The sequence below is a fragment of the Stegodyphus dumicola genome, chromosome X2, assembly GCF_044657685.1.
Source record: "Stegodyphus dumicola isolate Sdum_Otavi_A_Nest chromosome X2, ASM4465768v1".
NCBI classification, from domain to species: domain Eukaryota; kingdom Metazoa; phylum Arthropoda; class Arachnida; order Araneae; family Eresidae; genus Stegodyphus; species Stegodyphus dumicola.
The window spans coordinates 1,246,140-1,390,318 of NC_140781.1; the positions used below are offsets into that span (position 1 = coordinate 1,246,140).

The following is a 144,179-nucleotide window of genomic DNA, read 5'->3' on the forward strand; positions in this document are numbered from 1 at the left end:
AACTCACTAGACGAGACACTGACTGACTATCAACTCGATACTAACTCCGCATTGGCTGATTCTCCGCGTACCAGCAGGGTTTATATAGGTTTTGGCTTGCGTTCGAGAACGTTCTGTGCTTTAGCAGCAAGAATTCGTTCCACATAGTTCTCCATTCGTCTGTGGCACGTCGCCAAATGTGGCAACCCTACCTTCCATTGCCATTTTCTGGCAACCCTAAACCTGCTTTGCGGGTAAGCTATCTTACCGCGCCTGGACATTTCGTAACACTATGTAGACTTTTTTTGTAATATAGAATTCCACAACCATTTAAGCACTGAAATAGTTTTCATAACATTCTGCACCTCATTCTGCACTCTTAAAACAATCATAAAGCCTCCAGCTGCCTTTCCCCCAAACCCGCATAAGATAGCACTTTTTACCAATTTGCTATAGTAATTATATGTTTGTTCCATGTACGTATTCAAATTACATATTAGTTTGTTAAAAATAACAATAAGTCAAGCTCCTAAATTTTTCTAGTGAACTGGCTAAATGTATTGATTGCTATAGCATCAGCACGTATTTGTTTAGAATTTTAGAAAAGTTTTTAAGGTATTTCTCCCAGCCTTCTTAGCATGCCTTTGTGGTGTAATGATTAGCACGCTCGGCGCGTATTCGAGAGGTTCGAGTCTCGGCGACGGCATTGCTCATTTTTCAAGTCTCCTGCTTAAAAAGAATCCTAATGTTCTCTACAGTGGCGCCCGAACTAAAAAAGATGGTGGATGATGATTCTCCACCACCAGGATTTGGCAACTGAGTCCCTTAATCCCGAGTCGTCCTTTAAAAGGGGGGAGTATATAAGGTATATCTGCCGCCTTTTCTTAACATGCCTTCGTGGCGTAATGGTCAGCACGCTCGGCGCGTATTCGAGAGGTCCGAGTACCGGCGAAGGCATTGCTCATTTTTTCATGTCTCTTGCTTCGAAATGACCTAATGTCTCTACGCTATTAATTCAGGAAAACTTTAGAAACTTAAAAATTACTAAAGTCGTATTACCAATTTAAAACCATAGCTTTAATGTTCTCTTTATATTTTATTGTTTAATGTAAATAAAAGTAATCAGTAATGAAATAAATTCAATTAACCCCAGCAGTACTGAAATTTCATAGCTGAGAAATTAACAGTTATCTTACAACTACTGTATAGAAACGCATAATTTTTATACAACGTGTGAAACTACTTTGAATTACAGAAGAAGGTAAGCAAATATGAAAGTGTGATTTCAGTATTTTCTGATTATCTGCTCAACCCTGAATTCACCAAGTAATGCACTATGTCGCAAAAATAGGTAACCCATGACGCCGCAAAAAGATTTTATGAGCGCACAGAACACAAGTGCAGTTTTCGGCTTTTCAAATTTGTCAATCATTTTTCTCGTTAGTGCCTGTTCTCATTAGCGTTTGATGAGTTCGTGCATTCTTTTTTCTTGTAAGAAATCATAATGGAACTGTGGAGTTTGCTGGTTGATGGAAGAGAACGTGTTGCATTTCTTCAGAAATATGGCATTTTGCCTAACAGTAAGAAATGCAAAAATTTGCATTCCATTAAGTTGTACTTCATAAACAATCGAATTTGTGTGCCGATGCCACAATTCTTTGATGTTTTTTCAAGCAAAAACAAATTGCTATATACATGGGAAAAGACAACAGTGTCTGGAAATGCCAGATTTGAGCAATTTTCTAATTCTTTTTAAAGCAAAAAATATATTGCTTTTTAAAGCAAAAACAGGAAAAAAGGTTTCTTATCTTGGTGTCTTGTGTTTTAAATTTTGTTAATTAGTTGCTTTATATAATTTTTCGCGCTTCGCCATTTTTCAAAATTGTCTTCTGCATCTTAGTTTGGATACTTTGGTATAGTTGGGAAGTTCATCAGAAAGTATCATAATTTCGAAATCAGTACAATCTTATGCAAAATTAAGAATGCAGCTGCCAAAAATATTCTGTCAAAAACCACATTTGGAGGTAACCAAGATTATTTTTATGTAGTTAAAAGAGACACTGAAAATGTAATAAAGTACACCACAGGAACTCAATAAGGAAGTTTATTTAACTACCATACAGACTTGAAATATCAAATGTGCGAAATGTTTTATAAACTAAACTAAATAATAAGAAATTTGAGGATTTAAAGAGTACATGAATAAAGCTGAATAATCGAGAAAAGAACCACAGTTATAAGAGCGCTTACACACACACACACACACACACACACACACACACACACACACACACACACACACACACACAAAAAAAAAAAAAAAAAAAAAAAAAGTTTAAAAATCCAATTAATGTTGTATGTTCTACTTGTATTAAAATATGATTATAATGGAATAAATTGCACCATTTTGTATAAATGAAAATTTTCTATTTTCGTTTTATGTTCGCCATAAATATATATTATGCTTTTGTTTGACACCGGAAGAGTCTCAAGCTCAATAAATTTTTTTTATTTTTACTTATGCAAACTAATCAGGAAGAAGAAATGTGATTTAAACATTATCTTTGCATTGGTGTAGATTGAATTTTATGTATATTATATAATTATCATGAATTAATCAGATATGTTTACTCCTGATTTAATGTACGTAGAAATATGATTTTTTTCAGCAAAAATGTCTTTAAAGAAGACAATAAGTGTTTTTGAAATGGAAATTTGATTCTACTAAACATATATAAAACGTTTATTTTAAATATGGAGTCCCACAATCATACAAACATTGAAATTGTTCTTATAAAACTCTGCACCACATTCTAAAATCACCATTAATCAGATTTCAGCAAATCGGTTACAAACTTTCAGGAGATATAGAGTACACCTAGATGATGGAAAAACACATAGAAATGCATAGACGGAAACGCTTTCCAACCGTGCCGATACAAAACACAAGAAAGGAAGTATGCAGATGAGAATAATTTTTATTATGCTTAGTGCAGTGGAAACCAGGAAATAAGAACAAAAACAGACGATCGTCATCAAAGAAGGTGTTCGAAATTATGACCCGGACCGTGATGCAGATCTTCCATGCACAGGCGATGCGAGGCCTGCATTATGGTTTGGGATTCGTAATTTCGAACACCTACTTTTATAACCACAGGTGTCTGTTTTTGTTCTTATTTATTGGTCTTTGCTGTACTAAACATAATGAAACATGTTTTGTCACACTGCTCATGACCTTCCTTTTCTGTGTTGCCACTACAGCGCCAAGAAAGCGTTTCCGACCATACAATACTATGTGATTTTCTATCGTCTAGGTGTACTCTATCTCCCCTGAAAGTTTGTGAGCAACTTACTGAAACACCCTGTATATGTTTTGGATCAGCATTTAAGGTCATAAAGCCTATAGCTGAATTTTCTGGAAACACACATAAAATAGCACTTGAACCAATCTGTTCTATAAGTTTGATGCCATGTAAGCTAACTCCAAAGAGAATGTAAGTTAAACAAAAAAATATAGAAGTAAGAACTGAAATTTTCAGATATGTGATAATTTCAAATATTTCAGAACAACCCACTAAATTTTTCAGATGAGCAGGCTAGATGTATTTATCATGTAAAATTTCTTTACGATATTAGAAAACTATCTATTGATTCCTGGAGGTTCTAAAAACTTTATTTATTAATACCAATTTCAAACTTTGAGACTTATCTTACACTGTTCAGCAATGCTGATAATTTTTTTATAACATGAAACTAACTTGAATTGTAGAAATAGGTTATACAGGAAAAAAGTTAGTTGAATAAATATGAAAATGTGACTTTAAAACTAGTGTAACCTCATGCACAATTAAGACTGCAGCTGCTAGGAATATCTTATCAAAAAATACATAGAGATGTCTAGCCTTATTTATGTAGTTAAAAGTGAAAAACTGAATAAATCAATAGGGTACACTATAGAAAATCAAAACTAAGGTATTTTTTTTAACTAGCACACACATTTGAAAAATCAAATGTGAACAATGTTTTAGAAACTTTAAAAAATAAATCATATGAAGAATTTGAGGATTTAAAAAAATAAAAGGAGCAATGAACAATGGAATTTTTTTTTAAAAAATGTACATCTTTATATGAGAGCGAAAGAAATCAGAAGTTTGTATTTCCTAGAACAGTTGTCTCTAATTGCATTCGGGCCAAATGCACAATCTGAAAACCTCTGTCAACCAGAATTTTTTTTTTTACCAATGAAATAAAAAAATATTTTTAATTTTGCTAACTAAATATTTATCAAAACATATATAAACGATAATAATAAAAACACAAAAGGAAAATTCAAATTTATATTTATTTTCTGTCTGAATCTGAAATTCAGTGCCTGCAAGAAATTTTTGTTAGTTACACTTATTAATTCAAATATATTCACAGCTAAATATTCTTTATTTTAGACTAATATTTATTTCAAATAATTATAATATGCTTAGTTAAAAAATTAACTTTTAAGTTAAAAAATATTAAGTTTTTACAGAAAACTTTCCAAGTGGGACAAAAGAATGAATAGTGACAACCTAGTCTCTTTCTCTCACAAAATTTCTCTTTGACACGTAAATTAAAATACACATTTTTGTATGTAAAAAATTCGCTATACATATTGTAATTTGTATAATGTCAGTGCAATGGAGGAAAACTACTAGAAATTATTTTCACAGATTGTTGGTGCTCATTGTTTGAAATATTATCTTCATTGGTCGTTTGGGTTCTTAATTTTAAACTCTGAAAAAGAAAGCTCTTCTCATATAATGCATTCCCAACCAAGGCGATTATTAGTGCAAAAATTCATAACTAAACGTACTTATTTTTCTGAAAAAGAGTAAATATAAATCTCTGAAGAAGATTTATATCACTTTGTAAACTAATCAGCTCTGATAGTTTTTCTGATGGTAATGAAAATAATGTAAACTTGGATTTCACATAATTAAAATCTTTTCAACAAATAAATAATTGAAATGTTTTCGTGGGCTGCATAAAATAACTTCGGAGTATCATGCGGGCCGCCAGTTTGAACTAGAATGTTGAAATAATGAATCTTTAACGAACAGTGTTAAAAAGCAAAATGGTGCACCAAACCTAAGTTTCAAACATAAAGAGCAACTATAACATGGCTGACAAGTTAGCTGATATTTTTACAAGCCCTAAGTTTAGAAGATTTAACGTGTCGATTGTGATGTCAGCCATGGAGTAGCCATGAGTTTGGTATTTTCGTAGCAATTTTTGTCACATCCATGATTCCTAACATACAGTAGAAATCAGTAATAATTACAGAAAATCTACAACAGTTGGCATTTCTTTAAAGACAAAAGCAATCTCTGCAAAGATACAACCAGCAAATGACAAAAGAATATCCATGAATGTTAATTAAAAGGAAAATTATTCGAATTTCTTTTTTAACCAACCTTTTAAAGCAAGCAAAATTTGATTTCAAAAATGCAAAATTTTGAAATTAAATATTTTCATCAATTACCAGTTTACAAATTAAACTTTTTTGCGTTTTATTTTTCATAATGAGTATAAAATTTGTCTAAATATAACTATAGGGGCAGGCAGAATGTATAGAAAGTTAGATATACTTTTACAAAATTAATTTTTTTAATTTAAAAATGCTAAAACATGAATATATGCTTCATTTAAAATATTTTTGTAATTAGAAATATATGTCTGTGTCCAACATTTATGGAGATAAAAGTCTGCATAAGAACTTTTGTGGACACAGTGTTTTATCTAACATGTAGCAAATTCAGTGTACATGCAATAAGTCGTGTGCACTCAGAAGAAAAAATTAAACGCTGAAATAATATTACCACTGCTCGGATACTAAAAACTGGTCTCCACCATCAGAAGAATATACAAAAAATATTGTTAATGTTAAGAATATTTACATTTTTGTACAGCTCTCATGCAGGCAAATATACACAAAAGTATATTAAATATCCAGAAAATATTCAACTTAGATCTTTTGCGCCAACATCAACATACAGAATCAACTTTCAAAGCCAAGTGCTATCATTGGTAAAAGAAAAGTAATATGCAGATGAACTATCATAAATGATATCAAAATAAATACAAAAAAAAACTTGCATACAAAACATCTACACGCAGCGTAGTTGTAAATATAACAATGTACATCAACAACAATGTTAAATTAGCAGAGTACCAGTTCTTAAGAGACAAAATACACCACAAAACAACTATACATAAAAAAAAAAAAAAATGTATACAACACAACAATACATAATTTGTTGTGCAAAACAAGTATACACACAAAAAATTACATGTTAAAAGAAAACATTTTGTCACTTTCCATTAAGCACGTAACAGTTTCAAAAGTTCTGTATTTTTGGAATCAACGTACTGCACAGGAGTGAGTCCTCTCTTATCTTTCACAGATTTTAGCTCGGGTCTTGCAGTAACTAATATATCTACTGCATCAAAATACTGTCCTTCGGCAGCCTGAAAAGAAATGGATGAGCAGCTGAAAATGTATAAAATAATATCTAATTGATTTAAATAATCAATTTAAATTTAAACTATTTATTTATAAAATATAAAGTTATTTAATTTGCAGCATGGAGAAGACCCTACTGCATGACAGATTACAAAAATATAATTTTTCAAAAGTCCTTACATTTTTGTATTTGTTTTAATTCCTCAACTTTATATTAAAAATAATACCTGCTCAATTTCTTTATATTTATGAAGAGAAAAAATATCAAATAAAAAAATTCGCGTAAAAAACAATCTTATAATTTGCAAAACATATTAATGTAAGTGGATATATTATTTTTGTTCATATATTTAATGATGAATGCATGTGCTTTGAACACATGCATCTGTTTCTAAAATGTGTAAGAACACATACAACATTAATTGGGTTCACATATTATTTATTATTGCTGCTTTTGTATTAGTTTCTTTGTTTTCTCACAGTAATTGGAAAGTTTCTATCAAAGTTCTGGCTGGTTTCAGTAAAAGATGAGGCTATAAAGAACTGAAAACATTGAACTGTTAGGCAACATGTGACAATTTTTTCAACTGAACTCGGCAACTGCCAATCACTTTCCCAGAATGCCTCTAATTTCAGCTGAACAGATAATCTTCTCTACTTCTATCTTCTCCTGGTTATCATTATCTTCCAAAACCTTTTTTCGTTGATCGACTCTACAAAAAACTGCCTTGTTGCCTTCCAGTTTACCCCCTTAAACACTCAGAGGTTTTTCTGAATGGCGCATGGACACAGGCTTATTTTCTAGTTGCCAGTTACATATGCACCTTCTCACATGGTGTACACTTTAAGCTTTCTCACCTTCAGCCACACTGACACTATCTTCTCATTTACACAACTCTGCTAATTTCATACTGTTGTAATTCCCTTGGCATTGGCATTTTGAAACTAACTTTTGCCATTTACACATTGGCTTGGTGGAAAATAAACCAAAAATAAGTTCACGAATGCTCTCCTAAGTCACCAGCCAATTCGCTACTCTTTGCTAGGGCTATAGAGAATCAGAAAGTACCGATTTTTCTTCATTTCTTTAAACTCTTCTCTACCAGTATATTATACAACTAATGTTTGTGAAAAAAGCAACAACATGAAAGAATTGTCGGAAATGAATGAAAATTATTTCAAATGTTACTGATAGAGTTACAACTAAATGATCAAATATACAAAAAAAAAAAAAAAAAAAAAAAACAGCGTCGAAAATAGGTACTTTCTGTATCCGCCATGCCGAGCGATGAGAGCCTATACACGTTGTGGCATTTAATCGTACAGGTTCTGAATGTAATGGTGTGTTTCACCGGCTGCACAAGCGAGTCGCCCACCGATGAAATCCCAGATATGCTCATTGGCCAACATATCCGGGGAATAAGCAGCCCATGGAAGCAGCGAAACCTGTTGTGCACTACAGGCTTGTGCAGTCTGAGAAAAATCTGCACGGGCATTATCCTGCTGAAAGATAGCGCCTGGAACGTGCCGAAGAATGAAGAGGACCTTTGGCTCTGCAATTTCCCTTATGTAGCGATCCCTACTAAGGTTAACTGCAGTCTGCATTAGATGGGATCGACAATTATACCCAATAGCTCCCCACGTCAGGATACCAGACATTTGTGCGGTATGACGCTGGATAACACACTTTGGGAGCAGACATTCCCCTTTGTAATGTCTGATGCATACTCTTTCAACATTGTACTTTAAATTGAAGCAATATTCATTGGAGAAAACAACTTGCTACCACAAGGCGTGCCACACATTTTTTGACGTGCCCATTGAAGTCGGTGCCGTCTGTGATTCAGCGACAGGGAAATTCTGCACAGAGAAACTCTTGCATGCAGTTCATGCTGCAGCAGACAGCGACGAACTATAGAGCTAGACAACACACCTGTAGCCATGCTCCAACGTTTTGCTAACACAGGAGAGGCTACTGTGCGATCCATCACAGCCATGCGGATGAGGTGTTTATCATCCCATGTCATTGTGTTATTGCATGCCCCACTGCCAGGATTTTGCCTTGTTTGGTTCTCCTCTGTCTATTTCTTTCAAAACCGCATCGCTGTTGTGGCATTACTCTGCGTGCAGGCTGCAATTGCTTGGTAAGAAAGTACACCCTCTCGCATAATGACGATGCGGCATTGTTCGAACTCCGTTAGTTGTTGGTATGGCACCCTACACTGTTGACGAGGCACATAGACCACGAATTAAACTTCACCGCAGACAGAAGACAGTAAACAGATTTCAACGCAACTTTACTGTCCTTGATATGCATGAAACAAGCAACCGGTTCTCATTCCACGCATGCGCAATCGCTTTGTAATTCTAATCATTTGCATATTTTATCTCATGTTATATTTCCTGCAAGTTTGGTTCAATTTGCGAAATTCCTTCAGATGCTGCAATTTTCACAAACATTATTGTTTGATACAGCTCACTTTCCCTCTGAGCTCCACCACATCAAAGGGTACGGGAGCAAAATTTCACTGAAGGTCCACTGAATCATTATTTGATATGTTCAAATGGAATACTTCATTTCAAAATTTAAACGCCTTTAAATTGTGTTAGAAAGCCGCGAAAACTTACTGAATAGAATTTTTAGCGTGTTAACATATTTGAGATGAATATTTATTATTTTCTTCCACAAAAGTAAAATGCGCGAACCTAACAACCCATGCGTTACAATTTCGAAATATTTCAGACTGTGTATGTGGCTTAAAATTTCTGTACATAAATATGGCAATAAGATATCATAAGCACTAATATTTAAATTCTTAAGTTTTTTACTTCATTATTGTGCAGAAATAATTTAAATATGAGACTACAATAATTATTACCAATATAGAAATTTCCTTTAATCTGAATTTTTATTTTAAGTATTATGATTTTTTTTTTTTTTTTTTATGTAATAAGAAATGACATTTAAATAACATGTGCAAGACTCCAAATATTTAGGTAAAAAGCAGTTGTTATGGGAACTATTTTTTCATGTTAGGTTTAACTGCAAAATGTGCTCGGCACACAGTGACTTTCAGTGCTCCAAAGTCACGGACGCATGGGGAAACTCCATTCGCACAACATCGGGAACGAAGAGGTTAAAGTCCCAGTAGATAATATTAAGGCTATTTTTTATCTTTATTCTTAGAGTACTCAGCAAAACTGGAATACTTACATAGCGTGTGAGTATACCTTAATACCAGTATATCCTAACCGTAAAAAAAAATTCATTTTTCATATTTTTAACCTAATTTTTATTTAGCAAGAATGCGTACAAAATATGTGCAGTTATATCATATACAAGGTTAACAACTGAAAATGTACACTTTACTCTGGGTTAGGAAAAAATTATATAATTATATATAACAGAATTAAAATGAAAGAATAACCTTATGAAGAGGTATTTTTCCATCACTGTCGGAGATAGAAGGGTCAGCATTATATTGAAGCAATAGAGAGATGATGTTTGCATGTCCCACATATGCTGCTCTGAGTAGTGGGGTTGCTCCTCCATGTGTCTGAGCATTAGGATTTGCCCGATGACTTAACAAAATTTTACAGGCCGTTTCTTTTCCATGCCTAGCAGCATAATGCTAAAAGAGATATTATCCTTACTGTACCATCCTTATAATAAAAAAATTATATTGATAATGATATATAACATTGAGTGATACATTGCTACATGAAAAAGCTTCAAATTATTCATTATGGCAAAAATTACACTATACTCCAATAAACGTTTAAATACAAAATTTGTGTGTATTAACATTATATATTCAAGTTGTTTCAAAACTAATAGAACAAATTTTAAAGGCTGACAGAACACATTTAAACAAACAGTTTTCACTGAAGAATGCATAGACACATTTACCCATATGTTACCCACTTAGTTACTATGATGTTGCAGTGACATCTCGAAGTTACATATTCTTCACATTACATTGTCGCATACACGTCACAGCAAACTTTTAATGTGACCACACGCAATTTCTCAGTCTCACCCCACCCTGACCTTGCTCACGTAATTCTTCTTTAAGAGGAGGTATTCTTGCGTGCTGACCTTGCCCTTTCGAGTCATTCTTATGTGATTCAATAAAACTTTCTCTAAATTCATTATTTTTTATACTAATAGCTTCCAATTTTAGCTATTTCTTTTTTATTAAAAATACTGACAGTTTATAGCGTGCTTTATTGATGTGATACTTAGAAATCATTAAATTACATTCTGTGGTGAATGAATTCATATTCTTCCGTATCTAGTTTATCAAGAGAGGCTGACCAAAGAGTTTGTTATCCGCATAGCGTTTGTTTGTCTTTAAGATTTTCTTGACCATTTTTTAACTCTGTTCGTTCTATTCGCCGATTCGCCACATCGTCAATGCTACATTTTCAGGTAAGCACTGTTTATCGTATATTGATATGAATGATATCGGTAATTATTAATATATAATAATAAAAACGTAATTTCATTGCTATGAGCAAAAAGAAATAATGAACTGATAACTGATTAACTTTTATTTGTATTACACAGAGTGCGGGAGCAAGGTCATTATCAAAAGTTTATTCTCATTTTTGTCAAACTGCTTACAAATTTTAATTTAGGAAGTCACTTTTATTTGGTAGATATAAGTCACTTTTTGTTGTTTTTAATGTTAAAAGATAATGTGAAAAAGGAATTTATTTTATGCATTTTATTGCAGTACTTTCATCGAGTTCTGCTATTTTTCGAAATTATTCACAAATTAATTAATTACTTCCATGCGTGGTACTTAGCGCTCCATTACAAATGATGCCATATTTCCATAACCACGTTCTAGTTATATAGAATAAGTTTTTTAATTATTGCAACTTTACAAATGGGGTATTACTATACAACACTGATCTTTTCCACATGTTTCCTTTATGTAAATTTCTAAGATTATTTTTCAAATTTATAATATTAGATCTTTTCTTTCCGCGAATTATGTCACACTTTTACATATAATATATTTAAGTTATGTTGTTAAAGTAACCTAATTTCCTTATTAAGAGATTTAGTTAGAGAAAAACATTTTCTAGTTTAGGTTGTAAGGTTTTACTTTATTCTAACCAGTTATTTATAGTTTCACTTTGCTGTTTCTCCTGATTTCAGTTTCCTGCGGGAATGTAAATTTTGCATGACGTAGATGTAAATTTTAAACGTGTTTCAGAAGCAGTATTTAAGCTGCGTTTCAAGAGTTCAATAGAGTAGTAGCGGACTTAGTTCCGAGGTTTATGCTGCGAGTTTAAAATTAGCTCTCTACTACGGTGTTCGACACCTCTCAGTTTATACTGATATTTCTTGTCCCGACTTTGCTGTGTGCAGTCGATTTAGCGTTAGTTAAGCTAAGGAGCCAGTCATTACATTATCTTAATTTACTATTGAATTGCCTTTTTACTGTAGGACAAACAAATATTTCTTTTAATTCTTTTTCCCAATGGCGGGCATTTGCCTATAACGGCACTGGCCACTCCTAAGGCCAGAAATAGTGGCCATTTTATTGTGGAGGCACCTAATAGGCGGCCACCGTTATCTCCAATGAAGGGACAGACAATTTACAACCATGCCATCTCGGGGATTCGAACCCGGGTCCTTAGGTGTCGCAGTCAGGCCTCCCTAACCACTATATGTCTGGGCAGCATATTTCTTTTAAGGTAAAAGGCGGAGTTTTATATTTTCGTTATTTTTTAACAAAAGTCGTAAATTTATTCCTACAAAATTAAGTAGTGGAATCACTTTCATTTTCATAAATACAGCCAACTTCAATTTGAACTTCAAAAAATAACTGAAAATCAATTTTTAATTGTTTAGATTCTAAAATGAAAGGCATAAAACGTGTTTTCATACTTGCTGTCCTCAAAGTAAATTTAAAAAACTATTTTTTTATATTAAAGAAACCAAGTATCCATTTCTCTTCCATAAATATTGTACTAAGGGAAATGTTTCTTTAATTCCCTTGTAGAAACATTAACTTTTTTTTAAGCATGAGAGATGGAAAATGAGCAATGCCCTTGCCGGTATTCGAACCACGGACCTCTCGAATAGGCGCCGAGCGTCTTTTCCGTTTTGCCGGCACTCGCCAATAATGGTACAACTGATGGCAAACGGAATATCCTCGCTGGTAACCTTTTACGACTCATTTTCAAAGCAAGGCGCAGCCATTTCCTATCAAATTGATTGGTTCTTTCGATACTGGCATGGCATACAATTACATAGAATTTTTACCAGATAGTACAATTTTATGCCTAAGGCCATTCGCGGTAATTAAGTCAATTAGAATGCAATCACATCGCTCACCCGAAAGCGAAAATATAGAAGAGGCAAAGTCAAGGATTAAATTCATCAGTTCTAATGAGAACACACTAGCGAAGTAAAGCACTTCGGTTTTACATAATTTCTGAGTAAACTATTCGTACGAATTTAAATAATTCTTGCATTTAAACTTATATTCCAAATTAAGATTTAACTTTAAATTTATGTAGATAATTACTGAGAGAATTAGGTTTTTGTAGCGTAGTTTACGTGAGATGAGATCACTTGGGGTCATGTGATATGAACCGGCGAATCAGCTTGTTGAACCATGAAAGCATAATAAATAATGTCTTTTTACAAATTTATTGGCTTTTTCCAAAATTTTAAACGCTATTAAAATGTTTATCACTTCAAAATAAAAAATTCTTAGAACTAACATTTGTTAACATTTTTTATGTGTATACTGTATGTTGTCGCCAATAAAGTTTGCTTCGCGAGATATGCGCCGGCGAAACGGAAAAGTACCTCATTTCTGATTTCAATAAAGAAAATCAAATGAAAACTTTAAAGAAAGTCCAGTTTGAAGAAAAAAGAAGTACTTTAAAGAAAGTACAGCAGAGCTCTGCTATCAGATTTTAATATCTGAAACTAAACTCATAACTGCTTCAGCTAAACATTTTTATTACCTTCCAAATCCTTATTTATGCAGTAATTGTGTCCCATTACTGGCAGGTGCCCGATTCGCCCAAAATCGGTACGGCCAGGGGCTGACTAAGGCAGAGGCATACGGGGCAGTTGCCTCGGGTCCCCACATCAGAGGGCGTCTCCCAAATCGAGTAGAAAATTTATTTTACGTTTCCTTCATTAATGAACGTTTTTTAAACAAAATGTCAGTACAATATAAAATCCGTCAGTTTTATGTTAGCTTCTTCATTTATCTATCATATGAGCATCATCAAAAAATCTGTATTTCGTAAAACCATGGCTTTCTAGGGCGGAATTCAGTTAAAATTTCGCAATTACGATGGACAAATTTGGCCAATCAAAAGCCTGTATTTTTACATAAAATGCGATATATTTACAAAAATACGGGCTTCTGATTGGCTTAATTGAGCCATCGTAATTGCGAAAATTTAGCTGAATTCCGCACTAATGTCAACAAGGATATGAATTTTTCGCAGCTAGATGACAAAGTTAACAATCAGAAAACTGCATTTTGGAAACTTGTGAAGAGTTAACAAACTTCAGCGATATAATTGTTAACTAGGTCATCTCAATCGCAACTGCGAAAAATTCAGCTGCATCGTATTCTGTAGATTCTGTTGGATTTTCGCAACACTGAGAAATCAAAATAATCAATTGCAAGTTGTATTTTCTCAAAATTCTCACAAAATATCAAATATTCTTTTGATTAATTAATTTCATTTGCAAGACAGTGCAAATCTACCTGGATCCCTTCCAAGTATCGAATGATAACACATAGTAAATGACTGCAACCGCTATCTTAACTGTTTGCAATATGTTTGTTATTTCTCTTGCGCGTTGTACGCGTAGTAGTTTTATTATTATTGAATAATTTATTGGGATTAATTTATTTTGACTAGTTTTTTATTTACTAATTTATTTTGACTAGTATTTTATTTTATTTTTTTACTGTATTAAAGCTACAATAAAATAAATGCAGTGGTATTACACGTCTGGGAGCCAAAAAAAAGAAACTTAAAAAGACTCGAGGACTTCAAGCTAAAAAGGTTAAAAGGAGCCTCTTAAAATTCCTTCCTGCATGTGCAGAAGAATCGGAAATCTTTTCTGCATCACAAACACAACCAGTTTTACCCAATTTACAAGGTGTCGGTGATAAAAAGGCCTCATGATCACGAAGAACAGGAATGTGCTTCCGCAGATGAGATGCCCGAAAATAACATTCAACAAGAAGTACTGATCAATGATCCAGCTGCCGATAATAAACAGCACCTGGAAAAACAAAAATGTTCCAGTTCTACTCAAGATCAACAACCTGAAAGTGACATCAAGCAAGAAATGGCGATAGATGATCCGGCTGTAGATGACAAAGCACACTTAGAACAAGAATGTTTTACTGCCTAAAAGGGACACTCAGCGAAACGTGCCGATAGATGATCCGGCTAAATGGCACACTATCACTGATGATGTGATCGATCATTTTCTTCGAAAGCCACCTCCACAAAATATGGATCTAGTAAAAAACACTGCGAAAATATTCAATGAATGCAAACGTTTTTTAACTAAAAAAAAAATTTTTTTAAGGAAAAAAAATGGAAGCATGTTGTGATTCGGCTAACAGAGCATGCAAATTACTTTATGCACAGGGAAATCCATTTTAAAGTTTACCCAGAGACTTAAAACTGAAGAAAGAATTGATTCTGCACTAATCAAGCAATATCAAAACGGAGTACATTACTGGCAGTCAGTATTACAATTGAGTTGTTGAAACAGATAAATTTTCATCATCGAGAGGTATGGCTTTTTTTGAAGAAAACGAAACGTTCGGCTCATCCCATAATGGGAACATTTTGAGTTGCCTCGAACTGATAGCCCAATCTGACCTATTTCTCGCGAAGCATATCGAAAAAACTGGCAATCATGGCAGTGGCAATGTGAATTATTTATCATCTACAATTGTAAATAAATTTGCTGAATTAATGGGTGAAAAAGTCTTGAATATCATAATTAAAGTAGCAATAGATGCCAAGTATTTTTCAACTATAGTCGATTCTACGCCAGATGTTACACATATGGATCAGTTAACTTTAATTTTGCGGTATCTTGGTCGTGATCATGAACCTGTTGAAAGGTTCATAAAATTTATACAAATTTTTGGTCACAATGTGGAAAATTTATTCAATATTATACTGCAAGTTTTGGAAGATTTAGGTCTTGACATACAAAATTGCAGGGGACAAATTTACGATAACGCCTCCAACTTGGCGGGGAAATATTCAGGTGTTCAAGCAAGAAATAAAAATATTAATCCTACTGCAGATTACGTACCATGTTCTGCTAATTCTTTGAATTTGGTCGAAATAAATGCTGCAGAATCCTGTACTGAAGTTGTCATTCTTTTTCTTTACTACAAGAATTATATAAACTTTTTTTTTTTTTGTTTCAACATACCGATGGCAGACTATGATTGAAAATTTTAAAGAAAGTAAACAAAAACTGACTTTAAAAATCGTTCATGTACACAATGGTGTGCTGATGCAAATGCTACTAAGGCATTGAGTCAAAACTATGTTTCGGTTCTAAAATCTTTGAGTTATTTCCACTAGAAATGAAGCTCTATAAAAAATTACTAAAGATTGAAAATGCACCAAATACAGTTGTGTGGGATAATATTTTGCAAAGATTAAACCAAACAAGTAAATGCATCGAAAAAAGCTCTTTAGCCTATTCTCTAAGTGCACAGGACTTGTCTATGGTATTTTTCGTTAATTAATTTGTAGAGACATTAGGCATTTTTGGAAGCAGGAGAGATAAAAATCAGCAACGCCTTCGCCGGGAATCGAATCACGAACCTCTGGAATACGCGCCCAGCGTGCTGACCACTACACTGCGAAGGCGGGAGATATACCTCATATCTCCCGCTTTCGCCCCTTTTAAATGGCGACTGGGGTTTTAGGGGACCCACTCGCCAAATCCTGGGTATGGAGAATCATCATCCACCACCGTTTTAGTTCTAGCGCCACTGTAGGGACATTAGGTATTTTTTTGGAAGCAGAAGCGATGAAAAATGAGCAACGCCTTCGCCGGGAATCGAACCACGGACCTCTGGAATACGCGCCAGCGTGCAAAGAAGGCGGGAGAAATACCTTATAAATTCAAATTGCTAAAAAGTCTTTACATTTTTAATTATAAATTTAAATAGCATTTTTGTCAAATTTTGGCTCTTCAGATGCGCTGTATTCTTTTAATGATGTGTATAGAATTGTCAGAAAAATCAATAAAATGGACAGAATGATATTTCGTCTGATCATTGGAGGGGGGAATTTATAGTTATTTAAGGTTCTAGTCAATTATTTGTTATATATTTTTAATGAGGTGAAAATTTTAAATACCTCCATAAAGTTCGGTTCTTCATTACTGATGAAGAGTGAGGCCCCAAAGAAGTTTTTGCCCCGGGACCCCAATTAGACTAAGTCGGGCTTTGGGTACGGCTCTGTGTTGTACAATTCATTTAGATTAAATTAACAATTTTTTGAAAGTATGCATTGTAAAATATAATGTCTTTATATTATTTAAATCAAATAAAAACGCAGAATCATGTTTATACTAAACGAGAAGAATAGCAAGAATGAATATATCTCATGTTACCTCATCTTTACATCAAAACATATTTTGCGAATCCTCATCTTTGTCAAATTATATTAAAATAATTCCGAATGCCCATATTAAAACATGGTTCTGATTTCATTCCATTCTATGTTTGCAGAAATTTATGACTAGCAAAGAATCATCATAGATTTTTCTCGTGCTTCTATAAAGTTCATGCATCTCTAGTATTTTTCCCGGCGATAATCGTTTCATTCTTAATGATATTTACAAAATTTCTCTTTAATTATTACATATTAATTATTACTGCAATCATTCAAGTCAGTATACAATAAGTGCTTACTCCCCGTATATGTCGATAAAGTAAGGGAACTGAACTTATGAAGTTTACCACATAAACAGCTGATTTTCATTCAGTTTATCATATGAGCTACTAACAGTATTCAAGCACTGCTATGAAGGTTATAGTATAGTGTATATTCTCAGAAGTGAGTAATACAGATTTTCTCTAATTCAGCTTTGGTAACAATGATTGTTTCATGAACTGGAATTATTAATTCATGCAAATTTATTATGCTTTTGCATGATAAACTGTGTAAAACTGTATTAAATTTAATCCCTAATTGTTAAGAGAACAGAAAACTGCGTTTAGGAAATGCACAAATACTTAAAACAAGTGATTCACATTAATCATCAAATGAAACAAATTATACGATATTTTTACTTAATACAATTATTTAAATATATTGAAGCTGTACAGTGTAAAAGAGTTATTTTAAATTTATAGCTTTAAAATCTCATAAAATTGTAATTTGTCAATGGAGAAATAATGGTGAAAGAGAATTTCCATTTCATATACTCGTAACTAATATAAGTAAATATAAATATATATATTCTGGAGTTTAGTTTCCATAACCACGTTTTCCAGCTACTGATATTTGCATCCGTAACTATTCGTTCAGTATTTACAGATTAAGCAACAAATCGCTAATTTGAAAAATAAGATTGTAGTTAACTAATTTGGAAACTATAAATGTGTTGATTTACAAACGTTTTTAATTCAAAACGAAACATTTCGTTATATAACAAAATTTTCAAATAGGTAAATGTCCTATAAATGTAGTACTAAAACGTTTTTCTTTCATCCAATTATCAAAATAATTTAGCTCTTAAAAGCTTAACAATTAAAAAAATATTCCAAGTCAAATAGAATTTTTTTAAATATTTCTGTTTAGAACGAGGAGGAAAAGGTATTAAATTAAGAAATATAGTTATTATTATAAGAAAATAGTTATTATAAATATTGCAAATCAAAGAGTTTTTTTTAATATTTCTATTCTGAAAGAGGGGGAAAAAAAGGTGTTAAATTAAGAAATATAGTTAAATTTTTAATAAGCTATAATAAGAACTCAGATTTTTAATACAATTTAGAAATTTTAGAAAACTATGAAGTGTCTTTGAATATTAAACTATAAAGAATGAAAGCAAAATTATGTACCTTTTGGACAGGTAATACTCACAAGTATTTACCATATAGTAAGGCTTAGAAAATGACCTTATGATCATTTTTGCATCATATATACTACGTTCTGCATTTTCATTCATTTGCATTATGGTTTATGCATATATGTAATAAACGTAAATGAATTACAGTTATAAAAGCTTAATAGGATTACAGTTATGATTGTTTAGCATAACACCATCATTACCTGGAAGCAGTTCTAACCAATCTTGTGTGGCTAGTTCATAGACCAAATTTTAATGAACTGGGAATGTACACAGGAAAGCCAGTAGTAGTTGTCAAAAATAATCTACACCACCAAATAGGCTCAATTTCGTATTGGCTTAGTTCTCGAGAACAGAAATGTGATATCTGTAAATCTCAGAACTATACTGGGACATGAGTGCATGTGAATAGCAGTACTAGCAGTAGAAGAAAGCCTTGATACTGAATCCAGAAGCACTATTGGAAGCAGACTATTGGAAAACTACAATCATTTACTTTCAGTAAACAAAATCTACCGAGTCACGTTATGAAGCAAGAAAATATATTTTGCACAGGAGTTAAAAAAAACTCAAAGATTTCAGATTTTATATTAAGACCAAATAAGCATTTTTTCCGTTTACAGACACATACACATTTCGAGAGAATTTGGACTAATTTTTCCGTTTACAGACACATACACATTTCGAGAGAATTTGGACTAACACCACATTGTGCTAAAATATTTAAAAATAGCATATCTTTAGAATTTCCAATAGACAGTGGCGCATCCTGTAGATAAAAATGTTTCATTCCGTACAGCATTGCCAGTGCTTACTTTGAAATTTTTGAGTTTTTTATTCAAAAATTTGTTAAAAGTTTTACAAAATATGAAACAGAAAACAAAACAAATTCCAATCTGCAGCAGCCAAGTATTGGCATCAAAAGTTGTGGCTCATCAGTAGCCAACATTATACCACCTTAACTAATTGCAAGAAGTTAAGATAAGTTTTAACATTAAAATCTATTTCCTGGGGGGAAAAAGGGGGGGGCATGAATTCTACTACTGTAACCAGTCCTTTAATATAAACTCTGCTGCTAACATAAACTGTTGGACTAACAGTAACAACAAGGGTGCCCTCTGGTGAGTAGTCAGAGAAGTACTTCAGTGAAAGCCAAGTGTTTAACGTGACACGTTGTTTCAGACTCTTGCTCTGTAATTTTCTTAAAGTTAAATGTAATGTCCGTGTGTAACTTAAACCTGTTAATAAATGACTGTTACACTATAAAGGACTCTTATATGACCCTATCCAACACGACTCCCTTAAAAAGTGGCCTCATCGATGGCAAGCGTTTCGAAGCGTTGACCATATATTGGTTGGTGTCTGAAGCAGACCGGATGGCTTTTGATTTGAAGGTTTGTAACTGTTACACTCATCACAGTTTTTTATGTAATCTGCAATGTATTTGCGCATTCCCGTGAAATAACACCTCTGGGAAATTCTGTGGTATGTTCCTTCAGCACCATAATCTCCTCCTGTAGGAGCATCATGATACTGTTTAAGCATTCTTTCTCGTTCATGTATTGGTACTACTAGTTGAGGTTCCTTTAGTACCTAGTAGTTGAATACTACTAGTTGAGCTCTTTTGCTCAATTTCTTTTTCAGAAACAGTACTTGCATCCACACCCGCTGGATCCAACTCCTAAATCTTTAAGTAAAAAATAACTTGCCCGTCAGGTATGATTTTTGTTTTTGTTTTTGTGCCACTCCGATGGCTTATGAACAACAAATAGTTGTTGTCAATAGTATAATGTGTTTTGCTTTTAAACACTAATGTTCTATAATGTGTTAACTCTTAATGTTGAAAACGTGAAAATACTTAAATATGAAAACGTAAAAATACTTTACTGTGTTCTTAAAGTATATATGTATATCTTTATGAATATTATGTCATTTTGAAATGATTTAAGAAATTGATTTTATTTACACATAATGAGTGCACGGAAAGTGCATAATCATGATATTAATTTTTGTTTCGAAATAATAAATATGGCAAAGGACAAATATGTGCAACATATTAAAAGTGAGGCATTTTAAGAGTAAAATTCTGTATTAGAAATTGTTATTATAACATGCTGAAAGTATTCATTCTTATAAACGTAGTTTCGATTTGAGCTTAACTTGACGAACCAGTAGCTCAATGACATAACGGTTTTTTTTTTTTTTATTGATATTTTTTCCTCGCATTTCCGGTTACATTGCTGGAAAATTGTTTATATTTGATGATTTAAAGAAGCGTAAGATTCTTCCTGGCAAAATGTTATTTTCTTTTCTATTGATTGATATACGCTTCACGTGTGCATAATTATTTTAGTTTTTATAAGTGCATTGCTATCCATGAATGTTTTATTTTGTTCTTTGAGAATAGAAATAATTAAGAGAAAAGGATTTTATCGATGTTAATTAAACTGTGCCATTTCTAAGCCCTGTAAAATGTTTTCTTTAATAGAAGAGAGTGTTTTTTCATATATTATTTTGACACTGTGTTACTTTTGATACAACTAACTTTAGCGTAGTGCCATTTTGTGGTAAAATGACTATAAATCTTTTCTGGGTAAGGTGACCTCATTACAACCTTCTAGTTAGTGGCATAATAAGGTGGTGTTTTTTTTTTTTTTTTTTTTTACGAATTTATCTTAAGTGAAACACGTGACCATGTCGTTTTTTGCTAAAGGACATAAACAAGATATGTGTGTTCTAGCAAACGAACTTGGTGTGAATTTACGGAAATAACAATAGTTGATATTAAGGATGCCATTTTAATGAGTAAGTGATATAATGAAGAGTTTAAAAAAGATATATTTTTTAGCATTATTGCGGAGTGAAAAGAAATAGAGGAATGTGAATTTAACGAAAGAAAACAGCATGAGGAACGCGAATATAACGAAAGGAAAAAGATAGAAGAACGCAAGCACGAGCTTGAGAAATTGAAAATACAAGTAGCTAGTTCAGGTGCTAGTCATGAATCTGTACCTGCTTTGAAACTCACTGACACAGATATCCCTAAGTTACAATAAAAAACTTTAATTCCTCACTTTAATACAAATAGTGATGACATGAGCCTTTTTCTCACTTTATTTAAAAGGTAACTAACAATTTTGAACATACCTCAAGGGAAATGGGTAGTGTATCTCTTAGGTTTGTTACCTAATGATGTTACAAAACTTATGCAAAGGAATCTGCTGGTGATGCATAAGATTATGACAACATTAAACAAATTCTCTTAAAGCGTTTTAAATTAAGCGTTGAAAAGTTTCGACAGTTATATTCGCAACATCGCAAAAGTCCTAATAGTACATGGCGAGATTTTTACTTCAATTTGATAAATTTCTTTGATGGCTGGATTGGCGAATTAAAAGTCAATACTTTTGAGAAGTTAAAGGATTTGATGATATCGGACCAAATTAGAAGACGGTCCCCTTCTGAGTATAGAGAACATTTTGTGGATCATTAGTCCGAGTGGGCTGATCCTCTTCAACTGAGTAATAAATTAGATTTATATGAAGAAGCTAAAAACATTAGAAGTGAAAACGTCAGTAATAACACTCCAAAACGGTCTCAACATAGTGGTCCTAAAATTTATAAAAATAACCCTCAAATTGTTAAAAACTCAGCGACAGGGAATTCTAGCATGAGAGAAGATCGACCAACTGTTAGTTGTTATGGTTGTGGAAAATCAGACGTCGTTAAGGCTAAAGCCGTTATCACATTAGCTGTTTGTTGCCGGGACAAAACGTTTGTTGCCGGGACAAAACGTTTGTAGCAACAGTTCTGAGAAACGGCCTTTGGCGAAATAGGGTTACCATCTTCACTTGGCAAACAGGCTGAAAGCCAAACAAGAATCAGTTATCGCTCAGATTGGCGAAAGTGACGTTTCCTTTCAAGTGACATTCGCTTCTTCGTGTTGTTTTGAATCGCTCACACGCTTTTCGTTTTAAACTTTATTGTTAGCAATGGAAGATAATAGAAAGGTGATTGCTATCAAGTTAATCACTTTGATCTCCACTCTGGCACTTCATGTAACAGATAAACACACTTCTGGTTATAGCAATCAATTACATCAGTAATAGCCAAATTCTGTATACACTCTAAGAATAGTTTAAAAACATGTGCTGGATAAGTCTATTTATCACACATCGCTTATGTGTATTTTCTGTTGTCTGCATTTCAATGAAAATTTGATGGCTCACTGGAAAATTTGTGACCTGGTGAAAGCATTTTCTGACTAACTTTATGGCTCATAATTACTGTTTTGTCCATTCAAATGACAGAAATCTATATGGCTGATATTTACCTCCTCACAGCCAGCAGATACTATTCAGCAAAATGAAGATCAAATAAAGCATATGAATACATGAGCAATCAAACATGTGCGAGTTGTTTACTGTCCCATAGAACACTCGGTAATATACCTAAAACACATTAATTATACCAACTCTAGAAATTAGGTGTTCACATCATGAGTTTGTTTTATGGTTTGATTTATTGAGATTACAGCAAAGCACACTAGGGCTATCTGCCTAAGGGAAGGGATGCCTTCGGGGAGGACTTTCTAAGGGAAACTGGCTTATATACCCGTTACACATGGGGAAAACCACGAAAGCGTCCATGCAGCCAGCCCGTTCGCGGAATTCGAACGTCGGACCGAACTACCAGTGTTCAGCGACTTTACCGCTCGGCCGCTGGTGGGCTCAGTTGGTTTTATGTGATTACCGCAAAGCCTCGAAGGATAACAACAGGAGGGATGCCTTTGTAGAAGATATTTTAAAACTGGCTCGTATACCAGTTACAAATGGGGGAAACCAAGGAAACGTCATGTAGCCAGCCCGTTCGCGGCATTCTAACCTGAGACAGAACTACCAGTGTTCAACGACGCTTCGGCCACTAGTAGGCCCGTGCACTTAATTGGAAAGTGCAATTCATTATGTAAACAGACATGAAGGTGATAATCAGTTGAGCGCTGTTTTAAGTAATCAAATGTTATAAATGCACAGCTGTTACATTTCTTATTATTTATTAGTCATGTTTTTATTACGTAGATCATACGTATGATATAATTATGAATTAACCCAATAACAAAATGTGTACACTCTTTAGTACTCAAATACTCATCAATTATTTTTCAACTGATTATTACATACCCATAATAATTTGCAAAGAACTGATAACTATAGTTGCTGCCAATTACATAATCGTTATCTGAATTAAAAGTAACTTCAAATAAACTTCTTGGCAATGTTCATTTTTGTATTCATACATACATATATATATACACATCTAATAAGTCATATATTTATATACAGATAGAGAGATGCGATGTTCTAGAAGTTGTTAATATATATTTATTAGTATTAATGTAATGAATAAGATTTATATTAATGAATGTATATACAAATGTTTTTCATCATGCATAATAATAAATCCATAAATTTTCAATGTTTCAATATGTAGCATTTCCAATAAAAGTATAGTTTCTAATGTATTTATAATTCAAAAAGTATTTCATTAATAACATGAAAATAATAGACAAATTTAATGAGTATTCTCATTATTACATAAGCTATGCTTTTCTTTTTTATGCATCTTTTATGCTGTTTAAAATGTGTCACTGATTATGCAGTTAACAATTTAAAAGATAAGTAATTAGGAGAAAAGCCGCGCATATACAAACGGATTTAAAAAATTTATTCAACTTAAATTTAAAAAATAAAATTCTATTATATAAGAGTGTTATAATACACGATCAGCACGAAAGCTGATCTTTCGTCTGATTGGTTGAACGTTCGAGGAACACGTCTCCAGCCGGAACATTTTGGGAAAAGTTTTAAAATGTTGCTCGTAGCCGGGACACGTTCCTCCTAGCTAGACGAAACATTTCTCGGAAGCCTGCCGCTTAAAGCCGTGCTACTAGAATCTCGTTTCTCGGAATTGTCCCGGGTAAGCGCGCGCGTCTATAGATGTGATAACAGCATAAGTGTCCAACCTGCTTTCCTCTTTTAAGTAAAGAATCAGCCTACTTCAAAGCTAAAAACGTACATACATTGTTTGTAGGGACACCTCACACGACTCTTTTAAGAGTAAAAATCAACGGATTTAAGGGAATTGTCTGTCCTGATATTGGAGCCAGCCACACCACAGCGTCGGGGAGATGTTGAATAACACTCGGTAATACATAAAAGAACTGACCTTTGTATTTGTGAAAGTTTTTGCTTTTGACGTACGGTTCCCGTGAACCACACGGGACACCTATAAAGTATTAATCACACGATAGCTCTGAGATAAAGTATTTTAAGTAATTTTTCTTTCTTGCTCCAGTTTTGAGAAATGATCCGATTCAGTTTATTAATTAAATTTTGTGTTTTCTCCTTTGAATGTACTAAGTGTGGAATCCACGTGAGTTTCTGATCAAGAATAAAACCCAAGTATTTTAATGTAAAACTTCTTGAGATGGTAATGTTGTCCCACTTAATACGTGGAGCCGATCCATGTAATTTAGTGCCTTTAGGAAACAAAATTAATTTGGTTTTATCAATACTAAAATTAAGTTGATATTTGTTACTTCAGTGCTTAAGTTTTTCTAAAGCTCTATGAGCCTTTTCTTCAATTCGACGCTTGTTGCTAACAGAAAATGATGACTAAGAAATCATCAGCATATGCTTGAATTTTTACGCCTGTGTCAAATTCTAAATTTAAAGCTGTATCAGCCAAGATATTCCATAAAGTGGGCCCTAAGCTGGAACCTTGAGGTGCCCCTTTCTGATAAGAATGTGAGATAATTGACTCCATCTCTTTTATATTGTATGTTCCGGTTGCTCAAATAACTTCGAATTATGCGAAAAAGATTTCTTGGACATTTGACTTCATTTAACCTTGATAGCAATCCAGGCCACCAAAGGTTATTGAACGCAGATGCAACGTCTAAAGAAATAACACAAGTATGGAGATTGTTTATTCTATTGTTATTAATTTCATTAACTAAGTTATTTACTGCATCAATTTCAGATTTAAACTTTTCAGATTTCAGTTTTAAACTCTCCCAATAATTTTCCCAAGTCTGTAATTTGGCATTATACATATTTCTTTTATAAGTTGCCTCTGCTTTATTGTAGATTTGACGTTTATCTTTCCTCTTGATTTCTTGCATTTTGATAGTTTTTGCGCAATTTCTTTAGTTGTCTTCTTTCCTGTGTGAGAGCATGGCTCCACCAAGTTTTTGTAGTTTTGTGCGTTTTATTAGATGTTAAATGCCTTAAATGTTGTTTAAAGAGCATCTTTAATTTTTCTGAAATTTCTTTAATTGTAGAATTAATTTCTGCATCAGAATTCAAATTAAATTCTGAACAAGAAAGATCTGTTATCTCCTGCCTTAATGTAAGCCATTGAGAGTTTTCAATTCTCATTTTCAGTTTTTGAGAAGAAGGCCTCATATCCATGTGAATTTCAAAATTAATTGCTTTATGGTCACTTAACGTGTCTCTCGGATCAACTTCCCAATTTTCTATTTTTAAACTTTGTATTCCTTTGAGGAGAGTTAAGTCAATCCATGAATTTCCCAGAGGACCTACAAATGTCGGGGGGCTATTTTGTTCATTAATAACTGTGAGATTAGTTGTTGCTAAAAGTCTTCCATTCTTGTTCCACAACGGTTTGTTGGTACTAGACCTCACGTACTATGTCTTGAATTAAAGTCGCCGCAAATAACTATTGGAAGATCGCCTGCATCATTTATTATTTCCTCTAATGTAATTAATATTGGATCAATTTCTGTGCTTGGTGAACAGTAGACCGAGATTAATATAAAAGAGGGCGATCCTTCTACTTTGATTACTGTTATTTCCTCCGTTGTGAGAATCTGAATGATTGAAAAAGAGCCTTCTTTTACAGCTATTGCAACGGCTGATCTTTAGAATATGGTAACTGGTAGTTTGGCGACATTTTGGAGGCGATAAAGGTTACTACCTGGGACTTTGGTAATAATGTGAGCAGTACTCAGTTCCGATTACGCATTATTTTGTGTGAGGGAAATGAGAGATCATGGGATATGTCATGTGATATTAATGGACGAATTACGGTTCTTTACTCGGAAAAGGGGGGGAATTTGGAAAAATATCTGTGGCTGTATATTATTTTGTATTAAGCTTCATTGTATGTTGTGTGAAATAGGGTTGAATAATTTTGGGATTGTATGGCACTGTCTAAAGTGAATTCTAGATTTTTAATGCGTCATTCCGAGGCATTGTGATAAAGAGAATTTTGATTTTTATTTAGCGGAGGAAGTGTGGAGGAAAAATTCGCAGAAAAAATCGTTCAATAATTTTATTGAATCCATAATAAAAGTGTATCCACCATGTAAGCAAGATTCTGAAGAAGATTAGGTAAGTTAGTATTTTTAATTATTTGAGGATATTATTTTTATGCATTGTTCTAAATGTAAGGTGAAAGTAAAGTAATTTGGTATTATTGGGAAAATTGTTATTAGCAATGATTTAGTTTAAAGTAATTAGGATTGTAAGCTAATTTTTATTAATTTAATGTATGTGGTTATTTATATTTTAAGTAGTCTTTTTGAATTTAATTATATTTTAATTAAATGATAGTTATTTTGTGAATTTTATGTTTGTAGGAATTTGGTATACGTTTTAGTTAAAGTAAATGTGCATGGAAATAATTTAAATATTTGATACTAAGTATTTGTAATGTTTGCGGTATGAATTCGTTGGTGACGTTTATAATATAATAGATAATTTAGAGGTAAAAGTTTTTGGATATTTTATTTATTTTATACGTGGAAATGTTCATATTTGGAAAGGGTATATAATTTTTCGTTATTAGGTAATTTCATATATGTTCTTTTTAACGGGTTTAAAGATTCAGAAAATTGTCATGCATTTTCGTGAAATTTTTCTAATTTATGAGAAAAAAACAGTGTACATGGATATGGTGAAGAGTGTGCGCAATGCCATTTTTGTGCAGTTCTGGGATTTTTTTTTTTAAGTAAAAATAAGTCGACGTGTACATGGTTTAGTGATATTTTAATTAAATGATAGTTATTTTGTGAATTTTATGTTTGTAGGAATTTGGTATACGTTTTAGTTGAAGTAAACGTGCATGGAAATAATTGACACTAAGTATTTGTAATGTTTGCGGTATGAATTCGTTGGTGATGTTTATAATATAATAGATAATTTAGAGGTAACAGTTTTTGGATATTTTATACGTGGAAATGTTCATATTAGAAAAGGGTATATACTTTTTCGCGATAAGGTAATTTCATATATGTTCTTTTTACCGGGTTTAAAGATTCAGAAAATTTTCATGCATTTTCGTAAAATTTTTCTAATTTATGAGAAAAAAGCAGTGTACATGGATATAGTGAAGAGTGTCTGAATGCCATTTTTGTGCAATTCTGGGATTTTTTTAACTAAAAATAAGTCGACGTGTACATGGTTTAGTGATATTTTAATTAAATGATAGTTATTTTGTGAATTTTATGTTTGTAGGAATTTGGTATACGTTTTAGTTGAAGTAAACGTGCATGAAAATAATTTTAATATTTGACACTAAGTATTTGTAATGCTTGCGGTATGAATTCGTTGGTGACGTTTATAATATAATAGATGATTTAGAGGTAAAAGTTTTTGGATATTTTATTTATTTTATGTGTAGAAATGTTCATATTTGGAAAGGGTATATACTTTTTCGCGATCAGGTAATTTCATATATGTTCTTTTTATCGGGTTTAAAGATTCAGAAAATTGTCATGTATTTTCGTGAAATTTTTCTAATTTATGAGAAAAAAGCAGTGTACATGGATATAGTCAAGAGTGTGCGCAATGCCATTTTTGTGTAATTCTGGGATGTTTTTTTAAGTAAAAATAAGTCGACGTGTACATGGTTTATGTGTATGTGTTATTTTGAAAAACGCGTAAGGAGTATGGTATTGTGCACTTTTTCCAAATTTTGCAGTGAATATTTGTCATGATTAAGCAGTTTTGTTAGATAAAATTTCTAGGATAAGTGTAATTCGGCTAGTAGATTGTTGGAAGAAGTGTTCAGTAGATAAAAAGAAAAGAAACATGTCTTTACTTCGTGAAGACAAAATGGCGGCGGGAAAAAAAAATAGAGGGTTGCTGTAGGAGAGTTGGTCGCCAAATTTTCGCCAAAAAATCGCCAAGTTACCATAATCTAAAGATCAACCATTGCAGCTTTTGCTTGTATTTGGTGAGAATAGATCCTACACCTTTGTGGAAAGCCACTTATCACATTTTTAATGAGGTAAGGTTCTTGTATGCAAGCTATTTTTAAATTTGGAATATTTTCAATGTCAACTTTTAATTGTGCACTTGCACTTCGTGAGTGCTGTACATTTAACTGTATTATTTTAACTATATCCATAATTAATCTTTTTAATTAACAGATCCATTTCTCTGTGCTTAGTTGCACAATTTTTACTTACACTACTATGATTGATATCCAAATTCAAATGATAATGCGTATTAGCATGCTTGCAGTTGACACATTTTTCTTGCGGAGAATTGCATTCTTTGTTAAGGTGTCCTCTTTTACCACATTTGGAACATCTTTTTTCTATTGTACAAGATCTTTTTGTGTGACCAAATTCTAAACAATTTTTGCATTGAATTACTCGGATATACTCACGAATTTTTCCCCTTGTCCAACCAATATTAACCTTTTGAGATCAATATTAACCTTTGCATTATCGACTTAAAAGCTGTGAGGTCAAGTAAGAGAACCCAATTATATTCACGCTGACCTTTCATTTTGAATTTAATTTCCATGGTCGCATCAAGTAGTTCATGATTCTGTGTTTTTAGAAGTTTAGTAATTTTCTCTTCCTTAATACCTTCCTCTACATTATAGATCATGATTTTAGGATTAATTTTTGTCGGTTGTTTTGGTTCAACCAAGTTCTTTAATTTTGAATTTTCCTTATTTGCATCCTCCAGAATTTTAAGTTCTTCCTCTTTATTGGTTTGAATTAGAATGCCTCCTTTGCGAATTTTCCCGACACTTTTAACTCCTATTTTGAGTTTTGCAGGACTTATATATTTTTCAACTTTTTCTTTTGTATTCTTTGATGCTGATCCATCCTCTTTAGGGTAAACCAGCAGGATATGTTTTCTCTGGTCTTTATGTCTAGATTTTGATCGACTTCTTTCGTGCACTGTCTTTGCAGCCTTCTCTGCATAAGTCTCTTGAACGATTTCATTGCTTTTTACCTCCACTAAACCTTGCAAATATTTTCTGTGTTTTGTGATTGTTCTAGTTGTCCTTCGAGTTGTGCTATCACTGCATTTTGTTTTGTTACAATTTTGAAAATATCCAAGAAATAAGATCTTAGTGTTTCAGAGAGTTTCTTTAAAATATTCTCTCGAGAAAGGATACCCTCTAAGTTTTCTAAGCATTCAATTGCAGAATCAGTAAATTCGCTGGCACAAGAGTCTTTGGAAGTAAAATTAGGAGGATTACAATCTTGTCCATTTGAAACATTAACGCTAACGTCCTTAGCAGTACTATCTGTTATAACTGGATCTGATATATCTCCATGTGTATTACTATAATGTGATTTTGAATGTGCCGAAACAGATCTTTCTGTACGTGGAGTTAAAAATGAAGGCCTACCGCTATCCGTATCTGGTGGCTTATGGTGTTCTGTGTTTTTCGTAGCTGCCATAGTTAAATAATAACTCCTATTAATTCTACTTTAAACCATTACAAAATATATAGTCAAACTAATACTCAAAAAGGGATGAAATAATGATAAATGGTACCACTCAAGGTAATAACGATGCTAGAAAAGAAGTTTTACAGGGAAATTGAAAGCTAGATAAGTATAAACTTTATTAATCTTAATGATAATATTTTTTTAGTAAGTGGAGTTGTTGAGATCCTTTTTCAAAAGGTTTATTATGATTAAATAAATTATTAATGTGAAGAAACTAAGTATAAAGTATTTATTTCCTATAAAATAATTTTTTTTTTCATTTGCTATTATACTTCACGAGTGTAAATATTCAACAATATCTGGCAATCAAATTTTAAAAAAATAAATAGAATTTAAAATTTTATATTTTAGGAAATATCTATCACAAATTAAAGTATTTCCTTATAAAATTTATATCATATGAACGAGAAAAGATTTAGCTATTCAAAGATATAAAAGTTCAAATGTGTTTATATGTAATAAAGTATCAAAATACTGAGAGAATGGCTTTCGACAAATTTAAAAATAATAACATCAAGCAAAAACTATTGAATATCCTTTACAACAGCAATATTTTTCATATAAAATGTAGGGCCAGTTTGTACGCAATTAGTCAGTCTCTTGCAGGAACACACACACACACACACAAAAAAAAAAAAAAAAAAGGTCCAAATCTTGAGACCATTTCTGCAACCCTCTTGGTTTCAAGTACAGAAATTTCTGAATAACGGTATTCCCAGCTTCTCAAATCAAATTGTGCTTCCTTCATAACCTTGGTTGTAAGCAATGTAGTTACAGACATATTTACATTTTTTTTCTGTTCTGACTTCCAGGAACTTTTACCATTAATGTCCAGTCTAATTTAGATTTCAAGGCAACTAAATCTCCTCTTAAGTTTCTTTTTTTTCAAATGTAAAGAGTTTTCCTGTGACATCTGATCCAATTAATACTTAAACAGGAAATGGGTCTTTTGACATGTCACTTATTAGAAGTTTCACGTTCTCGAATCCAGGGTCCATAGCTAATTCGAGGGGTGTTACCACAAATCATTTTTTGATCTAATGCTTCAAGGCTGCAAAGATACCTATCATCAAGATAACCTAAATACACCATATAAAATTTATGCTTTGATTCACTTGTTGCTATCCCTCCTAATAAAGAATGTTGCATAATTTCTTCTGGAATTGGCTTGTAATTGATATTTAAAGCTGAAGACTTCAAAATATATAACTTCTGTGATCCTATATCAATTAACGATTGAACATGACAATCAGTGTTACATAGAACCAGGAAAGAACTAAACGGCAGAGACACGCATTAACACAAGACCACATTTATTGACGGCACAACACAGAATCAGCAACACAGAATGAACAACTTGTACTTATACATACGCTTACTCAGCTCCGAAACTTACGGACACCAAATAGCACCGAATTTGGCCTGAGCTTTAAATAAACTTCATTAACATACTGGACCCGATGGCCTTTTAGGACGTCAAACATTTATAGCATTACATGAAATAAGCAGTTTACAAATGTTATGCAGTTTTACAAATAACCAAATATAACACTTATACAAACTCAGCATAGTAAATGAGCATTTTCCGCATAAATCAGTAATGTAGACCTAATCTAAACTACTAAACAAAACAAAATTAAAATCGTAATAAAGAAATGAAGTAATATATTCTTGCGTGCGTAAGGGATCGTAACAGATTGAATTCAAAAGTCCGATAAAAAGTTAATAAAATTTATTCTTATCACAAGAATGTAATAAAACGCTAGATTTTTTCACAAAGATATTCGTATAATATCGCAATATAATCAGTTGCTATATTTTAAACTACTAAAACATTAAATAGAACGCAATCCAAGGCGCAGAGAAAGCTAATCCGATCTCACCGCGAATTTGCTACAATCAACAAACAACAGTTATCTGAACAACAACTAGAGCTGAGATGTTTCTCTCCGGCTTTTATAGCTTTTTAAATCGGCCACGCAAGATAGATCTAGCAATTTCTGGAAAGCAAAAAGAGTAGAATTACGCTTACAGTTAACATAACAGTCAATTAGATTTTTCAAATTAAACATAAATTACAGAGATAAATATATCTCGTGCTGCATTGCACGGGGAAATAAAATAATTTAAAATATAATTCTACTAAAAATATCTAACTAAATACGAAATTCGTAGCAATATAGTTCAGTTCTTAGTCATTAGTATTACCAGTTTGTGTATTGGTCTAATTAGTTCACCATTGGAAGTTTTTAATTTGAGAGCTCGAATCTTTTCATTATGGATGGGATAAACTTGTATAATTCGAGACATTCTCCACTTTAAGGGAGGTAGGTTGTCCTCCTTAATCAACACTAAATGTCCAATTTTTATGTCCGATCTCCAATTTTTTTAATCTTCTCCCAACTCTCACAAGTCCGTCTTCATCCAAAAAAAGGCTTTACTGATACAACTTATTTGAGAGATTCAAGGAATTATGGCTTTCTAATTTAGTGATTTCATCGGGAAATTAAGAACTTTGAACAGCCTTAATTATAACTTTGTGAGCCTGCTTAAGTTCTCTTACTTCTAGGTAGGGTGTCAGAATTTTATATTTCCTGGCAGTACCAATAAACCTCAAACACCAAACTACAACCCTATAAGCAGTCGATTCCACGAAAATTTATTCCACAATTCTTCAACTAAGCTTAACCTTACCACCATACTCTTAACTACACTCATGTCCAAAATTATGTTTACATGCATAAATTCACGGATTTCTCAGAGACTATGACTTATAATTTAATGAATTTTCGTGGAATCATACATAACATGATGACACATAAATGCAAAAGAAAAAATTGAAGATCACCTCATATGATATAAAATTGTAGCATGAAACAATAAAAATGGTAATAAAGTGTGACAAAGAGAGTTAATTCTTTTTCTGAATCATTCCTTTTTTTCTTAAGTCTTACGAATTTAATATGGAATATGGTCTCCCCTGACTTGTACACACATATCACAACGTGTTTTAAGGCTGGAAATAACGTTGTTAACCACAGTTTGGGGAATTAATCTCCACTCTTCCAGCAATGCCGTCTTCAGAGCATTTACATCTCTAGGAGGAGGATATATACGTGCAATTGCTCTTCCAAGGTAGTCCCATAAGTTCTCTATCGAGTTAAGGTCAGGAGAGTTTGGTGGCCAAGGTATTCGCTTAATGTCTTCACTTTCAAGGAATTCATCAACGAGGTTTGCTCGAAGTGGACGGGCATTATCATCCATAAATAAAAAGTCAGATCCATATGCACCCCTGAAAAGTCTTACATAAGGATCTAAGACCTCATCTCGATACATCTGGCCTGTCACAGATCCGCTGCTGAACACGTGTAGGGGCGTACGTCCATCGATCATTATTCCACCCCATACCATCATGGAGGTAGGAAGTAAGAAGGAGTCGCCCTAAACAAGTTTCTCCGTACCCTGCTCTGAAGCACCGGCGATCCCTACGTGGTGATCAAAACATTGGGTTTGGGTCATTTACCATTGAGTTCTATGGGATTTGACGCGTTCGGGTGTAAATATTTTGTAATTACGTCGCAAATATACATATAAATGTATACATTTTCTTTTTCTACAACACTTCAGAGTCCTAAGTATGTGAAAACAACATATTTTTAAACAACATTTCATTCTGAACGGAATTAAATGCTATACTTTTCACAGGACAGTTTTCTCAGAATGGTTTAATTTGAATGAAATATTTTCACAAGTTTTCGTTAATTACATTAGAAAAAAAAATTAAGGTAATTCGATTTTATTCGGTTAAGGTACAAAAATTAAGATCAAAGTTTATTGCATTATTAATATTAAAATTATGCATTATTTCTTTTCTATTTATAGAGCTTCTTCCTAAAATACTTTCTTAAATATGACATGATTTTTTGGCTTCTGAGGCATCTTTTAAATCGAAAAATGTAAGTCAATTTATAATTAATGCTCTATTCGGTTCATTTTAAATTAAAGAATTATTATGAATTAGCGAAATACTTAAAGTATTTCGCTAATTCCTAATAATTAAATAGATATTAAAAAGTATTAGACTTTCTCTGAACATTTCTGAAAGGGAATAAAATAATTTTTTTTTTTTAAGTATTATTTAAAACTTGTAACTGAGTTATTATAAAATGTAAGGGGAATAATTCTTTTAATTATACTTATCAGATTTTTTTTTTTTTTTTTTACCCTTCATTTCAACAATACATATTCCAAAACTCTTTATTACGTTCTTAAGTGCGCATCTCATAGCATTTGCTTTACAATACCTTTTAACAGATTGCTTTCTAATACGAACAATTCTTGCTTAAATAGTTTTATAACGTATTTGTCAACAGGATTTCAATTTATGTTTACAACTCAAAGTTAAGGTTATTATATATTTAGATAACATTTATAATCATTATAAATTAGATACATTTAATCATTAGATTTCTTCACAGTACTTTCACAGTTGTTTATAAGTGAATAAATTCTTCATTTCAAATACATTTATAAATAATTTAATGAATATTTAAGTATTTTGTCAAAGGCAGATACATGCTTTTTGCAAGCACATGCATAAATACCCATACATATAATTTTGACGAGGATTGCAGCATTTGATGGTAATTTTATTTTTAATTAACCCAAATAAGTAAAACGTGTAAGCCCAAAGTGATTATTTTTCAGATATATAAAATTAAAACGATGGGTTTAAAACGAGCAGCAGTAAAGCCTCTTCTCTAAAAAATTTAAAAGGTACATGTTACAATAATATATGGATGTGAAAAAAATTTGTTTTATTTAAAACATTTTGACGTTTGGAAAATAAAATAAAAGTAGCGAATACTCTATCAAGGGTATCGAAAGACGTATACAATTTTAAATGTACCGTAAGGTATTTTTCATTCTTTAAGCATAACATTTTTCTTAAAATCTATATTTTTGTAGTGCAACAGCTTGGAATTTTATAAAACAAATTCATAATCAAAATCGCTGTTGTTAGTTATCGAAAAATAACCAAGATGTGATTTTTGCGTAAATGTCAGTAAACTATACAAATTGCTATTATCCATCACACTATGAATGTTTCTTTCATGCGAGAGTGTCTCTTTTTCGATTTCTATGGAACTGTCGTGTGTCGAAATACTATCAGAATCTTGTCAAGCGAGCTTCTGAATGTAAACAAAGAAACACCCCGTCTGGTGACCCAAGCTTCAAAGCAGTGCTTCACTTCTAGCGCGGAATGGCCCCTCCTCCCTTTCCTACCTCCATGCATACCATCACACCTCCACTACCGAAACGGTCACGTTCCACAATGTTCGAGAGATCATTTCGTGTTCCTGACTCCCTCTAGATGTAAACACATTTAGAATCACCAGTTAAACTAAACCGCGACTCATCAGTAAAGAGAACATGGGACCTTTGATGTTCGGTCCAGTTTTGATGTTCTTTACACCAATTAAAGAGATCCCTCTTTTTCTGTGAAGACAGTAAAACACATACCGTTGGCTTTATGGCATAAATGCCTTTTTCATTAAGCCTTCTGTATATTGTTTGCCGTGATGCAACACTTCCAGTGGCGGCTGCAAGCTCTGAACTTAACTGGCGAGCAGTAGCCTTTCTGTTAAGACGGGCAGTTAATGCCAGATACCGATCTTCAGAAGCAGTTGTCATTCGTTTCCGACCTTGTCCAGGCCTCCTTACAACACTTCCATCATTTTGAAACTGTTTCCATAGCTTAGAGACTGTCTGTCTTGAAATATTCAGACATGTGGCTGTTTCCATGATTGACTGCCCTGCTTCTAAACGGCCGATAATTCGCCACTTTACAGATTCTTCCAAATGATACTTCGAAGCCATAACAAACCGCTTTGAGTCCCTACACACTGAAATCAAACGCTATGTTGCAGAAATTCACTCAAGTATTCAATTTGCGCAAAGCGCTTGATTCACCCTTGGATGACGTAACGCCTAGATTTGCATATCACAAACCGTTTGATTACTTTTGATTGGATAATGCTAATTAGGCTTGGTTTTCACACATACCCTGCAAATACGGATCACATTGATTCGATATTTCATTGAATATCATCATTTTTGGGTATGTAAAGATAATTTTGGACATGAGTGTATAATCCCTTTTACCTCCTTTCCCACAACAGCCTTATCTAATTAAGGTCCCTTCAACTGTATAGGACAACATTCCTTACTTTTGGGTAACCAATAAGGTCCGTAAAACCACTTTTTACTCGAAATCAAACCTCCAACTGATATACCCTTTGTCACTAAATCTGCCGGATTATCTTCAGACCTGCAGTGAAACCAACTTTTAGGATCTGTTTTTCTCTGAACTTCCAAAACGCGAATAGCAACAAACTGTTTCCAACATTTGGTAGTTCCCTCGACCCCAATATAAAGCTATTTCTAAGTTAGCCCAATATACCTGGTCAGTGATCAAATCCCCCAAAAGGCTGAAAATATACTTTCCAACTCGAGCACCGATAAAAACTGCCCTTAACTCTAAACGAGGCAATGTAATTTTCTTCAAAAGAGCAATTTACTTTTTGACATAACAAATGACACATTTATATTACCACAACGCAAATAAGCAACTGCTGCATACGCATTTGGGGACGCATCACAAAATACATGCAATTCAACTTCGGCATCCTGAGAATTCACATACCCAACAAGCAATGCCTTTGTAACTTTACTTGCCCTAACCCTTTTATTTTTGAACACCACGTTAGCCATTTTTCTATGAGATCACCTGGCCTTCTCTCAACATTAAAGATTATTCAAACCCCATAATCCTTCCAATTCAGGAGAGTTGGATCTTAATTTTTGCAAGTTAAACCCACCTGCCTTCAAAACTGAAACAGCATCATTTGATAATTTATATGCCTCATTTGCATTTTCTGCACAAAATATAAAACATCCATATATAATGATGTATTTAACATGCGTACTGAATCAGGATTAGTTTTCTCATATTTTCTAATGTGGGTTTTAATATTACTAGTTAGTATAAAAGGTGAAACTTTGCAAGGGTATAAGTAGGTATTTCTACAAGGTATTTCCCCCGCCTTCTTAGCATGCCTTCGTAGTGTAGGGGTCAGCACGCTCGACGCGAATTCGAGAGGTCCGTGTTCCGAGTCCCACCGAACGCATTGCTCATTTTTCATCTCTCCAGCTTCGAAATAACCTAATGTCTCTACAACCTATTTATATGCATAATTCTATATTCAACATTTTTATTATCGGAAAGCCAAGGAAATTTCAGAAATTTACGATCCTCTTCAGTAATTTTTATCATTAAAAATGCTTTTTCGATATCCCGTTAAACGCAATTTTAAATTTTCTGAAATTCAATAATACATCTAGTACATTAGAATTTAAATTTGGACAAGTTTCTAAACATTTTGTTTGACATGGAGAGAACATGAAGCTAATTACACAGCTGCCAAGCTTGAAATTTGAAAAACCAGGAGTTTCTGGAAGGTTTTCTGGCTGTGCAGTAACAACATTTTTAAGGAATCCAAAACTGACTAAAATTCATTTCATAATGCATGCTGTAAAATATATTAATGCTTAATATTCTAAATTTTACATTTTTTGGCTAATTTAATTTTGTACTTTTCTTACATTTTTTATAATCTTGAATAGGGAAGGAAAGCTTTTATTTATCAAAGTACTTTAAGTACAACGAAAATATAATTAATAGTTAATGTACACACTATTGTGTAGATAAACATAGTAATGAACCATATATTGATGCGAAACAAAATTCATTACGAATAATAACTCATTAAACATGAGTTGAAACTTTATATAAAGTTCTACAAATATCAACAGACATATTTTAGGTAAAATAAAATTTAATACGATAAATCATTGTGGCAGAATAAATGTTACAAGCGGTGAGGTTGCGGTGTGTTGGTGTATTTAATTATGGCAAAGCACACTACGGCTATCTGCCTAAGGGGAGGGATGCCTTCGTGGAGGACTTTCTAAGGGAAACTGGAACGTATACACGTTACACATGGGGAAAACCACGAAAACACCCATGCAGCCAGCCCGTTCGCGGGATTTGAACCTCGGACCGAACTACCAGTGTCCAGCGGCTTTACCGCTCGGCCGCTGGTGAAGTTGCAGAACTAAATTTAAACAGTTTAAGTTTCATTCATTTCCTTTCATTTCAATTACTGCTGGGAAACACTTTCCTATGTAAATGATAAAAATTAATAATCGGAAGATTTCATTATCTACCGAGAGAGTGGGAGATGTGATAAAAAACTAGGAGTCTCCCAGCAAAATCAGGAGAACTAGCAGCAATATCATTAACATCAGCACAAATTTTTGATAGGGAATACGAAAATGTATCCCTTCGTGCAGATGTAATCGGCAACTATTTTCTTTTTGGGGGGAAGAAAACGATACAGTACACAGAGATCATGTTTCAAAAAGCACAGCAAGAATAGGCTTCATATCTACTTAGTTCACAGACACCGCCTTTAACATCATCAGCTACTGTTTTAAGTATTGCACTGCTTTTTAGTATAATCACGTTCCATTATAATAAGTTTTTTTTTTTTTTTTTTTTTTTTTTTTTTCCAGTTTTGAAACTGACATTGCAAATTTATCATTTTTCAATCATGCATTAATTTTAAAATTAAAATAACTGTCTTGAACTTTGTTATTATTTTATACATTAATATCGGTTCTGTAACTTATCTATGTTTCACCGATATCCCCTCATAAATTTTTTGAGTAAAAGCTACTTTTGTGACTTATCCTTAATTTTGAAAACCAATATACTTTGAAGCATAAATAATACATCTACAAAATTAAACATTATTGACTAGTTTAATAGAATAAAACGTCAGTATATTATTAAAATTTGAATGATTATTATTATAAACGATATTAGGTTATTTTATTAAATACCAGGTTGCAGTGTATTGATTACATCCACAGTCTGTAACTTAAGAATCAGCTCCCAACACTTAGCATTTCTTTGACAGTCAAACTCTAGTACCAACGACTCTCACTTGTCTGACGAAGTCAGCCCAAGCCCACAAATTCCTCGTGGCAAAGAGCGCTAAGAACACGCCTGCCGTTGACAACAGCCTTGAGCACCATTATTTGCAGAGAAACAAAACTTCAAGAGAGATTTAAAAAAAGATCATTATTACAACTGAATAAAATTGAGACTAGCGAAGACAAGCAGGTTTTTCTTCTCGAGCTAAGTAGGCGTTATCCTATCAGTACGCCCCACAAAACTGCTTTTTGAATTTTGCTTCTGCAAAAAGGCCCAAAACTCAAGAGGGGGAAAAGAGCATACTTTCAACACAGATGTTTGGCTTTTTTGTTGAGATGTTGCATAATTCGCTTAACATGCCAGTGACGAAAGAGTGAAATTAGGATATAAAAATTTACATCAGGGAAGATAAGAACAGACTGATATAAAACTGAAGTAGCAAGCACAAATATCCTTTTCCTCTTGTGTAATTGGCTGCAATTCTTCGTCATCTGCTCGTACGAGGTCTGCTAAAAATGGATACAGAATGCAATAAAAAGAGAAAAGTAAATTTCTTCATGAATGAAGATTCCGAAGATGACGATTATCAACTAGTGCAGTGTAAATCTCAGAAAGCTACAAAAAGGCCTGCATTTGATCTTGATTTGTCAGAGAGGAATGCTAAACAATCGAAGAAACTCCGTCCTTACACTATTATCTTAGGATGGAACGTCCAAATGGAAATCAAAGGATTCAGAGGAGCCTAATTATGTTGAACTGGCACACACAAATGTAACAAACACAACAGAAAGCAGAAATAGATTTAACATACCAACAAGTCAATTGGAGATTTTGAAACGAGCTTGTATCCATATGGTGGAATATGTAAAAGCAGAGAAAAAATACATTTTTTAAATGGCTGACTGTATGTTAAAAAAAGCATGTTTTCTTAAAAGAGTACTAAAGTAATATGATAAACTTCAGGGAACGAAGACAGGCACATCGCGAGATTGTTCGCTCCTACAGAGCTGTCACTCAGCATCATACAGATCCTTATGTGTTTGTATGAAGAAAGTCGCCAAAAAATATCTTCCTTGTTAAACACTAGTAAGAAACATCTTCAACTGAGGATAATAACATGCATTAGTCTATTATTAACTAAATATGAGGAGGAGAATGAAATAAAAAGGAGTTTCTATTTTAATTCTAACTGCGAGCATATTTTAACGCGTTCGAACGTATTTAATGCAATAGATAATGCCTTTCAGAAAACAGTTTGCTCTATTGAAAATTTCATACGTAGTGGTAGTGAGTGGTTAATAAAACGTGTCAATCACATTGACATACATATGGGTAATAAAAAGAGAATGTGAAAATGTAGAACTGCCCAAAAAATTCTACATGTTGTCGTTGCCAAATTATATGCTAGGAAAGCCAATAGAAATACAGAAACAGCATATAGAAATTACTTAAGATATTTCATAATCAGCAAGCTAAAATTTCCAATCGTATAAAATGGAATTAAAAAGTTTGAAAAACTAAATAATTAAAAAATTATTGTATTTACATTTGAAGAAAATGAAATTTTTTCCCTGAGCATCAGTAAACAATGTTATGTTTACGTGAAAAAAGAAATATATTTGTTGTTCTATAGAAATCATTTTTTTTTAATTACTAAATTGAATAGACTATAAAATGTTCGCAAAGGTGTTCAGCATTTTTATAAAAACTGTTTAGTGGGTTTTCCAAGGAAATTCCAGGTTAGAAACACATAAAAAATTATGTGACGGGATAGCCCCCAAAATTTAAGCATTCCATAAAATTTAACAATCAAATTTACAAACTTAAGAAAAAACTTAAAGCATTTACGTGGACTCTGAGTGCTTATTAAAAAAAAAGTTTTTTCATGACTTCCTTCGGATTCGCAGAGTTTTACAGTAGCTGTGGAACATCATGGGCCCATCAGCTATGCATTTTAGGTGACCGATATAGAGAATCAAATCATTTTCCATAAATATTTCTCGGGCGAGAATGTAATGCAAAATTTCTTGAAAACCCTGAAATAGCTATCAGGCAAGTTGTTGAAGAAAATGAAAGAAATATTTCCTTTGTTTGAGACCTCTGAAATAATGTATAACAGGAATTGCTGTCATATATGTGGGAAAACATTTTAACCACACGAAATTTGGGTGAGGGATCACTGTCGTTGGAGTAATGGACATATATGCCATTTAGCACACCAGGCTTGTAATTTAAATTACAGGACCACATGTTTTATTATCATTATAATACATAATTCACGTAATTTTGATTCACACTTAATTTGAAAAACTATTCTAAATTTTTAGATGCTTTATTAGACACTTTTAGTCAAAAATTTGAAAAAAAATCACAAATTTGAAATTTTTAACAGCTTTTTCAAAAATGGACAAAAAGAAAAAAGTTTTCTTTTACTTTTGAGAGAGGGAACTATTCTGTATTTCTACTTCGATTCAGAATGGATTTTAAAGGAAACATGGTTTCGAAATTATGCTATATTTGTCCTTATTTAAATTTTCTATGTAGAACTTTTCTGATTATAGAAAATATTAACAGAATCTTAGATTTCGCACAACGTGCATGGGTAAAAAGTTATACAGATATCAATAGTGAGAAACTCGACTTAGCTGAAAATGAATTTGAGAAATCTTTTTTTAAGAAGATGAATAATAGTTTTTATAGTAAATCTTGTCAGAATGTGAGGAAACGAGTGAATGTAAAAGCCTCTTTAAATAAAACGGAATGTAAAAAATATCTACAGAGTCCTTTAATAGACTATTTTGAAGTCATTAATGTGTAGGGTTTATATTTATTTTAACTAACATTTATTTTAAGTTTAAACTATCTTTCCTGTCAAGCCTTACTTTCCCCTGGAACTGCCAATGCCAGAATATGTAAATTTTAGTAGAACGCGCAAGGATTCAAATTATCAGCGGAAGTATTCTGATTTAAATAGAAGGAAACGAGTTCGGTGAGAGAGTTATTCTTACTTAGCGGGCGCGGAGGTAGAAATCGAGAATTGAAGAACCCCGCGTTGCGGCCTAAGTGCCTGGCGGGAAGTGGTTGCAATTGTTCCAGTGAGCTTCAAGTCTGCTGAATTAGCTGCGGTATTTGTAAAACGCGGTGAGTTAGTTATTTTAGAGAGCCTCGTAGTTAGAATATTGTCTTTACTTTCTTTTCAGGTTCTTATTTTTATTTTGACTGCCTAGTGGGCACAGTCTGTAAGCGTCAAGAGGACGCCATTGTAATTTATTACGTTGAATAAAAAGGGACTTAAACCCTTTATAAGACTCTGTGGTTTATACAAGCTTTCACAGTCACCTCTTGGTTGCGTGCAAGTTAGAGGCGCGCAACGTTATAAATGAAAATATATTTATGTATGATATAATCTCAAAATGAAAATATTTAATGTTTTTCTTTTGTACCAAATATAATGTAATCCATTTCAAAAAATATGTTACTTTACATTAGGTTTGCGATGACAACACTTGTTAAAAATAAACTTAGTGTTTAAAAATTCATTTTGGTGTTTGTTCTAAATGGAAAAGAAATTATTCTTTTCCTTATTATTCTTCTGTATTAAGAAAAATTGCATTTTTTGCTAGTATGATATGAAGCCTGAGAAACAAATCTTCTGTTTCATGTAATATGAATATAGGTAATATTTATAATATGGACATGAAAAATAAAGAGCAAGACCCTCAAAAGGGCCTGCAAGTTTACGTCATAGATCGCTTTGTCGAACAATCGCCCCCATTTAGTTCATGATAGATTTAAGAACATACGATCTCTGTGATCCCGTGTCAAATAAAGTTCTTCCAGTTCTTCTTCTTATCAACATAAGACAATTCAGGACATAGTATAGTGCAAAGTTTCTTTACACAAATTACGCATCGAACATTTGCCTTTTGCGCATTTTCGAACAATGCCAGATTTTTTAAACATGCAAAACAGGCTTTATTTTTCCTTAAACTATCCTTTTTTCCTCAATAGACATTTTTTGTCCTTTAATATAGTCTTGAGAAAAATGTGTTTTGCCAAAAAATACACAAGCAGGTTTCATAACTTTAGTGCCCGAAACTATATCATTAGCCACTGGGGCAGAAATTTCGTCTTTAGTGTAGTTTTGATTTTTATTTGAAATTTCATTCGATTTAAAACCAGCTTTGGATAAAGAAAGTCAAGAAATTTGCCTTCAACTTCCGCTCGAAGATAAAACAATAACTGGGATAGTGTATCGCAATTTTTCTTCTTTATTGATTACTGGATTATGTAATCAAATCCTTAACAAATTTTTGGGAATGCATGATTCCATCAATGGGAATAATATGGCAGCATACTTATCGGTAATTACGACAATCACCTCTAAAGACCTCAAATGTGACTCCAATCTATCATACAGCTGCATAATATTCATCTTTGTTTTAACGTTCATAGCATTTTTTACTACCAACGATAGCAGTTCATGGACATACTAATACTCAACAAGAAGCTCTTAGCGGCCTAACCTTGTTTTTAGGCTATCAATGGCTTTTGCATAGTTGTCAGTAGTTGGCAGATAGCTATCCATAATTTCTCAGGCTCTACTGCCAACTGTGATGCACTGTATGAGATACTGAAATTTATCTTCATAAACCAATTGACTCAACATCATGAATGCTACTAAAGTGACTCCAAAACGTGAGTTAGTCGTTCACTTCCCCGAAATTTAACTAATTTTATTTTGGGGAGCTTTAATTTTGTTTTTTCTCCTGTAGTCGTCGCCAAACGGTTCACAAAAATTTGAAAGTTTATCAAAACTTGCTTTAGTATGAATACGAGCTATATCTAATTTTTTTCCGATATTCTTCAGTTTTCTCATATTCAACATCAAAATCTTCAGATTTGGCGTTTATTAAGGCAGTACAAATTTTATCATTTAATTCAGCTAAATCTGTAGCAGTTCACTCTACAGAAGAAAATTAAATTTCAGTTTCCTCATGTTTTAAATCTGTTTCATGTAAAGGTGCTATTAATGAATTGTAGAGCTTCATGAACATTGCTCTAACAGGTGTTCCTTCTCTTAATAGTATTTTCCATATTAATAAAATCTTAAATCAATAAAGTCACTATTAGCAAATTCACTGACCTTTATCTTTAAACATCACGTCCATGCATCGCCACAATGTTAAGAATGGATAGATTACCAATCAATCTACTTTCTCCTTAGAATTTTATTACGTACTTATTCTTCTAAAGCAAAATTAATTCTAAACACAAACAGTGATGCCAATCGCATCAAGAAAATCATTTCGTTACACTTGCTGCCAGATTTGCTTTGAGGCTAACTAAAGGTGGAATAATTATGCCACACTGACAGTTTTTCACTATTTGTTCATCCTTTTCATTCATACATAGTATAACTCGAAGAAGAGGCGCATAAGAATCACCAAGCATGATATGAATGTATTAAATCTGTGTAAACAAATATTTCAGTTATTCCGGCATCTAATTCTAATGGATAATTGCTAATATGATTTCCCTCTTTAAAATAAAAGTCATTAAATCCTAACATAGACCTTTCCTTTAGCCAGACCTTTTCCTTAGCTAGACCTTTTCCCAAATTTACTTCATATTCGGAAGGGATATTTAAAACTACTTTTAGACTCAGCAGCTGTTGTAACTGAACGTATTTAAACTCTTGAAATAATTTTAGAGCATTTTTATACATTCCAACATTTACTGATAGATGTTCAGTTTGCTGTATAGTTCTTTTTTCTTGATAATATCCTTTTATATAACTCAATTTTAGTGGAATGCATACAAACTTTTGAGTTCTTTGATAACTACAGAATCATTATTCAAATTTAGTTTTTGCACTAGTGCACTAGCATTCCTTCATTTCTATACTACTTCTGCGTAGTCTGAGAGTTTAATTTCCACTTCAATTGTTATTGGTTCATACGGGGAAAACTTAACATAATTCTGAAGTCCCAATAATGCATATTCCCATTTATGATGCTGAAAGTATCTTTTTCATTGTTTTCATCCTGCTTGATAGGAGTTATTGGTATTATATGTGTCACTAAATATTTTTAGTATTTGTATTTACAAGTGTAATCGTTTGTAATACTTGTTTTTCAGTTATAGGTCTAAATTTAAAAGTCTGAGTCTTGTTTATAATTGTATCTTTATTCGGCAAATGCAGCATGTAGAGTATGTTTTGGGCTTGATTTTTTAATATGAATTTCAAATCCTTCCTTAATTTCAGCTACAATCCCGTCTCTTCTGTTTACATCAGGTGCAAATCTTACATTTGATTTCACATTAATTACTCTTTCAATTTTATTAAAAAAAAAAAAAAAAAAAAAAAAAAAAACACTTCTAGACCAGAGGTTCTCAACCAGTGGTACGCAAAGAAGCAAAGTATTTTTAACTATTAAATTCAAAAATTAAAACCCCGAAATTCTGATTGAGACATAACAAAATTTGCCATAAATGATGATTTTAAAAGGAATTTTTTAGGAAATAAAAATAAGTTTCTATAAAAAGGATAATAGCATATCATTACTTCTCTTAAGAGTTTATCGATTTATTAGCATGTCAGCACATTATTCGCCATTTCCGAGCTCATATTGCTCCATTTTCAATCAGAAACAACTTTACGTCGGTTTGCTGTCTCTAACAGCAGGTATTTTGTCTTCTTGTTGCTTGGTATTCCTTACTTTTCTATTCGACTTGAGGATATCGTTGTCTGTTTTTGAAGAACTCCTAATATATTGTGCATTTAAATATTTGTGAAAAAAATAATACAAACCCAGATTTTCAAAATAGAAAAATGGCTAGGATTGGCTAAGCGGAAAAGTGACGATTCACAGGTGATGGATCCAGGACAATCTACTAGCAATAAGAATATTGAAAAGAAAAGACAATTTTTTTCCTAAAAAATATAATATAAATAATAATATATATAAATATAAAATTTTGTTATTTATCATTCGGATTTACCTGGAATGGAGATTAAATGAATCCTTAAGCTCAATGCGTTGTTCGCGGTAAACTATTATCCAATCAAAGTATGAAACCATCGTTTTTTAAAAGAGATCTTGAATCTAAGCATGGCAATTTCAAGGATAAATCTGAAGAATATTTTAAGAGGAAATTATCGGAGTTCAAAAACAGTAGACAAGTTGTAGAGACATTTGTTATTTTTTTGGAAGCAGGAGACTTGAAAAATTAACAACGCCTTCTCCGGGAATCGAACCAAGGACCTCTGGAATACGCGCTCAGCGTGCAGACCACTACACCACGAAGGCATGCCAAGAAGGCGGGAGAAATATCTTATATACTCCCCCCTTTTAAAAGGCGGCTGGGTTTTCCAGGGGACCCATCCAATCGCCAAATCTTGGTGTGGAGAATCATCATCCAACACCCTTTTAGTTCGGGCGTCAGTGTAGTGACATTAGGTAATTTGGAAGCAGGAAAGATGAAAAATTAGCAACGCCTTCGCCAGGAATCGAACCACGGACCTCTGGAATACGCGCCAAGCGTGCAAACCACCACACCACGAAGGCATGCCATGTACCAAGTAGGCGGGAGATATACCTTATAGAGTAATAAAAGGTTTTTGTTATTTCAAGTGAAAAAGCTTTGGAAGCTAGTTACCTGGTAAGCCTAAGAATTGCTAAGACTCGGCAGGCTCACACTATTGTTGGAAACCTTATATTACTAGCAGTTAAATATATTGTTTTAACATTATTCAACGAAAAAACGGCTAATGAACTTCTAATACTCCGTTATCAAATGATACAGTAAGACGACGAATTCATGAAATGGCAAATTCCATAAAAGATACACTTATTAAAAATAAAACACAGTGAATATTTCGCATTGCGATTGGATGAAAGTTCTGATATAACGAACTTTGTTCAATTATTAGTTTACATACATTTCAAAGAAGATAAACAAATTGATGAACAGTATCTATTTTGTGAACTCTTCATGATAGAGCTTTGCAAGTGAAATTTTCAAAGTAATTGATAATTTTATGTCTGAGAATGATATTCCTTGGAATAAGGGCATTGCCGTATACAGTGACGGAGATCGAGCTCTAATAAGAAAACATTCCGGAGTGATTTCTCAAATAAAGAAAGTCACAAATGAAACTAAATTTACTCACTGCTCCATACATCGTGAAGCTTTAGTAGCCAAAACAATCCCTGAAAGCCTGAAAATCGTTTTAAATCAAGCTGTAAAAATTGTTAATTTTGTTAAAAGTCGAGCTCTAAATTAAAGAATATTTACAATTTTATGCTAAAAGATGGGCAGTGAGCATGAAACGCTTTTGTTACATTTCGAAGTAAGGTGGTTATCCAGAGGGAAAGTTTTAAATCGTCTTTTTTAGCTGCGATAGGAAATTCAAATTTTCCTTCAAATTCAAAAATGTTTATTTACTATGGTTGGCGCGTTTAGCATATTTAGCTGATATTTTGGAAAATTAAACGAATTAAATTTAGGATTACAAGAACAAAATGTTAATTTGTTTACCGTTAGACATAAAATAAAGGGTATGATAAAAAAAAAAAAAAAAAAACTTGAGCTAATTATCAAAGAATTGGATACTTTTAAGCTTTCTGCCACTTTAAGACAGTTTTCTAACCGAAAAATATTTTAAAATAGAAGAATTAGCATCCGACATTAAAAATTATTGTTTTTCATTGGTAAATAATTTCAACGCGTAATTCCCCAAGGAAGAAAATTGGATTAGAAGTCCATTTTGTTCAAATATACTTAAAATTTTATCTCGTGAAGGAAAAGAACAGTTGGTAGAAATTTCCTGTGATCGAACTCTAATTAAAGATTTAAAAAATAACACACTTGTTAACTTTTGGCGTAACCGAAAAAAAAAAAAAAAAAAAAAAAAATTAGAAGCATTTCAAATAAAGCTATTAAATTTTTGTTGCCTTTTGGACCAACCTATATGTGTGAACAAGGATTTTCTTCCATGTTATATTTAAAAAATAAATACAGAACAAAATAAATGTGGATTCTAATTAACACTTAAAACTAAGTGAAATAAGACCAGACATAAAGAAATTGATTCGCACTAAATTTTAGAATTAAAGTATCAGAACCTAAATTTTGATAACTAAAATGGTAACCAATTTTTAATCTAATATTTTATGTGTGCATATTTAATTCAAATGGCCAATAGGTTGCGCAAATAGCAAAATACTTTTTAGCCCGAAGGGCGTTAGCCCAACAGGGCTATTAATTTCGAAACGGCATTTTGCGTCGATTCATTTTCCAAACTGTTGCCACCAAACAATTTCGACATATATTAAAGAACCTAAATAACGAAGAATCTGCATGAATGTTTCTCGCATAGTGAAAAAACAACGGTACTTAGAGCGATCAAATTTTTGAATAACGTTGTCTTCCAACCGAACATGGCCACTTGGAAGCCCGCATTTTAAATTTCGAATTTCTTTTATTATCTATTTAAAATTTTTCAAAACTTTAATGAATTTTTGATTAACAAACTCAACGATTTCAAAGCAAGAAACGGCAACATTGTGCGGGAATATATATATATATATATCCAGCGCGCGAGACTGTGTATCGGAAATTCTCAAGATATGCTTTATTAAATATTTTGTGACATTGCTGTTGAATTGAATTTTATGGTTTAAGTGCTAATGGTTAAGTGTTGTTAATATTTAATAAATAAAGGCAACACACAAAATGGTTAAAAAAAACGTGTTTTGGGGCGTAATATAAGATCTGAAAGCTTTCAATTTTTTTTTAAATATTTTTATTTAGAAATGTAAAAATAATCATTGTAAAATGTAGTGGTGGTACTAAAGGTTTTCAATTTTTGTTTAGGTGGCACGCATTTGTCAAAAGGCTGAGAACTGGTGTTCTTTTGACTATCTTTTGATTCATATATTAAAGATATGTCGTAATATATACTTTCTTAAAAGATACTAAGAATTTGTTATTATCATCACCCACATTAAACCAATTGCACAGTATTAGTAACTCGGAAAGCCCTACAAAATAATCAATATCATTGAAAATAAGACGTTTGAAAAGTTTGGTGCACTACGAAGATTGTGTGTTTTGCGGGAAATATTTTATGCTGGAATTGCTTGGTAATTTTACATAAAAATCAGACATTATTTCATCCATGATGCTTTGAGCCAAGAATTAAATCGATGATCAAAACCTTTCCACTTCAAGTAAAAGTCTTTATTTGTACCTCTTCCTCTGATTTTCAGAATCTTTTCTATTCACCCAAACTGACTTGATCGTTTGTTTGTTCACGTTTTGTAGATGTTCTTCTTAGAACTTTCTTTTTAAAATTTATTCTTTCAATACATATGTAGGAGGATTCGATGGATAGCGTTTCACTATAATAAATATTTAATCAGGCCAAATAGGTAAATATCCATAGTGAACAGTTTTTTTTTTCTTTCGAAACTCTTACTTGATTACCAATATTTAATTTATATTTTGCCTCTACTTGAAAATTGTAGTGTTTTAAAAATCACAGGCTCCAATTTAGATGCAATGGAAGCAAAGCCCATACTGCAATGCACACTTTCATTATAACTTTTTAAGAAGTCCAAAAATTTATGAATTTCGATCTGTGGATATACGATGTAATTTAGCTTTCAGAGCGCGATCAAATCTTTCCAGGACACTAGCTTTATGCTTGCTGTGAGAAGAGTAATAATGTATTTCATTCTCTTTAAATAACGCTTGTACTTTTTTTATTGTAGAACCTTTTTCCTTCATTCGTTTGTAGGTTTACGATTCCCTTTAGTTGTTTAAATAATTTCTAAAATTCTTCAACAAATGCCTCCTCATTTTTCGATTTTATTGGGATTGCATTACCATATTTTGAGAAAACGCCGATTTCCACTGACAAATACTTTACACCCTTATTGAACTTAACTAATTTTGACATGTCAACTAAATCGCATTGAATAAGCTCACCAATTCCAAAAGATACTTTTTCCTCGTTAAATCTGTGTCTTATTGTTTTATGCAGTGCATATGTGTCTTGTGTCAATAACCATTCTTCAGTCTTTTTCAAAAAAATGCCATTAATTTTTGAAAGTTCTCTTATTCCACCATATGCTCCTGGGTTATTTACATCAAAGTATATTTTGTCCAATATTCTAGCCACTTTCTGGTCATCTGATTGTGAGTTCTCCATGTTCTTGGATCTGGAGTAGCAAAGGCAGGATCACTTCTACTCTTCTCTCGTTTTAATTTTCTACCTTCCTGTTCTCCAAACACCTCATCGTTCCAGTAATATTGTCCTGTCTTCAGTTTTTCAACTATCAATCGCACATCTTTTGAATAATGATGAGGTGATGAAAACACAATATCTTTCATCACCTCATCATTATAAACATAATTCACCTTTTCATATTTTATTTCTTTTTCGTTTTAACTTTTTACTCACACGCACTGGTTCTGTGGGGCCATGAACAATTTTTTGATAACGAGTAATAAGCTGACTTAATAATTTTACTTTCATATCATCTGGTAATTTTTTTCTCTCTGACAAAGCTTCAAATATCATCCTCAACACGAATTCCTGGTTTATACAAATGATAGGATGAAACCAGAAGAATAAATGCCACCTTTCTTGCCATGATGCCCTTAATGGGTACTTCCTTTGCTGTTTTACGTTGTAATAATGTATGTCATTTTAATTTTTTATTTACATTTTAGGTTACTATGTTGCCAAATATAATCTTTTATCAATTGCAATTTTATCTTTCTATAATCTTTTATCAATTGCACGTACAGCAATACCAGATAAAGCAGAAATTATGGCAGGGGCTATTTAATAGTAAAAAACTTTCAGTTTGATTTAATAAAAGTCTTTTTTTACTCTGAATCCAAGACAAACGCTTCCACAATCTTCCCATAATATTTTTATATTTTTGAAGTTTTTTTACATTTACAGGAAGATTTTCAGCTAAAATGTTTAAACTAATTTCGCATAAAGAAAGTAATTTGTGCATTATTTGCACTTCACAGTAATGAACGTTTTCGATTAGATGATCTGGTTTCGGACGATAAATCCAATAAACTTCTTTATTAGTGGGAAATACCTTTCGTCGCAGTCTATATGCTTCCTCTGTCTCACAACGCAAATCAATAATTAAATATTTATATGGTTCAGCAGTAGCTTTTATATAAGCATCTAAGAAAAATTGTGAATTATGGGGATATATTTGTCTTCCTAAACAATTTATTTGGCTCATATCTTTCATTTTTAACAATATAATGTAATGAGAATTCACACTGATATCTCTCATAACTTTTAAATGAGGAAATAAATTGTGTAGTATTAGTATTACACTAATATTACAATGATGGGATGCAGCTGTGAATAAATCTGTAATTTTTTCATTTAATCAATGCATCAGATCATCTATGATTATCAGATCTCTATTTTCATATACTTCTAGTATGCCATGTATAAATTCAATGTCTAGCTCTTCTAGAAACCAACGGACACTATACAAATAACACCACTTATTGTTTTCTTTTGGAACATTATAGATAGTATTTTTGACCATTTGTTGAACTAAGGATGTTTTCTCAGATTGACCAGGATACCTCTTGTGTCGGTATATGTGACACCCGTGCATTATCTGGAGAATGATATATACATGTGGCTCACCTTTTCTGTAATCACTTTTGAGCAGTATATGTGGCTTATGTTATCATTATTTTGAGCAGCATGCACTTCGTTACTTTACCTTCCAATGCCTTAGAGCAGTGTTTGCCAAAGTGTGCGTTGCACCAGAGTTTGGTGGGGATATGCTCTGCACCGTGCTTAGCTGTGCCTAATTCTACGTTCTCATGAGTCAAGACAGTTGTGTGAGATGGTTCGGTGTGACACAGCGGGAATACACCACACTTCGTTACAGAGACAACTTACTTCGTTAATAGTTAGTGGCTTCTCGAGGGCGCCTATGTATTTTTAGCTTTTGTGCGATTTTTCTTATAGGAAATGATTGTTATATGCTTTAGTAAATCCCCACTGATTTTGATTATTTTTATGAAATATGATTTTTATCCCTATCATAAGGTTATGGATCACTGGTTGAAATCTGGGACTACTACAACGAAAGAAAGTAATGTTTATAGTAGCAAATTAATTAACAGGAAATAATGAAATTAACGGTGAATCAACTTCAATTCCGAAAGAACCTGTTAAGAAAGGAAAAAAAAAAAAAAAAAAAAAAAAACAAGGAAAATGCGCAAGTACCGCAAAGAATATCTTAAATTTGGATTCTCAAGGACAAGAGATGAAAATGAGTCTATTTCATTTTGCAACATTTGTTTTGAAAATCTAATAAACGAAAGCATGAAGCCATCCAACTTAAAGCACCATTTCGAGACAAACCATAATCAGTACAAAGATAAACCCATACATTTGTTTCTTTTCTTTTTTTTTTTTTTTGAAAATAAACTTAAAGTTTTCAATCAGTCTTGAAAACTTAATTGTGAAATGTAGTGCAGCGGAGTCCATTAGCGAAATTTTAATCAAGCCCGCAGCCAAGATAATGGCATCGGAGGTCTTTAAGTATATCTCCAAGCTGAAAATCAACAAAAGCCCAGGCATTGACTGCATCTCAAACAAGATGATAAAGCAAATGGGAATGCGCATGATTTTCAAACTCATCCATGTCATCAACTTTATGCTTCGCTTAGGTTATTTCCCAGCATGCTGGAAAACTGCAATTATTGCACCAATCCTGAAACCAGGCAAACCTGCTACAGACCCAGTCTCATATAAGCCAGTGAGCCTACTGTCAGCTCTGAGCAAGATAGCAGAGTTTGTCATCATCCAAAAAGGGCTGGAATATGCTGAAAACAACAAAGAGATTATTGCAGAGCAATTCAGCTTTAGGAGAAAGCACTCAACGGTGCATCAGTTATACAGAGTAACTGAAATGATTGCTTCAGGATACCAAAAGAAGGCTATTACTGGTGCAATTTTCTTATATGTTTCTAAGGCCTTCGACAGGGTTTGGCTGGAGGGCCTACTCTACAAGTTAATCACCCTGGGTTTCCCAGCATACATCACCAACATCATTACTTCCTATCTAACAGACAGACACTTTATCGTTCGTGTCAATAACTCTACCTCATCCTCCAGGGCAGTCTTTTAGACCCAATTTTATTCAATATTTACACGAACGATATCCCACAGACACCACGCACCACCTTGGCAATGTACGCAGACGATACTGCAATTCTTACACAAAGTGCATCTCAAGGCCCAGTTATACAGGCATTACAAAATCACATCCAGGCACTGCAGTGCTGGCTAAACTCTTGGAAAATTCAAATCAATGTTTCCAAATCTGATGCCATATTATTCACAAAAAAAGATGAAACTTGATCCGAACCTGCATGTTTTAATGTATGGCACCCCAATTCCCACGGTAAAGCAAGTCCGCTATCTAGGTGTTACACTTGATTATTTGCTCAAATGGTCCCCACACGTTACAAATATTATTACCATGTTCCGAGGATGTAAACTTACACTCGCTCCCTTAATTGCTCGGAACAGCGTTCTTTCGACTGACAACAAGTTACTCATTTACCAAACTATGATGCGACCAATCCTCATCTACGCCTGTCCCGTGGGGGCTATGTTTGTAATAACACCTTGCAGAAACTGCAAACTGTACATAATGTGATTTTGAGAGAAATGGTGAACTGCCTATGGTTCATAAGAAACGCGGCAATCCACCGAGAGTTAAACATTCCTGAAATTCATGTATATATTGCCAAACTGGCAGAAAAATTCTTCCGGAAAATTCTGGATGTCAATAACAGTGTTATTCCTGTTCTCAACTATGATGTTTCTGCAAATGTAAATAGAAAAAGGCCAATGGCTGTGTTAAGAAACATCACTTAATTTTTTGCATTGTATAATTTTTGTATTGTATATTCAGTTAATCTATCTTCCTAATGACAATCAGCCCCACTCTTACTTTGTTATACCTCTTATATTATTACTGGCATATCTTTGTAAACCTGCTTATCTGTTGCTTCGCACATTACTCAACGCTTCACAGTGCCTTCTGCCTATTTTGGACTTGCTGCAGCGCTTGATGATTTGAGCTGAGCATTTTTTCGTGTTCACAAGCATCGCTTGATGGACTAGGACGTTGGACTCTATATTTTACTTCACATGATTTTATTCTTTTCCTCCACATTTCCTATGGACTTCACCGAACCACAAGAGAATTATGGACTCACATGTGTTCGAAAATCTTCAAATTTCACGTTATACCGGGATAGCGAAAGCATCGCGGGAACCCAAGAGAGCGTCGCTATCGCGCCTGAACCGAAGTACTGATAGAAGATTGAGCGAAACAAACTTTTGACCGCGTTTCTTTCTCAAATAATAGTTCATCGACGAGTCATTGATATATCTAATAATGTGAAACAAATGTGTTTATCTGACATTTCTCGAAAAGTCGTTATTATGCATTGCAAGTCAATGAGTCCACTGATATTGCGAATTTTGCAAATCTTATGGCGTTTGTTCGATATGAAAAAATCAAGAAATTCATGAAGACTTTTCATTTTGCCAGCCTTTATTAGGTCACACAACAGGAGAAGATATATTTAATGTTATGAATAAATTTATGCAAGAGAACAAAATTGATTGGAATAGGCACAGATGGAGCAAAAAGTATGGTCGGAATTAATAAAGGACTCGTTGCAAGAATTCAAAATGTTGCTCTAAATGTCATATCCACACATTGTTACATACACAGAGAGATTTTGGCAACACGTAAGATGCCTGCTGATCTACAGAAAGTTCTAGATGAAAGCGTGAAAATCGTTAACTACTTTAAAAACCGTCCTTTGAATGCACGACTTTTTTCGCAAATATGTGAAATAATGGGAAGTAGTCGTATCCAGCTTCTTTTACATACCGATGTTCGTTGGCTATCTCGAGGAAAGAATTCTAAATCGATTGTCTGAACTTAAACATGAACTTCTTAATGATAGATTTGAGTTGAGAAATTGTTTACATGACTGGAAATGGCTTTGTAAACTAGCATTCTTAATACATATATTCCCTGTTTTAAATTGCCTCAACTTATACATTAGTTTCAAAACAAGTAAGTTTAATATTAATGTTCTATCTATAGTCTAATAATTTCTCATGTTAAATATTTATGTATGTTTTAAAACATATCGCGTTAGAATATTCATATTTTTCATTTTGAGGACAGATGTAACATTATTATTCCATACATGTTATCATTAATCCCAGCGGGAACTGCGTTAGAATATTTTTCAGAGCATTATTACACTGTGTATGTTATTATTAATCTCAACGAAAAAGAAAATATGAATATATTTTTTAAAAATTCGTGAAAATAAATTAAAAATGGGATATTATTTCATTAATACATGCGATAAGTTTCGCCTTAAAAGATTATATAGTCGGATAGCAATTTCATATTTGTAAAAGTATTCAACGTATATTATTTTTTTGTGTTAATATAGTTTTACATAGTTTTAATCCAGAACAGTCTTTACCAACTTATAAAGCATCTATTAAGTTACATTATAACCAGCATTTACAAAAGGCAATAATCGAAATGCGATGACTTTTTTATGCTATTTGATTGTTTGGTTTAAAATGCAGTTTATTGAGATTATGTATTTTTTGTTTGCATGTATTGTAGAATTGGATGCTCCTTTGACTTTTTAAGAGAAAATATATCAATGTGTACATGGACAAAGTGAAGGAAGTGCGCAATGCAAGTTTGTGCAATTCTTGGATTTTTTTTTTTTTTTAAGTGAAAATAGGTCGATGTGTATATTGATCAAGTCAAGGGAGTGCGCAATGCCAGTTTTTTGCAACTGGGGGATTTTTTTAAGTGAAAATAGGTCGATGTGTACATGGATACCAAGTTTGTGCAATTCTTTGTCTTGTTATTTTGGCTTTGTGTAGCGGCGGTTTTTTGGCGCATTTTGATGCAAAAATCGCCATTATGCAAGACAAAATAAAAAGTCAAAAAATTGCACAAACTCGGTATCCATGTATTGCCAAAAATCGCAGTTTCGAGAAGGGGTACCCTAAAATATACTTTTGCCTTTAATAGTTATAGCATTCAATATCAAATCATGGAAATTTAAGTAATGATACGTCAGTTGCATATATTAATTTCAATCTTCAGCTCAATGCCAAATTTCTTCTATATCTGAGATCACATGTACTTTTCGAGAATCATTCTTTTGTGTCATCTTTTCATTTCAAAATCTCTTTGCGATATATTTTAATGTGAATTATTTTCAAACTTATTCTTATTAGAATGAATGTTGTTCTCTTTATTATGTTTGAAATTGCCATTACATTAAAAAATGTGTTCAGAAAACTATTTATTGCTGAATGTTTAAAATAAGTTCTACTGCTCCTTTTTGATCAAATTGAATTGCAGCTGGCTTTAATTAATCACTGGTTGCATTTTAAAGAACTACTTGATAAAATCCAACAAATTAGTTCATCTGAAAAACCTAAAATTTTTATTCAAATTCTGTCATGTGTATATATTTCAAGAATGAAAAAGAATTACAAATTCACTATCCAGCAATACTGAGTAATATAAGTTTTTGATATAGCCAAACTTAAAAGGACCCATTTTAAAACCAGATTAAATAAATCATCGCGTACTTTCGGGCATCGAATTTCTTTGGCGTTAAAAGTGTCATAGATTTAATAAATCTAAGGGTCAAGGTAAACTGAGAGATTGTTTTTCATAGTTCATATTTGCTAAGTTATAAATTTTGCTGATGCGAAAGTTATGTAACTTAAAGCAAACATATGCTTAGAGTATTTGAACTAGTGTTGAAAATAACCGTAATTTTAAATGTAACTGACAGTAAGCCTTAAAGCCTGTTTTGGTAAAAGTATATTTACGGGTAAAAATTGGCGATTTTTGGCGGTACATGGATACCGAGTTTGTGCAATTCTTTGACCTTTTCTTCCTGTAAGTTACAACTAGAGTAAGGTTGCTCAAGTGCCCTTAAAAAAAAACCTGCATAACAATGAGTATTTAGCAAATATGTAAAAATCTTATTTGCTATTCGATGCTAGTATAAATATTGTTTTTATTTATTAGAACAAATCTAAAAAATCTTTGTGATGTCATATAAATTAATCTAAATTTTAAAAAAGTTGCAAAAGTACGACTTACGAAACCAGTGTCCTAAGTGGTACCACCTACGGCTTAAGACGTACCTACTTAAAAATACAGTTATTAGGTATTTATTTAGAATAAATTTATTAAGAATGGTCATTTTATTGGGAAATTAAGATTCAATTACAAAAAACAAGTATTTATTTTCATTAAGCACAGGCATCACACACATATTTCTTAATGTTTTTGTTAACTCCTGCGCATAGATCGTGCACCCAAGTTTTACATTTCAATCACTGAATCATATCTTCCTTTTGAGCTTCTGCACAAAGAGAACAAAACCAATCGTCTTTGTCTATAGTTGTATAGCCTTTCTTCTTTTTAATCTGTAATGTTGTTTCCTTTTTAATGGTTGCATCTTACTTTTTCTTCATTGCATTTTTTACATTTTGTTTATTCACACTTGACGTTATTTCGACTGCTGGGGTTACGCTTCTACGGCTTCCGGTTATTATATTTGGAATCGGACATAACATACCTAACTGCTGTTTTATATGGTTAGAAGTTGAAAGAGTTGTGATAAGATCCACAATTGCTTCTTCTTCTTCGGTTTTTTGTGTTGTTTCTTGTGCTGGATGAGTTTCATTACTCCCAACTTGATCTGCATTTGTGCGCAAAGACTCTTCAATCATTAAATCTTCCATTGGAGTGCAAAAATCTTCATCCTGAAATTCAAGTCTGTTGCATGGCCAAACACCGGTAGATTTAAAGCCATTCAAAGCAATATCCATACGAACAGATTTTGTGTATTGCAATCCCCAATAGTTCTGACACAGTACTTTGTTTAATTATGTTGCCGGGATTTGGTCTTAACCAAGTAGATGATGCTTCATTACAATTGGCTTTGAGAGATTTGAAAAAAAATTTGTCCAAAGGTTAAAGACGATGCGTTGTGTGCGCAGGAAAAGATAGCATAATAATGCCATATTCAAATGCTAGATCGATAGCTTCGATATTTTTGGGATGCGTGGAGGGCCCATTCAAAAGAAGTAGTAATTTCTTTTCATTACTTTTTCCAACTTGATATATAACTATTCAACAAAAAGCTCTGATGTTATCCATCCGTTTTTAGAACATCCGAACACCGTTCCTGGTGGTGCTCCTTTTTTTTTTTAAGCAACCGTTCATCCGTGCACGTTTAAATACTACCATAGGCGACACGAATTCGCCTGCCGCATTCATACAACATATACAAGTAGTGGTCACACCCCTTTCACCACTTGTTAATTTCCCAACTTGATTTGCCTTTGATTGATTGTTTGCCTTTTTCAGCAATTATTTTAGATGGTTTGTGTACAGTGGATAATCCTGTTTCATCAACATTATAAATCTGGTTTGCATTGAAACTATATTTATCTAATATTGATTCATATTTATCAAAGAATTTATGAACTAATTCTTTATTGAAAGCTTTATCCCTGGCCATTGATGTTGCTTCTGGAGTACGTAAGGATAAGCAAGGATTATCTTTCATAAATTTATAGTACCACTTTTTACTTGCAATTTCTTTTTCTTTGTTAAAACGGTGTGGTAAATTATATTTTTCAGCGAGCTGGTAGACAAGTTTTATTAGATCGGTTGCAGTAAGCCCAAAAAAGCTTGCTTCTAACTTAAGTGCGTGTGAAACCAACTCCCGTCCCATAGTATTGCTCAAATCCTTGGGCCTTCCAAATTTAACGTGCCTATTTAAGCCTCGAAAATGACGTCGTAGCGTTGGTTTTGGGATCCCATATTTTCTATGAACTTCATTAAATCCAATAACACCTTGCGATGATGGAGGTAAGAAAGGAAGGAGTGGCCAAATCGGCATTAGAAGTGAAGCACCGCTCCGAAGCTTCGGTCACTAGATGTGTTTTTTGTTTACATTCAGAAGCCTGCTTAACAGCGCTCTGGTAGTATTTCGACACACGACAGTTCCATACAAATCGAGAAACGGGACACTTCTGCATAAAAGAAAAATTCCTAGTGTGATGGATAATAGCAATTTTTATAGTTTAGTGACATTTAAGCAAAAATCCCATCTTGGTTATTTTTCGTTAACTAACAACAGCGATTTTGATTATGAATTTGTTTTATAAAATTCTAAGCTGTTGAACTACAAAATTATAGATTTTAGCAAAAAATTTATGCTTAAAGAATGAAAAATACCTCACCGTACCTTTAAAATTGTATACATCTTTCGATACCCTTGATACAGTATTCGCTACTTTTATGTTTCAAACGCCAAAGTGTTTTAAATAAAATAAATTTTTGTCACATCCACATATTATTGTAACATGTACTTTTTTTAAAATTAGTGTAAATTACTTTACTCGAAAATTATAGTGAAAGCACAGAAATTAAAGATTTCCACCTGCCGGAAATGAAAAATTGTATTTATGCAGGTGCTTGCAAAAAGCATGTATCTGCATTTAACAAAATACGTAAATATTTATTAAATTATTTATAAATGTATTTGAAATGAAGGATTTATTCATTCATAAATAACTGTTAAAGTTACTGTGAAGAAATCTAATTATTAAATGCATCTAAATTTATAATGTTTATAAATATTATCTAAATATATAATAACCTTAACATTGAATTGTAAACATAAATTGACATCCTGTTGACAAATACGTTATAAAACTATTTAAGCAAGAATTGTTCGTACTGGAAAGCAATCTGTTAAAAGGTATTGTAAAGCAATTTCTACGAGATGCGTACTTAAGAAAGTAATAATGAAGAGTTTTGGAATATGTATTGTTGAAATTAAGGGTAAAAAAATCTAATAAGTTTAATTAAAAGAATTATTCCCCTTATATAAGTCAAATACAAGTTTTAAATAATATTTAAAAAATAATCCTTATTTTATTCCCTTTCAGAAATATTCAGAGAAAGTTAAGTGCTATTTAAAGTATTTCGCTATTAAATTAAAAGGTGCTCTAATTTGAAGTGGACCGAACAGAGCATTAATTATAAATTGACTTATAGTTTTCGATTTAAAAGATGCCTCAGAAACTAAAAAAATATGTCATATTTGAGAAAGTATTTTAGGAAGAAGCTCTATAAATAGAAAAATTTTAATAATGCAATAAACTTTTATCTCAATTTTTGTAATCCTTAACTGAATCAAATCGAATTGCCTTAATTGTTTTTTCTAATGTAATTAATGGAAACTTGTGAAAATATTTAAAATTAAATCATTCTGAGCAAACTGTTCTGTGAAAAGTATAGCATTTAATTCCGTTCAGAATGAAATGTTTAAAAATGTATTCGGTACTTACGTATTAAAGCAACCAGGCCAAAATTCGCATAAATTGCCAAATTTGGCGACCCTACTTACGGCAACTCTACGTGTTATACATAGTTTTGTAAAAAGAGCATGTGGAGATTCACAAAATTTTCCTGCATTTTCGTGCAAATTTTTGTAATTTATTAGAAATTAAACCCTTCCTGTTTCGAATTTGAATAAATTGCAGAATTATTTTTTCGGCGGAAATCTTTTTGCTATTGCTTTTAACACTGATTGAAAACCGTATCCGCCATAACCATGTACACGTCGACTTATTTTTACTTAAAAAAACATCCCAGAATTGCACAAAAATGGCATTGCGTACACTCTTGACTTTATCCATGTACACTGCTATTTTCTCATAAATTACAAAAATTTGCACGAAAATGCAGGAAAATTTTGTGAATCTCCACATGCAAAATAGCAGTGTACATGGCATTCCTCCATTTTCGTGCAAATTTTTGTAATTTATGAGAAAATAGCAGTGTACATGGATAAAGTCAAGAGTGTGCGCAATGCCATTTTTGTGCAATTCTGGGATTTTTTTTTAAGTAAAAATAAGTCGACGTGTACATGCTTATGGTGAATACGGTTTTCAATCAGTGCTATAGCGAAAAGATTTCCGCCGAAAAAATAATTCTGCAACTTATTCAAATTCGAAACCGGAAGGGTTTAATTGCTATTTTATATTTTAAAACAAAATAACATAAAAAACTGTATTAAAAATTATCTGTAATTAATAAATGTACATTTTCTTTCTATTCATACTTTTTTACTCAAACTTACAAATCGTGCCAACCTGGTTGCGATAATACGTAAGTACCATGTATTCTTTTCATATACTTAAGCCTCTGAAGTATTGTAGAAAAAGAAAATATATGCATATTTACGACGTAATTACAAAAAAATCTTACCTTACACAAAAAAAAAAAAAAAAAAAAAAAACTCACCTACCGCCAGCACTAATAGACAGTCATTAGACAACATGTATTCCTTTTCGTGTCAGTATGGAGACAAAACTTGTTACTTGAATTAGTTTGTATGCATCATAGCATGGTAAGTGATGCATGAAAACATCTCAACAGAAAAGCCAAACATTTCTGCTTTAGCAAGTAAACTGATTTTTGTAAGTAAATTTATTTTACGTTTTGATTTTTTTAAACCTCTTGAGGTTTTGCTTCCAACTTTTTCTGCAGAAGCAAAATATTCTTTTGCCAGATCTAAAATAAGTATGTCTCATTCTGCCCTAAGAGTACAGAACACCTTTCTAGGGTGATTCACAATCCATCACAGAAATGCTACTATAGTAACTTTAACCTCTATAAACATATGCATTCTTGCATAAACTCTTACTAAGACTTCTACACCTGGTAGTGCTTGAGGAGTAAAGAATTTTCTTTCCTCAGGCGAAATGATGTTTTGAATACAATTGGTTTAATTTTATGTTCACTATATATTTTATTAGGATTTTATGCTCAATAGCCAGAAAAGCAGATAAAATGCATTTTCTCTATGTGCTCTATCTGTATGTACTATAACCAAGTCTCAAAGTTTCACTTACATTAGTTGATAAGTATTTTGATTTGCCAGATAATCCTGTCCTTATTTTATGCAGTAGTTGATATTTTGGCTAGAGTGCCTGCAAGTCAATTGGCTATTAAAGATTAAGCATTAATTTAAACAGATTTAATATTTAATTTCAAATAAAGAAATTATTGTAACAATAATTAAATAAACATTGTCTAGAGAATATGAAACATTATGCATTATGATTAGATAAAATGATAAACATTTATCAATCTGCTCCACTGTTTAAACCGTTATGTATAATACAGTAAAAGACTGACTATTTGAAAAGCTCATGAAATATAAAATTCTGGATAGCTGAGTGCATAAAAAATGCAATTCATGTCAAGAAGTCCAAATCAATGGGAATATTTTCAGCTCAAAAATTATAAAAACAAGCATCTTATTTATTGCCAACTTGAATATCAAAAGCTTACATTAAAATTATATAAGATTTTGAGAGGGAAAAAACCCCTCATTTCAATCATAAATGCTGACATATTTCAATCATTATAAAATACTACCAAACATGAAAGCTGGCAGAGATGTCGCCAGTTGTTTTGGTAGAAGCTGAAAGGAACAGATCATTCTTTATTTAAATAATACAGAGATGCAAACTCTGGATATAGGATATAAAGAACTTAAATTGCTTATAATTTTTCTTATTACAGCGCTACTGTTTATCTGTTACTGTTTTATAAGTCACGTATTATGACTTTTTTTTATGCTTGCATTCTGTAACTTTCAAAATATTCAACTTCATGCAATGCCAAATGTTCATTTTTTTTTTTTTTTTTTTTTTTTTAAATTTTTAAAATGCAAGGGGAAAAAATTTAACTTATATCCATCTTTTCAAAATTACCAAGAATTAATTGGATTATATTAAACAAAAACAAACTTCTTATGATTGTGTGGTGACATCATGCCTATTCATTATCAGTGCTAAATAAAACTATTTGGCAACAATATGTATGTGTAAATATTACGAGCTGTATAACGTCATAACAAATCTCTCATTTACAAAATTTTTCAAAGGAAAAGGGTTTTTTTTTTTAAATTCTTAAATATTCCAGTTACTTGAGCTTTCCAGTTAGTTGACTGCCGGGTAGTTAGGCTTTTACTGTACCTGGTTAATTATGTGGCATATAACACAAAAATTTCAAAACACTAAGTAGACACAGCATTTTTATTAAAGTGTGTAGGACCTTTAATTCCTCAAAGACTCATATCATTAATTTTCTTTCCAATTGTATTATTCATTTACAGTGTTTTAATAAAATATCACCACTTTATTATTCTGATTTGTTTACAATGCGAATAAGTATTGAAGCAGAGAATGAATATTTGATTAAAGACATGAATGAAAAGTTCTTAAATGAAAACATCTTAAATCCAGTACAACAAATATGGCGATGTGGATTAATAACAACAAGCAATGGACTGTATTAAAAATGTGAATTTATTTTCAAGCCAAAAAAAAAAGTTGCATTGTGAATCCATCAAAAATAAACAGAACATCTACACTCGACTACAAAGCATGAGTAGTCACGTGATTTACTTAATAAATCTGTGTTCGTAAATAGCAGCATCATCGACAAACTTAAATTTAGTAATAACATACCGCAGCCCTTGAAGCATTCCAAGAGCTTCAAAAGAAAATACAAGATAACCTGAAAAATTATAAGAAAATATTAGTGACAAAGTATAAAAGAAAAGTTGTAAATAATCAAACTTAACAGTGTAAAACAGGCAAATGTTCTAAAGAATTCAAAGTTCACAACTCGAACTTTGTTATCTGATCTGGGATTAACACAAATTATTCTATCCAATTTCCACTGAAGAGGTGGTATGTTTTCTTCCTTAATCAGGACTAAGTCGTTGACAGACATATTTTTGTGAGATTTCTTCCACTTATTTCGATGTTGTAACCCAAACAGATATTTTCAACTAACTCTATTTTTTCCAAAAATTGTGAAAAATTCCCAATTTCCATCAATCAACAATATTTTTTGATTCTTCTAAATTTTCTTCGGGCAATGATGTGAGACATATACCAATGAGGAAGTGTGCAGGTGTGAGAACACTAATGTCATTTGGATCATCAGATTATGGAAACAAAGGCCTCTAATTCATACAGGCCTCAACCTGTGTTACTAAAGTTGTGAATTAAGGATAAGTCAAGATCGCTGCTCCCATTGATCTTCGAACATACTGCTGCATAGATTTTACAGTAGATTTCCAAAGTCCTCCAAAATGTGGTGCAGCTGGAAGAAGGAAATTCCATTTAACATTTTCTGAAGTCAGGATGTTCATTTTTCTGACAAAACAAGAAAGCCTTACATATTTCCTTGCTAGCATCCTTAAAGTTCATATCACAGTCACTAAATATTTTTTTTTTTTTTTTTTGGTTTTCCTCTCCTGGATCTAAACCGTTTTAATATTTCCACACAAGCCTTAGTAGAAAGATCTTCGACGACTTCAAGATGAACTGCTCGCGTGGTAAAACAAACAAAAATGCAAACATAACACTTGAAAGCCTTTTGTCCATGGCCTGCTCTGTGTTTTATCGTGAATAGGCAGGTAAAATCCATCCCGACTTGAAGAAAAGCTCGTGAAGCTGTAAGTCTTGACAATTTTAGGTCAGCCATTATTTGTTTTGCAACTTGGGTACGATGTCTACAGCAAACAACACAATTCCTAATATTTTTTTTATTTCAGATCTAGCAGTGAGAATCCAAAACCTTGGTCTTATTATAAAAAGCAAAAGTGCAGAAGGTGCATGCAAATACATTTTGTGATAATGTCTAATGATGAGCTTAGAAATGAAATGTTTTTGAGGAATGAGCATAGGAAGTCTTTGATTTTCCAAAATATTTGAATTCCTTAATCATCCTTCAACACGAATTTCTCTTTCATCAAGGAATGGACTTAAGGAAAGTATTCGGCTGTTCGATTTTACAGATTTTCTACTCTTTAAGCTTGGTACTTCGTAATGAAATTCAGAACGTTGTAAAATTCTTATTATCGTACAACTCACATTATTAAGTTCTTCACTGACAAGTAATCCTGCTTTCTTAGAAGTGCGAGTGCGCTTCAAACAACTGTTGATAAATCATAAACAATAAGCAACAATATGGCATAATTTTATCCAAGATGAAAATTTGGAAAGAAAAGAGTCATCATCAATTTTAACTAAATTAGAAATAATGCATTTTCTTTGTTCCTTAGCTACTTCTTGACTGTCCAATTTCATTTGTTCATCCAATACAGATTCCGGATAAAATTCTGTAACCAGGAAGGTCCATTGAACCATTGTTCACATTCAATCAATTTATTAGGTTATCCTCTAGTACCATAATGAGCAGGATTATTTTTCTCTTGAATGTAATTCCATTTCCCCTCAGGAATGGCAGTTTGAATTTTTGACACTCGATTGGCCACGAAAGGAAGCTATCTCTGTGATTCAGATGCTACCCAAAATAAAGTGATAGTAGAATCTGACCATGCAAAACAATTACTAGCAGGAACATTCAAGCATTTCATCATTATCTTGAGTAAATTTGCTAGCAATAGTGCAGAACATAGTTCTAGTCAGGGTAAAGATTATACTTTAAGTGGTGCAACTCTTGTTTTTGCATATATCAATACCTTACCTTCCGCCTTCAGAAAACGAATTAGCATAAATAACTGCACAATACGCTTTCTCAGATGAATCACAACAGTCATGTAACTCTATGTTGCAATGATTATCAATTAAAATCATTCTAGTAATTTTTAAATTGCTAAGTGAATTTAACTCTCCCTGAAAACGAGTCCAAATAGTTGATCATTATAGATTAAGCGTTTCATCCTGATCTAACTTGCCAGTCCACAAGCCCAGAAGAAATATTTTTGCAAAAATTAAATGCATCACTTTGGGGGTGCCAGTTTATTCCTAACACATTTCTTGATTGTTCCTTGAAAATGTCTAACTGAAGTGCATTTTCTCAGAGTTCTTGTGGTATTCCTTCTAATAATTCATCAGGCATATTAGATGACCATTTCTGAAGTATGAAGCCTCTTCTGTGCATAAGAATATCTATGTCGTGTATTAAATTTTTGGCAGCAGTTCTTGATGCAGCACTTGTTAAAAGATCATCCACATAAAAATCAGATTTGATAACTTCCGAAGCCCTTGGAAAATCCCTTTGTTCATCTAACACTAACTGGGGAAGAGAACAGGTTGATAAGAAGGGTACAGGGGAAGTTCCATATGTCACCATTAGTAGTCGATATTCTTGAATTGGTTCATTCGCACAATTACTTCAAAGAGTGCACTGAAAATCCATATCTTCTTGATGCACAAGAATTTGTCTATACATTTTATCTATATCCGTACAGATAGCAACAGCATATGTTCTAAATTGGATGAGAATGTCAAACAACTCTGGTTGAATTCTAGGACTTACAAGTAGCAGGTCATTAAGTGAATATCCACTGGATGTTTTTGTTGATGTGTTAAATGCAACCCTTAATTTAGTGCTAGTTCTTGATGGTTTAAATACTGGATGATGAAGCAGATAATAGACTATTTGAGGGTCAGGTTCAGAATTAGGTATGACTTCCATATGTTGCAAATGCAAATATTCATCAAGAAACCCCTTATATAAGTTACATATACCGTTTGGGTTTTCTCACTAATCTTTTTTCCAAAAGTAAAAACCTTCTCAAAACTAATTCCCTTGAATCTCCTAATTCTGATGGCGATTTCTTGAATGGTAATCTTACTACATATCTACCTGTGTTGTCTCTGTTATGAGAAATTTTAAAATGTTCCTCACACTTTACTTCAGATTTTGACAGAACAGTTTCTTTCGGAAATGTTTCGAGAGTTCAAAAATTCTTAACTAATTCATCAGTAGTTAACTCAATTATTTAATGATATGTAAGAGTTCACATAAGAATTAACTAACACTGTTCCTGAAATGATCCAACCTAATTTTGAACGAACAGCTGTTGGAAATTCTTGGTTTCGTTTAATTGGCTCACCCAAAACAAGTGACATGAAAGCATCGACTCCTAGAAGAATATCTATTGGAGCAGATTCATAAAATGTAGGATCCGCCAAAATCAGATCATTGAAAGAATTCACAATATTTGATGGTAATGATACGTGTGGTGTGTGGTAAGTTATCAAAACTAATGGGTGGTAAGTTACCAAAAACCTTGTCTATAACAAAAACAGAAGTTGTAAAGGAAGTATCTTGAGATTTTGTGAAATGCAATACCGAATTATGATTATTATGACACATTTTGCACCTACTCAAGCTTTAACAAGCCTTAACATTATGCACATTAGATAAACAATTAAAACAAAGTTTATTAAACTTCACAAAATTGAATCTCTTCCTAACAGGCAATTTATCGTATTGATCACATTATATAAGTAATTATCTTTCTTACAATAAGGACAATTTGTAGTAGGTTCTAAAACCAAAGATGTGACTTTACAACTTATCCTTCTTTCCTTCAAATTGGTTTTACTGTTGTAAAGTTTTCCAGCATGTTCCTCTAGAAACGTAAGTAATTCATTTAATGTTCCTAGTTGATTGCCCTTTAAGTGTCTCTCATACCAAATGCATGTATTTTTATCCAATTTTTCTTCAAGTACATGAGTTATTAGTGTGTCACCAAAGTCTTCTACTCTTTGTTTTAGAACACTTAGGGAATAAATGCATTCATTAGTGATGTGGACAAGATTCAAAATAGCCTCCTTTGAATCAGAAACATTTGGATGCGTAATAAACTTCTTAATGAATTCACCAGCTTATGTTTATTCGAAAATCTACCTTCGAGTAAATCCCACGCGATTTTATAATTTGAATCTGAAATAGGTATAGCTTGAATTATTTTCAGAGCTTCAGCCTTACAAGAACTCTTACGATATTCATGCCTTTGAGTGTCTGATAATTTAACATTATTATGTACACTGACTTTAAAACGATCGCTAAATGTAAGCCATTGATCTAAATTTCCGTAAAGGTAGGTAGAGATAATTTTGGAAGTTTTATGTCTGTAGTATCTGATTTAACACTAACTGAACTAACATTATTAAGGTGGTAAGAATCTTTTCGTTCTAAATCCAAGTAGAGATCATCAATTGTATTTTGAACAACTATTTCATATTCTCCAACATAGGTATCAACTTTCTTTTCCTCACGTTACATAAATGTTATCAAAAATGCATAAAACATCTGCACTTAAAATATTCAGTTTCTTTTTTAAAAGTTCGATTTTTGCCTCATCGGCCTTAGCAATCTCAGAATTAATTTTATCTTTCAATTTCGTTAAATTGCCTTTAGCAACTCGTTTCTTTACTAATAGTGATTTCATATCCATTATGAGAAATGTAAAATTAACTTACCCTAAATTGATACAGCAGATGTGTTCTTTCAAATGGGTCAACAGCAGTCCGTAGCATCAAAATTATTTGATTAGTACGAAAAGTATATATTATCCATTCGATGACAAATAAATGTTCATTGCAGAGATTAAAAAAACAAAAGATTAAAACAGAAAAATGAAAACACAAGGTGCAAAGCTTTGTAAACAAATCTACAAATCGAAAGTACCAAAAATGGCTTATGCGGCATTCATACCATCGCAGTGTATGAAATCAAAATTGAGCAAAAGGAATTATTGTTTGCTAAAAACTCAAATTCTCTGGTGAAACAGGACCAAATAATAAATATGGCGATGTGATGCGGATTAATAACAACAAGCAATGGACTGTATTAAAAATGCAAATTTATTTTCAAGCCAAAAAAAAGTTGCATTGCAAATCCGGCAAAAATAAACAGAACATCTACTCTCGACTACCAAGCACAAGTAGTCACATGATTGACTTAATAAATCTGCGCTCGTAAATAGCAGCGTCATCTGTAAACTTAAATTTAATAATAACAGAGAGATATAGGTGAAGAGGAGGCTTTATTAATGAACTGGGAAAACAATAATTGATTTAACAGTTGTTTTAATTTTAAAGGTCATCCTTTTACAATATTGTATTTAATATTCACAAATAAAAACCTTTATAAATGTAGTATCTGTAAGTGCAACACAACCACCAGAGGGCCTCACCGATGTGCCAGCAACGAGGTGAAAGAGGAGTATGACAGAGACTTTCTTCTGCTATCCCACGCGAAGGTGGTGAGATGTCTGTTTACACGTGAAGGTGTCGAATAAGGAACTGTAGTTTTCCACACGAAGATGATAAATTGACTGTATAAACATCAGCAAGTGCGAGTAGGCACTAATCGGTTAAGTGATAAGACTGGCAAAGGCTATACAGAATCCTGTTTGTATCAAACGACACTTGTATTTAATCTAATTTGTACCTTCTTCTGATCATCTTTATTAAATGTTCTGTGGTGTGGAAATCACGTTGGAATTGTTATTTAGCATCTTCAACTCCCCCACTACAGAAAATCTGGGGGCTCTGACCGCGATATTTGGATACTTGATATTTCAGTACTTCATACTTGGATACTTCAGAGAAGATACTGTGAAAACTTTGCCTTATTTCTTTCTTGAAGATAGTGATACTTTTGTTTCGTTTTAAAAATGAGTTTTCTAAATAATTTAAAGAAAAGTGATTTAATAGTAATTGAGGAACAAATTGGACAGACTGTTCCAGAAAATGCTAAAAAAGCTGACATTAGAAAAATTATCGAAAATTCTGATGTTTTCAAAACGAACGTTGAATTTGTTCGTGGCGTCGTCAAATCGATCGCTGAGGATTGGACGCCTAAAACAAGTAATGAACAGTATCTGTTAGAGATCGAACGTCTTAAATTAGCTCAAATTGTAAAGCAGATTGAGCTAGAAAGTTTAAAATCACAATCATTATCGAGTGATAGAAGAAACGCGCAGACTAGTGTTGAAGGTATCATTGAAAGCGTCAAAACACCAAAACACTAACTATAGCTGTACCCCAGAAACCAGAAGCTATGCATTTGTTCTTTCAGTCACTTGAGAAAGCTTTTACTGCTAAAGGCGTACCAGTGGAGTTAAAATCAGAAGTGTTGATTAATATATTATGTGATAAATGTAATAATGTTCTAATGTATGTTCCTGAACAAGAAATCATGGATTATATAAATTAAAAACTCTAATCTTGAAAGAATTTCAGCCGACACCGCATGAATGTTTGAATAATTTTAAAAATGCGCAGAGACATTCATCTGAATCACATGTTCAGTTTGCATCTCAACTCAGTGCAACTTTCAATTATTATTGCAAGTTAAGAGAGATAGATGACTTTAAGAAATTTTGTAATCTCATTGTATCTGATAAGTTGTATGAAACTCTGGATTCTAAAACAAAGGAACATATTAGTGTTCGGGAGGGCCAAAGTTGGTTCCAACCAAATCAGTTGGGAAGAGAATGTGATTTATTTTATTCATCCAGAGGTAAATCTTTAGTTGATACCAGTAACACACGAATCGAAACTCCAGAAAATAAAAAGCTTAATTTTCCAAAAAACAATTTTAGAAAAGCTCAGAGCAATTTCAAGGATTCAGGGAAGTTTGTAAATCAGGGTAGAAGTAAACCAGAACGTATTTGCTATGTATGTGGGAGTAAAGGGGAATTATTTCATTTTGCGAGTTGTCCCAAACGGCTAGAAAAGGAGGAAAGTTCGTCTCCAAAAAAGGTATCTGGGTTAGAGATTGAATCGAATAATGCAGCTAGGAATAACTTAGAATTTATTGAACTGTTGATTGATGGTAAGAAAGTAAATTGTTTAATAGATTCTGGAAGTGAATTGATAGTTGTAAAGAAATCTCTTTTTCCAAATAAAATATCATGTGGATGTATAGAACTCAAAAGTTTGTTTGGTGACGTGGTTAAAGCGGAAACGGCGAAGTTTGTTTTTTCTTTATGCGAAAGCAAAAAACAAAAAGAGATAGAAGCAGCAATGGTTTATGTCTTGATAACAGACTGTATTTTACCCCCTTCCTGTCTAAAAATGATCTGTAGTGACCAGATTATGATTACGCAATATGAAAATGATTCTGTCGCATCGGAAAGGAATTTTTTGTTTATTTCTGCAGCCATTGAGGGAGAGAGGGAAACAGATTTATGGCATATTAAAGATGAAGGATTACGCAATACTGTTTCCACTCTTAATAATGAGTATAAACCGTTAGAAAAGCCGCGCGGTACAGACTTAAAAATGAAAGTAATATTAAAAGATGAAATTCCAGTTTCTCAGCGTTCGAGGAGAATTCCTTTTGCTGATAAAAAAATTGTTGATAATCAAATAGATGAATGGTTAAAGGATGGGATTATAAAGCCGTTGTGTTCAGAATATGCTTCGCCAATTGTTTTGTGCAGAAAAAAATGTGGGAAGACACGGATTTGTGTTGACTTCAGGTAGTTAAATAAAAAAATAGTTAAGGATTCTTTTCCTATGGCACAAGTAGAAGAGGTTTTAGATCGTTTGGGTGAAGCAAAGGTTTTTTCGACATTAGACTTAAAAAATGGGTTTTTTCGTGTTCCAGTTGAGGAAAACTGCATTAAATATTTGGCATTTATTACTCATGCAGGCTTGTACAAATTTCTAAAAGCACCTTTTGGTTTGTGCACGTCCCCTAGTGTGTTCCAAAGATTTATTTATAATGTGTTTAGAGATTTAATTCGGGATGACACTGTTGTTACTTACATGGACGATTTTATTATTCCAGCACGAAATGAGAAAGAAGGTTTAGAAAAGTTGAAACGCGTTTTAAAGTAGCCAAAGAATATGGTTTGGAGATTAATTTTAAGAAATGCCAATTTTTGAAAAGAAAAATAGAATTTTTCGGGTATGTTATTGAGGATGGTACAATTCGCCCCTCTACTGAAAAAACCTGGGCTGTTCAAAATTTCCCGGAACCGAAAAACCTTAAGCAGATTCAAAGTTTCTTGGGTCTTACTTGGTATTTTAGGAAATTTATTGCCAATTATTCAAAAATAGCGAAACCACAAAGTGATCTTCGTAATGGAGCAGAATTCAAATTTGAGCCTGAGCAAAAAGATGCATTTAATAAATTGAAAGAACTTTTATCCACAAGTCCGGTTCTTCATATTTTTAAATAAGGAGCACCATTAGAATTGCATACAGACGCAAGCAGTCATGGTTTCGGCGCTGTACTGCTACAAAAGTCGGATGATGGACAGTTACACCCCATTTACTTCATGAATTAAAAAACTAGTCTCCAACAAGAGAAGCTATCTAGTTATAAGCTTGAAGTTTTAGCTATAGTAGAAGCTCTAAAGAAATTCAGGAATTACCTTTTAGGATCTAAGGTCAGGATAATTACGGATTGCGATGCTTTCCAGAAGACTATGTTTAAGAAAGATTTAACTCCTAAAATGGCGAGATGGGCGTTACTTCTAGAAGAATTTGACTATGAAATTGTTCCCAGATCTTTGCAACAAATGAAGCATGTGGATTCATTAAGTAGAAATGCTGTTATGATGGTTACTTGTCCTCAGGGAGAAGTTACAGCCAAAATTGCAGCTGCGCAAAGAAGTGATGAGCGTCTCCAGTTGCTAAAATCCTTAGTCGAGCAAGGACTAAAGAAAGATTTTCTAGTGAAAAATGGAGTATTATACAAGTTGGACAGTGGTCGTGAGTTGTGGTACCCGAAGCATTAGAGCTAGAAATCATATGTAGTATCCACAACAAGGGACATTTCGCAGTGTCTAAAACGGAAGATCTGCTGAAAACCGACTAACCTTAGAAAACGAATTGAACAAGTTATTTCAAATTGTGTAGAATGTATTTTGTGCAACAGAAAACGAGGTAAGAGCGAAGGATTGCTGAATCCCATACCAAAAGATAGTATTCCTTTGAGCACTTTTCATATCGATTTTATAGGACCATTACCGTCGACAAATAAGAACTACAATCACATCTTAACCGTGGTTGATGCATTCACAAAGTTCGTGTCACTGTATCCAGTAAAGTCTACATCAGCTCAAGAGGCATTGCAGAAGCTGACACTGCAACAATCAACTTTCAGTAATCCTTTGAGAATTATAAGTGATAAAGGTACGGCATTTACCTCTAAAGACTTCGAAGATTACTGTAGTCAAGAGAAGATCCAGCACATATTTACAACTACAGGCGTTCCTAGAGGAAATGGACAAGTGGAAAGGATTCATCTCACTATGATTCCAGTCCTATCTAAATTATCCATAGATGATCCAACCAAATATGTTGGAGATGTATAACGGATCTTAAACAGTACTAAGAGCAGAAGCACAAAGAGTTCTCCATTTGAGCTTCTCACTGGTGTTAAAATGAGAAATCGAGAGGACTTAAAGATTATGAAAATTCTTGAAGAAGAAGAAAGAAATATTACAATGAAAGATCCAGAAGATATGAGAGAGGAAGCAAGAAAAAACATTCTAAAAATTCAGGAAGAGAATAGAAAAACATACAATGAGAAGAGAAAAGAGACACAAGTATACAATGTGAACGACTTAGTTGCCATACAAAGAACGCAGTATGGAGGTGGTCTAAAGTTAAGGCCAAAGTTTTTCGGTCCATATCGTGTAACAGTGAGGAAAGGCAAAGATCGTTACCAGGTGGAAAAAGTAGGACACCATGAAGGTCCTGGATGTACCACTACAGCAGCTGATCTCATGAAGCCGTAGACTTCTACTATATAGGACTACCTGTGGTTCTTCCACACTTCTTTCTTTTTGGTTTTTTTTTTTCCCTTTTCTTTCTTTTTTTTTTTTTTTTTAATTTATTTTCAGGTGCTGTCTTGATGTTCCAGTGTTGCTGATCCGTGTTTTCGAGGACGAAAAAGTGTCAGGACGGACGAGCTGTAGTATCTGTAAGTGCGACACAACCACCAGAGGGCCCCACCGATGTGCCAGCAGCGAGGTGAAAGAGGAGTATGACAGAGACTTTCTTCTGTTATCCCACGCGAAGGTGGTGAGATGTCTGTCTACACGTGAAGGTGTAGAATAAGGAACTGTAGTTTTCCACGCGAAGATGGTAAATTGACTGTATAAACACCAGCAAGTGCGAGTAGGCACTAATCGGTTAAGTGATAAGACTGGCAAAGGCTATACAGAATCCTGTTTGTATCAAACGGCACTTGTATTTAATCTAATTTGTACCTTCTTCTGAGTTCCTTTATTAAATGTTCTGTGGTGTGGAAAACACGTTGGAATTGTTATTTAGCATCTTCAACTCCCCCACTACATAAATGATTTGAATAATACACTTAATCACTCATTTAGATATTTACTTACCATACATAAAAAATTACAATAAAAGCCTGCTTAATCAAAATCCCTCTTAACACAAATGGTGGAGGGGGAATAACACTGACTCACAATCATGTGCAAATTTTGCCTCCTGACTAGAAACCTTTTCTGTTTACATAAACAGAAATCTGTGAAATATTCTTTTCAGGAGATTGTAAATTTGTTCAATTAAATGACAGATTATGTCAATTTGAATTTTCATTTTATTAAACAAGCTGGAAGTTGTTAAGCTACTAAATCAGGAAAACCAAAGGTTCCAATAATATTTTAATTGCTTAATGACTGAAATTATGTCGAAAATCCCCAATTTTTTTATAACATTTTTATTATCTACAGAGATGAGCTTAGTAGATGTAGCTTTGTAAGGCACACACACACACACACACACACACACACACACACACACAAAAAAAAAAAAAAAAAAAAAAAAAAAAAAAAAAAAAAACAATTTTTTCGTGGAAAAAACAAGTTATTTATTAAGGTTCATGACTAACCGAGTTAACTCGGGTCTCAGTGAAGCAGCCCCCCAAAAAACTCAATCTAGCCAGAAGTAATACAAAACTCTAGTGAAGCTAATAATAGGTAATAAGAGCTAGAGTAAAAATTAAGTAAATAGATTTTAAGATCCATAAATATCACTGACAGTATGCTACAGCCTGAAACATGGTGTAACATATAGCCACACATCACAGTCTGCAACAGCATGATAATTTGGTAATCAAACAAACTGAATTCAATAATAAACTGAATGTACAGTTCATTTATAATGCAACCACGTCGCCGACTGCAGCTCAGGATCATGGAGGAACCAATCACAAAAACTGCTAGGACCTTTCCCACAGCTAAGAAAACATGTGCATGACAGAGTGTCGATGAACCAAACACAAAAGCAGCTTGGATTCCTTCCACAGCTAAAAAAACAAGTGCATGGCAAAATGTCGATTGCCACGCGATATTACAGGCAATGGCATTAACTCTTTTGCATCGAGAGACGACCAAATCTCTTTTACTCAAACAGTGAAAACACCTGTGTATACGAATTTCTGTTAGAATGTTTTTCCTTCCCCCATGATAAATTGAATACTGCAGCACTAACAATAACCTACTTAAGTAAAGCGGTAACTTCAGGCATCAATAGCTAAACATTGACAGTAAACAAAGAAAAAAGAAGATGCATTAAAATAACAGAACTACTTTTAGTCACTTGAAATGAATGATTGACATGTCATTTAACAACCCTTGAAAGCAATGAGCAATGCAGTAACGTGATAAGGAAAAGCACTAGGTAGGAAATTATTCAGGCGGTCAGGCAACCTGCTGTTGTCTGAATGCTCAGGCGTTTGGGGTGACTTCGATGTGAAAGAGATAAATATCTGTAAAATGTTTAGCACCCAAGTTAACTCATTCATAGGAGAATCAAAACGGCATCTAGTCCAGAGATATCTCGAGCGTGGTTGTTAAGTGGTTAAAATATTATGACATGCCAAGTGGGTTTTGGTATTTATCAGTGGTCCATTCAGTAAAGACAATGAGGATTATCTCTGTTGCGGTTTATATGCACATCATCACAATGAAATTTCTCTAGCTTAACTAGGATAAGCTGGGGATGAATTTAATTAAATGCCAATTTAATGGCTACTTGCTATCATAAAGCATTAATGGCCTACCAACATTATCACTAACAACACCAAGCTTCTGAACACATTTCTGGTATTCAAAACCTTGAAGATATAAACGAAGGAAACAAAATATGTGCGAATTGAAAAAAAAGGAATAATGGTAAAATAAGACTAAGACAGTCTAGTTGTAGAGATTCAATAGAAGTCCACTGAAGATATAATGAGGAAAATGAAATAAAGGTGAAATAACAAAGATAAACACGATGAGGTGCAAGATGTAAAAAGGAAAATGAAGTAAAGGAGAAATAACAAGGATAACCCTGATGAGATACTAAAATCTATATAGTATAAGCTTTTAGACTACATGAATGAATAAACACAGCTTGAATTTACAGTGATTACAGATTTTCAGAGAACTACTATACTGATTCAACTACATGATTCTAACAAGAGAAATAACATATATTTTCACAAAGAAATATTGAATACAACTTTATTTCTGCTGATCTCCCTCTCCTCGGCAATTTAATGTTAAACAATTAAGGTCTTGAAAATCAAAATAATTTTAGAACAAGAATTTATCAACATCTATTATAAGAGCATTTTCATTTCTTATCTACTTCCAAATTTTTAAAATCGTACTGGGCTTAAATTCACAGTAATATATGATACATGTATTGCCATCATACATTTAAAACTACAGATGAGCATACTTAGCATGTTTCTTGAGAATTAATTACAATTTTAATTCAAAGTCATTTTCAGATTAACAGTGGGATTATAAGGGTATTGCATTAAGCATCAGTTAGAATAATTGGGAGAATATTATATTACAGAACAGTATTTCTAAAAATAAAAATGTCTTGTTATTTATGGAATATTAGTTTATTTAATTGCATGTTTCTTAGAAATTTAATGTTTTTTATATATTTGCAAGTTTAAATGAGAGTACCATTCATCTGAAAGATATATTTTTCTCATTTTAGTAATTTAAAGTTATAGCTGAAGTGAAAATAAAATTTTAAGTTTTCTATTTTAATTACCATCTTCATTACACTTTTTAAGAGATTTTATTAGCAAAAAGTTAAAGATTTAAAAAGAAATGCTTGAAGTTTATTTTGTACAGAATGCATTCAAATATAGCATTATTTATCAAAAATATTGCACACAAAAGAGCACAATTTTCATTTATTATGAAAATGAGCTTGACTAAGCAGATCAAGACATAGCAGAAGTTGTCAAAGCCCGAAACACAATTAAAATAAATAAGTAAAAAAAAATGAAATATATATTACTTCTTTGATTAATACATACATGTAAACATATTGCAATATACAGTTTTATTTAACAGTATTATATCTAGTTGCTTTTACCTTTTATTGTCATGGATTACTTGAAAGTGTTATCCAATACGATTCCATTATTTCAGATAAGTGAGATTCTACTGGAGTTACACTATAATTTTAAAAAATGTTTTCTCAATTAAAAACCTAAATAAGCTATTCTCCACTTCAGTAAATAAAAGAAATATAACTTACTTACTCTCAGTATGTAAAACTGTCTCTGGAAAAGGCCATTTGCTCAGTAATTCTTTTAGAGAAAAAAAGGAGCTCCGATTTGGAACATTCATAAAAAAGTAGAAACCTCATACTAAGCCTACCTAACAGAAAATATTTCTCTATTTTCCGAAATTCTTCTTGCCATGACATCATGACCCCCCAGAACAATATACGGATTTTCAAATTTCGAACGGATACAAGACTCATGAGCTAACACTTATGAGTGCATCCATGGATGTAGTCAGATGGCACTGCTGTTTTTTCTTAGTTGTGATACATCTTATCAGCAGACGATTCCCTCAACTCTTCTTTCAAGTTCACGATTCCCGTTGTTGTATTTTCTAAGCTTTGTTATTTCACGAGATTATTTAGTGCTGCCTTTTTTTTAGCCGGATATTTTGTGGATAAATTAAGAATATTTTAAGTTCCAGCCCTTTTTAATACAATTACAGATAAGAAACGCACTCATGATTTTACTGCTTGCAACGTTGAAAAACGTAAACACGTTGCATTGACGGTAATGCAAAAAGCACAAATTCTGCAAAACATGGAGATAGGTGCATTTTATAGCAAAATCATAGGGAATTGCGATACGATTGTGTATGATATAGGGAAAAATTAAAAAAAGCTGTTGGAATTTTATAGCAACAGTGATTCTAACACCGGAATCCGAAACCGGAAATCTTTGCATGAGGCGAAATCGGCAAACCTCGATGTTGTATATATATAATACAATGAATAATATAATCAATTTATATATGTAATAATAATTTAATGCATGTAATAAGTTATTGCAATAATGTATATAATAATTAATGTATCTAATACGCCTTATTTATTTTGCACTTTTAGTCTGAATATTATGATTATTCTTTTCTGTCCTGAAATCCACAAAATCCTAAAATCCGCACAACCTCTGGTCTCAAGCTTTGTGCATTTCTGGACTTCTACTGTACAACTTTCATGCGGCATCACTTCTAAAAATTTATTTCCTGATCTATTTCAAGACATCATTTTAAAATTTAGTTGTGAAAAGGATCTTTTTAATTTAGTCCATAGCTTAAGACAGACACTTCTAAACACAATTTTAAAATTACCAAAAAAATTTCCTTCAAATTAAATTTCAGCTTGCTAGTTATCATATTTAACTTATTAATTATCAAATTCAATAGTCTCTAACATGGATATAATTTTTATGGTGAGCTTAATGATACTAGTAATAAATAATATCAATAGCAGCAGCTTACCTTTAAGATAAGGGCTTATGCTGCTCTATCATATTTTGGATATTTATATATCCTATTTGGACCAAAGGCCTTTCCAATAATTTAGTGGTAGGGGAAGTAGGGAGTGAAACTATTGGATGTCTCCTGGGTGATCCTCCTTCAAAAATGTGATGGAACTGGACATACTCAACACTGGGATGGAACTATTGCTGCTGACATAGTCATGGACACCTTATAGGTATCCAAAGGGTCGTTTCCACTGCAGTTTATCTCAGCTAACACAGTCCATGTGTCAACTAGCTCTGCTAAGCCTGCAGTTCAGATTTTTCAACTTGTTGCCCTATGGGAGAAAACTGGTTTTGGAGATGGGTCGGCAATGTCAGTTGTGTTCGTTAGCTCAGATAAACCCCAGTGGGAACGCCCTTAAGATTTATGCTAATGACAGATGTAGTCCTATGCTGCTCACCAAGATAAAATTCATGAACTTGATCTGATGTTACTATCAGACAAGCGAGTTAAGTCACAATGAGTCCACAAAGCAGTTAAGATTCTATGAAAACAAATATTTAGATTTACACAGGAACACAAAATAAATGCATGTTTTAGAAATGGGATAAAAGTGGGAATGCAAAGACCAACATCAACCAGTCCCTAATAGTAGCTCACAGCTTTAAGTTTTAGAAGTCACAGCATTTTTTAAATCCATCAGAATTTTAGAAATAATGATTCTATTGGCATTATCCAGAGGATTATAACAGTGACCAAGGACGAATCTTCAAATGACAAAATAATTTGAAAAAGTAGAATAAAAACCTATAAAAAGATGGGCTTCTATGTTGGATATGGATTCTGCAGTTCCTGAATATCATTCATAACTGCTTTACGATCTACTTATAGTTGTGCAGAGGAACTGATGCCCATCACCAGGATGCGACATACACATTAACCCTTTCAGGACGGAGACATCCCATATACTCATTCCCTAACAACGTCTCTTACAGCCGAGCGTCCCATCCATGATCACTAGAGATTGCGTTCAGAGGATGAGTAATGCGTATACACATTTTAAGCTGAAACGTTTTCCGAAGACCACTAGATGGCATCCTATGTCCATTATTTTTTAAATGTACACAGTTTTAGGTTCCTGACCTCGAGTTTGAAATATTCTGCCTGACTTTGTATTTTGCTCATCAACTGTTGCGAGGGTGTGGGTGGAGGGAAGTGTAAATAGAGGTGGGCTCTTTAAATCGCCGCATGCTAATATAAACATTTGTGTGTCTGATTTATATCCAATTCCTTTTTTTATTCTAGTTTTTCCCTCTACTATGTACAGTCTTTTAGGGTTACTATGTGGCATTCTGTTACATTTTGCATTGCTTTCAGATATATTTCAGTTTGTTCTATTTTTATTTCGGAAAGCCTCACCTCCAGTCTATTATGGTGGGAAGGGGCTATTTATCAGAGGAAGAATACCCTCTTATGGTTAATGAACCATTTACTAACACAGATGAGAGTGATAATTCATTTTCTAAAAAGCTAGAAAGTCATACTTTTTCTAAGAATTAGAAAGTGATACTTCTCCGTGCTTCGAGATTTATCACACTAAGTCTCCATATTAAATTTTGTTATTTCTTACTGTAAATAGTCTTTATTGTGTTGTTATATTAATTTTAAACCTTTTTTTTCCCAATGGCAGATTGTAAACAGTTACAGTGTAACCCAGTCCATTAATGTATACAAGGCCAGATGTGGTAGTCTCTTTATTATGGAAGCATCTAATAGATGGGCAACCATCACTTCCTATGAAGGGTCGGACAGTATCAACCATGTCTTCTCCGGGATTCGAACCCAGGCCCTTCGGTATCGCAGTCAGCTTCCCTAACCACTATACCGACTGGGCGGCTATTTTAAACTTTATTGATGGATTTTTATCAATTGAAACTTTGGAATAATTTAAATAGCGCTTCCAAAAATTATTTTATAAGATAAGCAATTTTTGAATAATTTTCATGTAAAATACAGAAAAAACGGTTATTAAGTGCTAATTTTAACATATATAAGAGTTCAAGTAATGATCTAAAATGATACCAAAAATAACGATGCTAGAAGGCTCAGATGCGAAGCACACGTACACAGCCGCCTAGGCTAAAAGCCTCATCCTGTATGTAACGCATGGGGAAATGGCATACCTTTCCTAACATAACATGAGTGACATTCGCAGAGAATTCCAAAATAAGGAACTCTCACAAGGTGTTGTGATGGTGAGATCCTTGTGTATACCACCTCCGGAGAAGAAGGTAAACTGCATAAGAAATTGAAGCAAATTAAGTCCGGAAAATAGTCGTGAAGATTTCCTGCTTTTCTATTGGTTCGTCATAGAGGGAGTGTTAAATCTTTCCTAGTCTTCTTATTCTGCGAAATTGATGAGCAGCATAGCTGCTTGGAAGCCTGTTTGTAATTTTTCTGCAGAATTCTTTGCTGACCTTATTTTGCCAATATAAGAGATAATGGAGGTTAAGAATGAGTTAATCTTTTCATCTTGAATCCATTTCATTGCATCCCTGAGGTCTTTAGGGGGTAGAGTAATTTTACCTTTTAGTTTCTTGCTGTAGGTAGCTTGGCTGGGATTTTTCTTCGCTGGAATTTCAGCAGTCTTGGAGCTAGGGAAGTTTTCTTCGGAAAATTCAGGAGCTTTAGGCTGTGGAGGGCTGTTTTTCTTTTCGTGGCAGAATCTGCAGAAAATACATTTAGGTTTGTCTACTGGCTTCATGTTGCATTGGTTACTTTGATGTTGTTGCCCGCACTTTACACATCTGACGGGATTACTGCAACAATATTGCGAATGATCAAACTGCTGGCAGCGGTAGCATTGGACTGGCCTTTTCTTGGGATTGAACTTTTCTATGGTGACGTTAAAATTAAACACATTATTAAGCTGACAAGTTAGCAGATAGATTGGCAAAGCTGCCACTGAAAATCAAATTATTGATTTTGAAGTAAAGACTTCCTTTGACAGCTTAAAATCCCTGTTAAAAAGAAAAGGTTTGACTCTATGGCAAGCAAAGTGGAATGACCCAGATTCTAAAGAAAGATTCAAATATAATTTAATCTCAATTATAAGTGAAAGAAGATGCCTAAAAGTATCTAAACCAAGCCTTAAGTAATCATGGACACTTTCAATTTTATTATAATAGGTTTTCGATAAAAAATTGTGGTCCATGTGGTATGAGTAATGTCGATATTGAGCACCTGTTGTTTAGATGCTCTTCTATGAAAAATATTGTTCTAAGATTTATTCCAGATATTGCTAAATTTAAAACTCTAAAGGATCTAAGTAAAAATACAGTGACTAAATTGAAATTGTCAAATTTCATAAAATATGTATCTGTAAATGAAATGAATTTAAATATTGATTGTGTTTAAAATTTCCCTGTCTGTTTTAAGGAAAACTAGGATGTTTATGATATTCTGTTATTTTATCTCTTTGTATATGTAACATATTTTTACGCATGTAAGTAATAACGTGTTATATTTTACAAAGTATGTAATAATGTTTGTTTGTGTAGCTGGTAAATCTCACCAGCTCCTAGATTTTAAGTTTATATTTTAGTTGTTTATTCTATTTAAAGTTATTTCAGGTAGTATGGTGGTAGTTCTACTGCTTAATGGACCTGACTTAGGCCTTGTTTTAGACCTCAATGTTTCTTTAATTAAATAGCTCCACTCAGCACCGGATCTTCGATTTTTCTGATGTGTGGCAAAAGCTAAAACTGCCGCCCTCACCCATCATCCTCTCTAACAGGTTTTAATGTTATAAAGGAAAAATACGTACCAAAGTTACATAGTTAGAGCATCGTCCCCTCCTAGGAAAACCGCCTTTCTCGTGAGCTTACTTTCGGATTCAATCCTAATCCTAACTGTAATCCTGAAGTGCTTCTAACCCTCCAGTCCTCGAAACCATTCGTTTTTCCGCTCTAGGGAAGAAGAGCATCTCCAAAGCTTCTTACTATTCTGTGTTATTGCATACTGGTTAAATTAAGTTAGGTTAGATTATATGAATATGGCAAAGACAGGAGGGCCATCTGCTTAGAGGAGAGGTGCTTTCACAAAGGAACTTTTTAAAGGAAACTGGCTCATATTCACATTACACATAAGGAAATCCATGAAAACAAACCATGCAGCCAGCCCGTTCTCTTGGGTTTGGACCCAGGAAAGGTCGAACTACCAGTATTCAGAGGTCTTAATGACTCGGCCACTGCTGAAGACATTTGTCTGATTATTTACTATGTGTTTCGACATTAGGCACTGCATGGAAAAGGAGGAATGCCCCGGGGAAAAAAAATTGTAAGGGAAACTAGCTCTTATGTATGTTACACATGGGGAAAATCACAGAAATGCTCATATAGCCAGCACATTCACATATACTTGACCCTCGACCGAACTACTAGTGCTCAGCGACTTTTATTGCTCAGCCACTAATGGGGCCATTGCATACAAAATGTGGGCTATTGCGGAAAGGAAAAATTCTGAAAAGATTATACAGAACATGGGCTATCACTCAGAGTATTCGTGCCTCCAGTCTTGTTTTTCATACTTCCTATTTCATATGTAATTTTAAGTTCTTACCGCCTTAACGCCATTAAAATATCACGGAAGTAGTAACGAAAATTAAAATTTTACTCTGTAAGCCTTTTGTTCTGCAAATAAGTGCATGGAATCATCATAATTTGATCTGCGGTTTGATTTTCGGTTGCTAGAATCGCGAGACTTGATAAACGCTCCTGGCTCACCGATGATCGTAGATACTTTTTAACCCTTTGCAGCACACTATATGTTAACGTCGTAATTTCAACAAAAAAAGTTGTATGCAGTCTATTTAGTCCTAAAGGAGTATACAGGTAAAATTTTGTAAAAATTGCAATTACCGTTTTAATGCTGTGGGTGTTCCATGAGGTGGAACACTGCGCTGCCAGAGCTTTTAAAAGTGCGACTAAGCGAGCATTGCAGTGAAGCACGAAAATGAGTAGAAGCGTTTGTATAAGAATGAAAAAACTCTGTATTATGGCTGTATGCATGGTTTCCTGGATATACAAAATATTCTTGAGTATATACGGATAAATGAGATAAATATCTATGTACACAAGTCCTATATACAAAAATATTTACAAATTTTCCTATTTCTTAGCTTTGTGAAATTGTTCAAAGCAAGTCACACCTTTCTTATGGAAGCTCAAACCAACTACGATTAAAATAATTAACTACGATTAATATTAACTATAAAGAAAAATAAGCCTATAAAATATACATACACGAAAAATATCTATACAATTATTGATAATAAACGGGAATGAGACTAAAAAGTGACAGGAAAACTTTTGCGCAGGTCTAAGCAAAAATGAGTCAAGCTACTAATAAAATTACCGCCTAAAACTACTCCCCAAAAATTCGAGATGCCGATATTAGGGCTTTCATAACACAAAACACACCTCATCCCTCAATACTACTTTGTTTGAATTCATTCTTCATTCCCCCCCCCAAAAAAAACCACAGAAACAGAAAACATAAACAACGGATGTTCTCTCCTAAGCACAGATGTTCTGATTCATAACAGCATGAGATCGCTAAAGGCGCAGTGTTCAAGCTAATGGAACATCCAGTTTTATTCAATGATACTGCATATGGTTTTCGTATGAAAGATTAAAAAAAAATATAGAACAAATAATTTGGAGTACAGCCAGCAAAATTATGCCTATTTTTTTATATTGTTAAAAGAATAGAGAAAAGGTACTATTCGGTTTCGAGGGCCGTAAAAAATCGCCAAACTATTGTTGATGCCAATACTCCCAAAAATAATTGCGGCAAGAAAGGAAGTATAATAATAAATAACTATAATACTTTTTTATTATTATAATTTATATGAAAAAGGCTAAACATGACTGAATGGAAGCATAAGAGTAAATAACTATTTCAGATCATTATTATAATTTATATAAAAATTGCTAAATATAACTGAATGGATGCCTGCATTGCTATTTCGCTACCAACTTATCGCTAAAGCAGAATTTCATCTCGTTGGTTGTTCAAACGTAATTTTCTATAATGAATGATGCTTTTTCTTTGAAAATATTCTCAGTAAAATGCAGTAATTGCCCACTTATTTGTTTGCCACTTTTTACAACGGTAAAAACAATTGGATTTTTGTCAATTTTCTTTTACTTTTTAAATGAAAATAGGTCGATGTGAACATAGATAAAGAAAAGGGTGTGCGGAGTGCCATTTTTATGCAGCTCTGGAATTTTTTTTAAGTGAAAATAGGTCGATGTGCACATGGATACCACGTATGTGCAATTCTTAAAAATGCGTCAAACAGTGGGTGATTCTGCACTTTACCCAAAATTCTATTGCCGACTTTTCGTTATGGGCAATTCCCAAATTGTTAAATCCATAGGATATTAAAAAAGGATTTAAAAATTAAACTAGTATTTCAATGGCGTCTTAAGAAATATAGAACTATATAAACTTACACAATCTGAAATCAGCGCGTACGCTAGATTTAGCGCGCTGTTAAATGGGCATGTTCGCTAGATTTGGCGCTTTTGCGCATACATTTTCGCTGCAATTTTTTACGGTCCTCAAAACGGAATAGTACCAGAGAAAATTACTTGAAAAAAAGTGAATTTTAATAACACATAATAAATGAAAATTCTGTGTCTCCTTGTGATATGCTGCTATCTACTGTTTAACCCTTTGACGCCCGCGATATTATTTTTATAATTTTTTTAACTAAAAACTCTAGAAATTGAATATTATGATCCTAGAGACAAATAATATATGAATTTAAAAAAATCTACTCTTGCCCATTGTTCTGTGGGTGGTGGTCGCACTGTGAAACCACCACGCATCCAGGACTTTGAAACTTACTGAGGTAAGTAGGAAAAAAAACTTACCTTTCTCCGTGCGTGTTTCCAATAAATGACGAAATTTACGAATTTAAAACAAAATGCATGTAGGAATTGCATAATATATAATATACATATTTTTTACATTATTTTATAAAGTAAATCGTCAGAAAAAAATAAAAAATAAACATTTATGTAATTTTACTATAGCAATGAAAGTACCTACATAATAAGGACGTTTGGTTACATGGATTAAAAAACTCAGTAAAATAAGAATAGAAAAAAAAAAAAACTTTTTTTTTTTTTTTTTTAATTTCAAGGAACAAATATTTTTTGTGACACTGTTTAAAGCATGTTTTGTGTTTTTGGTACATGCATGCCCACACTGCACATTTCGCCACATGTATCTTCTTCTGTAAGGTTTCTTCCTTGTGATATAAAATGTACACTGATTGGATCTAAACTTCATTGGTATATGTCCAGCGTTATTTAGTTTCTTTTCATCTGGAACATGAATTTTTTTATTTTATTTATTTTTTTTATGCTAATGAGGAGGGGCTTGGTCTTTTTGGCTTTGATACGGATCATTCATTTCCCATTCATACTTATTTTATTCATATTTCATCCCAAAATATTCAGAAAATATTTTTAATTTAAATAAAACTTTATGCGATTTCTATTTTTAATTACAGCAAAGTATATTTACATTAAATTTAAACCACAGGAAATAATTTTTAAAACCCCAACACTAGCTTGGGAAGCAAGTGTGTTGAGGTCAGGGAAAAAGTCTCTGAAAAGAAAGACCTTTTTACTGAGCAAGTGCATATATTGTGTAGTAATAAAATAACTCTCTGATTTCAAAACCCCTTAGCTATATCTGGGTAAAAATAAACATTCCTATTTAAGAAGCAAGCAAATGGCATTGTGAAGAGCAGTGGTTTCAAGGCACGACCACTGAGCCTCTAGAGCATTGTGACACAATGCTCTAGTGGTGCAGTGGTTGTGCCCTGAAACCACAAAGCATATGCCATACATATAGAGGGTTTTTTTTATATATGCAGTTTAATTATTGCTATTTTTTATTGTTTATGATAGAAATCATGGTGTGCGATGAATAACTTTTGAAATTTAAAGTTGTTTTTATTAATAAAAGGAAGTTATTTTGTCTCATTGAAAACGAATTTTAAAAGGCATCCGATTTGAAGTACTAAGACCTAAAACATGTATGATTCTGCAGTCATTTTGCATTATTTAGAGGTAAAAGATCAGTAATCAATTGACTTTCACTCAAAAATTTCGGAAGGGAGAGGAGAAAAAAATTCGAAAATTGGTAGTTTCAGGGCGCGACCACCGCGCGTCAAAGGGTTAAAAAGAAAAGTTCGAAGTATATAAAGGCATTTTTATTTATTTAAGGTTGAATTTAAAGGTTTCAGAAGTGATTCAATTTGGGTGTTCCATGTAGCGGAACACCGAGCCACAAAGGTTTAATATGTTTTAATTTGCTGGAACTTCGATCTGAACAGGTTGAAGTGTTCATGATTTGTCCTCAAACAGTTCATCAGAATGCTTTTTGTGCTGTGGAATTTTTTTCTTCTGTAGAATAGACTCAACTGCAATTTTTTTCGGCTACTGTTTTAGACTCTTGTATTCAATATTCCAGAGGATTTTTCTCTCATTTTTCGTCAGTTCTTTCGTTAACTACACAGATCGCAGAAGAGGAATTCCTTTTGAATTGCTATATTTACTCGATTGAATTCTGGAAAAATATTAGCTCAACTTTTCAGGCTGATAGTAAATTCAAAATTTTTCACAGCATGTATCAGGTGTCCTACCTCGTGCTTTGATTCCGCATCAATCTTTAATTTCTTTCAAATATTTCTGGTAAATTCATTAGAAGGACTTTCACAGTCACAAATTTTGCCGACCATTTTGTCTGGCTGCTTCCTTTTAAGTTGCATTTTGTACATTTTTTCATAATATACCATCGGGTAGTGCGTCCGACAAAAAAGTGAAGTATTTTCTGAGTAATTCCAAACAGCTTAACTGCTTCTGGGCACGAAGAAGCAGAATGCACAGCGACAAGATACGAGGAGTGATCCAAACATGGCACAAATTCTTCCAGATTATTCATTTCTGTAATCCTATCTTGTACTGTTTTAGAAATGCCAGCCATATTAGATCCGGTGTCGTAAAACTGACACCGACATTGTCCAATGTCTAAACCATCAAGTGTCAATTAAGACACTAATTTTCTACAATGCATTGAGAAATACATTCTCCTATCTTTCCACTAACATCTATGAAATCAATTAAATTTTCCTTTATCCCACACACATCACCACACGTTTTTACGTATTGAATCACCTGGTTAATTTTTTTCTGTATGAGACACGTATGGAGTGCAATCCAGCATTATTGTGTAATATTGGCTTCTTTAATATCGTTTAAAATGCTACTTCAGACTGTTTTGCCTTTAAGTTAATAACTTCATTTTGAATTATCTTTGATAAATATGATTCCTTTTCCTTTGTTTGGTGCTTTGACTGATACTTAAGAGTTGAATTATGTTTGGCAAGCAGAGAGATTAAATTCAGAAAATTTCCTTCACTAGGTCGAAGACAATCTGTGAACAGGCTACTTGGGATATCATCAGACCCAAGAACAGAATGACAGTTTGTAGGAAGATACAGTACCGCATCCGTGACTATATAGAATTTCTCTCCATTCTTCTTTCTCTGTGTGAATGAGTCGCTCAGTGTCGTGATCGATGCCTTGGCACGATTTCATTTGTTGTACTCGAATTTTCCATTTAATCCTTTGACGAGCGGCGGTCCCGCCCTGAAACCACCATTTTCCAAATATTTTTTCTCCTCTTTTTTCTTGAAATTTTTGAATGAAAATGAATTGATTACTGATCTTTTACATCTAAATAACACAAAATGACTGTAGAATCATATATGTTTTAGGTATTAATACTTCAGATCGGATGCCTTTTAAAATTCGTTTTCGATGAGACAAAATAACTTCCTTTTATTAATATAAACAACTTTAATTTTCAAAAGTTAGTCATCGCACATCATGATTTCTATCATAAGCAATAAAATTATTTTGTGTGAGGGAAATGAGAAATCATGAGATATGTCATGTGACATTAATGGACAAATTACAGTTGTTTAATCGGAAAAGGGGGGAAATCTGGAAATTTCGTATTTAGCTATATTCTGTGTTGTGTGAAACGTAACATTAATGGACGAATTACAGTTCTTTAATTGGAAAAGGGGGTTAATTTGGAAAAGCTTCATTGTGTGTTGTGTGAAATAGTGTTGATTAATTTTCAGATTGTATGGCGCTATGTAAAGTGAATTCTAAATTTTTAATGCGTTTATCTGATAATAATAATAAGCTGAGATTGTGTGAAAAGAAGGATATTACAAGTTTAAATGGTGGTGCAAGAAATATGGTGAAAATGGACATTTTGTGAAAAGGAGTGTAAGGAAGGGTACGTGGTTTGCTGAAAGAAGTTTGAGTATAGGTGAAATTTTATTAATTTCTTATTACTTGTCGAATAGACTTCCAGTTGACTACTGGATTTAGGATTTAGAAATTAGCAGTAGTACTGCAGCGACGTAATGAAGATTCTGAAGAAGATTAGGTAAGTTAGTATTTTTAATCATTTGAGGATATTATTTTTATACATTGTTCTAAATGTAAGGAGTAAATAAATTAAAATGGTATTATTTGAAAATTGTTATTAGCAATGATTTAGTTTAAAGTAATTAGGATTGTAATCTAATTTTTATTAATTTAATGTATGTGCTTATTTATATTTTAAGTAGTGTTTTTTAATTTAATTATATTTTAATTTAATGATCGTGATTTTGTGAGTTATATGTTTGTAGTATTTTGGAATATGTTTGAGTAGTATACGTTGAGTATTTTCATGCATTTTCGTGAAATTTTTCTAATTTATGAGAAAAAAGCAGTGTACATGGATATAGTGAAGAGTGTGCGCAATGCCATTTTTGTGCAATTCTGGGATGTTTTTTTAAGTAAAAATAAGTCGATGTCTACATGGTTTAGTGATATTTTAATTAAATGATAGTTATTTTGTGAATTTTATGTTTGTAGGAATTTGGTATACGTTTTAGTTGAAGTAAACGTGCATGGAAATAATTGACACTAAGTATTTGTAATATTTGCGGTATTAATTCGTTGGTGATGTTTATAATATAATAGAAAATTTAGAGGTAAAAGTTTTTGGATATTTTATACGTGGAAATGTTAATATTTGGAAAGGGTATATACTTTTTCGCGATAAGGTAATTTCATATATGTTCTTTTTACCGGGTTTTAAGATTCAGAAAATTGTCATGCATTTTCGTGAAATTTTTCTAATTTATGAGAAAAATGCAGTGTACATGGATATAGTGAAGAGTGTGCGCAATGCCATTTTTGTGCAATTCTGGGATGTTTTTTTAAGTAAAAATAAGTCGATGTCTACATGGTTTAGTGATATTTTAATTAAATGATAGTTATTTTGTGAATTTTATGTTTGTAGGAATTTGGTATACGTTTTAGTTGAAGTAAACGTGCATGGAAATAATTGACACTAAGTATTTGTAATATTTGCGGTATTAATTCGTTGGTGATGTTTATAATATAATAGAAAATTTAGAGGTAAAAGTTTTTGGATATTTTATACGTGGAAATGTTAATATTTGGAAAGGGTATATACTTTTTCGCGATAAGGTAATTTCATATATGTTCTTTTTACCGGGTTTAAAGATTCAGAAAATTTTCATGCATTTTCGTAAAATTTTTCTAATTTATGAGAAAAAAGCAGTGTACATGGATATAGTGAAGAGTGTCTGAATGCCATTTTTGTGCAATTCTGGGATTTTTTTAACTAAAAATAAGTCGACGTGTACATGGTTTAGTGATATTTTAATTAAATGATAGTTATTTTGTGAATTTTATGTTTGTAGGAATTTGGTATACGTTTTAGTTGAAGTAAACGTGCATGAAAATAATTTAAATATTTGACACTAAGTATTTGTAATGTTTGTGGTATGAATTCGTTGGTGACGTTTATAATATAATAGATAATTTAGAGGTAAGAGTTTTTAGATATTTTATTTATTTTATACGTGGAAATGTTCATATTTGGAAAGGGTATATACTTTTTCGCAATAAGGAAATTTCATATATGTTCTTTTTACCGGGTTTAAAGATTCAGAAAATTGTCATGCATTTTCGTGAAATTTTTCTAATTTATGAGAAAAAAGCAGTGTACATGGATATAGTGAAGAGTGTCTGAATGCCATTTTTGTGCAATTCTGGGATTTTTTTAACTAAAAATAAGTCGACGTGTACATGGTTTAGTGATATTTTAATTAAATGTTAGTTATTTTGTGAATTTTATGTTTGTAGGAATTTGGTATACGTTTTAGTTGAAGTAAACGTGCATGGAAATAATTTAAATATTTGACACTAAGTATTTGTAATGTTTGTGGTATGAATTCGTTGGTGACGTTTATAATATAATAGATAATTTAGAGGTAAGAGTTTTTAGATATTTTATTTATTTTATACGTGGAAATGTTCATATTTGGAAAGGGTATATACTTTTTCGCAATAAGGAAATTTCATATATGTTCTTTTTACCGGGTTTAAAGATTCAGAAAATTGTCATGCATTTTCGTGAAATTTTTCTAATTTATGAGAAAAAAGCAGTGTACATGGATTTAGTGAAGAGTGTGCACAATTGCATTTTTGTGCAATTCTGGGATTTTTTTTAAGTAAAAATAAGTCGACATGTACATGGTCTATGTGTATATGTTATTGTGAAAAACGCGCAAGGAGTTTGCGATTGTGCACTTTTTCCCAATTTTGCAGTGAATGTTTGTCATGATAAAGCAGTTTTGTTAGATAAAATTTCTAGTATAAGTGTAATTTGGCTAGTAGATTGTTGTAAAAAGTGTTCAGTAAATAAAAAGAAACATGTCTTTACTTCGTGAAACAAAATGGCGGCGGAAAAAAAAAATAGAGGGTTGCTGTAGCAGAGTTGGTCGCCAAATTTTCGCCAAGAAATTGCCAAGTTACCATAATCCAAAGATCAACCAACTGCAGTAATTACACTGCACATATAAAAAAAACCCTCTATATGTATGGCATTTTCTATGTGGTTTCAGGGCGCGACCACTGCACCACTAGAGCATTGTGTCACAATGTTTACAATCCTCTAGAGGCTCGGTGGTCGCACCTTGAAACCACTGGCGTTTGTTTCTCAATGGCGTTCGCTTGCTTTTCAAATAGGAATGCTTATTTTTACTCGGATATAGATAAAGGGCTCTGAAACCAGAGTTATTTTATAACTAAACAATACATGCACCTGCCCAATAAAAAGGTCTTTCTTTTCCAAATACCTTTCTCTGACATCAACACACTTGCTCCCCAAGCTAGTATTGTGATTTTATAAATTATTTCCTGTTTATTCCTGTTTATTGTTCCTGTTTCCTTATGTGGTTTAAATTTTATGTAAATATACTTTGCTATAATTAAAAATAGAAATTGCGTAAAAGTTTTATTTAAATTAAAAATATTTTTTGAATATTTTGGGACGAAATACGAATAAAATAAGTATGAATGGGAAACGAACAATCCGTACAAAGCCAAAAAGACCAAGCCCCCCCCCATTAACATAAAAAACCACAAATTTCATGTGCTAGCTGAAAAGAAACTAAATAAAGCTGGACATATACCAGCGAAGTTTAAATCCAGGCAGTGTACATTTTGTAGCACAAGTTTCAAAGTCCTAGACGCACTGTGGTGTCACAGTGCGACCACCACCCACAGAATAATGGGCAAGAGTAGATTTTTTTTAAATTCATATATTATTTGTCTCTAGGATCATAATATTGAATTTCTAGAGTTTTTATTTAAAAAAATTATAAAAATAATATTGCGCACGTCAAATGGTTAATGATGCACCTCTGTGAATTCCAGACGCTTCGTGCTCAGTTAATTTTGCTAAATCTTTTTTCCAATTAATGAATCCTGTAGTATGGTGTAGCAGCCCCACCATGTTTCTGATAAATCTTGCAGAGTGTACTAAAAATTGCATTTTTCTTTTTAGAATATGTAAACCAAGATCTAAGTTTTTTATTATTTACTAATGTTCTGTATTACATGTCAAATGTCTACTATCACTAGACTAGAAGAGAAACACGCTAATGTGACAATCAAAATCGTAAAAAACAACCTTATATTTAGCGTAGGTATAATGAAACACCCAATCGATTTCGAGGGCAGCTAAAGGTCCCTCCTCATCAGGAGAAAGAAATACATAGAAAGAAGAAAATAGGAGGAGGAGTCACAGAAACACGTAGTGCTTATCAGCTCTGCACGTGGTTATAACTAGACTTTTTAATCAGAGTCAAACCGAAGGTGAGCCTATGTTGCCGACTGGCTGCAAAGAAATCTAAATGCCTTGCTTCATCTTTGAAGACATAATGATGGTGTCTTGTATATACTCGACAAATATTAATTTGAATTATTTCACTTCTCAAGGATGGCCCAAGGTTAATTTTTTGGGTTAGCTCTTAGAAAATAGTTACAATGCTTCTCCATTTCCCAGCAGACACTGTTATGGAAACAAGGCGACTCCTCCAACAAGCTAACAAGCTATTGTCCTATTTCTCATTTGAATACACCCCGGCCAGACAAGAAACGATAGAGGGACTTCAGACATTACTGATAGGATCAGTCTGATTCTATCAGTGACGCCTGGAGTCCCTCTATTTGCGCCTTTCTGATCTTATATTTATAACTATAACTGGCTGTACTTAACTTTATTTCAACTCAAGTTCATTTAAAAGGTTTCTTAGTATTTAATTATAAATCTTCTTAAAAGAGGTTTTCAAACTCGGCCTTAAAACTATTAACATTGTACTAAAATTAGAGAGCTGTTTTAGCGAACAACATACCAAATACGATCCAGCAGTTATACTTGAATTTGCCACCCACGAGAATTGCCGCCTGGGGCAAGAACCCCCGCTAGATCTGGGACTGGCTCCACTAAGCCCCGTTAACCCTCTAATGGCGGTACTGGAAGTTCGACCAGTCATATTATTAAGCTGATGGATCTTATTGCCTTCAGGGGATCTTTTTAGTTCCAGTAGGTATACAGGGAGTTTAATTTTCTGTCCTTAATGGGTTTTGGAGAACTGCTTGACTTTTTCTATTGGATATTTCCTGTATTTAAGGTCAGAAAGTATGGCAACTTCTTTGATAGTAGCGGAGACGTTCTTCATGATGACTCTAATCGGCTTCTCGAATTCAAACTGGTACAAATGGTAGGGGATCTTCTTTTCAAGCAACAGTTCGTTATCACACTGTAATCTTTCCGATTTCCCTTTCATTTGTGACTCATGGCATACTGTACAATTTAGAGTGAACATTTCGTCCAGCGTCATCCAATCAACATCTTCTTGTGAGAATACAATGGGTGGGGGCGGATTGTCAGCATTGGCTCCTCCTTCGGGGTTTTCCTCGCAATTTTCCTAAGTACTTGAAAATGGTTTTCTTAAGGTATCTCCATCGGAATCCGTTTTTCAGGAATTTCAGAGCAGTCTTTTTGGGCGTAGTCCAATCATTTTCATTATTAGGAATGGTAGGTACTTTTACCGTTCGTTGCTTCTTACTGAGGAGTTTGGATGTTTTCATTGCATGTTCTATTGAAATTCCACTCTGATCTTCCGGGGTTTTGGCTTCCTTTAATCGTTGTTCAAATTCCAAGTGATGCGTCAAAAATGTTTTCCTAACATGTAATCTTGCATCTCAGCAATGTCCCTTCACCCTCAGCACTAACAAGACTTCTCTATTCGCAGTTTCTTTCTCTGAGGTAGTTACTTCACAGAACAGAGATTCAAATATGGTGAATATCCTCCACTCCCAACCAAAAAAAAATATTAAAGGACAGAAAAAATGGCGGTACAACTCTGATATATGCCCTAATTTCACCAAATGTAGCGATATGTGTTCTGCGCTGGTTTTTGGCACGATTGCGTGCTGTATGGCAACCCTGTTGACGTTGAAAAATCTTTCGCTGGAATTCGTTGGTTCCCGTCATGTTTTGTGTCTGAGAAGCTAGGGGGGGGGGAAAGATTTAATGGTGAAAATTGTTGAATTGAAGTTCGGCATAAGGAAATATCATCGTGGCCTTCCTGTTGAGGGGCAGTGGGTATTTGGAGGTGTGGAAAGAAGGTATGGGAGATTATTTTTAGTGGCTGTGCATGATAGAAGTACGGATTTGTGATTATTTGTTATTTTATTTATTTGTTAACCATACTATGAATTTTCTGTATAGTGCGTCTGGCTGTCATATAAATACAATGGTGATTACGTGGCGGTATGTTAAAGGCGGTATGAAATTGGTATTTCTGTTGTTCGAAAAAGCATTAACGGTAAGTGCATTTTATTTTATTCTTGTTCTTATTTTGTAGAATGTTATGTTCATTGTTTTTTTAGTAAGAATTTCTGTCATTATTGTTGTTTTTTTGAATTGTTTTAAATTTATTTTAGTTATTTTGTTGATTAGTGCGTACCGTCTAAATTGTGCAATTCGTAGATGTTTTTTAAAGTTGAAACAGAACACTGTGTACATGGTATTCTTTGAAATTAATTGTCGTTATGTTAATTTATTAAAGCGAGGTGTGCGTAGTTCGTAAATTCGTTCGTTGCCTAGATGGTGCCATCCGTAGATGTTTTTTTAAGTTAAAACATATCGCTGTGTACACGTCAAATAATTTTGGTTAGAAACTTCACGGTTTTGCTATCTAAATTTTTTGCTTTTGTTTCTGATTTTTAGCTTAAATTGTGTGTTCAAAACGTGGTTTTTGCATTCTTGAAAACCGTGTTTTTGGAGACATTTTAGGCTTAAAGTTCAAAATGTAGACAAAAAATTTAGATAGCAATATGGCAGTGGGGAGTTTCTCGCCAAAAAATAGTTCAAAAATGGCAAACCATCTACATAATTAAAACAGGAACCAAATATCACAAATAAATTTTTGGCATTAATACTACATCTGTACCAAAATTTTCTATGGTACCATGACACTAGATAAGAAAAGGCGCCATTCTTACATATTTTGTAATATTGGAAACAGGAAAGGAAATTAAATATTGCTTTTATTACTCGTAGCTATATGGGATCAAAATATACCCATGAAGATGTAATGGTCATTTGCAAGAAAACTGCCAGAATGTTTGCAACTATTTTTAATAAATTTGAAGCAAGTGTGAAAAAATGAAAACTAAAACACAATCTTCACAATATACTATGCATAAGATATTTACTACATTGACAAGACATCATTAAGCTTTGAATACGAGATAAGTCACAGAAATAAGAAACAGCATGGTAAAGAAATAATAAAACACACCTGGCATTTCTACTTGCCTTCACTATATATGGTACAAATAAAAGAAGTTACCGTTGTTAAGGGCAGTAAGAATGTTAGTCTTTGATTAAAATAAAAAGAAGAAAAAACACAGAAGCAAGAAAGCAACAATGCTAATACCCAAGAAATGTGAAATCCTCAGCATGATAACTACTATAATATAACACTTAATACGATAAATAATATAACACAATACTTGGCATGTTAAATACCATAATTCATTATAATAATCCCAAAATTTTGTTTTGAGGCATTTTCAAGCTCAAGAAAGAAATTAAATTGCATTTCAATCTTTTTGTACCAATTTGCTAGTTTTCTGAAGATTAACTTAATTTTATAGTTTAGACTGATTTAATTTGCTTTTGGCATCTGTTCATGTAATTATTTTCCCATACAAAATATAGCATTTAAAAAATTGCAAAAATGCAAAGAATTCTGAATTTTCCTTTTCTAAATAACACATGTATGCACACGCAGTACCCTCCAAGATTAATTCTCCTTCCAATGAACCTCTCATTGGAGATGCAATAATCTGAATTTGACTAAAAAGGAGATTCTTCAGCGTACTGTTAATGAATACTGCGATTCCGCAATAATTTAAAATTCCTACTTTTTAATATATATCATATTTTTACATAGTACTTAAAGTACAACTTACTAAAGCTGTGTATCCAGAAGAATCACAAAGAGATGGATCAACACCTTCATAAAGAAAATGCTTTAATCTTTCAACATCCCCATCCAAAGCTGAAAGATTGATGAATACATGATAACCTTTTATATTTTTAACCAAAAATTAAAGATTATAAAATTTTGATTTTTAAGTACTCTAATAGTGATACTATACCTGCACTCCAGATTCCCTTCTCAAAAGCCATTTCATCTGAAGAATGCTGCTGCCATGAACCCGCGCGTTTCTCCGACATGGTATTGTGTTTAAAATTAAGCAATTACACAAAACTAATTATACAAATTTCAGATGTTAAAAAAATGACTGCAGCACAAGACTCACTTCGTGCTTCTTAAGCAAATAAGTATAAGAATTTAAACATCGCTCAAAATATTGTATATTTGGTGCGCCTGAATTTTAATTCTTAAGGCCCGTGTCTACACGTAGCGATTTCCTCGCTCGTATTTTTACTTCCTCCCTAGGAAACGCAACTAGCCACTAAATTTGGCGATTTATCAGGTCTTGGCGAAATATTGTGGCTGACGCATGCGCAGAAATGGACGAACTATCGATGATATGTTCGTATTTTCTAGCGTGATACTTGATCGCCGATATTTCGTAATGGCGGCTTATATGTAATTGTGCGTGTGTCAAATATAATTACTGAAGCAGCAAACTTCATATGTGATTAGTGGGGGGGGTATTAAATACAGAAAAATGGCGGTTCATTTTTCAACAGAGTGTACTTATGGTGCTTTTTTTTATGGCTTGACTATGATGTCGAGCTATTGGCAGTTACTAGCACTGCATATGGTTAGCGTGGTCGCATTATAATAAAGATATATATTAAGTATATACGGGGGGGGGAATCTCCTTCAGCTGAGCATGAGCTTATATGATATGATAGCAATGTAGGAAGAAGTGCTTTTTTGTCGCCTTATGGAATGCTCATGTCTCAGCACCTGTGTCATTGCATCTTTCCTGAACATTTTTGGGATTTAGTAAACCATGATATTTAATAATGATTATATTTGGATGAAAGTGAACAATAAAATAATAATAATTTTTTTCTAATTTAATAATGACGATTCTTAGTTTACCCTATATAGTTCAGTATTAATAACTCTGTAACTATAACATGTATATATTTACCTATTAAATAATTCTGTTAAGATATGTATTGTTTCTTATAAAATATCAAGTGGATGTATAAAAGTTAATAATTTATTCCTTTTAACAGCTTTTATTTAACTCATTTTATCTTCCTTTGCTTCTGTTGTCTAGTTTGTAACATATACAAACAGTTACTAAATGAGATATATTTTCCTTTATACACTGACTACCAATAAGTATTTGGACACCTGTGATAGAAAAGAAAAACTAACTTTATTCAAAATCAATAGCTGGTAGAGCCTCCACGAGAGGTAATTACAGCGTAGACCCTCCGGGGCATACTTTCCACAAGTCTTTGTATGACAGCTAGTGGTATTTTCTTCCACTCGGCTTGGAGAAGACATAGAAGTTCCTTCACCGATTTTGCACGGGTAGTGCACCCCTGAATTCGGCAATGCAACTCGTCCCAGAGGTTCTCGATAGGGTTCAGGTCTGGACTCTGGACAGGCCAGTCCATTCGATGAACTCCATTGGCACCATACCAAGCCTTGGTTAACATCGAAACATAACTGGCATTATCGTCCTGAAAGTAACAGGGGTCCAACCCGTAAAACTGCCACAACGTAGTAAGCACATTGTCCTCCAAAATAGCGCAGTAGGCATTGGAGTTGAGCTTACCACGAATGGGGACCAAGGGTCCCTGCCCATACCAGGAGAAACATCCCCAGACCATAATTCCACCTCCGCCGAACTTGACTGTTGGCACAATGCATTCTGGCAGGAGACGTTCTCCAGGTAGACGCCAGACCCAGACCCTGCCATCCGAACGGTAAAGGGTGAACCTTGATTCGTCATTCCAAAGAACCCGTTTCCACTGATCTACGGTCCAATTTCGATGTGCTTTGCACCACATTAACCGAGCAGCGCGGTTGGACTTAGTGATCAAAGGCTTATGGGCAGCAGCACGACCATTAAAACCAAGCAGATGTGCTTCCTTACGGATGGTATTCATTGAAACAATACTCCGGATGCCTGTTGAAACTCCTCGCGGATGAGGGCCTTCGGTTGGGTGTGGGTCTTCCGAATTTCTCTGGACAGAACTCGTCGGTCTCTATCTCCCAGTTTCCTTGGTCTGCCGACTCGGGGCACATTCCGACAATCACGTCTCACCTTCCACCTCTTAATCACATAGGCCACTGTCGATTTTGGGTAGTTCAGATCGCTAGATATGTCCTTTAAGGATCGGCCACATTTGTGATACCCGATAATTATACTTTTCTAGAAATCAGAGAGCTCCGAACTGCGAGGCATCTTGCATGCGACTAAAGCCGATGCTGTTTCCTACACGATATATAACGGCGGAGTCCGAGACGTACCTTAGGACCGCAGATATCGTCATTTGCTTAGGTGTCCAAATACTTATTGGTAGTCAGTGTATATATATACAGTGGCTCCGAAAAGTGTTAGTACACTTATAATTTTTATTGAAATAGGGCTCTATCCATTAATTAAAAGTAAACTTTCTGAATGAGATTTTAATAATAAGATCTATAATCTATTCGTAACAAAATTACATGAAATATTTTTAAAGGTAGCGAAACTTTATTTTTAAGAAATTAATAATCAAAAAATGACAAACATTTTATCTCACAAAAGTCTTCGTACACTGAAATACTTTTAGTAAAATCAAAATTGGAATTATCGTTCACCGCTTTTCTTTAATTTTTGCATTGTGATGGCATTTATAAAACCATTTGCTTTAATTTTTTATTGTTTACTTCATAATATTCTATTTATTATTGAAAAATGGGTCGCAGTCGTAAAGAAATTACAGACAGCATTTGAAAATTGATAATTTTTCACGATTGTAGTGGTAAATCAATTCGAAATATCGCTAAATTAGTTCATTTATCCCATTCTACAGTGCAGTATGTGATAAAATGCTTTAAAGAAGAAAATTGGATTGAAAACAAGGTAAGAAAATGTCGACCGAGAAAGTTAACTGAATGTGATGAGAGATTTCTTATTAGAAAATTTGCGAACAACCCACGTTTGAGTGCTGTAAAAGTTTCTGCAGAATTTAATGCAAAGTTTCCTACTTCAATTTCACCTGAAACTGTTCGACGAGTTCTCAGAGAAGCTGGATTACATGGGCGTTCTGCCCGTAAAAAGGTTTTTGTTAGTGAGAAAAACAGTTTTTTGTTAGTGAGAATCGAAAAATCAATGATAAATACACCCGAAACGTACTGGAATAAGGCCCTATTTACTGATGAAAGGAAATTTAATATTTTTGGTTCTGGTGGTTGAATAACTATATGGAGAGGAAAAAATGAGGAACTTCATTTTAATAACTTAATTGAAACATTAAAGCATGGCGGTGGAGGTGTTCTTGTGGGGGGGGTGCATGGCAGCATCAAGACTATCTAATTTGGTATTTCTTGATGGCATTATGAATCATTCTCTTTATTTAAATATTTTAAGAGACAATTTAAAATTATTAGCCCAAAATTTGGGTATTGGAAACAACTTTATTTTTAATCCTGATAACGATCCTAAGCTCAACGTTCGCCTGTGGTGTCTCTATAATTGTCCACAGGTTTTGAGAACATCAACTCAGTCGCCAGATTTAAACCCCATAGAACAAATTTGGAAAGAACTGGAGGTTAGAGTACGGAAGCACGACATCAAAACGAAAAGCGTTTCAAAACAGTCATGATGGAAGAATAAATGAACATTGATACAGAAGTTACAAAAAAAAAACTAGTAAAATCTATTCCCAGACGTTAAATGCTGTTGTGGATGCTAAAGGATATCCTACTAAATATTAATTTAATGAAAAATGAAAATGTTTACTATCAAGATTTTTGTGAAATAATATGTTTGTCATTTTTTGAATATTAATTACTTTGTAGGGTTTATATTTATTTTAACTAACATTTATTTTAAGCTATCTTTCCTGTCAAGCCTTTACCTTCCCCTAGAATTGCCAATGCCAGAGTATGTAAATTGTAGTAGAACGCGCAGTATATTCAAATTTTAGTAGAAGTAAATTGAGTTTAAATAGAAGGGAAACGAGAACTAGACCGTCAATCTCGAACGCCTGCTATTGTTAGCTTGGCGAGTTCAATATACGCAGGTAAGAGGAATAGAAAGGAAATGTTCCGGAATGGTTTCCAAAGGAAATAATTAGATCCTGGAATAGCTTTCAGTGGGTACTAGGGAAAAAAGGGATGTGCTCGCTGACTTATTCCCGAACCGTGGAAGGAGTTTCACTGCTTATTTTTATGCTCCATGTTTTATTGAACATTTTGTTTAAGGAAAGATTAATTTTTATCAATTTATGAAACAAAAATATATATATATTTCGTAGAGAAATACGTGTTTGCAATGTAAAATTGTATGCTTCTTTAAAATTTGCTTAAAGGCATAACGTTTTGGCGAAATTACATAATTTTGTTTATAGCAACGAAATTTAATATTTATTAGAACTCTTATTACGGTAAAGTAACAGAGTATTACATGAAGTTACAATACGTAACTGTAAAGTTTTTATTTACTTAAGGTATTGTAGAAAATTGTAACTGTAAATAAAGGGCAGACAATCAATAAGAATAATAAATAATACACTTACTAATGAAACGCTAGCTACCCTCACAAAGCAGGAGCTCGTTCATAGTAAGCACTCAATCCCGAAATGACTGAAATTCCCTATACTCAAAATCCCTTTTCCTTTCTCCTCTTAGCTCATCCCTACTTTCACGTACCATACCTACAAATCTTGGACTCTTCCAGCAAACAATAGAAGTCGTTCTGGGATTGAGCGCCTACTGAAACGAGATTGTATGTGTGCTTCTTGAATCGCAAGCGTGAAGGTTGCTAGGTAGAAATTTAAGAACCGCGCGTTTCGGCCTGTGTGCCTATTTCGGCAGTTCGTTGAATCTTCAACTGCTTAATCAGTAAGCTTGCTGAATCTCAGCTGTATCTTAGAACGCGGTTAAGTTAGTTACGATTTTAGAGCCTCGTAGGTAGTGATCTCGTTATTTATTCATCCTGTCATTTATTTTTAGTTTCACATTTCTGTTTTGTTAAACCGCCGGGTTGGCGTAGTTTGTGAGCGTCAAGTGAACGCAGCGGTTATTTCTAAAGTGGAATAAAAAGGGATTTAAACCCTTCTTACGAGTTTGTGTAATTTACAGTTCATAGCAGTCACTACCATAGTTGCTGACAAGTTGGGGCCTCGCAACACTACAACTTAAAAATAAAGTTTCGCTATATTTTTGAAATGTTTCATGTAATTTGTTACGAATAGATTATAGATCTTATTATTAAAATCTCATTCAAAAAGTTTACTTTTAATTAATTAATAGAGCCTTATTTCAATGAGTGTACGAACACTTTTGGGAGCCACTGTATATGGGGCCATATCATGAAAGACATTATATTCAAAATATGTATTTAAGTTTTAAAGAAAAATTCAATCTGAGAAATATTTTATCATGTAAGAAATGTTAATCAGAAGTAACACAGTTAGGTAATATATTTTGAAAGATCATGTTAAGTAATTACATTATAAGTGTTAGGTTTATTTTAGATTTTAACATATACTCGTACTTGAGTAATTGATTATTGCTATGACTTTAATAAAAGATTTAAATAAATTATAAATATATCTTTTCTTACTTTGACATAAGTAATTATCATTTCTGTAAATTTTTCTTCATTAAGAAACTCTTAGTTTTCAAACTTTAAAAAATTCTATAATTTATAATTTAATAACTTGCCCTAATAAGACATAAAAGTATATTTTATAACTCATAATGATAGTGTTCCATTTAAAAACTGTTATTAGAAATGTAGGTACTTTTTCTGCTATATGGGCACTGCAAAAGCAGTGTTAAAATATGTGATAACTTGCTGAAGATAGCAACAATGTGATCAGCTAAGTCATCTTCGTTTTATGAGTGAACTGAGCCAAATATTCATGTGTTATTTATTTGTTTATTACACTTTCTTATTAAATAAATATAATTTACATGTCGTACAGCATGGGTTGTGCATTTTTCCAATACTAACCATAGTCTTTGTGCATTGGCCTGCAATATATAAAGCATTTGTAATGAAATTTAGAAATTGTTCCTTTTGATGTCATTTCAAAACAGAAGATGTATTTTATTTCCCAGTCCTCTATGAAAGCATGCAGAACCTATTTATCGGGCCTTGTTTGACATTCTCATTCTGAGCATATGCCACAGAAATTTAAAAAATTATGCACGATGTTCCACCGATTTAATTTAATTTCTGCTGGACTTGTTTTTGGCTATGCTAAGCAGCATTTCCTAAACAACAAGATGTTGTTCAGACCATGAACATCCTTGAAAAAGAAACTGTCACTGCAATTTTTTATATCATGTATAGCATGGCTTTATACTAACTGCTGTTAGAGATATAGTACAAAGTCAAAGATCTAGAATATTCATGACATTGGCAATTTCAGATTTGGGATTTTGCTGCATATTAGATCTTAAGTTTATATCCAGTAAGTTATTAATTATAAAATTAAAAATATGAAATGGTGATTTATGAAATAACAAAGTATGTATGACCTAAAGGGAATCAAAATGTACAAAAAAGAAAAGCTCAATATTTATTTGTTTGCTTTATTAAGCATTTATTTCAATGTAACTTGTTTAATTTTTTGTGAAAACACTTTAATTCTATAGATAGAAATTCTTGTTCAATAGCTAAGTTGCCTGGGATTTACACACACACACACGCGCACAAAAAAAAAAAAAAAAAAAAAAAAAAAAAGAGGAGGAAGCAGTGAAATTACTACAGAGAAAAGGGATTCCTCATAGCTGAAAATTTTATAAAAATAATCCTGAAATGATGTGTTTTTCTAATTACGATACACCAAAATAACGTTTCAATCTTAGATCTTGCTCAGAAAAAGTCTCAGATCTCGGACTTGGTTTAAAGGATCGCATCTAAATTTCCTAGGAGCTGTAAAATTTATGTACAATTGGTACCATGGACTGACCTTAGTTGAGTTTTGTAATATGCAATACAGTTGTTGATTGGAACAATTATATGCAGAAATGTTTTTAACCATTTTATATCTAGGTATGTCTCATGCTTGTTTCTGAAGTCTGTTAATAAATGTTATTTTCAAAATCGTAAAAACAACCTTGTATTTAGCGTAAGTATATTGAAACACTCAATCTATTTCGAGGGCAGCTAAAGGTCCCTCCTCATCAGGAGAAAGAAATACCTAGAAAGAAGAAAAATAAAGGGGGGAAGGAATCTCAGAAACACGTGGTCCTTATCAGCACTGCACGTGGTTAAAACAGGAATTTTAATCAGAGTTACACTGGCCGCCTACTTTTACTGAGTCAGGCTATCTGATCAAACAAAGGACAAGAAAATTAGCGAAGTTAAAAATAGGGAGCGAGGGGCAACTGCACCTTCACGCTCAAAATCTGAACTTCGAATAATGAAAAGCAACCACTGAACGGATTTTTATACCCTCTGGTAGTACCAAACGTGAGGAGGTAACGCCATCTATCGGCAAAAATAGTAACTGAATTAAGATAGTAGAATTTTAAAGGCATTAGGAAGGACAGGATTGGACTTAAAATCATTAACTAAACATGCTAAATCTTTGTGAATATGAAAAGCCTCAAGAAAATCCAATTCATCTATGGAAGAAGCCTTTTGGATAATTTTGATCGATGTGGAAATGAGAGAAGTGGCTTCTGAAGAGTCAAAGGATGAAGAAATGAAGGAAGTAACTAACAAACTGTCTGAGAAAAGATCAAGAAATGATGGATGAAGCACCTAACGGGATTAATGAAAAAGAACAAAAACATGAAGAAATAAAAGACGAGAAAGAAGCTTTTGATTCTGAAGTTCCTGAAGTGAAAGTGAAAGTGAGACTGTTAAGTTTTTTCGAAACTGATAGTAAAGTTATGAAAACGCAGCAAGTGAAGAACAATCTGAAAGTTCATCTGATGCTGAGATTGAAGAAGTTGATGTACAGCTGAAGCAGTGTGCTCGAGTATTGCAAGAAAATTCACCCACCTCACAAACTATGTGTGCGTCTCATAGTGCTGATTGTGCTGACAAGGGCTTGATTCTAAACCTGGATACTTGTGTTTGTGAAGAATTGGGTTCCGTTCATGACTACATAGTGTAAATATCTGTTTCTTTAGTTATGTTATTTATTTATAACTTATGTTTGTTTCATTACGTTTTTTTTGTATCGAATTAGACTTCTGACCAAGGTATGTACTGCCCGGGACGTGCAGTCCTTGGGAGGGTGCACTGTTATGAAATGTACAGGCGCGGGGAGATGGCTTCCCCGCAAAACAGTTTTAGGGTTGCTACATTTGGCGAGAAATAGCCCATTTGGTGACATTTGGCGACAAAATTGGAGATATGCCATGGACGGATGGAGAAACTTCTGGAACGAATTCTTATCGGTTTAGCCCAGAATGTTCTCGAACACAAGCCGAAAGCTATATAAACTCTGCTGGTCCGCAGTCAGTTAGTGAGTGTGCCTCATCTAATTAGTCTGTGCGGAGACGATCGAGTTGACAGCCGGCCAGCGAGTGCCGAGTGCGTCGTCGAGTGCATTGAAAGAGTCTCTTCGTATATCGCGGTTAGTGCATCGTCGAGGGAGCGTGTTGAGCTCCATGAACGATTGAACCGCGAGAGTCGGGAGCTGTGCTCTGTGTGTCGTCGAGTGCATCGCGAGTTGTAGTGTGGAGAGTCTCGAGAGTACGTGGAATTCCGAGAACGACCAAGCAGAGTCCGGAGCTGTTTTCTGATGCTTTGCAGTGAAGCTGTCTCGACCGTTATAGCCTGATAGTGTGAAAGCTGTGTCGCGGAGTTTCAGGGTGTTTATAGTAGATCTTCGACGACTGTAAAAAGTGAATTTGGAGCTGAACTGATTAATATTGGTTAAATAAAGTGTGTTTCGATACTTCATCAAGTGTCGTCATTATTCACTCCTATTCCACACAAACCCCGAACGTAACGTAACGTCAAGAAAGGAAGAAAAAGTACTTAACAACTGGTGTCAGAAAAGGACAACTTAACAATATCTTTCCAATACACTCTTGTGTTTATTTTAAATCACTGAGAAATATATAAATTTCAGTTTTAAATTAATATGTTAATATTTGCAATACATTTCATCCAATAAGTAATGATTTCTACATTGTATTAGAAAAAGAAATTAATATTTTCTTTTCTGTATATTATTAAAATGAATGAATTTAAAGTTACGAACTTTTTCGTAATAAATCTGGTATTATTTTATTGTATATCTGAAAAGAATATGGTTTAAATATATAATATTTACATAGTTATTGAATTGAAGAACTAACATGTAGATCTAGGGATCTTCAACACATCTAGGGAAGATTTTTTAATATAGTTTTACATGTATTTAACTTTTAATGTGTATAAAATTTTGTTCTGAATAGTTTTCAAAAATATATTACACCCACACTAAATTTGAATAACTAATTTTTATCCTGTGAAACATACTCAGATTTTAATATGAATGAAACTGTGAAACTGCCAAGGTATTTTCATAGAAAGCTAATTTCAATTTAAGGCTTAGTGTAGTTTCTAATGTAGATGTGAGCCAGTTTCCTCAGAAAGTCCTTCACAAAGACATCCATCCTCTTAGGTTGATAGCCCTTATGTGCCATAATCAAATAAATTAAACCAAGCTTTAATAAACATATACTATTGTTTCTTCCTTTTTGTTACGGATCACGTTTTGTAAAGGTGTCAAGAATTTTGATAAATCAGCAGTGTAAACCATTTTAAAACATCTGGCAGTCCTAACAATGATGATTTACAGTTTACTTATGATGAGAAGAGCTACGAGAAAACTACCTTATTATAGTTTTTACCATGCAAATGTTAATAATTCATAATCACTCATAATTCTCTCATGGCAAGAAGAATTCTCAATATTACACATGTAAATGTATTTTTTTAATCTTAAAATTTTTAGTTTACTGAGAACTAAGGCTTCCTATATCATTTTTTCAAGAAAGACACATATTTTATCTCGCATTCGAATATGCAAAAATGGCCATTAAATAAAACTTCACATTAGTGAAAGCAGTGGTGCAGCTTGAAAATTTGCAAATGAAAGAAAAGCATATAAACAACTGGTTCAGTGGTTTCAAAATACTGTTTGTAACAGTGTAGCAATTTATTATTATTATTAAGATGAAAGAAGCACTACAAAAATGGGACTATTCACTGAAACAGTTATATGAGAGAGATGTATTCTCTGCATATAATCCAAAAACAAAATATGTGAATAGGTGGCCCTGAGAAAATTGTGAACAGAAGAAAATCTGTTTATACAGAAAAAAAAAAAAAAAAAAAACCAAAGCTTTATTTGACAAGTTATTCCAAACTGAGGAATTCTTTCTTGCTCAGTTTCTAAATAGAGAGTCATTCACAATCATGGCAAAAATTGTCGACCATTTACAAGAGGGAACGACAATTTATTCAAAGTTCTAGTGAGCATATGAAAGACAGGAACTGTAAAAAGCAGCTTACAGACATTTTTTACTGTGGACTATAAATTTCATTTTGTTGATCTAACAACAGCTGCTCATACATAAAATACAAAATGACTATAGAGCTCTAAGTAAGTGGTTGAATAAAAATTGAAGAGGCCCGTTTCATTGTCATCATGAATCTTACTCTGCAGTGTTCATGTGGTGAAAATCTTTGACACTTTGGAATACTTCTTATGCCATATTAAAAGAATTCGAGGAAACATGGCAGCCACAAAGTGCGCATAAGAAGTAAACTTGAACTTGACAATAGTTTTGATGCCAGCTTGACATTTAAAAAAATGGAAGCTGCAGTACTAAAGAAGTACCATAACATTTTTAAAACTAAGATTCCTTTTATATTTCAGTTGGTTTGTTTGCTATATCAGTATGTTTTGATTTTTATGTTCCCCAATTATGAATGTCTTTTTATTTCTTTTTTAAATTTAGAAGTGTATGTTTGCGTTAATTTCATAAAACTCTACATTATGTAGCAAGGACTTGAAAATTTATAGTACTTCATTATTTTTGATACGCCCGCACCGATCGAGAAAGTTTAGGTATAGGAAAAATCAAGTTTTGATTTTTTTTGGTAGTTTTATGATTTTAAACATTTTTTGTATTTTTTAATTTTATGTATTTTTTGGTAATTTTTTAAAAATTTTATAACACATAAATACGACACTAAAGCAAAAAGTGGACAGGAAAGATTTTACAGATTAATAGGCTCATTGGCATATGGCGCTAATCATAGCGAAGTAAAGATTAAATTTTCGCGACGAAATATCCAGGGCAGCGTGCATGATGTGATTAAATAGTGAACAGATTGATAAGAATGCAGAGGTGGCCACTTTTCAGTAATACTGGAGTAGGAGAATGGTAGAGCAATTACATGGCTAAGTACGTCCTTAATGGACCGGGCGCTGGAACTGAGAACGCGTGTCTACGCCTTTTAGCTGGAGGATAGATGCCGTATTCGCGTCCCATGATGGACCGAGGTCTTTTCTGCGAGCTGCAAATAGCAGAATCGTAGACCGGTAACTGTTGAAGCGCACGGTTATCAGTCTGTTCAATTTTGAGGAATAAATTTTGACTAAGTTTTTTAATAACACCGTCTATGGGTTAATGTTAAGATCCGAATGAATCACATCAGTACGGATATAACAGGCTGCATTAAGGACTAAACACAGGGTCTTACTTTGGAAGCCTTGAAATTTTTTTATGTGTGTTTTTGCAGCTGTACCCTAGATGGTGCAAGCATCCAAAAATATTGGTCGAATGATGGAAGTATGGAGAAGAGCTCTGTTTTTGATTGACAGAGGGCTCTTTCGGCCTAGAAGGGAGTAAAGTTTGGTTCTGACGGTCTTCGCTTTATTGAGTGTGTAATCAAAATGAAGACGCCAGATTAATTTGGAATCAAGTATCACTCCTAGATACTTATATGAATTTGACCAGGGGACATAGTCATCGAAGAACTTTATATTAATGGTAGGGTACAGGATTCGAGAGCGTGTCAATATCATGGCAGTACATTTAGCGACGTTAATTTTGATTTTCCAAGTAATGAGCCAGTGCTCAAGGCTATGGAGATAACTCTGAATATTATGAACTACAACATTCAAATGTTTGTGTTTCGTTAGGATGGCCGTGTCATCTGCATAGAGTACTAGAGTAACACTGGGTGATTTTGGAATGTCGTTGATAAAGATGTTGAATATAGTCGGTCCAAGTAGACCACCTTGAGCTACGCCACTTAGGATTGGACGGGGAGCCGAAATGACAGAATTAACTCGTACTGAGAAAGAACGATTAGTGAGATACGAGTTAATTATGTGAATAAGTTGAGCTGGAATACCAAGTCGCATGAGCTTGATAATAATACCCGTATGCCAAGTCCTATCAAATGCTTTGGCTATGTCAAGAAAAAGGGTGCCAATAAGCATTTTGCTACGAAAGCCTCCGTGAATGAACTCCACTGTCCTCAGAAGCTGGTCCGTTGTGCAGTGTTTTGCTCGGAAACCAAATTGCTCGTTAATAAGGACTTTTTGGGTCCGGAGAAAATCATTCAGGCGTTTAAGTAGCACAAATTCGTAAATCTTTGATAATGAAGATAGGAGGCTGATAGGTCTATAATTTTGAGGATTTGAATGGCACTGGCCAGGTTTCGGAATAGACACAATAAGTGCTCTCTTGCAGCTTTGAGGAAATATAATTTATGAGCATATAATTTATGAGCATTGCTAAGAAAAATAGATATCTGGTGGGTAGGTATTTAATCATGCAATTAGAAATAGAGTCCAATCTAGGCGCTTTCTTAGGATTTAATTTAGCGATATATTCGCTAACTTCGTGCATGGTTGTATATTGTATGTCTCTCTGATATGAAGAGTTTAGAAAACTTTCAACATCTACTTGGAAAGAATTTGTGGTATTAGCAAAAATCCCTTCATTATGTGGTGTTAATTGTGTTTGGAGACAGCAATTAATTCAGCTTTCTCCGTGTCTGTATGAGCCACCACTGCGTCCTTAGCTAAGGACGGAATGTGAGATTTGTATTTGCGAAGTCTGGCAGATGCATGCCAAAGACTGTTTGTTATCTGTGGTCGTTAGGGACTGAATGTGATTAGAGTATCGTGATTGATTGAACTGGTCACATGAAGCCTTGATCTCATTTTGGAGAACACGAAGTTGTAATTTTAAGTCAGGACTTCTAATTCTTTGCCAAAGCCTTCGTACTTTAATCTTTTCGCAAATTTTGAGTTTGATTTCAGCTGAAAGTTTATTAAAATTGGGGCGAAGGGTGGGTTTTGATAGTCCTTTAAAAGTATCTGCCTTGTCAATATCGTCACTGAATTTAATTTCGATTGAGGGAAAACTTTTACTGTTAAGTTTATATCGAAAATTGTCCCAATTTGTAGAGACGAGTGCCGGAGAATTTTGATTAAAAGAATTACAGTTAAGGTCGATGAGTACGGGGTTGTGATCTGAGGATAGACAACTTTCCACAGCTGTCACGTGATAGTCAAAAGGAATATTTCGAAAAAGAGCCAAATTAATATAAGAAGAAGTTTCCCGTACAACGTTTCGTGTGGGTGAATCCGGCGGTATAATTTTAAATTGGGCGCACTGAGCCCATTTTAGGAGGCCGCGACCAGCGGTTTTGGAAGTTTTACAACGCTAAGCCTGGTGGTGACAATTTAAATCACCAGCGATAATGATATTGGTTAATAAATTGAGCAGTTTGTTAAAATCCTCCACTGGAAATCTGTCTCTTGTTCTGGATAAAGGTGGAAGATAGGCAGAGATCAAAACTAAGGAGGGTGAATTTTGAATAAAAATTTCGATAATCGTCGCCTCGAGTCTGCTCAGACTCGGTGTGTCAATTCTACGATGGGGAATATGATTTTTAATAAAAACACATGTACCACCATGATAAACGGCACGAGGATCCGGTGCTTGTCTGGCATTTATATAAGTAAAATAATTTGCAAGCTTGAGAACTCTCCCTGGTTGGAGTCTGGTCTCTTGAACAGAGATAATGTCAAAGCCCTTCTCTTCGGCGTAATCACGAAATTCGTGATATTTACGCATAATGCCATTGCCATTCCAGGTACATAATTTTAGGTACTTCAAACCTTTGCAAGTATTGAATTTTAATGTGAGGGGGAATCAGAAAATTGTAGAATAGCATAGATCTCAAAAATATAGTATGCAGCGTTAGCACCAGAGGGAGCCACTCGTAGCTGAGGCAAGGCATTTTTGAATGCTAAGAGTAATTTACTCTGGTCAATGCCAGGCTGATTAGAGATTTGGATTATTGCCAAAAGGATTTCGGTGCAATTTTGAATCTGATTAGCTCCTTGGGGGACCGAATAATTTGGAATAGGGGGAAGCAACCTGTTGAGTGCCCGTTAAGATAATGGAGTATGAGACTCCGGGACGAACTTTACTGTCACTATTAAACTTTGCATCCAGACATGGGTTTGATTTAAGATTGTTGCTATTGTTGGGGGAAGGACCAACGGACTGAGTGGATTGAGTCGTGGGTTTATTTAGGTTTTTCTTGGCTCCAGGAAAGCGTGGACACGAACGCCAGTTCGCGGCATGAGAACCTAGGCAGTTCGCGCACTTCATCGGTTCGTCGAAAGGCTTGGTGCAGTCTTTGGCTTGGTGCGGACCAGCACATCGTACACAACGTTGTGGTAAAGTACAAACTTCAGAGCTCTGGAAAAATACCTGGTAGCGCCAGCACTGTGAAGGCCTTTCTTTCCTTTGAATCTTTCTATTTGGACGTCAGTGCCGAGAAGTTCCGTGATATTGAAGACTTCGTCAGCTTTTAGGCTGTGGTAAATCTGGACATAGAAGAGAGGCATTAGAACTTTAGTCTTCCATCGTTTGTGTTGAGTTATTTTGTGTATTTTAAACCCAGCAACTTCAATCGCAGTCTGAACAACACAACGTTGATGGGCGTTACAGAGGGTAGGCCCCGAACAACAATTTTTAAGGGACGTTCTGCTTTCAGAGTATGAGATTTAAATTCTATTTGATTCTTTGAAAGAAATCTAACAAGAGTTCTATAATCAGTTTCATTAGTAGTAGTTAATCTAAGAAAATCAATATCTTGCTGAGATTGAATAGTGGGGGCGTGTCTACGAAGCTGTTGTAAAAGAAAGTACCAATCAGCTCGTGGTTTGATAAATACAGAGGGAGGAGTGTGAACTTTAGGAGTTGCATTTGCGGCCGGCTGCGTAGAATTATTTTAAGTATTAGCTTCTGCAATTTCCAAGTTCTCAAATTTATTTGAGGTATCAGAAATTGAAATTGTAGGAAATTTTTAGCAACAAGATGCTTAGGTGGGAGGGCAAAGCCTTCCGAATCAGTAGCTCTAGGTCTTTTCTTATTATCCACTTCCAGTTTAGAATTACTAGCAGGGCTAGCACGTCTTTGGTTTCAGGCGGATAGTCTTTTTTTCTCAATCCTTTAAATATCAAATTCTTGTTCAAGGACTACGTTTCGAATTATACGCTTCATCGAGACCTCAAGATTAATACTGTAGATAAATTTCTAAACAAGATGAACTCAAACTTCTTCAACAAGGCTCTTAACTGTGAGCATCTGCAGCACTTTAAGTCCTTGACTATACCCCTCTTAGAGAAGATTGCAAACTCAGACCTTACGCGTCCCACCTCACCCGTGACTCAAATTTTCCGACATAATTCGCAGCATTTTCTGATTCCTGTACATAGTGTATATAATTTCATTTTGTATTTCCCACTATTATGTATTTTGTTGCCTATTACTTTATGTATCTGTACTTTCATATGTACCTATCAGATGATAGATACAATTACTTTATCATGTTATTTTGCATGTTTTTAACCGCCTATACATCACGAACAACACTCATCAGATTTCCACCTACGTTGAGCCTTTCCTGTTTTCAGCGCTCGTCATTGCTTCTTCTTCGTCCTGTGATGCCAGTCACCCCTCCCCCCATCTCCATCCTCCTGTAACTCGTCCGGACATTTCCAGGTTCTGCGCTCACGTTGGCATATTTGTCAAGAGCCGACGACGTCGCGTCTTTAACAGCGACCGTCCGGCATAAAAGATATTGATTGATTGAAGGATTCGATTCTTCAAGGCGTAGATTTGGATGGTGTTGGCGACTTGCGTTAGAGAAGTGGCAGGAGGAACAGTCGTATCCATACCAGTGTTCGTAATTATTCGGAGAGGAGGTAGAAGAGATGTATCCATAACAGAGGTACTGCCAGCTGGCGGCGCCGTAATCGTGTTCGTAGTTGCTGTACTATTGAGCGGAGAGCTCTCTAGCGAGCGACCATCACTGTTCGCGTCCATGACGAGAATCAGGAGACTATCGTGATTCCTCCAAGTTCCGCTGGAAGCGCCGCTGATTAAATTGCAGGATTTGCAAGTTTTGTTTCGGTTGTCTGAGTTATTTGCTATAGAGCGCTGAAAGTAGAAGAATGCATGAGTGAGACCTAAGTCACGATTGCAGATGTTGAGAGGGTGTGACTACCTTGTTACGTGAGGTGTGAAGTAGTCGTTAATACGTTGCGAGATTTCAGGTTATAAATGCTGAAGAAAACATTAAATGTACAAAAACGCAGAAATAATTACATAAAAGGGAAACTTTTCTAGTAATCATGAGAGTAACAACATATGGAATAAACCAAATTTCATCACATAATACAATCTAGCAGTCCTGTAAGTTGAAGTTCTGAGTCCATGATAATGTGATCGGGGTGGTGTAAACAGAATCATGTTTTCATAATAACAGTCGGAGATGTTTCAGGAAAGCAAATATGCAATAATTTTAGTAAGAGTTACAAAATAACAGAATAAATGCAGAACAAATGTTAACACAAAATACATATATACAAATTCAAGATGTCTATCCCAGAGCATACTTAGAATAAGTCACATATCACGTGAGCGGAATCAGGCATTCTGATTCGCTTAGCGTAAACTTGTCCAAAACTGATGAAAAGAGTAAAATGATTAAATAATGGGTTGCAATAGCGAAAAATCACTATTTTTCCCATGTTCTTCAATATGATAAATATAAGGAATACCAGAAATTTCAGTCCTAAAAAAGCAGAAAGTCCTACAACAAGGCTGAACATAGAACTCAAGTTCTTAGGTCACGTGGGAGGTCACTCTCCCAGGAGCTGACTTTTAGAAGTGCATCTTGAATATTGAAGAAAAGCAGTATTCTGGAATAAAGTAAAAGAAAATAAGAGTAAAATCACTATGATCAAAATTTCCACTAACTTGGTATTAGGTGGGGAAATTTTTGTTTCCACTAAGTATGTATGCTGCGAAAGGTCGAAGAAATCGATCATCGGTGAGAACTTCAAAATGAAACATGTTGAAATGATTCATGAAGTTACACACATGAGCATTTTTGAAGAATTTATCGTTAAGTTTTCGCAGATGTACCGCGATGGTATCGATTTTGAGGTCCTCATGGAGGTCCTTGTTGCGAACATAATAGTGTGCGTTTATGATAATACGCAGGAGTTTATTTTGAACAATTTGGAGTTTGTTTACATCTGAGTCTGGCTGCCGCCCAGGCAGGAGATGCATAAATCAAGATAGGTCTAACTGTGGAGAGATAAACAAGTCTTTTCTTCCTCAAATCCATTCTAGAGTATTTATCGAGTATAGGAAGCAAACACTTGATAATTTTTAGTGCAGTGGTTCGAACATTGTTGATATGGTGAGTCCAGGTAAGACGATCATTAAGAGTGACTCCGAGATATTTGGCACTTTTCACTATAGGAACTCTTTCATTAAAGAGGAGAAGGTGATTCTTCAGTTGCTTATTTCTTTTTCTTCTGAGAATGATCAATAATTGAGATTTTTGAGCATTAATCTTCACTTTCCAATTCGCGCACCATGACTCGATACTTGGAATGAAAGCTTGTAGTTTCTTAATAGCGAAGTTAATGTTCGCAGACGTAACTGCCAGGGCAGTATCATCTGCGTAACATGCAAGGATGGAGTAGTTACTGTTAGGTTTAGGGAAGTCTGCAGCATAAAATAGAGTACAGGGCCTAAACAAGACCCTTGAGGTAGTCCACTTTGCATATTACGTTCTGAGAAGCAAGCTCCTTTCACGTACACTTTAAAAGTCCTGTCCGAGATAAATGAGGGGATGATCAGAAGAATTTCTCTTTCAAAATTAAGGTTTATTAGTTTTGCAATGAGTCCCTCATGCCAGACGCGGTGGAAAGCTTTCGCTACGTCCAGCATGAGGATAACAACATTCAATTTGTTATGTAAAGCAGCTCCAGAATACTCCGTAATACGAAGAAGTTGTTTTGCAGTCGAGAGCTTCTCTCTAAAGCCAAACTGCTCCGGCGGAAGAAGTTGAAGATAATTTTTCATTCGGCTGAGAATAATTCTTTCAAATATTTTACTTAATACAGGCAGTAAACTAATGGGCCTGTATCCGTCAGCTTCTGAGTGGTTTTTTTCCAGGTTTTTGGTATTAAGATGAACTTAGCAGTTTTCCATAATTTTGGGAAGTATGAGGATGTAAGGCAAGCATTAAAAATACTTGCTATTATTCCGATAGTGTTTCTGAGAAGGCATTTCATAGCTTTATTTGTGATGCCATCTATTCCCGGTGCTTTCCTGGGATGGAGTTTCTTGATAATTTCTTTAATCTCAGCTGGGTTGGTGAATTTAATTAAGTTTCTAGCAGTGGGGTAATTTAACCAGTCTTTGACATGTGTCAATGTGCTATGTTCAAAGTCCTTATTATTTGGCCATTCATTGGGTGTAAATTGTTCCTCTAAATAAGTCGCAAACACATTTGCTTTATCCTGATGAGTGACTGCGAGAGCTCCATTATGGGTAAGAGGGCAGTTTGTACTATAGTGAGATTTAAGATTCTTAATTAATGTCCATAATGACTCATCTGTAGTGTCTATATTAATTAATTTCTCGCACCATAATTCTTCTCTATAATTTTTTATGTCTTTCTGAATTTCTTTATTAAATTTGTTGATTTCGCGTTTCATTCGTGGGTCCCAGGTCATGTGATAGGATTTTCTCATTCTGTTGCGTTGTCTAATCTTGATGCGAATGTAATTAGGGCGTCGAATGCTATTATTTTTAAGTGGTTTAGTGTCACTTGCTTCTGCAATAGCACTTTTAATATTTTCAGTAAGTGCAGAAACCTCATTTTCAATTCCTTGCACTGTATTAAGGTTATAGAGAGGAATAATACGATCACTCATAAGATTTTCAAAAAGAGACCAGTCAGTAATTGTGTTAAGAGTACGAGCTTCACTTTTAGCAATTCCCAGATAAGCGATAACGGGCAGGTGGTCAGATGAAAGTTCTTGAAGTACTTCAGTAGTAATAGGAATAGTAGTGGTAGACAAAGCGATGTCTAATATATCAGAATACTCGAATCTATCTGGACGATAAGTATAATCATTCGGTGCATGAATTACAATAGGATTATTAAGTATGTAATTATATAAAATTTTGCCATTTGCATTGGATCAACGACAGTTGCAGGCAGTATTCTTTGCATTTAAGTCCCCTGCAAGGACGGTCGGGATATCACTTGGCAAAAAAGCATTTAATAAGTTATCACTAAGCCTGTTATTAGGCGGGTTGTATAGAGCACTGAAATAAATATTTTTAAAAACGGGTAGAAACTGTAACTAGTTCACAGTTAAAGTCTCTGCTCTCCTTAATTAAACATTATTGTAACGTGCGTTTAACGTATATACAAACACCTCCACCACGGTGACTATTTCTATCACACCTGTAAAGTAAATAATTTGCAATCCTGAGACGGTGACACTGTTGCGCATGAGTTTCGGTAATCACAGCAATATCAATATCATGATACTGTAGAAAATTATGAAGTTCATATAAACGGTTCTGGAGGCCATTGGCATTCCAGATGACGAAACGGACTGGATTCACAGTTCTGCTAGTTTTATCCATGTTGCTGAGTTTTGTCAGAAAGTGAAGCTTTATCAGTAGTTAATTGCTTGAAGATTTGAGTTATTCCAGATTCCTGGATGATGGAAATGATGGCCCGTAAGTCACAAAGCACTTTTTAGCTTCCATGAGGACGCGATTGCAGATTATGATCCTTCCTATATGGAATTTTAATGTTTTAACCTAGTGGTGGACAGCATAGTGCAGTTTTCATTGTTTTTGGCAAAATCTCAGATTTAGCTTTCTGCACGCATAGAGTGTATTGTGGTTGCTTTAAAGACATCGTGTGCCTCTTTGTCCTTTCTAATTTTGGAACTTCGATACAGAGTTTATGCTATTCTCTGATCTTTCCTTAAATGAAAACAAATGACTGTGTACATAGTGAGAACAAAACCACAAAAACGTAGAAGTATAATGGGTCTTATGTAGAAAAAGGAGACTATAGAAAAACAGGTGGCAATGGATGGATCATTGAAATAGATATAATGTTTCTTTCCAATGATGCAAATTTAAATTTTCAAAATAGTCTTGAAATCTATTTTGAAATTACGTCAATATTCCTTCTAGCTTTTTTATATACTCGTTGAGATTCTCTTGTTAAATGTTGGAACAAATTTTTTTAATTCGAGGAAAATGACAAAATGTTTTATTTTTAATATCCTTTTGAAAAAGTTGTAATTTAGTTTGAAAACTAAATATACACTGTGAGAGGTCAGATATTATTTTATCTTCCCCCTGCAATTGTAAATTCAGTGTTTGCAAATGTTCCATGACATCAGTCAAAAACATTTAAGTCTTGTAGCCACTCGTAATCGTCTAATTCTGAATAGATTATTTCCTTTTCTTTTAGAAATGCATTTATCGGGTCAAACAAATCTACAAATCGATTTAATACGTTGTAGCTAGATAACCACCTAACAATGGAAAAGGAATTAATGTCATTTGGAAATTTTTCGTCCTTTAATTCTTCAAGGAAAGTTTTGAATTGTCGATGATTTTTTGCATTGGTGCGAATGTAATTTACAATGTGTAACACTGTTTTCATAACATCAGGATATTTTAAATATTTTGTAACGAGTTGTTCTCGGTGAATTATGCAGTGAATCGTATGAATTGTGGAATTTGAGAATCATCTCTTAAAAGCCCAATAAGACCGATTTTTTTTACCCAGCATTGCCGGAGATCCATCAGTTGCAATGTGTTAGGTATTAATCGTTCTATTTTTTTTTTAAGCTTAAGTAAGTTTTGGTTAGGTTGCTTTAAAAGTTCTGAGTTGAAGTTGTTTAATTTTAATTTGATTTTAGGGACTTAAGATTTTTTGGGTTTTTGTATCTAGTTGTTTTGACCCTTAAGGTTGTTTAACTTTTAACCTTAATTTTTTATTTTAAAGCCTTACTGTTGCACTTTTGGTGTGTTAATTTTTTTTTTCTTAACCTTAAGTAATTTAATTTGTATCCCTCTTTCTTTTAACGTTAAACGAATACATATTTTCTGACTGGCGGTAGAAGAAAAATTATTTGATTTTATTTGTATTTCTTTTTGGATAAATTGTGTTTAGTCTCATTTTGTGGCTGAGGAAACAATTATTTCAGTGCTGACATTTTTATTATGAATTATAATGTTGTGTAATTAGTAGCTTCATTTTTTTTAATTTCCCAAAGTCATTTTGTATTAACTTAGTTCAGAGATTTTCGCCCCTTGCCCTCTTTCCTTCAGCGGAAATTCTTATCAGCAATTATACTGCACCCCAAAATTCCTTTCTACTAAGCGTTCCACCATGTGTGGGGGACGAAGTGCTTGATAGTTTTACCATGTGGTTTTCACGAAAAGAGGACCCTGTTTTGCTGGACCAGGCTAGCAGGGTGATGTTCTACAGCATACTTATGGTGGGGTAAAATATTCGTTGAGACAGAAGATCTGCATTATCGACTGGGACCCTGGAGCGAGGCTAGTTTCTTCCCCCCCCGTTTCCGCCTGCAGTTTTGATGACACATTGGTGGCCTTGGAAGTTGAACGATGGAATGGCGAGAAACAGCTCCTTTTGGTAGTCGGGAAACCCCTTCCCGTGAAGATCCAGAGTATGGGTTACCTTTTTTGGCTTCCTGCTAGTCAACATCTACGTCAAGTTTTCAAAAAACGCGCCAGCTACTAAAGCGTCTGCGCAGTGTTTTTCGTGGAGACGGAGACGAAAGAAGAGAGACGGAGAGGAGGAATGTATCGACGTTGACATTTTTTTCCCTGAGGCTTGTCGCAGCTGCAGCGACTAGATGAGACCTTCTTCTATCTTCTGCCTGGCAGACCCCGAGAGTTTGGGAAATATACATCATACTCGATATGCTAAGCCGTGAAGGGAAGATGAAGTGACTCGTGATCCTCTCAGAAATGGTCTACAGAGGATAACCTCAACGAACCTTCTTGACGGAATTTGCTGTTTGAGCGGCAGAACGGAGCCAGGCCTCGACGATGTTGATACCATATCTTGTTTTCTTTTAGTTACGCTAATTTCTATCTTTTCCTTCCTACGGTTATGCCGAAATGCCTGTAAAGATACCTGAGTCGTATTACCTGTTAAGTCTCAAGATTTTTGTGTGAATTTCCTTTATTGTGTTGGGGCCCCCACTAACCCTGTTTGTTTAAAGGTATGTGTTATTTAGTGTTCTTCAGCTATGCTCAATATCCAGCCACCACGTTTTAATTGTAATGTATAGTGAGGTCATGACTCTCTTCTGTTTTGTAATCATAATTATTAATTATAAGTATGAATTTGTTAGAACACTTTGCATTTCACTATCTTGTCAGTAGATGGCTGCACCAGTCCAATACATTGGATTTGAACTTAGCATTTCAGTGGCCTGGTGATAGCTCAGAAATTGGTAAAAAAATCAATTTAAATTATGAAAGAAAAGTGTAATAATTATTTGTCATTGCTAATAACTGTAATAATGTGCATTTAATTTTTTTAAATTAAGTGTGTGAATTTTCAGAAAATTTTTTTTTGCTGTGTTATTGTTTTTAAATTTTCATATGTAACTGTAACATTGACTAAAGAGTTTGTTGACCATGTGTTTTTTCGTTCACCACATGTGTTGGTGTTGGGTGTGCTGAAAGTGGACGTCTGTAATTTTTTTCTGTATAAGTTTTTAGTGCTGTTCATGATTATGAATAAAAGTTTGCAATGAGTTGAACTAATATCTGGTGACCCGTGTTTTATTAGGAATGCTAATGTTTTAGTTTGACTTAAAATTGCAAACATGCCATTGGACAGTGAATCTGCATCTACTTCAAAACTTGAAGCTAGTAAAGTGAGTGTTAAGATACCGCCATTTTGGGTAGAGAAACCTGAAATGTGGTTTTTCACCGTAGATGCACTGTTTAAAATCAGTGGAATTACTTCCGAAGACACAAGATTTAATTACCTGGTTGCACAACTTGAACCCAAATTTATAGAAAACATTTGGGACATCATTCGAGACGACACGCCAAACAAATATTCAGCCGCTAAAGAAAGACTTCTGAGCACTTTTAAAGAAAGTGAAAACAAACGCATCAAGCGATTGCTAACTGGACTAGAATTGGGAGACCTAAAGCCCAGCCAACTACTCCGAAAAATGCGTGCCCTTGGAGATGCTGATGATGTGTCTGATAAAGTTCTGAGAACTTTATGGATGGAGAAACTGCCAGACCAAGTAAAAAACATTTTAATTGTTAGTGATGAAGGTACTGATAAGTTGGCCACAATGGCCGACAAAATTCTTGAGATGAATCCCCGGATAGAGCTTGCGAGTGTGGTCCAAGAAGCTGGCCCATATGATATGTTGCTAAAAAAAATTTCTTCACTTGAGCAACAAATTGCGACTCTGAGTGTTCAACACACGAGAGACAGACGACGAAGTCAAAGCCATCAAAGAAATAGGAGTCGCAGCAGATCCTGCAAGCGTTTTGACCCAGATGGAAAATACTGTTTTTTTTCATTTCAAATTTGGAAAAAAATGCTACCCTGATAAATGCAAACCTCCCTGCAGTTGGAGGCAGCCGGAAAACTGCAACTAGCAGTAGAATCAGCGGCAAGCCCTGCTGCTACTGGAAACATTAATTGCCGCAAATTTCGCCTTTTTATCAAAGACAGAAAAACAGGAATCAAATTTCTTATTGACAGTGGAGCAGATATCAGCTTGATTCCAGCTGATACGAAATCTAAAAGTACCTGCACTTCATACAAGCTATACGCAGCTAACGGAACTGAAATCCCAACGTTTGGAAGTAAGGTGTTGAGCGTGGACCTCGGACTACGTCGCCCATTCCAATGGCCATTTGTTGTAGCAAAAGTAAACAGAGGCATTTTAGGTGCCGATTTTCTGAATCAGTTTCACTTACTGCTTGACATTCGCCAGAGAAAATTAATTGATGGTGTGACAAATATGTTTGTACATAGTGATGTAATGTCAGTAACTGAAAATACTGCGATTAGCACAGTGAGCAATTCTGTAAAATTCTCTGAGCTGTTGCAAAAGTACCCTGGTATTACGAAGCCCAATTTATTGAAAACCAAAGTGAAACATAAGGTCCAGCACTATATTGCTACAAAAGGACAGCCAGTTTACTCTCGTGCTCGGCAGCTTGATGCTAAGAAACTGAATTTGGCAAAACAAGAGTTTCAGTTCATGTTAGACAATGGTATAATCAGGCCATCTAAATCACAGTGGGCTAGTCCTCTGCATCTGGTTACAAAGAAAGATGGAACTTTAAGACCATGTGGTGATTATAGACGTCTGAATGAGCAGACTATTCCGGACAGATACCCGATTCCTAGGATTGAGGATTTTCATTTAATCTTGAGTGGGAAAACAATTTTCTCAAAATTAGACCTATTCAAAGCATACTATCAAATACCCATAGCTGAGGAGGATAAACCAAAAACACCCATTATTACACCATTTGGACTGTACGAGTTTAACGTTATGAGTTTTGGTCTCCGAAATGCTCCCTCAACCTTTCAAAGATTTGTACACGAGGTGTTTCGAGGGCTTGATTTCTGTTTTCCTTATCTTGATGATGTTTTAATCGCCTCGTCATCTGAGGATGAGCATAAAACACATCTAAGCTTAATTTTCGAAAGGCTTGATAAATATGGCCTATGCTTAAATGTGTCAAAGTCCGTATTTGGAGTTAAAGAAATTGAATTTTTGGGGTATCTCATTACGCCTTCTGGTTCGCAACCTCTGCCAAACAAAGTTAAAGCTATTCTTGATTATGAACTGCCATCCACTCTTCATGGCTTAAGAACGTTTTTAGGCATGGTAAATTTTTATAGGAGGTGCTTGAAAGATGCAGCGCAGACCCAGGCCATGCTACATGAAATGCTTAAGGGAGCAAAGAAAAAAGATAAAAGTAAAGTACCTTGGACTGAAGAAAGCATAAAGCAATTTGAGAAGTGCAAAACTGACTTGGCTAATACTGCCCTCTTAAGTTATCCAAAGTCTGAATGTCCATTATCTCTGTGCACTGATGCCTCAGATTGGGCAATTTGTTCAGTTTTGCAACAGTATGAAGATGGTAACTGGAAACCAGTTGCATTTTATTCAAAGAAGCTAAATGGGGCTCAAAGAAAATACAGTACATATGATCGTGAATTGCTTGGAATATATCTCTCTGTGAAGCAATTTAAATACATGCTGGAAGGACGAGATTTTCAAATTTTCACTGATCATAAACCACTGATTTTTGCATTCAAGCAAAAGAATGATAAAGCTTCACCTAGGCAGCTGCGTCAGTTACAGTACATCTCCCAGTTTACTACAAATATACAGCACATTAGGGGAAAGGACAATATTGTAGCAGATACTCTCTCCAGAATTGAAGAGATATCTTTAATTGATTATGAAGAAATTGCAAAGGCACAACAGAATGACCCTGAGTTGAAAGAATTAATTGCAAGTAACACCTCATTAATTTTCAAGGAATATGTACTACAATCTAAAAATGTCCTATGATGTGATACTTCAGCTAGCAATATTCGCCCATATGTACCTCAAAGTTTTCGCAAGAAAATTTTTGATCATATCCATAGTTTTGCACATCCTGGTGTCAGATCCACTGTAAAACAGATAACTGCCAGATTTGTATGGCCCAGGATGAAGAAACAAGCAAGTGATTGGGCTAGAGCTTGTCTGCAGTGCCAGAAAGTTAAAGTAACAAGACACACCAAATCGACCTTTGGTACATATCAAGAACCTGATGCCAGATTTAGCGTCATCCATATTGATTTGATTGGGCCTTTGCCACCATCTAATGGTCTAACATGCATTGATAGATTTTCTTGTTGGATGGAGGTAGTTTCATTAGAAGAGATCACTGCAGAACTGGTGAGTAAAGCTTTTTATGACCATTGGGTGAGCAGATTTGGAGTGCCACAGTGTATTGTAACTGACCAAGGTCGCCAGTTTACCTCCCAAATGTTTAAAAATCTTGCTGCTATTTGTGGTGCTAAACTTCTGCATACAACGCCCTATCATCCCCCAATGTAATGGGAAAATAGAGCGCTTTCACAGGACACTAAAGGCTGCAATAAAAGCTCACAATAATGTAAAATGGAGTGATATGCTACCCACTATTTTGTTGGGTTTAAGAGCTGCTATCAGAGATGGTACAAACTATTCTGTTGCTCAAATGGTATATGGTACCAATATCAGGCTTCCTGGTGAATTTTTTGAAAAACCCAGTGTCCACGTTGAACCTGACACATTTGTGTACAATCTTCAGCAGCAGATGGCCCTAGTAAAGCCAATGAAGTCTGCAGATACATGTCAATCTTATCAAAAAGTTTTTGTACATAGAGATTTAAGGACCTGTACTCATGTGTTCGTAAGAGTGGATCGGGTGAAAAAACCACTAGAGCCTGCATATGATGGCCCATTTCCTGTAGCAGAAAGACATGATAAGTATTATTCTGTGCATATTAAAGGAAAAGATGTTAACATCTCTATTGATAGGCTGAAACCTGCTTACCTTATGAATGCAGATAGCATGCCAGAGCTACCGAATCAGCTTCTTGACGACGATGTCAATGGTGGATCCTCAAAGGAAATGCATCATAGTAATTTCCCAACAAACACTCGTTGTGGTAGAGAAATAAAACTTCCTGTTAGGTTTCGAACTTAAAACTAAATCACAACTCTTATTTCTTGTTACTGCAAATATTATTATTCATGATCTACTTCCCCAAATAGTGCTAATGTCATATCATATTTATCTCCTTCACAATAATGTATACTGATTTTATAATTTCTAATTTATGTATCTTCTGTAATATACCAGAGTCGTAGTGGTGTAGATATTGAGCAATATATTACTGTTCATGAATATATTCAGATATACTTTCCATATTGTTTTTACTGTTCTAGAAATTTTTGCTTCAAATTCTATATGCATGTATTAGCTGTAAGGGTTGGTATTATTGTGTTTTGGAATACAGTGTGTTTTTGCTTAGGCATAACATCTGCATTACCTCCTTAGAAGCTATCTTATAAAATACAATTATTGTTTCAGTTAGAATATTTCAGTGCTATATAGTGTAGTGCACATATATCTATGTATTATGAGATATGTCTTTTTCACTAATTTGTTAATGTTAGATTGCAGTATTGAAAATTAAGAATTTGAGCTGTATGTAAAATAAGTAGTATTCTAATCATGTTGGTATTAGGCATATATGAGCTTTAGAGCAAATATAACTTCTATCCAGCTGCAGTTTAATGCAGTACTAATACCTGTTTTTCAGAAAACTAATAATTTTCTAAGAATATTAGTTGCTAAGGTGTATATTCAGGACAGTGTTGCATTCAGTCAGTCAGGAGTGAGTAAAATAAGAAAAGTGCATTTAGTGTTTAAATAGCTGCTATAAAATTTGAAAATTTTAGTAATACTGATCAGATTTTTATTGGTGTTAACTATTTTCATGTCACTGAAAGCATGTCATTGAATTGTTCAGTTAAGCCCAGATATGGAGTATGTATGTATATATTAACTTTGAGATATAATAATGAAATGTATAATCAATGTATAGAATATTGAATGTGGTATCTACAATTATGTGGATTTCCAGCATGGAACAAAAAAGATTAGTGATATATCTTGAAGTTCCAGCTACCTTAATTATTATTTGTATTTTAATTTGCTATAACCTTACAATTCAGAACCAGATGCAAGGATAGAAATTGATTCTTTTATACGTGAAGTGCATTTTGATCATGAGATGTAGTGATCACGTTATTCGATTATTGACCTTACCAATGCAATTTAAGTATCGTAACTTAGTTACTGGTGAGGGAGTAATGTTAGAACACTTTGCATTTCACTATCTTGTCAGTAGATGGCTGCACCAGTCCAATACATTGGATTTGAACTTAGCATTTCAGTGGCCTGGTCATAGGTCAGAAATTGGTAAAAAAATCAATTTAAATTATGAAAGAAAAGTGTAATAATTATTTGTCATTGCTAATAACTGTAATAATGTGCATTTAATTTTTTTAAATTAAGTGTGTGAATTTTCAGAACATTTTTTTTTGCTGTGTTATTGTTTTTAAATTTTCATATGTAACTGTAACATTGACTAAAGAGTTTGTTGACCATGTGTTCAAGTCGACATGCTCTATTACTGCATAATGTACTTATGTTTTCACCTGTGTTTTTTTTTCCCTTCCCTCTCCCTGTATATCTTGTAAATTTTTAAATATGTTAAATATTTAGTGCCTCCTCGATGCAAATATTCACTGACCGTGGACACAACTATCTTAAAATAATATTATTTACCTAATTTTCTTACCTACACTCATCACATAGTTCCACCGTCATCATACTCATACGTATTAGCAAATTAGCTTTTTCTTCTCTTCCTTTTCCTCTATTGGCCCTTTATATATATATATATATATATATATCTTTATAAATTTCTGTCCTCTCGATTTCACTATGGGCCATTTATTTTTTAATTTATTTTGTCCCAACTTTTCTTTCGGGCCTTTTGAACTCGTATAAAACAATACGAAGTTCCTTTTTACTATCCTCTAAATCTCGAAATTGCCCCCTTTCTATATACCTTTCCTTCGTACCTATGCTTGATTTTTCGCCCATCGGTGCAGAAAGACTTAGCGGGTGCAAAACAAGACATCTGTCTACTTTGTCTGTCTGTCTGTCTTTTCGTTCACCACATGTGTTGGTGTTGGGTGTGCTGAAGGTGGACGTCTGTAATTTTTTTCTGTGTAAGTTTTTAGTGCTGTTCATGATTATGAATAAAAGTTTGCAATGAGTATCCAGCCACCACGTTTTAATCGTAATGTATAGTGAGGTCATGACTCTCAAGTTTTGTAATCATAATTATTAATTATAAGTATGAATTAATTATTAAGTATGAATTTATATACATGTTTTACATAACAAATGCTTACAAGTTTATTAAGAGACACATCAAGTTTTCATGGGATTTAATGCATTTTTAATATCGATACCAAGGGTTGACTCTTTAAGTGCTACTAAATCTAATATTTTTTTTAAACGCAGTCAGATGAAACAAAATGTATTAAAACTGCCAATTGCAGAAAATGTGTGATATCTGTCGATTCGTCAAGGGCTAAGCCGAATGCAATACAGTTCTTCAAATCATTTTAAAATTATATTCAAGAGATGTATTAATTGCAGTTATGTGTTGTTCAGTTGTGTGTCTCGAGATGGGAATTTGTGAAACAACTTTGTGCAATGCTGCATTATTTGGATCTAAAACTTTGAGTACATCTTCCAAGTTTTTTTAATAAACTCTCCCTCTCCATGCGGGCGTTTTGCACGAGCAATATTCCAGGCAATAACAAAACTGGCTTCAGACTGTTGTGTATTTAAATTTCATTTTAAAGAAACAAGTTTATCTGATCCTTATTTGGACTTTGGTGGATACTGATTAGAAAACTGAGGATGATTGGTTTCATAATGTCGATGTAAATTGCTAGCTTTATATTTTTTGATCGTAGAATTATAAATAACACATAATGCTTTTCCGTTATTGTCAATAAAAAAGAAGTTTTCCTCCCACTCATTATTAAAACTTCTATTTTCTTGCTCGTATTTTCTTTTTTTTATTTTCGTTCTATGTCGCCATATTTTTAAAAGAACTGGAAATAAATAAAGAAATTTTAGAAAATTCAAGTTTTGTGTTATTAAAACAATAACAACACGTGTTACATACTACGAAACAAATTATAGTTAACTTACCAAAAATTCCAGATTACAAATTATATCCGTAGCAAGAGTGATACAAATTGTTTCCCCCAGAGCACAATGTCAACTGTCCGTTGCAATGAAAGTTTACAAACTCAAAATCGGTCTGGAGTCGGTCGATTTCGTAGATCGTCATTCGTCGAGAAGCAATAGGGCGGAAAAGGCCTTGACAAAGAACATGTATTGTACATACACGCTCTTTGGCCTTGAATCCCATATGTTTCTCATAAACTGGTGTGCAAAAATTAAGAACGAAGTTGAAAAATTAGCATATCAGCTGAACGAAGAGGCAGAGCGGACAGAAAGACCAATCAGGAGATTAAGTAAGGTGATGTACGGTAGCACATGCGCAGATATGCAGGTAGACGTAATGGGGGAGTGTCTGAGTAGTATAAAGCATGTTGTCGGTGTAAGATCAGTATTTCTGGCAAAGAGATTGCACGCCGTATAGCAGTTAAAATCACACCGAGTTGCTGCCTCAGAGAGAATTGGCGAATAATCAATCTGTTAGACGACATCTGGATGCTTTTACCCGAGGTCGAATCATTGGGAAGTTGGAGGAAGGCCGCAGTGTGACAAGTGTGGCTGCAGAGTTCGGAATTGCTCACAGCATCGTTTCACGACTTTGGAGACAATTTCAAACTACAGGAACAGCTATCCGGGGGTTTAGTAGTGGTCGTCCACGAGGAACCACACCAGCAGATGACCGGTATATTGCCTTACAGGCCAGAAGAAACAGGCGGCAGACAGCGGGAGAAATCGCTAGACACACGACACAGGCGACTGGACGACCGATATCACGTTTTACCGTGGCCAGAAGACTGCACGGTGGTGGTCTGTTTGCACGACGCCCTGTACGGTGTGTACCTCTAACGCCTGCCCATAGGAGAAGGCGTTCTCTGTGGTGCCGGGAACACCGGAATTGGAGAGACAATGAATGGGGACGAGTACTCTTTACAGATGAGAGCAGATTCAGTCTGAGTAGCGATTCTCATCGCATACTCATCTGGAGAGAGCGGGGAAGCCGCAATCATCCCTCGAACATCATTGAAAGGGACAGGTATAGAGGTGGCGGTGTTCTCGTTTGGGGAGGCATCATGCTTGGTAGTCGTACAGACCTTCACATCTTCGACGCAGGTTCAGTCAACGGGACCCGTTATTGTAACGAGATTCTTCTTTCATATGTGCGTCTTTTTAGAGGCGCTATGGGTCCGCAGTTCCTTTTCATGGACGACAATGCACCATGTCATCGCACAGTAGCTGCCGAACAGCTCTTAGAGAGTGAGGATATTGAACGTATGGATTGGCCGGCACGATCTCCGGATCTCAATCCCATCGAGCATGTATGGGATTTTCTAGGCAGACGCTTGGCAGCTCGTACCTTACCACCAGTAACGATTCCGGAGCTTCGATTGGCGCTGCAAGACGAATGGGCAGCAATGCCTCAACAACTCATTGACACCCTCATTCTCAGCATGGGCAGACGCTGTGAAACCTGCCTAGCAGTCAGGGAAGATCATATTCCCTATTAAAAACCGGATGTTTCTTGCTGGACACCCATCACAGGGATGTTTCGACCTTCAGTCGCATTGCGCTCCATGCTACTTTTTCAATAAAGCTTCTTTTTATCCCTCTGATTTCTCTTTTAGTAAGTGTTGCTTACATTACTCATGTCCTTACGTATTGGGGATCTTACGGTATTAAATGTGTTGATTTGGAAAGCTTTTGTACAAAGTTATATCGAAAAAACCGTCTCGTCCTTAATTTTTGTACACCAGTGTAATTCACGAGGCAGTCGAAGGGGAAGAAAATCCGACGAACGGAACTGTTGCGCCACTGTTTATGGTCATTCGCGTAATTTTCGATGAGTCATCATTCTTAACTTGGACGGAAATGAAATTTGTTACAACGTTGCACTTAGTCTTTCATATTTGTTGTCAGTAATTTAAAAGACATTTTGAAACACATATGGAACGATAATAATTTTTAATTTTTTAAAATATAATAACACAAAAATGTAAAGGGAACACGGGTTATGAGTTATGAGAGTCAGATATTTATACAAAAAGAATCTGTTATTATGCAAGCATCATAAATCTATAGTAGTAACTATATAAATTTTATTCACCAATTTACAGATGATGATGAATGATGGATGTGATACGAGAAAAAAACAGTAAATATATGGAAAGGCAGTTGGTTGGCATATTCAAAAATCTTATCTTCTTATGGTATGATTACAAAATAACACATAACGCTATTTATTTATTTTTATGCTCTTATTCAAACACAGTTCCATAGTGAATTAAATTATTTACCTTACTGTAAAGTTGCAATAATCCCAGTTTTATTCTGAATATTCTTTGTAAGGGAAAAGTTATAGGTTAATTTTAGCTTTAATAAATTTGGCTAACTTCGGCTTCATCAGTGAACTTGACGAAGCAATCGTACCATGTAAAAATAAGAAATAGCAGAATAGATTTTTAAAAAAGGTTTACGCCTAAGTGCATAAAACTGTTGAATATCAATGGTTCAACTCAAATTCGAACCCTGGATGGGTTAAGATCTATTTAAGGTATAATGTGAGCACGAACCAGTGTGAATGAATCAGTTTTATTAAAAATATCTGATATTAGAGTATCTTTCTGAAGATTTCTTTTACGTACACTACATTTTCTATATTAGACCAATCTAAAAAATTATTACTAATTATTCTTTTGCTTTCCTATACAGAGAACAGAACCAAGGCATTCAGTTGTAGATTGCTCGAAATCGTTCAGACATACATGTTCACAGATATCGACAAGGAAGTATTTCAGATTTCCGAATTAACGTTCTGAACTATGTTTACATCCACCGAAGTTGTTGATGCTGGGCGGAGCTTCGTTGTTACGTCGCCTTACGCATAAAGTCAAGACCACGTGACCTCCCTGCGCGTTCGGGGATTTAGCGTTGACCAAACTTTAAATTTAAGCTCTCGCTTAGCACACATTAGGAAAGAGTTTGTGCGTAGGGAGTCTTTTTGAGGTCTAGTAAGTCAAGTTTAACAAATGTTAGATGACGGTGAGCAGTAGTTTGGTTCGCAGTAACACAATATGAGTACCCTAAGTACATTCAGAACAATTTCTGGAGAGCATTGGGGAAACAGAAGTTCAAGTATGAATAAATAAAAGATGTGTGAGGGCCAAATGACATCAGTAAAAGAATATTTGAAAGTAAAATAGAAAATGTTTGTAAAAAATGTACTAATACTGTTTCCTTCCAGATAATTTGAAAGGACTAAGAGTGATTTGCAGGATCAAACGCAAGAAGAAGCAGATGTTTGTTTGTTCCCGATTAAAAATTGTAAAATTCTGAAAAATTTTCCAGTTTTAGTCTAGCTTTAGATTTGCTGTAAAGTTGGCCTTAAACAGAAAGTTTAAAGGTGAAACTAATAAAGCACAAAAGATTGTTTTAAAGAAAGTCCAATAACCCTTTCACTTGGACAAGACGACAAAAGACTACGGTCTCCATCAACAATTACAGATTTAGAAGAACTATTAAGAGTGAAGACAAAGATTTTTATATGAAAAGATGATGAAAATTTTAGACTTCCTCTAGTATTTACTTCTGATCACCATGTTGTTAAAAATTTGATTATCGGGAAATACCAAGAATTGGAACATGCTGGTGTACAGTATTACGAGATTATTGGATGTTGAAGAGTAGGGAAGCAATAAAGAAAATCATAAAGACGTACTCTATTTGTAAAAGGTACAATGCATTCGACCGCGTCTGGCATGAGGGGCTTATCTATAAGCTAATTAACTTAAAGTTCCGCAGAGAACTAATTCGGATCATTCACTCTTTTCTCTCCAACAGGACTTCCTATATTCAAATAGGCAAAGATATTTCTAATAATAAGCAAGTGATGGCCGGCGTCCCACAGGGATCTATACTTGGACCCGTGCTATATTTGTTTTATGTGGCTGATCTACCAGCAGAACACTTAGATCAGAACTGTTTTATGAGGTGCTATGCAGACGACACAGCCTTCGCTGTCAAGTATGGATCGCCAAATTTTGCCATCGCCAAACTGCAAAGATTTATGCCGAAACTCGAGGTTTGGTGCTCTAAGTGGAAGATCGCAATTAATGCGGATAAGTCTAAACTTATAGTTTTCAAGAGAAAGAAAATGAACACTCCTCTGACTGCTCAACTGAAACTTATCGATACTGTAGTGTCAGTTGTCAAAAGCGCCACTTACTTAGGACTCAAATACAGCTCTAATTTCCAATGAAAAGAACACGTTAATCATATCAGAGACAAGACAATAAGAGTTATCTAAAGTCTCACTCAACTTCTTTCCTCGACATCCAAATTAGATTTAAAGCGCAAAAGGCACATTTACATCTCCTGTCGCGTTTGCTTACTAGAACTTTACTTCCACGAACGCCCTCTGGCGAAAGAGACTAAAAGTAGTCAGTTGAACGGCTGATGCGTCTAACAGATGTATAACGATAGACCGTCTCCGTATAAATTATGCTTGTAATCATTATAACTTGTAAATATTTTGTAGATATCTTTCATATGAATTAAAATTTCTTAAAAAGTTTATAGCTGTGTTTCGCAGTGAATCGAAGTTCATCATAGAGACGGATACCGACAAGAAGGAAAAGCAGGCAGTTCAGGGCAGCCCTATTTAGAAGGTAAGTGAACTTTCACTTATCTATTTAATGATCTAAAAATTTTAATAGTACAAAGTTGATAAAATTTTTTAACATGGCGCCCGAACAGGCACTGCCAGTAACTGCGGTTTGCCTAACTATTGAAACTGTCTAAATTGATATCAGTTATATAGATAATACATAAGCATAAATAATTAGTGGATTCCTGATACTTATTGAATTGTTGAATATTAAACAATGACGGAATTCATCGATACATTGACAAGGAAACGCTGCCACATAAGGGCTGCTGTTACAAAATAAATTGGCCGAATCGAAACTGAATTACCAAAAACAGAAGTGAATGCAGAGGAACTAGAAATTTCCTTAGAACTCTTAAATGAAAAATCGAACGAGTTAAAAGAAATAGATTCCGATATAGAAAAATTAATAGACATAAAGGATCTAGACCAGGAATTAAACGGTGTTGACGAATATCGTGAAAGAATAACTACATTTAAATACAAAGCTAACAAAAAATTGAAAGAAATTAATATAGAACAACAAAAATTTAGTGTGTTAAGAAGCACTGAACAGTTAAGTGAAAGTATTATAGAAAACGTTAAAATTGAAAGTCATAATGTGAAGCTTCCTAAACTAACGATTCCGAAGTTTTATGGCGAGAGCTGCGAATGGCTGACGTTTTGGAACACTTTCTCATCAGCCATACACCAAAATAAAACACTTGACGCTATAAGCAAATTTAATTATTTGAAATCCTTTTTGGGAGGTACTGCTTATAACACCATTGACGGTTTCGATTTAACCGAAGAAAATTACGAAACTTCAGTTAAACTCCTCACAGAACGATTTGGAAATAAAGATGTACTGATAAACGCCCATATAGATAAATTACTGAAAATAAGACCTCTAAAGGATTCTAATGACATTCAAAATTTCCGTAAGTTATTCAATTATATACAGAAACATATCCGATGTCTTGAATCATTAAATATGACCTCAGAAACATATGAAGCTTTATTAACACCTATTTTGCTTAAAACATTGCCCGCAGATTTGGTTTTGGAATATAATAAAAAAGTTCGAAAATCAAATTACGATTTGAATCACCTAGTGGAATTTCTTTCTGAACAGTTAGTTGCGCGGGAACGTATATTCCAGACGGTCCAGCCAAAGGCGGCGCCTCAAAAGCATAACAAACTGAGTGAAACCAGACCTATTGCGAAACACACAGCTTCGGAGTTGACGAACGCAAGTTTGCGGGGGGACAAACACCATGTGTTTTCTGCGACTCTTCTGATCACGAGTCTATAACGTGTAAACAAGCATCTTTATGGTCTACTGAGGAAAAAAGGGAGAAATGCAAAGCGAAAGGAATATGTTATCGCTGTTTACACCCACGGCACCTTAGTTTTAATTGCACTTCTAGAATAAGGTGTGAATTATGTAAACAACGACATGCCACTATAATGTGTTTTAAAACCGAAAACGGAGAAATTAAGGAAGAACAAATTGAAAATAAGGCCTTAACGAATAATTCATCCTATGAAAGTGTAATTTTGCAAACTTTAATTGTCAACGTTTACGGAAAGGGTGAAAGCAATTTTATACGAATAATTCTGGATACCGGAAGTAGCAGATCATATATCAGCACATTTCTTGCGGAGAAATTAAAACTAAAATCTTTAGGTCAGGAAAGTGTGACTCATGGGCTTTTTGGAGGGATAGAAAAAAGGGAAAATCACAACAAGTATCTGATTAAGTTAAATAATCCAGAAACAGGATTCACATGCGAAATGGAAGTTTTGAGCCAAAAAACCATATGCTCACATATTCCAAAACTGGAGGATAGGGACTGCATAAAGAAACTAAGAGGTTACAAAATTTTTCCCAGTGATGTAACTAATGAGAATTCTTGTTTATTTGAAAAACACCCTAAGGAAATACACATGCTTGTAGGAGCAGATTATGCCGGAAAACTCTTTACAGGGGAAATAAAACACGTAACGGAGAGTTTAGTAGCGATGAATACACACCTTGGTTGGACTATATTAGGGAAAACAAGGGTAAAGGGAAAGAATTTTAATGGAGTTCTTTTATCACTACACATTAGTGACAGAAAAATTTTGACTTGTGGTCTCTTGATTCTATCGGAATAACTGAACCAGCTCTTTCGCAAACAAAACAAGAAATAGAAAAGGCTACAGAAAACTGTTTAATCCGTACTTTAGAAAGAGATGGATGACGCTGGAAGATATCAGGTATCACTGCCATGGCTTCAAATTCATCCTGAGTTGCCAGATAATAGAATCCTTGAATAAAAGCGTCTGAAGTCTTGCGTGAAAACCCTTCAGGCAAAGAATTCCTTAGAAGCGTACAAAGCTGTTTTAAAGGATTGGGTAGAAGAGGAAATAATTGAACCTGTCGATATTTCGGAGGCAGAAAAGATCAAAGGGCATTATCTGCCACATAGAGCAGTGTTTCGGGAAAATTCGACTACCAAAATTCGACCAGTGTTCGACGCATTTGCAAAGGAGAAAAATTTGGTATCTCTGAACGACTGCCTGGAAAAGGGTCCTAATTATCTTGAATTGATCCCCAAAATTTTGACAAAATTTCGAGTGGGGAGGTATGGAGTAATTTCGGATATAAAAAGAGCATTTCTTCAGATAGGTGTGAACCCAGGGGATCGAGATTTTCTCCGATTCCTATGGTGGGAGAAAGGACAGCCTAAGAAACTGACTATATATCGGCACCGAAGGGTTGTATTCGGCGTAAACGCCAGCCCCTATTTACTCGCTGCCACGATTAACTACCATTTGGAAAATGTACCAAAACAACATCAGGAAATAGCTTCAAAGCTAAAGAAAGCCATGTATGTGGATAACTGCGTAGCGAACGTGGAATCAATTGAAGAATTAAACTCATTTATCAAAGGATCTAGAGAAATAATGGCTACTGCAAAATTTGACCTAAGAAGTTGGAAACATAATAGACTTAAAAATGAAACTTCAATTCTAAACCTTTCTGATAAAGATTACGAAGATGTTGTGTCAATATTGGGATTGAAATGGGACTTGCTTGACGATACTTTATCTTGTCACGTAAAATATGAAGAAAACCCTGTATTGAGCAAAAGATCTGTTATTTCCGAATTGAGAAAAATCTTTGACCCAATTGGGTTTACTAGTCCAGTTACTCTCATGCCTAAATTGATTCTGCAAGAGTGCTGGAAACAGAAAATTAACTGGGATACTAATCTGCCGAATGATCTAGCAAGGAAATTTTTCACATGGTCATCTCAGTTAAAATATTTGAAAGACATCAAAATTCCTAGATTGCTTCCCAAAATAGACGAAAGTACCACTCTGCATGTATTTTCGGACGCAAGCAAGGACGCGTATGTGACCTGCATTTCCCTTAGACACAGCGGTGAGAGTGGAGTCAATTGCCAATTGATACAATCTAAAGCGAGAGTTGCTCCCCTAAAAGCACTCACCGTACCTCGACTAGAGATACTCGCTTGCACTATTGGAGCCAGGCTCTCTCATACAATAAGAGAAGACTTGAAACTAAAAGAGGTTCCAGTTTTTTATTGGACGGATTCCACAAATGCCCTCTTTTGGATAAAACAGAAAGAAAATTGGTCCACTTTTGTAACCAATCGAGTAAATGAGATTCGAAAATTGAGTAACCCAGATCACTGGCATCACATTCCCGGAAAGTTTAATCCTTCGGATTTGCCATCTCGCGGTTGCTGTGCAAAAGAATTGAAGAAATCAGAATGGTGAAAAGGACCAGATTGGATTTATCGACCTCCAGAAGAGTGGCCTATTGCAGATGGAGAACATCCTGACTTCGATATAGTAAATGGAGAGAGAAAACGAACTGTGGTTTCAGCCAGCAATAACACGAATACAGATAAATTTAACCTTTTTGACAATATTTCAAAATTTGAAAAGATCATAAAGCTCGCATCTTGGATCTTTAGATTCATTAAAAATGCTACAACACCACCATCTGAAAGAACTCATGGCAGAATTTCAGTCGAGGAACTAAAAGGAGCTGAAACAGTGGTTTTCCGACTGATCCAACGAGAATCTTTCGAAGGATTGAAAGATAAAAGAATACGTGCTCTAGAACCTATCATGGACTCCAATGGCCTTATAAAAGTGAAGACACGTATCTTTCAGAGAGACGATGATGCTGACTTTCGTTACCCAGTTTTACTTTCCCTCAGAACATCCATTAGTATTAAAACTGATCAAATCTGAACATGAAAGGCTAAGTCACGCTGGAGTACAATTCGTTATGTGCGCTTTGCGTGAAAAATATTGGATCTTAAAGAGTAGGAAGACCGTACGCAAGGTTATCCAAAACTGTGTACGATGTCGAAGGTTCGACTCTGATTCATATAAGACTCCTCAAGCGCCACTACCATGAAGACAGAATAAGAGATGCTTTAATTTTTGAGATTATTGGTGTTCATCTGACGGGTCCCTTCATTTTAAAAGGAGGCCAAAAAACATGGATCGTCATTTTTACTTGCGCAATATATAGAGCAGTTCACTTAGAGCTAGTGTCATCTCTATCAACCGAAAGTTTCCTTCACGCGTTCAGGCGATTCATCGCTCGAAGGGGTAGACCTGTCACTGTATACTCCGACAATGGAACCAATTTTATTGGATCAAATAATTTGTTTAAGACCATAAATTGGAATTCTATCTTAGAAAATGCAACAGTTAAGAAAATTGAATGGAAAATTATTCCCCCTTCCTCGCCATGGTGGGGAGGGTGGTGGGAAAGATTAATTGGAGTACTAAAGAGAATTCTTCGAAAGGTACTAGGAATATCTTCTCTGAACTACGAAGAATTGTTGACAATCATTTGTGACTGCGAGAGCATTATGAACAACCGTCCTCTCACGTATTTGTCAGAAGACGTAAAGGATTTAAGAGCTCTCACCCCAGCAATGTTTCTAACAGAAAATTCCAGAGACTGGAGTTCCTGGATTAGATTTTTTGGATTCTAAATCCATCAATAAAAGATACCTTTACAGAGCCAAATTGAGAAAAGATTTACGAAAATAATTTCGATCAGAATATTTAGGGCAACTAAAACAAAGCTCAAAATTCATTCGCGAATCATCTTCTGTGAAAGTTGGTGATCTTGTAATTGTGTCCAATAACGAAAAAAGGATAAACGGGCCCTTAGCTAGAATCGTGGAAATTTTTCCATCCCACGACGGACACATTAGATTAGTGAAACTGAAAACTGCACAAGGGGAGATTATAAGACCTACTAAGAACCTCATACCTCTTGAACTCAACTTTACACCTGAGTCGGATATGCAAGTGAGGTACAGAACTTGACGTATGACGAAATCTCACAAGACTTGAACTACAGGTCAGTTGAGGTCCATCCTCTGCTGATACTGGACCTCAAGGTGGGAGTGTCGCGTTTGCTTACTAGAACTTTACTTCCACGAACGCGCTCTGGCGAAAGAGACTAAAAGTAGTCAGTTGAACGGCTGACGCGTCTAACAGATGTATAACGATAGACCGTCTCCGTATAAATTATGCTTGTAATCATTATAACTTGTAAATATTTTGTAGATATCTTTCATATGAATTAAAATTTCTTAAAAAGTTTATAGCTGTGTTTCGCAGTGAATCGAAGTTCATCATAGAGACGGATACCGACAAGAAGGAAAAGCAGGCAGTTCAGGGCAGCCCTATTTAGAAGGTAAGTGAACTTTCACTTATCTATTTAATGATCTAAAAATTTTAATAGTACAAAGTTGATAAAATGTTTTAACATCTCCATTATACGGCCCATCTTTGCCTATGCGTCTCCCGCATGGGCCTCAGTTCAAAAGAAAGATTTAAACAAGCCACTGGTAACACAGAACAAACTACTGAGAATGATTACAAGTGCCCAGTACTACGTTTCTAATCAGACGCTGCATAGAGACTTAAAATTAGACCCTGTAGAAGTGTTTCTGCATAAAGTTAATGTAAACTTCTTCAAGAAAGCGCAGGATTGTAGTCATATGGTTAACCTAAATTTATTAAATTTTGTTATTCTCGAGGAAGACTCTATGATTAGACCACTTGCGGCCCACCTCACTCGGGACTTGAATTTTCCAACATAACCTGCCTCACTGATTGTACATAGTTCTTGTACATATGTAATTATATTTTGTATTTTCTATTCTATTCTTACCATAATTTTGTATTTGATTAATTTCATATTTCAGTATCCTATGTATCATAATTGTATATAGTTATATCATTTGTGCTTTTATATTCACCATTGTATTACATTTAATATGTTTTGAATTATTTGTCTGATGTGTTTCTGTAATTTAATTTATGCAACAACACAAACATACATCACAGTATCCTCACAGCTCCTGAATCGTGCGCTTCTCGTTGCTCTTGCCTCTCAAAGGCTTTGCGACTCATGGTCGCCCCCTGTTACCACCTCTGACCTTATCAAATTGTCATGAAGTTAATGTCATGTGCCCACTGGGCTTTATTTTCTTGAGCCTGACAAATCGCGCATACGCGCGATATTTCGGCAATAACCGTGCAGACCAGACCAGACAAAAGGTACAATGCAAAACCTGTGAACGTATCTGCAGGATTTTTACCAGAACATCGTGTTAGAGAAGCTTTAGTTTTTCAAATCATTGGGATAGATCTTTGTGATCCCCTGTATTTAAGAAATGGATGCAAGATTTCGACAGTACTGTGTACTTCTGCCATTTATCGAGCTGTGCACATTGAACTAGTAACACCATTGTCTATGGGTAGTTTCGTTCTAGCATCGAGGAGATTTATAGCGAGAACAGGACAGCCTAGCGTTATCTATTCCGACAACGGAACAAATTTAGTGGGTACGGCTAACGAGCTAAAATTAGTTGACTTATCCAGATTGCAGGAATTCACTTCGTTTAAGAGAATTATTTGGAAATTCAATTCTCCATCAGCATGCTGGTGGGAGCGTCTGATAGGCGTGTTTAAAAAGTATACTTAGATGTATTTTAGGAAATGTTCGTCTAGATTATGAAGATTTATACACAGTACACTGCGACGCTGAAAATATCATGAAATAGACCCTTAACCTACATGTCAGAAAGTAGAATAATATTATTACAGGGTTCGTACACATTTCTGCGCACGAAAAATGAGTACTTTTAAGGACCATTACAGAAAAAAAATTAAGGACCTATGAGCTAATGGGAACTGAATAAATTCAATTAAAATTATTATCTATGCCCGAACTTCACATTTGTAATACCATCCTAAAAATAAATCCGTAAGTAGGATGCATTATTATTAAACATGAATTAACATAACTATTAATAAGTTTGAGAATAAAATAAATTTTATGAAATTTATCAAGTAGCATTGAATATTTTACACTCATAATAGTTGGAAATATTTGAAAGAAGATAAGTGGAATTTTATTTACGTTTTACTAACAGTTAGATTTATGTCGATTTTTTTTTATTTTTCATTTTGTCACATACTTGCTCAGTCTAGAGGTTTAGTAAATAACAGGTAGATTTTATGTCAAGCGGCATAGGTTGAAATGAGAAGTAACATCATAATCAGCACGATTCATAACAAAAGACTGGATGTTGTCACCGTTGCTGCTTGCCTGCAGAGAGACCTGCTGATTGGAATAAACCTGAAAGGCCTGATGTAGGCATGGTTGGCAAGTTTTGAAAGTTAGTTGGACTCTGTCTGACGCAGTTAGTGTCGTAGTTCCGTGTAGAGTTTCAGGGATTGTAACCCAGTCAATATACTTTAAGATTCCAGTAAGCCATTAGAGCAGAGGTGATAAGTTGCTTTATATTATTTGAAGTCTCACTATATGCAAAGAATAAGTTTTACATGAATTTTTACATTTTTGTGCTTTATCTTGTGGCCACAGTAAGGAATAATGAAATTCAATAACTCTGTTTAATATGCAGAGATATATTTTAAGGATAAGCAGTTAGTTATAAATAATTAAATTAAGTAGTTAGATAACCTTAATCATTATGGATTTACATGGCCATATTAAATTTTATTTATTTTTTAACAGGATTTGTTAAGAAAGCCCTCTTAAAATCACAATCTAATAAAATTTTACAGTTTAAAATACATGCAATTTATGACATTGATTCTTAAACGATATTAGGATAATTACACATTAAAAGCTACAAAACACTATGTTTTGTAACAAGAACACTCAATATTTATGCGTCTTTTTAATTTGAAGCCTTCCAAGACATTTTGGTTAATTCATATCAATTTCCAGGTTTTTAAGCATGTTTTCTAACAATTAGAAATTTGTCTCAATACGCAAACTAATATTCTCACTAGTTTCTGCGTGCTTTATCTGCTAACTTGTCAACCTCTCCACAATGCACCTATGAGGGTTTACTTGATCTGGTAGAAGTTAAATTGTTCAAAACCCCTGGACAAACGTGAAGCAAATTATGTCTGAAAGTAACTACAATGTCAGACAAAGGTTTAAATAAGCCTCTTATTTAAAAAGAACATATATCATAAAGGCATGTTCTTATGCTAACAAAAGCAATTGCAGCTCAGCTCGTGGTGATGTAATTAAACAAGAACAGTCAAATTCAAACTAAAAATGTGGACTAATGGTCATTCAATATGTATAGAAAGAGATCAATCATCGTGATGCATGTGAACTTAGTGGTCAATTTAATTTAAATTTAAGCTGGCTCAGTAACTATCATATGAGGAAACAGAAATGGGAAATTATAGTAAAGGCTGAAATCATAAACAACTGGGTAATTTATATAGTAAGGGCCGGTTACAGAGCAGGTGTCGCAGAATTTTTAGAATTTAGTGACACACCGAGCAACAAAATCTAGAAATGGCAAAACTTTTAGAATTTAGAGCAGGCATTAGAAGCAAAATTTAGAAAGGCATTAGGCAGCAGAACTTAGGATTCGCAGAGATCGCATCAGGTGGGAAAATGCCTAGCTCTAGCTCTATGCATTAAAACATATTAGATGAATCTTTTAAACTGTAAATTTTCAATTTCTTTATTGAAAAAGGCATTTGTTTATTCCTTTTATTTTTTATTCCACGCCTGTCCATGTGATAAGATTAGGTTTTTTTGATATTTTCCATGCTTGTGTCTAGTGAAAAGTAGAGAAAATAAAGGGAAGATAAAAATGTTCAGAAAAAGGTTCTAGTATCAGAAGTAAAACATTCAGATATTATGTTTTCACTGTTCTTCCAGAAGTTCTTCAAAATGTAAGAAATTCATCGCAAATTTTCTGTAAATACATCCATTATGTGTTAATACCATGGAGGCATTTTTCATTTTGTCACATATTTCTTTAATCTTCTAGAATCGAGGGTCTATAAATCTAGCCTTCAAATCCTTCTAAACTTTCCAAGCTGCCTAAAGTCCTAAAGAAAAATTATCCCTACCAATTATGTAACAGAAAAAAGCCAGAAATATTTTGAAAAAAAAAAAGGGGGGGAACGTGTCAAATTAATTTTATAGAGAAAACTGATGCATATTCTGAGAAAATTACATGCGAAAAACTCTTATTATGAAAAAATTAAGAATGAGACATTTTTTATTAATTACATACTAGCTAATTCTGCTTTTGCTAAGATCTGTTTGATAAATTGTACTTTATAGCATTATACCTTTTTTATTTTTCAGATTCAAAATATTGTGTAATAAGTTGCCAAAATAGAACTTTATAATATGGCAGCGAAATATAAAAATGCTTTATTTTAATGTTATTTTTTAAATATAATTTAATATACTACCATTATTTTAATGAAATGTATCATTGTTCCAATGTTTAAAAAAAAAAAAAAAAAAAGTCAAAAATTCCCAGATCTGGGAATTAAAAATTTTCTATAGAAACTGATCTTAAAATCGCCAATGTTGATAAGTCGCCAAATTTAGAACCGTTTAATAAAATATTTCACATCTCCAAAAGCGAACGTCTTACTCCGAAACTTGAGTAACCCTCTGTTTATATTAGAAATAGGAACATATAACCCATGAACCCATTCAAAAGGTAACCATATATGTCAGTGAATCACCGAAAATATTCCTCCGAAATGCTAATTAACACTCAAAATGGCAGTCGTAAAAGCAGATAGAAATTTCAGATCATTAAAATTAAGGACCATCTGCAGATTTTGGCCAAAATGAAGGACTTACGGCAGGTTGCGTGGTAAAATCCTAGTATATGGTGCAGCCTTGGCGCGATTTCGAAAATTATCGCCAACTCCAAAATGACTCATTTAACCAAAGAATATTTATTGTTAAGAAGGAAAGCTTCGCAGCAGCGGGAGTGGCTCCCTCCGAACGAAAAGGGACACAACTGCGCATGCGTGAAATATCTGTCACCAAAAAGCGCCAAAGCTCGAAGCTGATGTCGAAGTTCGAACAGGTTCGACGGTCACGTTTATCAAGAGTTTAAAGCTGTGTGACTCCATTTTTTTCCCTACATATTGACAGATATAAAATCAGACATCAAACTGCGATATTGATAATACAAGTTCAACTAGTAAAGCAAAAAAGCACGAAATTTCGAGTTTAAATTATCGCGGAAAGTCAAAGAACGATTCATCTTAACCCATGTTCCTCACTTTCTTGTACACGTGGCGGAGGTGGAAAATCTCGGCCAGGTACATCACAAAGGAGGGAAATTCTCGCCAATAGGTTCCGTCGCCAAATCCTTTGGTGAATAGTCCCTCTTCTTTCTAGTGGCGTAGAAGACAAACTGGTTTACATTACGTCTATGGAGCATTTCCTTCTTTACATAGACATTCTTTGGTTTAACTACTCATCGTATATGTCCCGTTTACTGCTCATCATAAAGTCGCCAAAAGTAGCCAAATCCCTTGTGCACCGGATACTAGGAATAAACCGGTTGCGTTCTGCATATTCACAAATAAGCTACTTATTTAATCAATCACATTTATTTACAATTTACGTAGCGAAGAAAAAAGAACATTCTACAAAACATATCACGCCGCGTTTATGCACGCTAGCGATAACAGCACAAGCACGAAGAAGACCTGACTACAATAAATCAGTTCACTTCAATTGAGAGAAAAGTACAGAGTTTAGTTGCAGCACTGCTGTACATGAAAACACAAACAGTTAACATTTAATTTAAAAGTTCGTTGCATGGTCGCTGCATACTCCCCTCCCATTGTCAACGATATGGTACAGGGAAATGAACATGACGCTCAGAACATGTAGTCTTAGGTTGCACCTTTGTTGCAGGCTGTGCTGAAGTTGTGATATCAGATAGACAATCATTTGATGGAGTATCTGGTTTAAGTGGCAAATCATGTACCACAGTGCCCTGCAAATGGTGAGGTGAAGTTGATGGTGGAGCGATTGGTTTATCCCTGTTCAGAACAAAAGTTGGCTTTACATGATCAATGGATACAGGTACAGTTTTGCCATTTATGTCTAGGTAAAAGACCTTCTCTGTTCTACGAACAACTAAAACGGTCCATCATAAGGAGGTTGAAGTGGGCGTCTCACCATATCATGACGAAGAAAAACATGGGTAGCTGTGGCTAAATCACGATGTATAAAGGTTTTGCTATCACCATGTCTCTTGGGTGGTATGGTGAGAAGTGTTTCCATATGTGCACGTAAGTGGCTGACAAAATCTGTGGTGTCAACCGTTTGTTGAGCAGGAACCAGGAACTCCCCAGGCAGTCGAGTGGTGGTACCAAAAACCAAA

General features: G+C 34.1%; 1 protein-coding gene across 1 annotated transcript; it reads right to left on the reverse strand.

Moving 5' to 3' along the window:
• Positions 1-2,067: 2,067 nt before the first annotated feature.
• On the reverse strand, positions 2,068-97,762 carry LOC118199856 (uncharacterized). Its single transcript, XM_085809678.1, has 4 exons — positions 97,471-97,762; positions 97,282-97,370; positions 9,904-10,107; positions 2,068-6,480 (listed from the first exon to the last, which is right to left on the reverse strand). The coding sequence occupies exons 1-4, from the start codon at positions 97,547-97,549 to the stop codon at positions 6,334-6,336; spliced, it is 519 nt and encodes a 172-aa protein (XP_085665804.1). The 5' UTR covers positions 97,550-97,762; the 3' UTR covers positions 2,068-6,333.
• Positions 97,763-144,179: the final 46,417 nt, after the last annotated feature.

Coding starts and splice junctions, on each gene's coding strand:
- LOC118199856 (XM_085809678.1), bottom strand. CDS start 97,549: ATGTCGGAGAAACGCGCGGGTTCATGGCAGCAGCATTCTTCAGATGAA. Junction 10,108..97,281: donor CTTCTGGATACACAGCTTTA/GTAAGTTGTACT, acceptor TATCTCTTTTAG/CATTATGCTGCTAGGCATGG. Junction 6,481..9,903: donor GAAAAATACCTCTTCATAAG/GTTATTCTTTCA, acceptor ATTTCTTTTCAG/GCTGCCGAAGGACAGTATTT.